The following is a 104,251-nucleotide window of genomic DNA, read 5'->3' as shown; positions in this document are numbered from 1 at the left end:
TTTCCACCAGGACCTTATCACAGCAGAATAGAATCACAGCACCATGAAATCCAAGCAACTGAGTCCAACCATGCCCACAGAACTGACAAACCCTGTCCCTAAGTGCCACATCCACACTGTTAAATCCCTCCAGGGATGGGGATTCAATCATGCTTCCTGCCTCTGACTCTGGGATTTTTTCCAGTTGTGGTGTTGAGTATCCTCAGTGTCATCTGCTTCTACGGAGCCACAGCCTCTCTCACCAACTGCATGTTCGGGAAGGACCTCCTGGTGATGGGACCTCCTCTGCTCACAGTAAGAGTTCTTGGCATGCTGGTGTAGCTTCCTTGTTCAGAGGGGATGTTCTGGGGCCTTAAGTGCAGATTCCTGTGGAATTTCCCTTCTGCTGAATCCTTCGGTGCTGTTCAGAGTCCTGGTCCCTTTGTAGGGAGCTGTGAGCTGGAAATGAGCTCTCTTCCATTACGAATAACACTGGAGAAAGGGCAAGGATATTTACAAGACTCATACCTTGCTCCTGGGGAATCAGCCATCCCCAGTCTAAGAATTCCTCACAGACTGGAGTGTTTTAGCTATAACCTTGGGAACAGGGAACTTAACAAATTTCCCAGACTGAACAACAAGAATTCCCCATCTTTGCTTAGCTTCAAACTCCTTCTGCCCTCTGGTGTGTGTGCCTAGGGCAATTCCCCCTATCCAGGGTGATGGATCTGCCAGCTCCAATTCCTGCTGCAGAGAAACATTTCCATTAAATTAGTGTTTCATGGGAATGCACTTGAAACTCCATCATGGTCTGGATTTTGGATTCCTGAACAGTTTCTTTAGGTCACTTTGGAGAGCAGCCATTTCTCCAGGGAGATGTGCTGGGTGGGATTCATCTCCTCTAACTTAAGGCATTGGCCGTTGAAACATCCACCCCGAGCTGCTGTCTTTGACTTTAATAATTGGAATTCCCTCCCCTGCTTTGGGAGAAGCATTCCTAGAGGTGCTGCCTTTAGGATGGCCAAGGGATCATGGCATGGTGGATCCCTGCGTTCAGGTGGGTGCAGTCCTGCCCTGTGTTCCATATATTTGCTTATTCACTGCCTCCTGACTCCTGGCAGGTCCAGAGCTCCAAGAAGGACAGGGCGGATCCCCTGCCCTGTGTGTGCCCCAAGTCCCACCTCACAAGTGGCCTGAGGACCATCGCGGAGCTGCTGAACACGGGGGCCGTGTGTGGGGTCCCCACAGACACCGTGTATGCCCTGGCAGCCTCCTGCAAGCACCCTCAGGCCATCGAGAAGGTCTACAGGATCAAGGTGGGAATTCAGGGATGTCTCTGCTTACCTGACTCTGTGTCCTGTCCATGATTTTCTGCAGAGCAGAAAGGGGAGCCCCTGGTTTCAGGTTGTCCCAAGACTCAGGACGTGACCATGGGCGGAGTACATGGACAGCCACACCAGAACATCAGGGACCATTTTCTGAGTGACCCCGGGTACAGTCCCTCTGCTCCAGGCTGGAGCACTGGTAATTAGGCAGTGACATCCCTGGGGATGGACAAAGCACAACCCCAAACAGGAACAGCCACTCACAAGCAGGTCCAAACCTGTGTTTGTCCTCTGTCCTCGTAAAGTGCTGAATCAGAATCCTAGGGCTACATTCCCCCAGACTTTTGGAGCCATTCAGTGCTGGAACCAGCCCCAGAGTTTGCACCTTCAATCCAGCTTTTTCAGCCTGGCCCTGTCTGCTGTCCATGAGGCAATTTCCTGGCTAGCCTGGAGAAATAACCATAACAGACGATCTCAGCTGGCCCCGAGCACCAGCAGCGGCACAAAGGCCGTCTCTTCTGCGCTGCCCTGGTGCCAGTGCTGACCTTCCCTGCCGATGAGAGAATACAAACAGAATGTAAATACGTGCCCAGCTCCTGAGTCATTTGGCCCCACTGAAGCTGATGTCAGTTGAGGACTGAAATGACACCGCTTTGCGAGCTTGTTCTATTTCCCCTCCATCTCCACTGCTGGTTTCACACCGAACTTATTTCACCAAGCTTCTTCCAAAGCTCTGGAGGAGTGATAATGGAGATGGTGGTTTGCAGGGGGCTGAGGTCTCCATCCCTTATCCCATCACAAATTGGTGTGTTTGACCTTGGTTTTACACTGCAGAAGTTTGGAAAAATCAGGCTCCTGGTGTGCAACATCCCAAAAATGCTGATACTGACTGGAGCACCACTGTTCCTGCGATGGATGTGCTTAAAGAGGGGGAATTGAATGCATCCCACAAGTTCCCAAGGGCAGGCTGCTGCTCTGTCTCCTCTTTAATTTGCACATGCAGATCTGAGCTGTGGCATCCATTACAGCTCAGCATTTGTGCAGACAAAGCATCTTCCTTGCCTGGAGCTCCTGCTTCCTGGGAAACACACAAACCGGGATTCCAGCAGGCTTCGAGGTTCTCCAGGCAAACTCTCCCTCTTCATCTGTTTTCCCTCTCTGTTTTTTTCAGGACAGGCCTCAAGAGAAGCCCATCTGCATCTTTATTTCCAACCTGGAGCAGTTGCGAGCAGCTGCCCCGCCCATCAGCCCACTGCTCTGGGAATTCATGGAAAACGTTTATCCCGGCGGCATTGGCTGCATTATCCAGAAGGGAGAGTGGCTGAAGAAGCTGGGTGAGATGCGCAGCACAACCCTTCTGACCCCCTTTCACGTTTTCACCACGGCAGGTCTGCAATCCCAACACCCTTTGGGATGTGATGGGGAGAGATTCCGGTCACTTTCTCCAAGAAATCCCCGCTGGAGCTCCAGGATGCTTTGGTGGATGTTTAGCAGAGGGTGTTAATCAGCTGGAATGACTCATCAAGAGTGGGAGCCAGCAGGATGAGCTCTTTAACCAGAGGCAAGGGAGGCTCCTCAGCCTGGGAGGGTCCCCTCTCCCAAGCCCCCTGCTGTTGACTGGGAATGAGCAAGCCAGGGTGGAGCAGTGTCCAGGAGATGAGAGGGTTCTGATGGTCATCCCTGCTCATTGCCTCTGCCTCCCCCAACATGGACACAGGCAGGCACTGTGAGCACTGGGATGATTCACCTCAACCCCGGCTCCTGGGGAAATAGCAGGGAATGAGGGAACGGGAGGAGTTGGAGCACAAATCCTGTGAGGAGCAGCTGAGGGAGATGGCAAAGGGGCTCAGCCTGGAGAAAAGGAGGCTCAGGGAGCCCTTCTGGCTCTTCACAACTCCTGATGCAGGAGGGGACAGCCGGGGGGATCTGGCTGTTCTCCCAGGGAACAGGGACAGGAGGAGAGGGCACAGCCTTAATCTGCAGCAGGGGAGGTTTCGGATGGACATTAGGAAAAAAAATCTTCCCAGAAAGGGTGATTGGGCATTGGAAGGGGCTGCCCAGGGAGGTGTTGGAGTCCCCATCCCTGGAGGTGTCTAAGGAAAGCATGGATGTGGCACTTGGTGCCATGATCTGGGTGACAAGGTGGTGTTGGGTCACAGGCTGGACTCGATGATCTCAAGGGTCTTTCCCAGCTCAGTGGATTCAGTGATTCTGAGTTAACCACATTTAACAGGCAGACGAAGGTGGTGGAGGATGGGAGGGTGGGCAATGGTCACAGGAGGTCAGAGTTTGGGATATAGGGAGATCCTGTGTCCGTGGAAACAGCTGTGATGCCTCCAGTTGTGAATAATTTCCTTTTTACCCAGCTGTGCCCCCAAACTGTGCCTCTGCTCTCACAGATTTCTGCTTAGGAATGGACATCCACAAAGACACATTTAGTTGGGTGCATGGAGCTTCCAAAGGAAGCAGGAGATCCCCCCTGGTGCCACGACAGGGGCTATGCCAGCTGTGCCTCTCCAACCTCCTCTGCCTGTCCTTCCAGGGGTCGGAGCAGGATACAGCAGGGTGGGAACCCAGGACAGCATCATGATCCGAGTCCCTGACCTGACGGTCCTGGTGCACCTCATCGACATGACCGGGCCCTTGGCCATCACCTCGGCCAACCCCAGCGGGGAGGTGGACAGCACCCACCACGACATGGTCATCTCGTGAGTACCTGCTCACTGGCCCTGCCACCCTCCTGCTTCAGGGCTGGCAGACCTTGGATTGGTGTCCTGCGCCGAGGGGAACCTCGGCACGAGGTCACAGCAAGGTCTGTGAAGGGTTGTTGCTATTTGTTGCCCCACAGGCGCCTTGGCCATAAGCTGGAGGGTGTTCTCTGTGATGGAGAGTCTGACGAGGTGGTGGCATCCACTGTGGTCAACTGCACAAAGATTGATGAAAGTGAGTGTGAGACCCGCCCTTCGTGTCAGCAGTGGCGTTTTCCTGGGAGGCTTCCATGCCTTTCCCAGTATCAGTCTGGCAGCACAGAGTGCTCCAAGAGTAACAGCTCTTGAGTGCCTAGACATTTGCAAACAAGTTGATGAAGGGAAACAAACAAAAGATGTCCTGGGAGGACCTCTGTGTTGACAGGGAACAAGGCAGGAGGACAAACACAGTTGTGCAAGGAAAATCTGCCTTGTCAGGGTGGAAATGCTCTGAGTGGGAGGGTGGGTGCTGCTGGAAGAGGGCTGGGTGCTGCTGGAAGGGGGTTGGGTGCTGCTGGAAGGGGGTTGGGTGCTGCTGGAAGGAGCGCTGGGTGCTGCTGGAAGGGGGTTGGGTGCTGCTGGAAGGAGAGGTGGGTGCTGCTGGAGGAGGGCTGGGTGCTGCTGGAAGGAGAGGTGGGTGCTGCTGGAGGAGGGCTGGGTGCTGCTGGAAGAGGGCTGGGTGCTGCTGGAAGAGGGCTGGGTGCTGCCTTGGCCCAGCACGACGAGGGCGGTACAGGAGCTTGCCCTCAGCAGCACACGCTGAGGTGTCCTGGGTGGCTCTGGCTGACATTTGAGAGGGATTCATTAGTGGAAAACCAAACCCTTGAACAAAGTGTGAGGTCAGTGTTCGTCGGTGGTTTCACTTTCTGGTCCTTCCACACTAGTTTATTTTGAGTGGCTTTGCTGGTGCGAGATGTTCCTTTACATTCCTTTCTGTGCCACTGTGGGGATTGTCCTGACTTGCTCATTCTCCCTCTGGGAAGGTGGCATCACCATCGTGCGGGAAGGCTGTATCCCAGCTGGAAAAGTGATGCAGATCTTTGAAAGGGTGAAGAACAGAGTAGTCTGAACGGAAGGAACCTTCCCTGAGCAAAGGAACAGAGTCTGCTCTCCCTAAAAACACGAGGTGTCCCATGTTTGGCTGGAGCCCATGGCCTTGGGAGAGCCATTCCTTCTCTGATCTGATCTTACCTCCTTGGAAAAGGCAGCACTTCCCCAGCTGGGGCCTCTCCTGGGACCTTTCTGCAGTGATTTGTTGTTTATCCCCAGTAAGTGCCTGCAATCTGCAGGAGAGCTGCCCAGGAGCTGATGATTTACTGCAGGAACTCCCAGAGCTCCTGTGCTTCTGCAGTGCATTGGACTGTGAACACAATGTTTGTGCATCCTCTTCCACAACACTCACATCTGTGTATTTTAAAATCCTAAACCCCACTAAATAAATCCTCTTTTTGGAACATAAGGAGAAGGATTTGTGTTTCGTTTGATCTCCTCATCCTCCCAAACTGGCAAAGCTCCATGACTAAACACCAGAGGAAGGAGTAAATACAGGGAGGTGCAATTCTGACAGAGGGTTTGCAGCAAGTAACTCACCTCGTTCCTTCCCTGCCATTTGCCTAGCCACTCCCAGCTCATCTCAGGGCACTCAGCTCCTGGAAAATGTGGAGGAACATCCATGAACATCTGTGGCCAAGCTGGGGGCTGCCGAGGGCTCAGAGTCATGGGTTGGCTTGGGTTGGAAGGGATCCTCAGGATCATCTCATTCTGACACCTTGCTCCTGGGCTAAGTGCTGCTGCCCCAGAGCTGTCCTCACACAAGTCTCCAGGGCTGTTCCCATCCCTGTCCCCATGTTAGGCGCTGTGGAGGGGCAGAATTTTCTGCCAAGAGCAGAGAACAGAACCTCCCTCTCTCCCAAAGCAAACAAGCCCCAGGGGGAGCCAGGGATGAGGGAAACCAATCACTAAAGACGAACCTCAGCAAAGGAAACAATGAGTTAGACCCGAAGGCTTCAAAACACTGCGAGGTGCGTGACAGATTGGAGATTTTCTGTAATGTTTTTTCCCATCCTGGAGGCAGTGTCCAAGTGGGAGACCTCTGCCAGTTCCCTGTCATTGTTCCCTTTCCCCCCTCCTGCTCTGGGCAGGGAGGTCATTCCCCTGGCACAGCCACAGTCCCACCTCCCACCGCCCAGGGGACGAGACCCTTCCCTTCTCTTGCTCCTTATCATTGTTTTGGAGCATCTTGCTCATGGAATTCTCCCTCAGGCCATGTCCTACCTGCTCACCCGATGATGCTGTGGGAGCTGGGCAGGAAAATCTGGGAGCCCTGGGGCTGGATTCCACCCAGGCCTCGTTTCTGACATGTCAACACCAACTCCAGCCCGAGGGTGCTCGCTTGCTTTGGCGCTGCCGTTGTTGTCCAGCTGGTGCTGCCATCCCGTTTGCTCTCAGAAGTCGCCATAAATAGCAGCTCTCTCTCCTTCTCCAGGTCACGGATGTTGTTTCATCCCAGCAGCTCCCCAAACTCCCGGTCAGAGATCCTTGGCAGCCGTTCCTGGGATGGAACACAGGCTCCCCTTCACCCCGCAGCCTCCTGACCCTGCAAACCCACTCGGGCACAGCTGGGCATTCCCAGCTCCTGTGGTTTCCCAGCCCGTGCCAGCATCTGGAAGTGGAAGTTCGTCAGGCTCTCCGCCCTGCACATGCCTTAGGACAGCTCAACAACCTGGGCTGGTGGAAGGGGATGAGCTTCCAGGTCCCTTCCAAGCCAAACCATTCCACGGTTGTGTGATAAACACTTATTCAATAAACGGATGTAAGTGCCAGCTGAGGTTCATCACCACCCAGCAGAGGCTTAACTTTAAGGCATGTGGTGAAGTCCCACAACACGGGACTCCTCTCATGTTTAAACACCTTAATGCTTGAAAAACTACTTGAACTTCCTCAGCAAGTGAGGTTTGTTAATATTGGCTATAAACTGCTGGAACAGCAGAAAAACCCCGAGAAAACAGAAAAGGAGAACGTCCCTTCTTGACTTCTGACCTGGGACTGTGTTAGATTATCTCCATGTTGGTGCCATGGGAGGTGTCATCTCCAGGGAAGGGTGTGGAGCTCCCCAAGTGTCCCTTCACTGCTCACACCAAACAGCCAGGATTTGGTAAATCCAGGCAAGGATGGAAAAGTTACCTCTGGTGCTCTGCAGCAGGTAAAGGGAGCCCAAGATGTGTCAGGCCTTGAGGAAAGCATTGGATCGAAAATCAGGGGGGAGAATAGAAACAGATTCCAACCAGAGCTACAAAAAAATCCAGAATTTATGTTATAAGTGGGGCAAGATAAGAAAAATACAGGAGTTTACAACTTCATTTCACGGAGAATGGAGATCAGTATTTCCTTATAAAATGTATGTAAAGAGTCCCCTCCCAGCAGAGCACAAGGAAATCAATAAACTGTCTGTACTTATGGGCGACTGAGCCAGGGGTGTAAAATTTTATGCAGTAATGGAGTTTTTATAATTTACTGAGTAAGGAAACAAACAAATTATGTTAGAGGAAAAAAAAAAACACAACCCCAAACAGTCACCCTAGTCTGGGCTGCTCACTCACATCTCATGAGTGTTCTGGTGACTCAGGAGTAATTATGGGTCAGAGGTGTTTGCTCTGCACCTGTTTTCCACCATCAAGTGATAAAAAAGAAAAACAGGGGATTTTAAATTAACACAATAAATGGCACAATCAGTTTGTGCCAGGAACAAGTTCTCACCTATTTTTGCTGCAAAGAAGGAAATAAATTTGATTTTTCAGTGGTGCTGCTAAATAAAGGGGAGTATGTTCTTGGAAAAAAAAAAAACCAAAAAAAACCAAAAAAACAAACATGTTTGGAGGAATCAGATAACCCTAAAATGGTTTGGATCAGTAGGGACCAAACCCAACCAATAACCCTTTTCCCAATCCCTGCCATGGGATATGTTCCACTGGACCAGGTCATTTGTGCCTTGCACATACAGCTGGGAATTTCTGACCAGCATCATGAAGGTTGTGGAGCAAAGATTTGCTGGGTTTGCTGATAAATCTCAGACAAATGGCAAAGAATTGATGTTATTGTGAAATGTAATTCACAGCATTTTAAGGAAAAGACTTTTTCATGGTAGTGCTATGCTGGAGATTCTCCATATCTGGAAGGGCCCAAGGCCAGGCTGGATGGGACTGGGAGTAACCTGGGAGAGTGGAAGGTGTCCCTGCCCATGGCAGGACATGATCTTTAAATTCCCAAATATTTCAACCCAAATAATTCTGGGGTTCTTTGATTAGGTTGCTGGTTCTGCCACTTCAGCCAAATACATGATGGAATTGGTTACTGGGCTCTGAGCAGTTCCCAGGACAAACTAGGCTGGGAAATGGCTCAGACCTCATCCCCCACAGGGGTGAGCAGCACTGTGCTGGGGCTCTGACACATAAACCCAGCAGCAGAACGTTGGGGCCTGGAGCAAGGTCCCCATCATCACATTCCCACAATTCTTCCAAAGTAAATTCCCCAGGTCTCCACAGCCTCTGCCTGTGTTTCTGCAAGTTTAGAGGGAAACAAACACACCTACCTTAGATCAACAACAGGAGCCCTCAATTCCTTTAGTCAGGCTCCCTAAACACAAGGGCCTTTCATCAGAGCTATTGCTGATTTTTAACACCTCTTGTTGTGTTTTCCATTCTGCTGCACACTGGAGAAGGCTCATTCCCAACTGGGAAGGCTCCATTCCCAATGGAAACAGCAATGTCAACCAGAGTCGGTGTAAAGGATGCAAACCTTGTCATATTTGTCCCTAAATTTCTCTTGTGGAGGGTTTCAATAATTTCCACCCCCCTTCTCACCTTGGTGTTTGCTCCAAAGTGAGCTGAGCTCCAGTGAAATAATTTTCAGGGTTGTGGACCAGGTTTGGCAGGGAGGAGCAGCCCCTTTTGTGTGCAGGGAGAGGGAAAAAAAGGCAGGGAAGGGAGAGGAGGCTTTAGGTAGCAGGACATTATTTTATTAATTCTTGTATTAAAATAAACGCTGTTGGAAAGCGCTGGTACAAAACCGAGTGTTCACATTGTCAAGGAGTTAAATTGCACCCTTGCCAGTGGTGCTGCAGGACATTCCATCTGTGCTCCAGGAGATTGTGAAGGGAATATTGAGGAGTGACCATGGCCAGGCCTGTTCTGGGACCGAGGGACCAATGTCTGGGGGGTGGCAGCAAGTTCGGGCACCACCAGGGCTCCCGTGCCTCGGAGGCGACTCCTTCCTCAGGAAAGCGGGATTTGGTCAGCTCAGCTTCCCAGAGAACTGGATTTCCATCTCTGTCTCAGCACAGAGAACCAACTCATCCTCATGCCTGGACTCTCTTACAGCAGCTTTTACCAACTCATGGTTTAGTCTAACAATAAGGAAGTCCCTCTTGGCCAGGAGTTGGTGACGCCCTTCCCAGAGCTGTCCCACATCAAGGCTGTTGCGGTCTGGTTTCGGTTCTGCCCTGCCCATACCTGTCTCCTTCCTTCTTCTTGGGCTTTTTTCACTGATTGATCAAAGAATTCTACTTGTCAGATAATTTTATGAGGCAAGAAAATGCATCTTCCTGGTGGCAATTAGGACTTGTTTGGATTGGTGAGATCATCAGTCCAACCATCTGGACTTGGTTTCTTTATTCACTTCCAAAACAGCAGTGAGATTACATGTCTGCTCCTTCCTTATCCCTTCCTTATTCCTCACTTCTTTTGCCATTTCTAATTCCCACAAGAGAATCCTGTGCTTCCAATTAGGACTTAGTTGGTTTTGCAAGGGAAGGAGGGCCTGGAGCAATTGTAGGGTTGGGAAGGAGGGGGAGAGGGGTCTGTGGGACCCCTTGGGTCATGTAGGATCTGATAACCCAGTGTGGGACAACAGGAACCTTGGGAAGGCTGCAGGCACAGGATGCCAGAGGTGGTTTGGAGACGTTTTGGAATTTTGAGGAGATAAGGTGAGGGTGGTTGCGGTAGGGTCATTGCTGCCGACACCTACCCACCCTCCGGGTTCTAAAGAGCTCCTGAAAGGAAACCAGGACATATCCTGGTCCTTTGGGAGTTTTCACTGAGCCATGCTGGGTCACTGTGCCATGCTGGAACCCACAGCAGTGGGAATGATCACCTGAATCCATGTTAGTTCAGCAGATAAGAGAGAGATTGTGTGGTGTAAACCAGCAGAGATACACAGGAGACCAAAGGAGGAAGGGGTTGTAGCACTTCAGGAATTGGAGCTGTGTCAGGGAAGGAATTTGGGGCTGGGTATTTACTGAAACTCCTCACAAAAGGAACAAAAACACCTCACAAAAGGCCCACGTTACTTCCTGCTGGGCGGGTCACATGAAAAATGGGGTATGAGAATGGAGGTGCTCACATGGGGAATCCTCCATGATGAGGTGATCACCTGAGTGAACAAGGAATGCCAGTTATGTCTCTAAATTTGGGATGAGATCATGAGAACTGCACAGAGCCAAGGCAGAAAGATGGTCAAAGAATCTTCTTCTGCAGCAGGATGTGAGAACATGAGGCTCCTCAAAGGTGCCTGGGCCTTGGAGGGACCTCAGTGACTGTTCCACAGCTGCTGGGACAGATGAACCTCTCTTGGGACAACTGTCCCAACCCTGACATCCATCTCATGGCCAGAGCAAAAGAATTTGCTGAAATTCCTGGGTTTTGTTATCTAGAGCAAGATAATAACATGAGTGAGATCTCTGTGTGTTTTCCAGGAAGGAATGAAAAGTTCCCACAAGAACTGACAATGTTGACCTTCAACACGAGATTTTTCACTCAAGGTATTTATTGGAGCTGCTGAACTGGATGTTCAGGGCAGACCTCCCCATCCAGCCCCACAAGACCTCCTGCCTTGACTGCTCTGTTATTCCCTGGGATCTGCTGGCACTGGGATCATCAGTCCAATCATCTGGACTTGGTTTCTTTATTCACTTCCAAAACAGCAGTGAGATTACATGTCTGCTCCTTCCTTATCCCTTCCTTATTCCTCACTTCTTTTGTCATTTCTAATTCCCACAAGAGAATCCTGTGCTTCCAATTAGGACTTAGTTGGTTTTGCAAGGGAAGGAGGGCCTGGAGCAATTGTAGGGTTGGGAAGGAGGGGAAGAGGGGTAGCACCCATGGGAATGGAGCAGGGGAATCCAGTGATCCCATAAACCCACCGGGGTCTGCCCAAGGATGCAGCTCCCACAGACTCTTTCCTCTCTCAGCCCCAGCTGGCAGTGCCTGGCAGAAAGAGAGGATGGAAATCTTCAAATCAGAGGGGAAGCAGAAAGGAAGAACATGGTGGAGCCACACCTGGATTTAATTAATCCCATTACTTGTTGTTAAGTCTCAAAAACTTGATTTCCAGAAAGCTGTTTTTTCCTCCAAGATTTTGTACATAATCCACCTATTCCCTAGTGAGATAAATTCTCTGCTGCCGTTCCACAGCAGGCAGCTCCAGGAGCACCAAGAGTCACAACGAGGGAGATGCACAGCACAGGAAAAAGTGTCCAGGGCCAGGTTGGACACTGGGGCTTGGAACAACCTGGGATAGTGGAAGATGTCCCTGCCATGGCAAGGGGTGGAATGAGATGAGCTTTGAGGTCCTCTCCAACCCCAGACAGTCTGGGGGATTCTGGGATTTGACAGTTATTTTTTGCTTTGGTTCATGTCCCTGTTGATGTCAGCCAGCCATCTCTAAATCCAGCATTCCCTCTGGCAGGAATGTGGGGACTCCAGGATGGCCCTAGACCAGGTGCCTAGCTGGGCACCACAGCTCAGCCCCTCTCAGCTGTTAAATCCCAGCTTTCTGTGGAGGAGCTGAAAACCTGGCCCACGATTTTGAACAATGGTGTTTCTCTGTTGTTGACAGAGCTGATTAGCTGGTGATTTTGCAGGAATAACCCCGGGCTGCTGCCGGGAAAGGGAGGAGAAGCAGGAAGAATGCAACGAGGTGAGTGTGACAAGAGCCCACTGCAGGCCGTGTTTGCAGAAGCTGTGCCCTCACCCCTGCCAAGATCACTGGGCTTGGCTTTGACTGAAGATGACCCAATCAAGCTTTTCCTCCACCCCATACTCCATCCCAAAGCATAGGTAGACTTTGACTCTTCAGGAGAAAGAACCCAAGAGAAGAGTCATAAAACCATAGAGCCAACGAGGCTGGAGATCTCCGAGATCATTGGTTCAGAAGTTCCCATCCCCCCCAAGCTCCCAGTTCCTGTAAGTTAGAAGTGGCCAAGGGAGATTCCTGCCCAGGTCCCAAGGCTTCTGCTGGGCTGGTGTGGCCCCAGCCGTGGTTGGGAAGCCGCCCTTCCCCTCGGAAGCACTCTGCCCACCCTGAGCCAGGCGCACCCACCCCACCGGCACGTCCTGGGCGATGGCACTGAGTCAGTTCCTGTCCCCATGGCACTGCTCTATTCTCGAAGGGTGAGCTGGCTTTTTCCTGCCACTGGAAAATACACTTCTTTTACATCCTTATTTAATCTTTTTTCCATTGACATGGATGTCTAGACTCCACAAAGGGCAGAAGGAAGGTGGGACAACCCTTCTTCCCGGGCTGTTTCCAACCCCAGTGGGATTGCAGAGTTGGCTGGTTCACAAAGAGCCCCATTCATGAGGTTGTTTTGTCTCCCAGGGTGACCTTTCAGGCCTAAAGATCTCCAAGACATTGACAATGCAACCAAAATTGGTTTCAGAGTCTCTTCTGGTTTTCCTCCTCCTGTAGTGGATGTCTGAGGACCTCACATCCCCTTCTGTCCCTCTTATCCAGAACATGGGAGCGGTTCCTTCCCCTTGAGCAGGACAGAAGGGCTCAGTGAGGCTCACCCTCGAGGAGCCTGGACAAACTTCTTTGACCATAACCTCCAGTTCTAGTGATGAAAATACTCTTGTTGATAGCCCAAAATAGATCTGATCTGTGATTTTCAGCACATGTACTCCAATATTCAAATGTTTATCTCAGCCCTTTCTGACAGGATTTGCCACGTAAAGCAGCAACTTTTTTCCTCTCCCCACTTCTCTTCAAAAATGTTTTGCTTCCACTTAAATGCTGGGAAACTGTGGGAATAGTAGAAATTTTTTTTTGCCTTGATTTAAGTGAAAGATCCTATTTAAATCCCTTTTTCCCTGAGCTGTTCCTTTCTGGTTTGCTGGTACACAGGAGGGCTGTGGGTGGGGTAAAATCATGCCTGAAATGAAATCTCTCCCTGTCTCACTTCAGCAAAGTGAGAAATGCTTCCCCCAGTGTCCCAAAACTGAAACCGACATTTTCTCCAAATAAAAACAAAAAAATATGGAGACAAAGATGAAAAATAGATCCAGATGAAGCGTCAAATGAAGAACGCATTTTCTTGAGCCACCTTTAATTTGTGCTACACTATAAAAGCATTATTTGCAGCACAGGGTAGCAGCACCCCTCGTGTATTTAAGCCAGGGCAGTTTTCCCTCACCAAAAGCCTTTGTGATGTCTCAGCACCTCTCCAAATTCCCACTTCTTACCACATTCCCTCAGATTTTGATGTTTATGGTGTTTTTCTAGTGATTAAGGGGTGAAATTCAGCCTTGGCATTTTTGAACTGGTACCAGGAGCTGCTGTGAGGAGTTATCTTCTCCCTCCCGCCTCTCCCCCACCATGGAAGTGTCACAATTTCATTTCCCCCTGAGATCCTGCTTGGATCCTGCATGACGAGGAACACCAACATCCAGAACCCATTGCCCCACAAGGTTTTGTCACAATTGCACAGCCCCGTGTGAGATCTGTTTATTGAAAATATTTTATTGCTTTCTAAAAACCAGTTTTAATAAACTCCAAGGAGTTACAGGAAGTAGATCAGCAAAATTATTGAACACAATTCTCTGGAATTTTCTCTGCAGGAAGAGAGCCAGCTCTGTAAGGACAAGTTGAGGAGACCCCATTTTGGCAGAGTTCATGGAGGTTGAGCTCCTCCAACTGCACCACTTTTATCCTCAAATTCCAGCACAGCTTCAGATTAAATCAATGATCAATGGATTGGTTTCAGCTGGAGTTTGATCAGCACCTTGCACCTGAGTCAGGTAAGAATAAGACCAGCAGTTTTTGGAGATGAAACAAGCCATAACTGCAGCATTTGCCAAGGAAAACTCCTCACGAAGGTTTGAGACTCCTTCCCAACTCTTCCTGCTCAGCAGCCACCACTCCACACTGCCTGCCCTTCCTAAAAAGTCCACATCCTCCCACTGCTGCACTCCAGGAGCCATCCCACCATGCCCCAGTGATGCCAGTAAGGTCATGGGTCAGTACATTTCCAACCCCTTCCCTGTATTTCAGGAGCTTGCAGAGAAGCTGGGCCCCTGGAGAAGACAGATGACTGCCTGGAGTGGCTGGAATTCCTTCCTCTGATCCTATGGAATTTGCACTCTGGAGGAAACATGCCATGAGACGGGAAGAGTTGGGTTGTAAAGCAAGAGACCAGCTCCTGGCATCCTCAAACACATGGAGATTGCCCTCCTGAAATTCCTAACATGGGAAGGGAGGGTCTTTGCTAAAGCTCCAGCACCTTTAAGGATATAATATTGGAGTCTTCCAGTTGGGAATTCCACCCTGACACTGAGTGTGGAATACAGAAATGGCACCTCAGGTCACAGCACTTCTTTGGAGTGTTGAGTTCTCCCAACAGAGGAAAGACCTCCCAAGAGGGGTCAAACTCGGTGATCTCCCTTCTGGAGAGAACACAGCAGGAAAAACCCCCAGCTCCCAGCCCAGACATTGCCAAGTCCATTGGATCCACCAGCAAAGCACCTGGACACATCTCCTCTCCTTCCCCATGTGGTGTGGCACGTGAGGACATGGGTCAGTGGTGGCATTGGCAGAGCTGGGGGGATGGCCGGACTCAACGATTGGAGAGGTCTTTTCCCACCTAAAGGATTCTGTGTGATTCAAGTTTCACGCAGTGTTTTTCCCCCACCAGGTAATTCTGCACCGCTTCGCCTGACTCCATGTCCCAAACCCAAGGAATTCCCTCCTGGTATCAGGGATAAAGCTCTGTAACTCCAGGGCCAGCCTATCACCAAAGGAAAGCCTCCTTTGGCTGTGACTGATGTCCAGGGAAAGCTGGCAGTGTCCCCAGGGGAAGATGTTCCTGCTGGGTGCCTGAGGTTTGCCAGGCAGCGCCGCACTGGGACGTTTGAGCAGTGTCCATAGGAAGACAAATGAGGCACCCCCGCAGCTGGGAAGCCTCTCCCATTCCCCAATTTGGCTGAAATGGCATTTTCCAGCAGCCGGTGTCCCGGTGAGCACGGAGCTGGGGCAGTCAGAAGCGAGTGTGATGCTCAGGATCGGGATCCGGCCCCGGCTCCACCAAGGCAGCTCTGCCCACCCCGTTGGGCACAGCATGGCTACGACTCTGGAGCTCTTCCCAGCCTTTTGTGGGGCAAGGGCCACTGCTAGGGACCATCAGGTGTTTCTTCTGCACCTGCTCCAGGATCTGCAGCACCTGGAATGAGTAGACACAGCTGGGAGTAGGTTAGGAATTAAGGGAGAGCACTGATTTCTTCTCCAGCTGTTGAAATAATCAAACAGTCATGAAATAATGGGTTGGAAGTGACCCTTAAAGGTCCCCCTGGGCAGGGACACCTTCCACAAGATCTTCACTTTCAAGTGTCTGGCTCGGTTTTGGGATGACACAAATAATTTCTGTGCTCAGAGGTCTCTGGGATGGGTGAACATGGAGAGCCTGCCCCATAGAGGTCCATGACCTTGGATCTCAGAGCCCTTTCCATGGATGAATCAGCCCCACCTTGCCCATTCCCCAGCTCCACAGAGGTGCTCCAGAGCAGGATCAGGACAGAAGCATGGAGCTCTGCTCCTGTCCCTCACACCAGCCTGGGATAACTCTTCGTGCTATCACAGACTTCTTGGTCTCCTTACTGAATTAGGAAGCCCCAGGTTGAAACTCATTCAATGGAGAAAGGGAATGAAAATTAAATCCAGCTGAATTTCACCTGAGACTTGGGGATGATGCCGACGCGGAAGAATCCAATGTTCCCGCTGTCGATCTTGGTGCAGTCCACCACGGTGGAGGCAATGTTCTCTGGAGAAGGCCCACCACAAAGAACTGCATCCACCTAAAACCAGCAGATTTCCTCAACAAATTCCCCTTAGAAAGGGAGAGTTTTCCCTCCCGACAGTAAATAACTCTCATCAAAGGCAATGCTGCTCCTTCCTGCCCCACTGCAGTGACACCAGTGCTAGATTTGGAGTGAATGAACCTCAAAGCAAGGACAGGGAGAGCTCTGCAGGGTGCAGGTCAGCAGAACAGCACAGCACAGCTTTACAGCAGCTGAGGAGCTCTGGAGAAGTTCCATCCACAAAGAAAATGTGTATGAGGTTTTGATTTTTGAGGAGCTGGAGGTGGAAGATTTGCACCACCTTTTGTTTAAAGCTGCCACGATGACACAAAATGTAAAACCCCAAAATTCAGCAGGGAAATCCTAGAATCATGGAATCATCCAGAGTTGGAAGGATCCATTAGGTATACCATCAATCCAACCCCTGGCCCTCCACAGGACACCCAAACAATTCCACCCATCCAAACTCTCCTGGAGCTCTGGCAGCCTCGGGGCCGTGCCCACTCCCTAGGGAGCCCAGGCAGTGCCCAGCACCCTCTGGGTGAAGAACCTGTCCTGATCTCCCACCCAAACCAATGAAAGGCCACGACCATAGCACTTCCATGAAAGTTCTAACAGCCAGGAATATTTTGGAGCTTGGCACCAGTTTTAGACCAGCCCCAGCCTTAGATGGGAATCCCTGAGTTCCCACAGCCCAATGCCAGCTGGAGCCCTGGCACATCAGGCACTAGGATTTGCTTGTTTGTAAGCAAGAATGAATTTTTTATTGCTCCTATCATCCTGTGTTAGAATATGATCCCACTCACGTTGCCAAGCCATAACTACACTGTGTAAAGCAGAAGAGTTTTGGTTTCACCGAAATCTTCTTTCTCTTTGACACCAGCATGACGTGAATCCCTGAGATTTTTTAAATTAGAGGTGTTAGAATATGATCCCACTCACGTTGCCAAGCCATAACTACACTGTGTAAAGCAGAAGAGTTTTGGTTTCACACTGAAATCTTCTCTTTGACACCAGCATGAGGTTCATCCCTGAGATTTTTTAAATTAGAGGCTTTCTCAGATTCCTGATACCATCTATTTATTTGACTTCCCATCCCCACATCTCTTGATTACCTTATCTCCCAGCTTGGCATACACTTGGTTGTGGTGGGTCGTGTCAGCCTCTCCTGTTGGGTTGGCTGATGTGACCACAATGGGGCCAACCTGGTGACAGAAAAATGGGAGTCAAAGCTCTGAGCAGGACTTTTGGGGTAAAATAGGTGACTTGAGCTCTGAACTTCATCTGTAACTCTGAAGAGAGCTCAGAGTGACTCACCCAGGTGAAGCACCTTTTTTGCAGGAACCACAGCCCCACCAAACTGCATTTGAGTGACCAGTGCTGACAAATTTGGATTTAGTTATGATGGCCATGAAATTACATCTTGCTTTCCAGCAATAGCACTTGCCTGGACCTAGAACACTCAGGGTATCACAGCTCCTGTGGCCACTTTCTGCACCTTCTGAAGTTATTCCCGCCTCAGAGAAGTCCCTGCTTCCAACAGTGTTCTATGTTGGAAATGAAACTGTGTCTCTTAAGGGCATTCTCCTGATTTCCTGACCTGGAAATTCTCCTTTTCCCCTCTTTGCTGCCATGAAATCCCTCCCTGCAGCCCCCAGCCCTTCTCAGAGAAGGGATCAGGTCGCCATGGCGGAGGTGCTCTGACTCACCAGGTCAATGAGGTGTGTGGTGACAGAGCAGTCGGGAATGCGGATGGCCACGCTCTGAGGGGTCCCAACGTACTTAGCAGAGTCCTTCATTCCCAAGAAATCCACCCATTCACCTGCACCAAGCAGAGTCACTCAGGACTTAGAGGTTTACATCAGCCCAAACACAATGATTGTGACAGGAATATCCCTATGGAACATGTGGTGTTACAGGGGTTCACAGTTTTGGGAATTCCAAAGCTTTCCAGAGAGCTTGGAATTAACAGCATTTCCTCACCTCTGGGAATGACCAAGCTAATGGGAGATGGCCAGGCAGCCTCCATGAAGTCCCAGAGGAGGGGAGTAAACAAATGCTTGGCAGGCTCCAGTTGCTTTAGGCTGGAAATCCAGAGGGACATGGGGCGATCCTGAGCCTGGCGCTTGGACCTGGAACGAGGGAAGAAAAGGTGAGGCTGAAAGTAAGAAGAGGATTTAAATCCAAGGAAAGGAAATTGTTGGAGAGGTCTAGAGCTAAGAGAAGGTGTGCAGGCTTTGCCCCAGGTCACCACTCTGGTGACCCAGTCAGGTCTCCCAGTCTGGAGAAGAAGTAGGACTGTTCAACAACTGACTGGATGGGAAGGAACTTTAATGGCTACTCCCAATCAGGAATGTCTATTTCCAAATCAAGGCTTTAGCTTCTTGTGTAATGATGGGTAAAGTCCCAACAGCCCAAGTCTTGAGGAAACCCCACCAATATGAGGGGCTCCAGCTTACAGCAAGAGTCTGTTATCACCAGAGGGGTTTTGTTGTGGCAACACGTACCTCCAAGTAAGAACAATAATCCCCTGCCCCATTTGCCACTGGTTTGGGTTTCTTGTGGTGTCCAAGTTACCCAGCTCCATCAGCCTTCAGTGTCCCAGAAACAACCACAGCTCAATTCCCTCCTTTCCTCACCTGGATCTTCTTCCCCCCATGCTGTTCCCACCGAGGCTGAGCTGCCTTGCTCTCAGCAGATGCTGCAGCCAGCACTCACTCTGGAGAAGAAGTAGGACTGTTCAACAACTAACTGGATGGGAAGGAACTTTAATGGCTACTCCCAATCAGGAATGTCTATTTCCAAATCAAGGCTTTAGCTTCTTGTGTAATGATGGGTAAAGTCCCAACAGCCCAAGTCTTGAGGAAACCCCACCAATATGAGGGGCTCCAGCTTACAGCAAGAGTCTGTTATCACCAGAGGGGTTTTGTTGTGGCAACACGTACCTCCAAGTAAGAACAATAATCCCCTGCCCCATTTGCCACTGGTTTGGGTTTCTTGTGGTGTCCAAGTTACCCAGCTCCATCAGCCTTCAGTGTCCCAGAAACAACCACAGCTCAATTCCCTCCTTTCCTCACCATGCTGTTCCCACTGAGGCTGAGTTGCCTTGCTCTCAGCAGGTGCTGCAGCCAGCACTCAGTAGCAGCTCTGAGTTCCAGAAGGTTCCTGAGCCCAGCCCAGGAGCCAGGACTCACCGGTGAGCTTTCTCCACGGCGTCAGGCCGGCTGCAGGCGGCCACCAGCACGTACACAGTGTCCGTAGGGATGCCACAGGTGCCACCATTCCTCAGGATATCTGTGGGCACAGGAACAGGGCACGAGCCCTTGAGTGACAGGGGAGGGGTTTAATTCCCATGGCAGAGCTGTCACACAACGTGGTGCTCTCCTCTCCTTATCCCAGCTCTGGCAGAGCATTTTCCCAGCATTCCTCCAAGGGGGTACCTGGCATTTAGAGGGCTTCTGGGCCAGAGTGGAGAGAGCAAGGACAAAGCATTGGCTCTGCTCTCTCTGTGCAAAGCTTTGGGTGGTATTGGAGGATTCCTGGGTCTCAGAGCAGATGAGGACACAGAGAAATGATGCAGGAGACACAGCAGAGAATTCGCTGCTCTACTCAGCTTGTGACTCCTGCAACTTGGCCCACTTTATCAAAACATCACCACATCATCCAAGCTTCCACATCAAGGCCAGGTTGGATGGGGCTTGGAGCAACCTGGTCTAGTGGAATGTGTCCCTGCCCATGGAACAAGATGGGCTTTAAGGTCCTTTCCCATTCAAACCATTCTGTGATTCTCTGATTGGGATAATGTCCTTTTAAGAGTGCTCTGCTACAAATCCTCCCAGATTTTCCCCTCCATCTCCACATCCTGCCTTCTGTTTTCCCCTTACCTGCAATTCTCTTGACTGAGGAAGCTTTCCTGGCAGGCAGGTGAAGGCACTTGGTCGTTCCTGCCCCAACACCACTGAGCCGCACCATGGGCCGCCCCATGGGCAAGCAGCAGCCCTCAAAGGTGCTGCTGGCCAGGGCAGCCAGGAAGCAGTAAAAGCTGACCAGCCCAAAGATGAGGGTGGCAGCGATGTCATATCCAGCGGGAAGAGCATGGATGGCATCCAGCAGGAAGCTGACAGCGACGAGCGTGAACGTGAGGGAGTAGAAGAACCAGGCCATGTTTAAGAAGAGTGAGCAGAAGACAATGAAGCTGTTGAAGAGCATGAAGGAAATGATGCCCACGGCTGCGTGGAAGCTTCTGGCAGTGCCACAGAGGCCACCGTACCTTGTCAGGCCCCAGATGATCCACATGACAGAGTAGAGGATGAAGGCACTGCTCTCTAGGGTTTTACCCCGGGCAAAGGCCACTGAGCCACCAAGGAGCTTCAGGATCCCACCACCTACCACCACCCATGGAATGACAACGGTGGCAAGAGGAGCCTGAGGGTCTCCTGTGGCTGTTAGAGCAAAAGAAGCCAGGACACTGCAGGCATAGGTAAGGACTTCTGCATCGGCGTACTTGGAATAGCCCAGGTAGGGAGTGTGAAGGTCTGGCCCCTCCCGGAGCTTCAGGAGGCTGCTGCGAGCAAGGAGGGCCTTCACAGCACCCTTCCCTGTTGGGATCTTGGTCCTGGCCCTCACATTGTACAGGTGAATCAGAGCCACCACGGCTGAGGCCACAAAAATGGCCACAGCCACGCCTTGGGGGCCACCTGCAAAAAAACCCCTGGGGCTGCAAGCCAAGGCAATGCAGTAGGTGACAAAAACCAGCAAGTACAGGCCATCCACAGGGCTCTGAAGGGAGAGAAAAAGAGCCAAGGTGGCAAAAAGAATGGAGAAAACCACCAGGAATGGGGTTGGGAGAGACGGCTCCTCTGGCTGCCAGGTGGGGAACAGGAGGCAGTAACCTCCAGCGAATTTGAGGATGGAAGTGAAGCCAAAGGCCGTGGCCATGAGAATGTCCATTGCACGGTAGGACAGCACACAGATGCCAATCTGGTAGGTGCCAGCTGCCCACAGCCAGGGCACGTGGCCCAGGAAGAGTCTGTGGGTGACCCCCAGGAGCCTGCAGCAGAAGACACTGGCTGACAGCACGTTCAGGAGCAGCCCGGGGGCTGCAAAGGGGTTGGTGCTGCCAGCGCTGCCCCGGCCCTGCTCCTGGGCCTTTTTCTCGGCGAGATCCGTGCCAGGGAGGGCAAGGTTCCCTTTGGTCAGGAGGCAGAGGATCCTCCCCAGAGCAAAGTAGCCCCCGAGCAAGCAGACACTGAGGTGACCGCACGCCACGGCCGAGGGGCCGAGCGAGGAGCTGCAGTGCAGGGCCACCTCATGGGCGCTGGCCAGGGACACGGCAGCAGCCACCAGCCCCAGGAGGGGCTCTCCGCAGAGGAAGCCCACCACGGCCAGCAGGAGCAGGGCCAGGGTGAAGGTGGCCAGGCCTGGCAGCAGGGCATCGCGGGCATCCCCCGGGCTGGACAGCACTCCCTGCCCTGCCAGGATGAGGATCACTCCATAGCCACTCCAAAGGGCTGACAGGGTCACGCACAGGGCCACCAGCAGGGAGGCATTCCTGAGGCTCCTCCGGATCCCTGCGGAACAAACGGAGACAGGGCTGTGGTTTCGGACAGCAGGGTGTGGGAAGCAGGATCACCACGGGGCAAGGATCAGCACAGGTCCTGCCTGATGGTGGATTTGTTCTGGAGAAAAGGAGGCTCAGGGGGACCTTATCCCACTCTACAAGTACCTGGAAGGAGGTTGTAGTGAGGGGTCAGGCTCTTCTCCCAGGGAACAAGAGTCAGGACAAGAGGAAATGGCCTCAAGTTGTGCCAGGGGAGGTTTAGATTGAGTATCAGGGAAAATTTCTCATGGAAAGGATTGTCCAGCCCTGGCACAGCTGCCCAGGGCAGTGGTGGAGTCCCCATCCCTGGAAGTGTTTAGAGACACACAGATGTGGCACCTGAGGACATGGCTTAGTGGTGACCATGGTGCTGCTGCATGGTTGGATTTTACAATCTTCAAGGTCTTTTCCAACCTGAATAATTCTGTGATTTGATGATTCTGTGATTTCATGTTGCTATGAGTTACAAAGAATAAATAATTCAACATTCATTCTAGAAAGTGTGGGTTATGTCCTAGGCAGTGATATTTTTCTCTCAGATAAGTAGAGGCACTGTCTCTCGGCATTTACCCATGGAAATTTCAACCCATGCCTCCTGAAAGCACTCTCAGAAAACCTGGGAGAGAAATGTGTATTCATTGTGTTAAAACTCCGAGATCCTGGTAGAGCATTTGTTTAAAACAAACATTGATTTCTTGTCTTGCCTATAGAGGGAAAATTTGCTGTGCTGACACAGAGCCATGGAATGGTTTGGGTTGGGAGAGACCTCAAAGCTCATCCCATTCCACCCCCTGCCATGGGCAGGGACACCTTCCACTATCCCAGGGTCCTCCAAGCCTCATCCAGCCCAGCCTTGGACACTTCCAGGGATCCAGGGGCAGCCACAGCTGCTCTGGACAACACACTCTGGGAGAAGGGATGAGTGGTGCAGTGAGGCTGCCGTGGTGTGTATCCTGTTGGCAGAGCAGAGCTGGATGTGCAAAGCCATGGGAGGGAGGCTTGGGGGCTGGCCAGCCCCAGGTCTTACCTGCATATGCCAGGAGAGCTGACACAACCAGCAGCAGGACCCCGAGAGCCGTGCTGGGGATCAGCGGGGTCGCTCGCGGGGAACTGTAGAAATGCACGGCCAGCAGGAGAGATCCTGTGGGACACAGAGGAGGGAAGCACACAGAGCCTGTAAACCTGGCCTAAAAACCAGAGGAGAATCAAGGTGGACAGAGCAGGGAATAGAGGGGAAAATAACAGTGCAAGATCTGCAAATAGGAAAGCCTAAGGAGCTGGGGGAGTGTGACTCAGTTTGTGCCCAAGGTCTCACTTCTTTGTGGGTGTCTGGTTTGAAAAAGTTGGGAATTAGTCACTTGAGGTTGCCAAGAGAGGATGTGGCGCCCCATCCCATCAAGGTCATGTTGGATACTGGGGCTTGGAGCAGCTGTGTCCAGGGGAAGGTGTCCCTGCCCATGGCAGGGGATGGAACTGGATCATCTTTAAGGTCCCTTCTAATCCATTCTGGGAATGTATGAAAGAGTCAGAAAGTGCTCCCATGTTGCCTGATAAAGGTAAAAATCCACAATTCCAGTTATACGAAAGGCAGACAGACACACACACCCTGCAGCTGATCCCTCCAGCCTTGTACTGATGGAAAACCAGCTGAAAAAAATCCGGGAAGATGGAACACAAAGGAGGAGCAAGGGAAAGGGAGTGAACACAGAAAACAGAGCTGCAGGGAGAAGGGCTGGAAAAGGAAAGGGGAGGAAACTGCATCCAAACCGAGATGATTTACTACAGTGACTATGAAAAAGTTTGGATTTGCTTCCCACCCAGCGTGGAACGAGTACAAAACTTCAGGCCAGCCCTTGGAAGCCAACACAAATATTTTGTTGGCTGCCGAAGCAGGCGCAGGGATCTCTGGATAGAAAAGCTCACCCCAGGCAGAGAAGCCTTCGGATAAACAGCCTCCTTAGCCCCCTCGGAAAAGGAGGGTGTCCCGGAAAGCTCGTCCCAAGCCCGTGTCCCGTGCCAGGATGCCAGGAGCGGTCCCTACCTGCGGAAATGCCCAGGAGCCCGATGCAGGAATGCAGTGACTCAGCCCCGCTGTCGCCCATCCCTGCGCGCCGCAGCCCCGGCCGAGGGCTGCACTGCTGCCTCTCTTTCCTCCCATGCTCTTTATAACCAAAGCATCGCCGCTGCCGCCGGTCCTCCCTGCTCTCCACCCCTTTTCCCTACAAACCTCTTCTGTTCCTGCTCCTCTCTGCATGCGGGAGGAAATGCAAATGAAGTTCTGGCTGCAGTAAATTTGGGGCTGTGAGTCAGCATGGGCTGCTGGTAGCTCCCTCCAGGGGCCTCTTAATTTTACTGTTGATTAACCCTTGTTCAAAAAGACACTTGAAAAATAAGGCTGAGAGTTTATTGCTGTTGCTGCTTTTTTTTTTTTTTTTTTGCTCCTGCCAGTGAGGAAATTACACTGGTTAAAATGAAGGTTTTTTGCAAGCATCCACCTTGATGGAGCAAACAAGCCCTCTGCAAGCCCAGCAGCTCCTTGGGGACCACTTGTTTCTCCTCACGCTGGCCACGGGCCTGCTGTTTGTCCCTGTCTCAGCTCTGAATGCCTGGCACCAGCCCCCTGAGCTGGGCAAACCCAGGGCAGACTCAGTGCCATTTCCTTAAAGGTGACTTCTGTCCATCTGTCACTCCACATCCAGCTCCTCCAGCCCAGGGGAGCCTCACTGGCATTCCAGGTCAGGAGTGAGTGTCCAACACTGCCAGGGCTGTGTCCCAAAGGGGACGTGAAGGACTTGTGGGCAGCTTCCTGCTGCTCCCCGTGGGGAATGTTGGTCAGGGCACAAAGGTGTTTATGGATGGAGGGGAGGCTGCAGAAAGCACTGGCCTGGGGACCGTGTTGAGCTGTGGCTCAGGTGGGAATTGCCAGAGAACTATTCTGTGAGAGCTGACAGAGCTTGTTTCCTCTGTTGTGTTGTTTGTGGGGATGGGCCAGTGTAGGGACTGTTCCCTTGGGGGACTCAGCTCCAGTTAAAGCAATTCCCATTCTCCCAACAAGGTAAAAGGTGCAGAACAGCATGCAGAGCTTTGCACTGATACCCCTGGGCTGCCCAGGGATGGCTCTGCAGAGCTCCTCCAGCAGCCAGCTCTGATTTTCCCCTCAGCAGATCCTGCTCTGTGATCCCCCGTAAATCTTGTTCCACAGCCAGGGCAGGAAGACAGGAGAACTGCTGGGAATGGGGCTGGGAGCTGCACTGGCTGAGCTCAGTCAGGCCTGTGGGATCATCCAAGGGGTGTTGGAGCTGTGACAGCATCCAGAAGAACCCCAGAGCATCAGGCCCTCTGCTCATCAGGACCCTGCTCCTCCTGCCCCTGAGCCAGCAGCAGCACGATGGCAGCTGCATCCAGCTGGATCCTCTTCACTGCTCCCAAACTTCCCTGATATCTCTAACTGTGCTCACCCTGCAGGAAGAGGGTCCCTTCCCACCCCTCCTCACTAGAACCTTAATGCAGATTAAAACCACTTGTTAATACCAAAGCCCCTAACAAATGTGTACAGCCAAGGCTATCCAGGCTGGAATAACCAGCTGAGAAATGTCATTTATCATTCATCTCTTTATTGCAGAGAGATCTTAAGGGCTGACATGTCTATTGTGACAGATGTTTTTCCAAGGGGAGGAAACAAGCCTGGCTGGTCCCGTTGCACCAATTACCCCTGTGAGGGGAGCCAGGCCAGCCAGTTTACAACAGGCAGGCATGACTGGTGTGGCAGGCTGTGGAAATCCTCAGCCTCTGGCTACTTTGTTCCATGGCTAGTGGGACTGATCCCGAAGCAGCTGCAGGAAGGAGAAACTACCTGTTCAGCTTGCAACATCACTCGGCTGTTTTTCCATGCAAGAGGAAATAATACACCCCTAAACCATAGTTAGGATTCCTTAGATAACAAAACAAAAACAGGGGAAAGGCTTTGGGTGTTTTTTATGCGTATCTCAATTTAATTCCTGTTCTGGGCAATAAAAGTAACTGCGAGGCACGGTCTGGGTTGGGCTAGTGGGACTGCAAGGCCTCTGTCACACATTTCTTGTTCCTGCTTGTTCAGGTAGCAGCTGGCTGCCTGAAATCCCTCATTTTGGGAGAAACATGCCATAAATGTCCCAAGCATCAGCAGTGAGCCTCCTCCTCAGGCCTGCCCTGACTGAGCACCCTGCCAAGCCACGAATTCATTACCCACAGGATGTGCTTCATGTCTCTCTCAAAAATGACAGAGCCCCAAGGAGCATGTCTTATAAATAACCCCTGAAAAACACCCTGCAGCCATGTTGTGGGAGTTTTTTGTTCTCTCAGCCTCCACAGGGCACAGTCATTTCACCAGGGCTGGGCTGAAATAGAGAGGTACAGGATCATCTCCATAAGAGCAGAGCTAGGGTGGGAGGAACGAGCTCCAGACACTGAATCCGGCTCCAGGGACCCCTCCAGAGCTCAGGGCTCCAGCAATTCCCAGTGCCAGCTCCCTGGAATTAAATAAATGGAGAGACGGTGCTGTTGATGAGGAATCCCATTATTCCAGAGATGAAGAAGTGCTCGGACAACGCTCTCAGGCACAGGGTGGATTGTTGGGATGCCTGTGCAGGGCCAGGAGTTGGACCTTGTGATGTCCCCTCCAACTCTATTACTTCATTAATTTCTAAAATCAGGATGTAAAAACCACCAAAAAACTGCAGCAAAGTGTAAAATATCCACTTTTGAGAGATGGGATCTGAGGGAAGGAACATTCAGAATCCAAAAAGGAGGTGTGGTGTTAAAAATCTGAAGCAGCCTTTGCAGTGCAAGGTTCAAATAATGGGTCAGACAGGGGAATGCACTGGTTGAAGTCCTGGCTCTGGGCAGGCTCCCTTTGTTAACTTCTGTGCAAAGGTTTTAAGCAGCCTTTGCAGTGCAAGGTTCAAATAATGGGTCAGACAGGGGAATGCACTGGTTGAAGTCCTGGCTCTGGGCAGGCTCCCTTTGTTACCATCTCCTGTGCAAAGGTTTAGGTGCTTCAGTCTGAACTAGAATGGAAAATCAACAGCTGAGGAGGAAAAACACAGCTGCTGTATTGAGCAGGGCATGTCAGCTGGGGCTGCTCTGCAGACAACGTGCGGGGAGGAAGATGTGTAAGGGAGCAGCCAGTTGAGGAAACAAATAATATTTATATGCCCTGCCTGTGGAACTGGAAATAAAACCTCCTTGCCAGTAAGAAACTGAGGCCAGCCCTCGCGGCCCCACCTGCTGCTGGGGAGGGCTGGCGCTATAAAGGGCTGCGGGCAGCGAGCGGAGCTCAGAGCGGCGCGGGGCTCTCCGGGGAACGCTCTGCTCCCGGGGGACCATGGCAAAGCGGGTGGCCGTGGTGCTGGCTGGCTGCGGCGTGTTCGATGGCAGCGAGATCCACGAGGCTTCGGCCGTGCTGGTGCATCTCAGCCGGGAGGGGGCTCAGGTAAGAGGCACCGGCAGGGTCCTGCCCGGCTCCTTCTCCCGGCTCTGCTCCTCATCCTCTCCCCTCCTTGTCTCCGAGACAAACTCCCGAAAAGCCAGCGGTGCCTGGAGTCACGGGGAGTGGTGCGGAGAGCTCCTGCTCAGCCGTGCTGTACGAAGGGATTGGCGTGGGGCTCTGCATCCAAACTCCCCAACAGACTTTCCTGAATGCCTTCCCTCTTTGCTTCTGGATTCACATCCTCTTTTCTCTCGTGCTCTTTCTGTTTAAAAGACAGTTTGGGCTGTTTGAAATTCATCTTTTTAAAACCTTCAAAGAGTAGAAGTGAAAATCTAGTCAAAGAACCCCAGAATGGTTTGGGCTGGGAAGGACTTTAAAGTTCGTCCATTCCCATCCCCTGCCATGAGCAGAGACTCCTTCCACTGTCCCAGGGTGCTCCAAAGCCTGTCCAGCCTGGCTTGGGACACTGCCAGGGATGAAAGAACAGACAGGGGTTCGTGAGTTAAAACTTGAGGGGTTAAAAGGTGCAGCTGCTCTACAAGTCGGGGGAGCCGCTCCATGAGACTGGGGAAGGAGGGAGGGAAAGCCTCAGGAACATGTCACTCAGCTGGGAACCACCCACGTGTCTGGGTCGGAGCCGTTCCCCCGGGAATGGGGATTGCTCTGTGGAACGCGGAGGCACAGGGGTGACCTACCTGTGCCAGCCCCCCCAATCCCAAACCATCCCAACCCTGCCCTCGCTGTTTGGCTCCAGGATGAGACGTGGCTAGACGTTTTCTCCACTGTGTGTAATTCTGCCTTTTCCTCTCCTGGAGCTGCTGCAGTCCTTCCCTCCTGCCACATCCCAGCCCAGCAGGCTCGGAGCCGTCCCTCCCTCATCCCTGGATTTGCAGGGGCCTCTAGTGGAGGAAACTCGGCCGTCATTTCAACCCTTCCTTTTCTAAGGAAACAGCGTAGAATGGATTATTTCAGCTGCAAGGGAGCAGACCTCAGTACCTCCCTCTCCACGGGAAGCTGCCATGAGGTTGCCTCCCATCTTCCTTGTCTTCCACCTAGATAATTCCAAAGTCCTCGACTGCTCCTCACAGGACATTCCTTCCAGCCCTGCCCTCCTCGGGACACCTTGGTGTTCCTTAAAACCTTCTTAAATTGTGGGGCCCAGAACTGCACAGGTGGGACAGTCCCAAAATCTATTCACCACCTTCCATTCTTAATTTCTGTATATGAGCTTGAAAGTGCTAAAGGAAGGGAAAGCATTTTCCAGAAAAACACTCTGGCTTTGGGAAAGTTGATGGGGAGAAGAAACTCCATGTCCTGTCCTGGTGGGAGATGGGGTGGGACAGCAGCTCTCTGGATGTTCACCCAGCAAGAGGGATTTATTGGGATATGGATGGACTCTCCAGCCCCCCGTACAATCAGTTCTGGGCACAAACTACTTTTCTTCCTCCCTTCCCTCCTTCCTCCATGCCAGCTCTTTCCCAAGAAAGCCCCTCAGCTTTCCCACTCACTGCCTGTGCCTTTCCCACGTTTCTCCATCATTCCTGAAGGATAAGAGCCCTCTCCCCTCACTCCAGGCTGAGGTTTATGCTCCCAACATCCCCCAGATGCACGTGGTGGACCATGTGAAGGGGCAGCCAACGCCGGAGCAGCGCAATGTCCTGGTGGAAAGTGCCAGGATAGCCAGAGGCAACATCAAGGACCTGGCTACGCTGGATGTCAAGGGGCTGGATGCCCTCATCATTCCAGGTAGGACTGTGTGGGGTCTGCTTGCCCACAGCTTAGATATTCCATAGCTCTGGAATGGTATGGGAGGAGTGGGATGGAATTTTAGTTCTTTTCTTGATTCTGGACAAATGCTGCCAACCATCCAATCCACCTGAGCATCCCACCACGCCACACCTGGCAAAAATCCTGCCCTGGATATAATCTCCAGCTAAACTGTTTCTCTTTCCTCAGGTGGCTTCGGAGTGGCAAAAAACCTGAGCACTTGGGCCACGCAGGGCAAGAACTGCAGCATCTCCAAGGAGGTGGAGGGTGTCCTGAGGGCATTCCACGCCGCCCACAAACCCATCGGGCTCTGCTGCATCTCCCCAGTGCTGGCAGCCAAAATCTTCCCGGGCTGCGAGGTGACCGTGGGACACGACACGGAGTGTGAGCAGTGAGTGACCGGGGGGGTTGGTGACAGTCACACCAGGGCTCCCCCAAAGTCCCCAGGGATCCAGGCCAGGTGGTGGAAGCTCACAAGGAGATGAATGCTATTTCTGGGAACTCAGCTCTGCTGCCTCCAGTGAGGCCTTCAGCAACTCCAGCCCTTTTGGGGACTTTACAGGGAAAAGCAGAAACTCTGGAAGACTGATTTTATCATTTCTCAGCACAGCAGAATGAATGATGAAACACCTGATCTATTTGCATTTTTGTGACTTGTTTTCACAACTCTGATGGTTTTGAATAAGACACTTTATTTTAAATTAATGTAAATGTAATTTATTATTTTAAATTTATTATTTACCTCCCTGATGGCTCACAGACACAGGCTAGGAAAAGCCTTTGCTGACTCCAAGTTAAGCAGATCCAAGGCAGGAACAGCATGGTTACCCAAGGCTTGGGGTGGGAAGAGAGGGAGGGAGTGAAACTGTCTTCAGTCCCACAGGGAAGCTGTGACTGGATTCTCCCAAGGGCAGGCAAGGAATGTTGATGGCTTTTGCTAGGAAGGAGTTTTTTCGCTAACTTGAAGGAAGTTGGTGGGAAAAACCCACCCCAAATCTCAATCTAATTGTTGCCCAGGGAGGCTGTGGCTGCTCCATCCCTAGCAGTGTCCAAGGCCAGGCTGGACAAGGCTTGGAGCAGCCTGGGACAGTGGAAGGTGTCCCTGGGCATGGCAGGGGTGGCACTGGACGGGCTTTGAGGTCCCTTGTCACCCAAATCTTCCCAGGCTCCTATTAACATGAACACTGGAGAATTAGGTAGTGGAACATCCAAAGTGGAACTTCAGGTCTTATTTTGGCTTTACTTCCGATGTTTAACTCAAGTGAGCAGGAGGTTTTCCTGCTGTATAGTCCTGGAGAAACTCCTCAAGCAGGAGAAGATTTGGATCCTACTGAGCACGCTTTGCACAGCGACCACAGAATCTTCCCTCTGGCCCTTCCCCAAGCACAGCGTGAAGGAGATTCCCCACTCCAGGTTCTCCTTGCCTGTTCCCTTGCAGGTGGCCTTATGCCAAGACTGCTGAGGCCATGAAGGAGCTGGGCTGCAGGCACGTGAACAGCCAGGTGAGCGAGGCCCACGTGGACGCCAGGAACCGGCTGGTGAGCACCAGCGCCTTCATGTGCAACGCCCCCATCCACCACGTGCACGACGGCATCGGCAACATGGTCAGGGAAGTGCTCAGGCTAGCCTGAGCTCCCCCAGGCACCCGGCTCCTCTCCCTGGATAACGTCCTTCCCCTCCCACAGCAACAGCAGAAGCGACACTCCAGCTCTGTCCCCGAGCTCTGCTGGCTGCTGAGCAGGGACAGTCCTGGAGGTGTTCCCTCCCACAGCAACAGCAGAAGCGACACTCCAGCTCTGTCCCCGGCTGAGCAGGGACAGTCCTGGAGGTGTAGTGTTCTGCCAAGGAGCTGGGCTGGGAGCTGCCGTGGGATGGTGGGATGGGCTGGGCTGGGCTGGGAGGGACCTCAAAACTCATCTTGTTTCTATCTCCTCCCATGGGCAGGGACCCCTTCCACTGTCCCAGGCTGCTCCAGGCTGGCCTTGGACACTTCCAGGGATCCAGGGGCAGCCACAGCTTCTCTGGGCACCCTGTGCCAGGGCCTGCCCACCCTCACAGGGAGGAATTCCATCCCAATGTCCCACCTATCCCTGCCACAGGCTCCCACAGGGCCCAGGGTCAGCTGCTCCCCATCCCCTCCCTCAGAGCAGTGAATTGTGGCCAAAGGAAGGAACCCAGTTCTGCTACCAAATAAAACCTGATGCTTCTACTGAATTCTGAACTCTGCTTCTGTCTCTGCCTTTCCCTCTGGATCAGGACAAGCTCTGGGTCAGTTGGGAAAATGATACAGGAAGAAATCCCCAGCACCAGCCCCCCTTGTTCTGCTGGGATTTGTCAGAACCCAGACTGGAGCAGGAATGTGACATTGGTGAGAGCAGGACCAGCCCCATGTCACCGGCCAGCTCTGGTGGGAAGAGGTGAAATTCTTCTCCTGCATTAACAGAACCAGAGAAGTCCAGGTTGGAAGGATCTCAAGGTTCACCTGGTCCAACCTTTCTTGGTAAAAATGCTTCTCAATAAAATGCCCCAGCAGCCTGTCCTGGTGGATCCCAAAGTGCCCAAACTCAGGGAATCCACCACTTCCAACAGCTGATTTTCTCATGGTGAAAAATTGTCCTAGGGTGCCCATTCAGAATCTCCCCAGGAATATCCTGTACAGATTATCCCTTGTCCTTTTAATGATTCCTCATAAAAAGGGAGTTTCTTTCTCCTTTGTTGCCCCCCTTCAAATACCAAACAAGATCTCCCCTAAATCTCAGTTTCCCCAGGCTGAGCAAGCTCAGGTCTCTCAGCCTCTCCTCACATGGGAACTTCCCAGGCTTTGGATCATCTTTGTGGCCTCTGGATCCTCTCCAGCCTGGCCACATCTTTTTTTGGCAAAGTGGGGATCAAAACTCTTTCCACAACTCTGATGGCTTAAAAATAAGATTTTATTTGAAATCCAATCCCATTTGCAGCCTCTGAGCATTCCTGCAAGCACAGAGCACCCAGCAGCAGCACTGGGAATTTCCTTCTGCAAAGATTTCTTTTTAACCATGTGAACTGAACACAAGGTACATTGCAGGAGTTTAATTTTATTTTGAGTTTAAAGAATGCCCTAGAAAAGGGGGGGATGGATAATCCCATAAAACAGGTTCTAAAAAGGTGGTTTCTGCAAATATATCATAAAAAGAGTTCACTGTAGGGCCCAAACCAAGACATAAACCCAAAACAGATTTACACTGAGCAATAGATTGACACTGTCTGGTTCTGAGTCATCTCTTTACCACACTGGAATCGTTTGGACCCATTTTTTTAGTCAGAAAAGGATCTGAATTTGGTCCCAAAAATGCAATTTGTGTATTTCAAGCAGCGTAAACATCATAACCAGCAACCACGTTGCTGCCTGTAAACAGAGTGGTGCAAACTGCTCCCAACACTTTTAAAACTTAAAAATATTCTACACAAAAAACTTTTACCAGAACTGACCTCTATTTTCTGCTGCCTCCAAAGAAATCAAGACACCACAAAAGTGAGGCTCCCATTCCCTAAGGAATGTACACAAGTGCCAAGGAATAAATCCCACTGGGCTTCAGTAAAGGCCGGTCTTCTTCATGATCCTCAGGAATTCCTGCTCGTTCACTTCCCCATCCCCATCCCGATCTGCCTCATCAATCATCTCCTGCAAGAGATTTGGGGTCAGGATTTAGGTCTGGGGTTTACTGGGAATCACTGGATTCATGCAGAATTCCAGCCACTCTTTAGCTGTGCTGGAGGGGACAGTGTTGGCTCAAGCTCAGACAAAATATTTCCTGAAATCTGTTTTGCTGGGGGTATTTATAGAGAAATCTGACCAGGAAATATTATAGGAAAAGTCCTGGGGGAAACAAAGTGCTTGGAGCAGAGCCATTCCTTTCACACCACTGCTACTGCACTAAACAGCAATGGATGGTCCCATTCCTACATCCATGTGGGCTCAACCCATCCCTGACCTCAAAATCACAGATTCCAGAAATTCCTCCCTTCCTACCAGCACAGAGAGGATTCTCCTCCCAGCTCCAGCACAAAGACCCCCAAACCACCAGGTCCAAACCTGCAGCTCTTCGTCAGTGAGGTTCTCCCCCAGCACTCTGGCCACACGTTTGAGGTTTTGGAAAGAGATTTTTCCAGTCTCATCATCATCAAAGAGTTTGAAAGCTTTGAGAATCTCCTCTTTGGAATCTTTTTCAGCCTTAAGGAAGAAAGAACAAGTTTAAGGTAAAACAGGAGTGGTTGTGTTGTAGGTGACACTCAAAATGAAGTTATAAAAGGTATGATAGGCTGAGAAACCCTTGGGAACAAATAAAGGAGCCCAGCCAGCAGGAATTACACATGAAATTCAGACAAAGACACAACCAGAATTCCACAATTTCAGGGATTTTTTTCCGTCCTTGCCAACCAGATATCTTTGGGATTTCACTATCAGGGTCTTCTGCCATTAAATATCTGGATTTTGAGAAGATTTTTCAAACCAGAGATTTAATCTGTAAATTAGAATTCAAAGGAAGAGAACACCCCCATGCCAGACATCAATCCTCCCAAAGCTTCCTGCAGGCCTGAGCTGCCTTCCATCTGTGAGAAAACCTTTTTTCCCTTTTTTCAAACACAAAATTCACCTCTGCTTTTTAAAGAAATCTGTTAATGATATCACGATTTTAATTTTTCCCTGAAAAATGAGAGAATCCAGGATCTGGATTACTCCAGCTTTTATACATTTAATTGTTAGGATTCAAATATATAGAGCTTTAATCTCCCTGTAAACCCAAAAGGAGATAAAGGCTCCTCATCCACCTTCCAAATTCCCTTTGTCTGGAGCTGTGAAAGGTCCATACCATTCTCTGGGACATCACTGCCAGGAAGTCACTGAAGCTGATTTTTCCTGTCCCCTCCTTATCGATGTCTGAGATAATTTTCTTGATCTCTTCTTTCTTAGGTTCAAACCCCAGGGCCCTCATGGCCACCTGGAAGGACAAAATAAGTTACAAATCCTACAAAATTGTCACCAAAACCACAGGAGAGGGGGAAAAGTGTCCAAAATTCCGTGTCTCCTGGAAAACAGGGGCAGGCTGAGAGTGAGGCTGCTCTGAACTCACACCAGGATGCAGAAAACAGGGATAGAAACATTCCTGTTCTGGAACTGTCCCTCAGCTAATCCAGGAATTTCCTACACACACTCTGAGCATCTTTAACTGGTCAACCACAGAGAATTTGAATAAGTTTATTTTACATTCTGATGATAAAAATCTTGTTGGGAAAACATTTTCCTCCATTGATAAAGGGCCAGATAATAGGAACAACAACCATAACAATAATAACGAAGCATTAAATCCTCAACAAGAGGGGAAACCTCCCCACTCCCACCTTTTTAATGGACACAACCCCTTTTTTTATGTTTTATGCACAGAGAAAGAGTTGGGACACAAAGCACAGAATTATACATTAATTTTGGGCAGCCTGGCCCTAAACACACTGGATAGGAGCAGAAAAGAACTGCAATTAAAGAGAAAACCATGCCTTTTGCCCACCAGGTGTTCTGCTGGAGAGAGGAAGGGGAAACCCAGGAAACTCCTGTGTTTTTTTGAGGTTATTTGAGCATTTACGGCCCTGTTCCCTTATAACCTCAGTGACTTCCAGCCCCAGGGAAACCCCGACCTTCAGCTCCTTGACATCGATGCTGCCGCTGCCGTCGGTGTCGAAGAGCTCGAAAGCCTCGCGGATCTCCCGCTGCTGCTCCTCCGGCAGCTCCAGCTTGAGATTCACCTTCTTCCGCGGCGCCGCGGCTCCCAGCGACGGCTTCTTAAAGCCGCAGGCCTCGGCACGGCACAGCGGGGTCGGGGGGGAACGGGGGGCTCAGGCCTGCCAGTGCCCCTGAGCCCCAACACTGCCCTGAGCCCAACCACAGCCCTGAGCCCCCAACACTGCCCCTGATCTCCAACACTGCCCTGAGCCCAACCACAGCCCTGAGCCCCCAACACTGCCCCTGATCTCCAACACTGCCCTGAGCCCAACCACAGCCCTGAGCCCCCAACACTGCCCCTGATCTCCAACACTGCCCTGAGCCCAACCACAGCCCTGAGCCCCCAACACTGCCCCTGATCTCCAACACTGCCCTGAGCCCAACCACAGCCCTGAGCCCCCAACACTGCCCCTGATCTCCAACACTGCCCTGAGCCCAACCACAGCCCTGAGCCCCCAACACTGCCCCTGATCTCCAACACTGCCCTGAGCCCAACCACAGCCCTGAGCCCCCAACACTGCCCCTGATCTCCAACACTGCCCTGAGCCCAACCACAGCCCTGAGCCCCCAACACTGCCCCTGATCTCCAACACTGCCCTGAGCCCAACCACAGCCCTGAGCCCCCAACACTGCCCCTGATCTCCAACACTGCCCTGAGCCCAACCACAGCCCTGAGCCCCCAACACTGCCCCTGATCTCCAACACTGCCCTGAGCCCAACCACAGCCCTGAGCCCCCAACACTGCCCCTGATCTCCAACACTGCCCTGAGCCCAACCACAGCCCTGAGCCCCCAACACTGCCCCTGATCTCCAACACTGCCCTGAGCCCAACCACAGCCCTGAGCCCCCAACACTGCCCCTGATCTCCAACACTGCCCTGAGCCCAACCACAGCCCTGAGCCCCCAACACTGCCCCTGATCTCCAACACTGCCCTGAGCCCAACCACAGCCCTGAGCCCCCAACACTGCCCCTGATCTCCAACACTGCCCTGAGCCCAACCACAGCCCTGAGCCCCCAACACTGCCCCTGATCTCCAACACTGCCCTGAGCCCAACCACAGCCCTGAGCCCCCAACACTGCCCCTGATCTCCAACACTGCCCTGAGCCCAACCACAGCCCTGAGCCCCCAACACTGCCCCTGATCTCCAACACTGCCCTGAGCCCAACCACAGCCCTGAGCCCCCAACACTGCCCCTGATCTCCAACACTGCCCTGAGCCCAACCACAGCCCTGAGCCCCCAACACTGCCCCTGATCTCCAACACTGCCCTGAGCCCAACCACAGCCCTGAGCCCCCAACACTGCCCCTGATCTCCAACACTGCCCTGAGCCCAACCACAGCCCTGAGCCCCCAACACTGCCCCTGATCTCCAACACTGCCCTGAGCCCAACCACAGCCCTGAGCCCCCAACACTGCCCCTGATCTCCAACACTGCCCTGAGCCCAACCACAGCCCTGAGCCCCCAACACTGCCCCTGATCTCCAACACTGCCCTGAGCCCAACCACAGCCCTGAGCCCCCAACACTGCCCCTGATCTCCAACACTGCCCTGAGCCCAACCACAGCCCTGAGCCCCCAACACTGCCCCTGATCTCCAACACTGCCCTGAGCCCAACCACAGCCCTGAGCCCCCAACACTGCCCCTGATCTCCAACACTGCCCTGAGCCCAACCACAGCCCTGAGCCCCCAACACTGCCCCTGATCTCCAACACTGCCCTGAGCCCAACCACAGCCCTGAGCCCCCAACACTGCCCCTGATCTCCAACACTGCCCTGAGCCCAACCACAGCCCTGAGCCCCCAACACTGCCCCTGATCTCCAACACTGCCCTGAGCCCAACCACAGCCCTGAGCCCCCAACACTGCCCCTGATCTCCAACACTGCCCTGAGCCCAACCACAGCCCTGAGCCCCCAACACTGCCCCTGATCTCCAACACTGCCCTGAGCCCAACCACAGCCCTGAGCCCCCAACACTGCCCCTGATCTCCAACACTGCCCTGAGCCCAACCACAGCCCTGAGCCCCCAACACTGCCCCTGATCTCCAACACTGCCCTGAGCCCAACCACAGCCCTGAGCCCCCAACACTGCCCCTGATCTCCAACACTGCCCTGAGCCCAACCACAGCCCTGAGCCCCCAACACTGCCCCTGATCTCCAACACTGCCCTGAGCCCAACCACAGCCCTGAGCCCCCAACACTGCCCCTGATCTCCAACACTGCCCTGAGCCCAACCACAGCCCTGAGCCCCCAACACTGCCCCTGATCTCCAACACTGCCCTGAGCCCAACCACAGCCCTGAGCCCCCAACACTGCCCCTGATCTCCAACACTGCCCTGAGCCCCCAACACTGCTCCTGAGACCCCTCATAGTTCTGGAGCCCCCTCCCAGCTTGTGAGTCTCCTCAGCTCCCCTCAGTGCCCTCACAGCGCCTTCGCCATCCCCGGACCGCCCCCTGACCGCTCCTGAGCCCCTCACGGCCGCTCCCCGCCCTCACCATCCCGCCGGCTTCTCGCCTGGCAGCCTCAATATCGCGCTCTCCCATTGGCTGCCGCCCCCACGCCGCTGCTATGGCAACGCGCGCTCCTATTGGCTGCCGTGATGGAGGAGCCGAAGGTGAATGAGCCCGTGGGAGAATCCCCTCCTTCCTTCAACGCGATTGGCCGGAGTGAAGAGGGGTTAGACCAATCAGCGAGCGGGAGCGGGCTGGCGCGATGCTCGCCCCAGGGAAAGAGGCGGGAACAGGGCGAGTGGGGCGTGGTCTGGCCGCGAGCGCGGCGCTCATTGGTGGAGCGCAGGCAGGGGGCGTGGCCGGGGCTCCCTGAGGGCGGCGGCGGCGGCGGGAGGGGTCCGGAGGGGCCGGCACCGGGAAAGGAGCTGGGAACGGCGGGGAACGCGGGACAGGGCCTGGGCTCCGTGAGGAGGGTCCCGCGGGAGTGGGGAAGGGCGCTGGGGCTGTGGGAAGGAGCTGGGAGCAGGGCAGGCGGTCCTGGCGCCGTGGGGAGGAGGTCCTGGGGGCTGTGGGTGAGGAGGATGGGGGGCTCCGGGATGGGGCTGAAAGGGCTGGGGGGCAAACGGAGATGCAGCAGTTTGTAAAGGGCATTTTGGAAAGGGATGAGGTGCCGAGGGACAGGGGGTGGAAGAGGGAAGAGCTGCAGGGGGATCACCTGTGCCCCTGCTTTAAACCAGCTCGGTGCTGCGGCTGGACGGGCACCGGTCCCGCCGCTTCTCGCCTCTTTCCTTGGAATTTCAAAGGGGTTTCCGAAAAATCGGTACCAAAGAGCCAGCACCTGTATTTGCTGATTTAATTTGGAAGAACAGGGAGCATTAATTCCCTCTCCTCATCCTTTTTCAGCATAATGGCTTCAAAGCTTGATTTCTGTGACTAGAAATGCGATGTTTTATTTGATGTTGTGCTATTTTTATTGGGAATAAAAGAATATTCTCCCTTTTTTCAAGGATTCTGGCGGACAGTGCCTCACCCAAGCCATGGCCACACGCCTCAGATCGGTGAGTTGGGGCCTCAAATGGTGCTTTGGCTGTTTCATCTTGAAACAAATTCATAAATATCCTGCACATCACTAGGGAAGATATGAGGCTGCTCCTGCATTAATGATAATTCTGAGGAGAAAACATGTTTTTCCAAGGTATAATTTGGGTAGATTGAATTCATACCTTAAAATCAATATAGACATGTAGCTTGGCTTGCCATAAATATTATACTGTGCAATATCAAATTGTAGAGAGTTTATAATAAAATTATATATAATTGTGGCTGCCCCTGGATCCCTGTCCAAGGCCAGGTTGGATGGGGCTTGGAGCAGCCTGGGATAGTGGAAGTGTCCCTGTGGAAGGTGGAATAAAATGAGCTTTGAAATCCCTCCAACCCAAAGCAGTCTGGGATTCTGGGATTCCTCTGAAGCCTCTGCAGTGCTCTGGGGCTCAGAGGCAGAGGGCAGCATTCTGCTGCAGTAAAACTTCACTTCAAGCACATCTCAGAGCAGTTTGGGTGCTCTTGGCTCCTGGAGAGTGCACAGCCATCAGGGAGTGCCCCAGCGGTGTGGGGTGGAAGGGACCTGATGGGAAAGGGTGCAGGGCAAAGGGAAATGCCCGTGGAAGGGAGTGACTGCCTTTGGAGAGGGGCTGAAGCAGTTTCTGTCCCCTCTCTGACTGAATCCCCTCATCCTCTCCAAACAACATCCCAAAATGCCACATCCACTTGTTGGCTGAGCACTCCCAGGGCTGGGGACTCCCAACCTCCCTGGGCAGCTGTGCCAGGGCTTGGCCACTCTTTCAGTGAAAGAATTTCCCCAGTATCCACCCTAACCTCCCCTGGCCCAGCCTGGGGCCATTCCCTCTCCTCCTGTCCCTGTTCCCTGGAGCACAGCCCGACCCCCCGGCTGTCCCCTCCTGGCAGGAGCTGTGCAGAGCCACAAGGGCCCCCTGAGCCTCCTGTGCTCCAGGCTCAGCCCCTTCCCAGCTGCTCCTCACAGGAGCTCCAGACCCTGCTCAGACTCTCCTTGGCATGGCCCATCCCAAATAACTGCTTCAGCTTTGGTGTAACTCGGGGAGCTCCTCACATTTCTCTTGTGGATCACCCAAGGCTTGGCAGCAGAACCTTTGTTTGAGGATGGCCTTTAAAGAGTTGTGAACAATCGCTGTCTTTGTGTGCTCCCTCAGAGGTGGGGGTTGTGTTACAACCCGGAGGAAAACTCTTCCCAGCCAGCACAGAGCATTCTTTGTGTAGCAGCTCCCTCGGACTCAGGGCCTGCATGTTCCGTGCTGGCAGTGAGGTCTTTGGTCTCAGTCCAGTCAGACGAGTGCCCAGACTGAACTCTGTTAATTAGTGACTCCAATCACTGATTTACAAAGCTTAAAGAAAAAGAAAGGAAGAACTAATGGCTCAAAAGGACAGCCCCTGCCTTCACCTGGCTGCTTTCTTGGCTCTGAGTGTCACACGTTCTGATCGTGGTGATGGTTTTGATGCTCTGAGTTAGCTGTGGCAGGAGGCTGAAGCAAATCACAGAATCACCCAGAGTCCCAGACTGCTCGGGGCTGGGAGGGACCTCAGAGCTCCTCCAGTGCCACCCCTGCTGTGGCAGGGACACCTCCCACTGTCCCAGGCTGCTCCAGCCTGGCCTTGGGCACTGCCAGGGATCCAGGGGCAGCCACAGCTGCTCTGGGTACCTGTGCCAGGCCCTCCCCACTGTCCCAGGGAACAATTTCCTTCCCAATATCCCATCCATCCCTGCCCTCTGGCAGTGGGAAGCCATTCCCTGTGTCCTGTCCCTCCATGCTCATGTAAATCATATTTCTCCATCTTTCTTGCAGGCTCCCTTCAAACTCTGTTTGCTTTGCTATCCAAGCAGAGTTCAGGGGAGCCAATCTTCTCCTTCCCTCCTCCCTGAGCCTCTTGGTTGTGAACATGAGGCAGAGTCCTTCCAAAATCCCAAAATCAGAGTGTCTGCACTCATAACTCCCTGGGTCAGCAGAGAGCTTTGATGTCTGAGTTCGATTCCTCTGGTGGAGCTGCTGAGCAGAATTGCAGCTCACGGAGCCCCAGGGCGGCTCAGGCCAGTGTGCTGTGTGTGCCTGTGTGTCAGGGGGGTTCCCTGTCCCTGTCCCTGTCCCTGCAGGCTGGCAGGAGCTGCACCGTGATCGGGGGCTCGGGGTTCCTGGGGCGGCACATGGTGGAGCAGCTGCTGGCCAAGGGCTACAGCGTCAACGTCTTCGACATCCAGCAGAGCTTCGACAGTGAGCAGGTGACCTTCTTCCTGGGAGACCTGTGTGACAAGGAGGTGAGGAAGGGCTGGCTGCAAATGAACAAGGGCAAATGCAGGCCTTGCACTTTGCTTGCACTTTCCTTCCTCTGAAGGAAACAGATCTGGTGTCTGATGTGTGGATTCTGCTGCGAGCTGGAGAGAGCAGGACTGCTCTGTGCCTGGTGCCTTGCATTACTGTTAGCTGAGATTCAGGGTAATTACAGCCCCTGGGCTAATTGCAGGGGGTTCTCCCAGCTCTTCTCAGCTCCATGAGAATGGCACAACTCATATTCCCAACAGTCAGGGCAGGATGAGTGGGAGCCTTGGCCAAGGCCTGTGTGAGCCATGTGGGAGGTGACTTTGGGACAGTCACCTGCACTCACCCAGTGCTTTAAACCTGCTGCTTCCTCAGGGACCCAGCTCCAGGGAGTCCTGAGCCTTGTACCTGCACCTGGGGATTGCAGGGAGTGCAGCCTGGACAGCCTCCAGCTCTGAGGAAGCTCCCAGGATCTCTCTGGGAAGAAGAGAGGATGTGGTGTGTGCTGAGGACAGGACATTGTGGAGATCCTGGATGCTAATCCCATTCCTGCTGCCCACCTTTATGGAGGGAACATGACTTGAAATGCAGCTGTTTCCATGAAAAAGAGCTGGTTTATTTCCCTGCTGTTGATTTCTCCTGATACCCACCATGGCTGTTGCTCCATTCCCTTCTCCCCCGTGTTTCCTGCAGGCTCTGCTGCCAGCCCTGCAGGGAGTGTCTGTGGTGTTCCACTGTGCCTCACCAGCCCCTTCCAGTGACAACAGGGAGCTGTTCTACAAGGTGAATTTTATGGGAACCAAGGCAGTCATTGAAGCCTGCAAAGAAGCTGGAGTGCAGGTAAAGCTGGAAAAGCCCTGGAGACCAGGAGGGGCTGATGGACTTCGTAACACTGGCACACAGGCCAGTGTCAGCCTTGTCTGAGAGGGGGACAGAGGGCTCTGTGATACTGAATTCCCACTTGGTCCATGAAAACCAATGGAATAGAGACTCTGTGGGTCTCCTGCTTAGTGTAAACTCAATCCCTGTTTGCCACAGAAAACCACATTGTGATTGGAATGAAAAAGCTTCCATTGAAATCTGTCCTGCCTGGGAGTCACCTTGGGAGAACAACACCTCACAAGTGGCTTCTTTCCTGCTTTCATAAGGGGACAGCCCCAGAGATGCCTTTTCCAGCAGTGGGAATATTCATGGCATCAATTCCCTCCCTGAATTCCTCACCATGGAATGAGGAGGAGCACAGTTGTGCCATAATCTCAGTGCCATTTGGTTTAGAAAGTCAATTGCCCACAAAAGAAAGAGCCTGAGGAAGCCAGCCTGGAATTGGAGACTGGATTTTCTCCCTAAATTACTTTGATATCCCATAAGTTTTCATTTAAATTAATTTATTTTAAATTTATTTATTACATTCATTTCATTTATTTCATTTAAGTCACCAAACAAAAACATCCAAGGTTTCTCTTCTTGTTAATCCACTGAGATCTGTTATTGCCAAGATGAGCAAATCTTTCTTTAAAATACTGGGTGTGTGTTAAGTGTTCCAAGCCTCTGATTCTCCTGGAGATGTTTCCCCTAGATTGACTGCCTTGGGGGTTTGTTGGAATGTTTTAATCTCCTTTAGGTAGCATTAAATGATGGGACAGAATGAATTAAAAAGAGGGGGTTCTCTTCCTGTAGTTTCTATTCATCTTCTGTTAGACTCAGGTTATTTTCTGTAGAATCAGTTGGTTAAATATTATTATTATCATCATTATTATCTTTACTCAGCCTTTGTAAATAATGATATTTTTATTCTGGACTTTAAACAACTCTTTTCTCCCCAATCTCTTGCAGAAATTGGTGTTAACCAGCAGTGCCAGTGTAGTTTTTGAGGGCACAGACATAAAAAATGGCTCAGAAGATCTCCCCTATGCACAGAAACCTATTGATTACTATACAGAGACCAAGATCCTGCAGGAGAAGGTATTTGCCAATGTTAAATTGTTACTTTTGGATGTATTCACTTAATACAAAGAGAATAAAATCAATCTGTGGCATGAATTGCCACAGAGGTTGAATGAAATGCTGTGTGACACTGCAGAGGTGTCACTGCCACGGAGGAGCCACAGGATAATCCCAGTTCTCACCTGCCAAGCTTTGGTTTAACAGCAGCCAGGGGAGGACTTTGTCCTCTCTACTGCTTTTCCTGATTTGCAGCCCTAGAGCTGGGAATGTGACAAAGGCACTGAGTAAGGAGGAGAGGAGGTGAGAATGTGGCCTGAGCTAAGGGCACCGGCCATTACTGAAAATATTCATGGTAAAAAAAGATCTCCAAACATCTGAGAGTTCCCTGCCTTGGACACTTGCACAGCACCAATATCTGCTCCTCTCCTGTTCTTACTGCTGCAGCATCTGTGGTCTAAATGTGGGAAAGCAATGTTTTCAATCAAAGGCAACAGACCTTTTCTGGATCCTTTTTCCATGGCTTGCATTTCAGCTGTGGGAAGAATCTGCTTTTTGTGCCAGAAGAATTGAGAGTTCCTTCCATGCTGATGCTGACAGTGTGAGAGGCTGCAAGGAATTTCCTCCACAAGAGCTTAATTAATTTAAATTGTGCAAACATCTGTTCCTTCCCAGCACTTTGCACTAACTGATAAAGGGGAAGCTGAGGAGCAGCAATCAGGGGTAGCCCCAGTGCTGGTGATTATGGCTTTGTTTTGGGGGAAACTCAAAGGATTTTGTCTGTGCCTCCTCTATAGAAATTCCAGCAGCTGCTGGAAGTGAAAACACTTTGTTTAGGAGCTCCCAGGAGAATGAAATCTGCTCCAGAGCTGCTGAATGTGCTGCTGGAGCTCCAGGGAGATGGGATCACCCCCTCCTGAGAGAGATGCAGGAGAGCTGGGGTGGGTACAGCTGCTGGGAGGGACAGAAATGGAATTCCTGAGTGTCCTTTTCCACTCCAGCTCGTGCAGAGGGTTCATGGAGGGAAGGAGCTTGGAGAGCTCCTCTGGCTTCTGAGGTGTTCAAAGAGAGAAGCAAAGCCTTCCCTTCCTTTGTCAATTCATTAAGTGCTCAGTCATAAAAATTGGTTTGTGTCTGGTTTTCTTACCAAGGAGAACTGGGAAAAGAGATGGGAACAAAGGAAGGATCACTTTAGCCTTGGGGCTAAAGGAAGGAAAGACAGGAGGGGATAATTGGTTTGTGTCTGGTTTTCTTACCAAGGAGAACTGGGAAAAGAGATGGGAACAAAGGAAGGATCACTTGGAAAGACAGGAGGGGATGATAATTCTTCCACTGGTTCCTTCCCAAGGAGATGGGGAGCCCCCAGCCCTTTCAGTGATGATTGTGGGATGCTGGGACCCTGGCTAGTGAGGATTTGAGACTTTCTGTGCTGCCAGCACTGACCCCCAAGAGAACACTACATTGACCTGAGGCCGTGGAGAAAGCTTCCAAAATGGAATGACAGAACTGGGATTGTGGGTGTGGAGTTTGAATACAATTGTGTGATATCACAGGGTGGAAAACTTAAGGTTTTATAATACACTAATATATATAGAGCTAAGTTGGAGGTTTTAGGGCAGTGGCTGGTCCTTCTTCTCCACCTTCTTCACCTTCTTCTCTGTGACAAAATGGAATGACAGAACTGGGATTGTGGGTGTGGAGTTTGAATACAATTGTGTGATATCACAGGGTGGAAAACTTAAAGTTTAAGGTTTTATAATACACTAATATATATAGAGCTAAGTTGGAGGTTTTAGGGCAGTGGCTGGTCCTTCTTCTCCCCCTTCTTCACCTTCTTCTCCGTGGGTTTGGGTGGTGTTGTGGAATTGGATAAAAAAGTCCACATTGCAGGCACAGGGGTGGTTGGTTATTGGGTTAAAAGGGAAAATAATTTAGGTGTCATTTCTTAACTGGACAGTTTAGCCTTAAAAGGCCTGATAGAGAGAGAGATGGGGCTCTATTGTTAGTTTGTTAGAGAGAAGTACTGTAGAACTCTGGGTTTGTGAGACTGTAACATAGATAAGTATTAATAAACATCTGAGTCCCAACAAGAAATGCCATCTCACACATTTAATCCTGACCCTGGCAGAAAAGAAGTTAAGACTCCACCTTGAGATGCATTGCTGAGCTCTGTTTTCCTTGTTGATTTCCTTCTCCTCTTTCCCTGCAGGAGGTGCTCAGTGCAAACGACCCAGACAACAATTTCCTGACCACTGCAATCCGTCCCCATGGAATATTCGGGCCCAGAGACCCTCAGCTGGTTCCCATCCTCATACAGGCAGCAAGGAGTGGCAAAATGAAGTTCATCATTGGGTGAGCAAGGCCCAGGCATTTCAGAGCTGGGGCAAAATCAGTGCTGGATCTACAAAGCCCTTTTGGAAGGGAACAAAAGGAAATCAGTTGTGTTGTTTCTTTTATTTTTCACTTTCCAGTTTCTTTTCCTTAAAAATCCTATGTCAGGGTCTCACTCCCTGCCATGGTGAGGGTCCATAAAGCCAGAGGAATATCCATGAGGAAAGCTGGCATGGCTTGAGCTGTTAAAGAGCTGTGCCATTAATATAGGCAGTTCAGATTACTTGCTGTTAATTTATACCACTTGTGGTGTTTGAGGTTCTGGCAATTAAAATCTCTATTAAATATGAAACACTAAAAGTATGGCCTGAAATTGCAGCACCAGAGAGTGGGAGAAGGGGAAACTTGGGATGAATTTATCCTGATGGAAGTCCTTCCTTTTGTCACAAGCAGATTCTCAGCACAGCTTGCCTTGGGGCTAAATTCCTTTTCTGTGTGCAGGGATGGAAAGAACTTGGTGGATTTCACCTACGTGGAGAACGTGGTGCATGGGCACATCCTGGCTGCAGAAAAGCTGCACAAAGGCTCTCCCCTGTGTGGGAAGGTGAGGGGGGAGGGGAGGGGAGGGGGCAGGGGGGAGGGGAGGGATCCCCACGTCTGCTGAGGGGATCCATGCTGATTCCTGAGGGTTCTGGACATCACCCTGCAGGCCAGCAACTCCAGGTTTTGCATCTGTGGTGAGCACTGAGTGCAGCCACCTGGGCTGAGCTGGATGGATATCCTGGAATTTCCTGCTCTAACACTCCTTGGGAAGGGCAGTCCAGGCAGAACTGGGGGCAGCCAGGAGGCACACATGGAAACACAGCAGCTTTTGGGACACAGTTCAGAACAGGAGGAGCTTTTGCAGCTTTTCCTGGTCCTGCTGTGCTCTGGGCACACTGGGGTGTTTTAACTTGTCTGCTCTGTGGTGTGGCAGCCAGTTTGGTTGACATTTATGAGGAATCCTGGCCTCTGGAGTGCTGGAAGTAGCTGGTTTCCTTGGAAAAGCAGGGATTCCCCCCTTCTTCACGCAGAGGTGGGCAGTGCAAAGCAGTTTGTCAGGACAATGTGCTCTGGCCCAGGTCAGGGGAGTCATGTCCTCACATGAGCAGGAGAGGGGCCAGCACAGAGCCAAACCTGGGAAATCCAGCATGATTTTAAACCCTGGCTTCTGCTCTCCCTCTCTTCCAGGCCTTTCACATCACCAACGATGAACCCATTCCCTTCTGGACCTTCATGTCCCGCATCCTGACCGGCCTGGACTACGACCCCCCCAAGTACCACATCCCCTACTGGCTGGCCTATTACCTGGCCCTGCTGCTGGCCCTGCTGCTGGCCCTGCTCAGGCCCCTGGTGGCCATCAAGGCCACCTTCACGCCCATGAGGGTGGCCCTGGCTGGGACCTTCCACTACTACAGCTGTGAGAGGGCCAAGAGGGCCATGGGCTACAGCCCCGTGGTCAGCCTGGACGAGGCCATTGCCAGGACAGTGCAGAGCTACCCCGGCCTGCGCCGGGCCAGGGCCTGACAGCCCTGCCTGGAGCCTCTGCTGCCTGATTGCCATCGTTTGTGACAGCTGGACGTGGAGCAAGTGTCACCAGTTCCCAGGAAAGAGGAGTTTTCCTGAAGTCTCTGCTCCTCCTCCTCACCATTCTGTGTGGGAGCTGTGCTGACAGTTTGTTTCTTGGATGTGACTTCTTGTTTGGAAACAGCTGCTGAACTCTCTGGGCTGTGAATAAACACCCTGCTGTGCCCTCTTCAATCCTGAGCAGGCACACCAGCATTCCTGCTCCTCTCCCTCCACCCTTGTCCCGTGTTTTGTTGCTCTGGTGACAGCAGCCACCTCTTCCCAGAGCTGCAGGCTGGGTCACAAACACTTCCTGTGGCTGGCTGCCCCTCTGGGCTTTGGCTTTGCTCTCCACAAGAGAGCCCCGTGCCAGAAAGGACTTCTGCCACCATCTCTTAAATCATTGCAGCTCTTCTGGTTTTCCCTCCATGATCAGGGGCTGGTTTGGCTTCTCCCTGAGGCAGCAGAAGGAACCCACATGGAATGTGTTCACTTGTGGGTTCACTCCTTTGTCCAGGCAGGATTTATTTCTGTTCCAAAGGAACCCAAGTAAATCACACAGAGCTGACTTTGCAGCTTTGTGTCCCATCTCTGAGAGGGCAGATCCCACATCCACAAACAGGATGTTAATGATTCCCTTTTGGGGACAGAGATCTTTGGGAGCTGCCTGGCAGCAGCCCCAGCACTGTTCTGCAGATCTCAGTGCTGGGAAGATCCTGCAGCACCAAGCTGCTCTTCCCTGCCCTGTCAGTGCTGGTCACGGAGATTTTTGGTGCTCTGACCACTTAGTCCATGAAAAAACCTCTTTTCCACAAGGAAAGGGGTACAAAGCAACAGTCCCCAAGCCATTTCCTCTGACTTGTATGTTAAATGTTCTTTGCCCTCTAATCTTTCTAAGCACTTCAGTTCTGGTTTGCTTTTAAATGAGGGGTTTAGGTTAGAGCTGGAATTTTGCCCTGTGCAAATTCCTGGATCCCTGGCAGTTCTGGTGTTTCGAATTTCAGAATGATGGGAAGTGCCTCAGTCACAGAATTACGGAATCCCAGGATGGTTTGGGTAGGGAGGGACCTTAAAGCTCATCCCATTCCACCCCCAGGGACACCTCCCACCGTCCCAGGCTGCTCCAAGCCCCATCCAACCTGGCCTTGGACACTTCCAGGGATCCAGGGGCAGCCACAACCTCAGGCACAAGGAGCCTTAACCTCAGTGTGCTGCTATATTCTGATTAAATGGGTTTTATTTGAACTTCTGGCTGCATTCTGCGGAAAAAAAAAAAAAAAAAAAACCAAACCACCAAACCATTGGGCTTTTTTTCCCTGGGAATTTTGATTTGCTGCTTAACAGCTGGCTTTACCAGCCTTGGCCTTGCTTGATCTTGCAGCAGATACTGGCCAGGTGCTTGGGCCAGCCCCACCGTCCTGCTGGGCACAGCTCAGCCCCCCTGGGAGCAGGGACAGCCCTGCCTCCCGCGGGGAGGGGATGGAAGGGGAAGGATCCAGGATTTCCTGAAGCCAAACCACAGTAAATCACTACATCCCTGTCAGATTGTGCCATTTTCTGACTTGGAGATGGGGCAGCTGAGAGGAGTTTTTAGAACTTGGATTCTATTTTCAGTCTCATGTGAAGGGTGAGACAATACAGCTGTTAAAATTCACGCTATTACAATCGGAAGCTTTCTATCAAACTTCAAAAATTCTCTACAAATTCATTTCCCACACATCAACTTCGGCCTCTAGGTGGCATTTCCCAGCCCGGCAGCTCCAATCCATCCCAAAAATGCCGTGGCTGTGCTTGGGCACAAGTCAGGGCAGGGTGACTCCTCCCTGTGCTGGCAGGGGCAGCTGAAGGGGCTGAGGGCCCTGGCAGCTGAGCTCAGCTGGGCCACAGCGGGGCAGGGGGTCCCTCTGCCAGGAAGGGACCCAGAGCTTTTCCAGGCTGGGAGCAGTGCCCAGGTGGCACCGAGGGCAGGGCTGGCACAGCTGGGCTGGCTGCTCTCCCGGTGCAGTCAGGGAGCTGCCAGGTTCCTCTGGCTCTCAGTGCTGCTGTTTCCCAAGCCCAGGTAAACAGGGAGTGCTGCAGCCTGGCTGTGCCTCCATCCCTGGCCCCACACAGCAGAGCCCTGCCTGCTCCACAGCCTCTTCCAGCCCTGCTCCAGCCTCCTCCTCTCGTTTTCCAGCTCTAACCAGCATAAATCCCATTCTGGGTAGTTTTTTGGGGCACTGATGAGATCCTTCTCTTGTGCCCTGCCTGGATATATTTTTGTGCCACCTCTTCAGCACTGGGAGGGCGTGGAGCTGCTGGAGCGAGGCCAGAGGAGGCAGCAAGATGCTCAGGGGCATGGAGCAGCTCTGCTGGGAGGAAAGGCTGGCACAGCTGGGATTGTTCACCTGGAGAACAGAAGCTTTGGGGTGACCTCAGTGTGGCCTTGCAGGGCCTGAAGGAGCCAACTGGAAACATGAGAGAAACATGGAGACAATTTACAAGGGAGGGAGGGATAGGACACAGGGAAGGGTTAGATGGGATATTGGGCAGGAATTGCTCCCTGGCAGGGTGGGCAGGGCTGGCACAGGGCGCCCAGAGCATCTGTGGCTGCCCCTGGATCCCTGGCAGTGCCCAAGGCCAGGCTGGACACTGGGGCTGGGAGCAGTCTGGGACAGGGGAAGGTGTCCCTGCCGTGGCAGGGGTGGCACTGGATGGGCTTTGAGGTCCTTCCAGCCCAAACCATTCAGGGATTTTTATGACTTCCAGTCTGTATTTGGTGTGTGTCAGTGAGCAGAGGCTGTGAAGCAAAATTGCCATTATCAAACTTTCCTTCCAAATATCCAGGATCAAATGCAGGTGCAGTCTGTCCCTGTCAGGAACACTCAACAGGAGCTCCCCACGACTTCAAAGAGTTCCCTGGAGCACTCTCATCAAACTCCTTATCTCCCTCTCTCTGCTTTCCTGGCTTTTCCTTGCTGCAGCTCCTCATTTTGCTGACCTGAGATTGGTTTTGGCAGTGGGAGAGATAAAGAGAGATACTCTCTTGCTTATCCTGGAGAATGGGGAGGGAGGGAAGGGACAGAGGATTACAAGTGCTTTTCTAGGTGGAGTTAAGGTAACCAAAGCCCCCATTCCCCTCTTACAGGGATTGCAAAGGGAACTTGCTTAGGAGGATTGTCCAAGGAATTGCTTTCAGTGCTGCCCTTGGAACGTGGGGAAAGCCCTGGTCCAGACACATCTCCAGAGAGGAAAAAGAGTGGCTTGCCTGTAGTTACCAGAAATAGGTAAGAGGAAAAATGGATGAAAGCAGGTCAGAAATGACCCTGCATGTCCAGGGAGCACAAAGGCTCAGGGGGCGCTCAGGAGTGTGCAGGAGGTGTCCAAGGCCAGGCTGGACAGGGCTGGGAGCAAGCTGGGACAGTGGAAGGTGTCCCTGCCCATGGGGTGGAACCAGAGGGGCTTTGAGGTCCCTTCCAGGCCAAACCATTCCGGTGTGATTCCGTGAGGTTTGGGAGCAGTGTGCCATCTGCACCCTGCAAGCACTGCGGGATTTCCAGACACAGGATCCAGGCCACGCTGCAGGGCTCCAGCTCAGCATTTTGGGAAGCTGTGGAAGGAATGTTTTCTGCCCCAGTACATCCAGTTACCCCCATGTGCTGATGGCAGGGAGCACCAGGACATTCCCACACCTCCCAGCCGTGGCAGGATGGGCTGGCTCTGCTTCCCGGGAGAATTCTCTCCGAGTTTCGCTGCTGCTTGTGCAAGCCCCGGGCTGGTGCCAGGCCCACGGGGGCAGAGTGGTGCAACCCACGCCCTGTCAGGGCAGGGGGAAGAGCAGCTTGTTTGCCTCAGAGCCTGCAGGGAGCTCGCTGAGCTGCCGAGGATAAATCAGCATCTCCCTGCTTGCGCCAGAGCGGGTTTGGGTGTTGTGGTGGCACCGCGGTGTCCCCGCCACGGCTCTGCTGCCTCTGCCGTGCCCCAGCTCTGCTGACAGCAGCACTTTGTGTCGTGCTGGCACTCCCGAGCTCCTGCAGCGTGCAGGTGTGTCCCTGACCACGGGCAGATTGCTGTATTCCTGCAGGGAATCGTTGGGACAGACAATGCCCTGCTGCCACCTGCTATTAGGAAGGTGAGGTCTGGCGTTCTGGCAGAGTCCTGCGGTGACACCTCATGAAAAACCAGTTGGATTCCCTTGTAACAAATGGGTGTAGTGGTTTTACACCCTGCGACTCATCACGGCTCGGCTGGGCTTGGGGCTGGTGGCACCTCTGCACAGCCCAAGGACTGCAGGGTGACTGCCCTGCCCTCCCCCCTCAGCGCCAGGGAGGGGCTGCAAAGTGGCATCGGCAAAGCAGGACATGTTCCAGAGCAAATCAGGGCTCTGGAGTGGCCTTGGTGGATTTCTCACCACCAGAAAATACTGGAAAATGCTACAGGATGTTGCCGTGGCTGTTCAAACACAGGCTGGGCTGTGAGGCTGTCTCTGGGCAGGAATCACCTTTGCCACGGGAATGATTTGGTAAAAACCCCCTTGACATGAAATTGGCTGCCTGGATTTCCAGGGTGAGCAGGTTCCTTGCAGTCATCCCTGTTCCTGCAGGAATGAGCTGTGGGGTTCCAGCTGTTGGCACCCAGCTGCTCTGGAAGTGGCAGAACAAGGATCAATCAGTGCCAGCTGTGGGACATCTTCCTGAGAAAGGGTCTTGGTGCTTTCCTCAGAGAGCAGATCCCATAAAAATCCATTTCCTGGTAAAGTCAGATACTCCAGGCTGAAATTTACTTGGTAACAATAAGGTTTTTAACTGGACCTGGGGGAAAGACTCTTGTTTTCTTGCTCTCCCATGCTGCAGGAGTGTGTGTGTCCCTGGAGAAGCTGGGGGGCTGGGATGGGAGACAGAATCTTGCTCCTGCTCTGGGCTGGGCTCAGGCACAGTTTTACCTGAGCCTTGGCTCGTGGCTGAGGGGGGGCCAGGCCTGCAGGGTGGGGGTTCAAGCCAGATCCTCTTGGTTTTAACCAGATTCAGTGGGAAAAAGTAAAACTTCCCCTCTTGGATTCCGTTCGGGTCAGATGAGTATAAAGGACTTTTTGTGTTGTTGACTTCAGCAGACTCAGGTTTCCTCCAAAGGTGTGCAGGGCACCTGTGCTGCTCCAGTTGGGGCTGGTCCTGTCAGGGAGACCAAGACTGCTGTCTTTTCCTGGAGCATCCTGAATTTGGCAGTGTTGAAGTCCCACTGTGAGCAGCTCCCTAGCAGAAATCTGGAGCCTATCCCTGAGCCTCTGGGCTCCTTCAGGCCCTGCAAGTGGGGTGACCACACTGAGGTCACCCCAAAGCTTCTGTTCTCCAGGTGAACAATCCCAGCTGCACCAGCCTTTCCTGCCAGCAGAGCTGCTCCCTCCTCTGCCCATCCTGGAGCCTCCTCTGGGCTCTCTGCAGCAGCTCCAGGTCCGTCCTGTGCTGGGCCCAGGGCTGGGACAGCTCTGCAGGTGGGGTCTCCCCTGAGCAGGGCAGATTCCCAGTCCCTTTCCTGCTGCCCACGCTGTGGGGATGCATCTCCTGAGCCAGCAGTGACCTCCTGGGGTGCTCCCGGGAGCCCCTCACCCATTGCTCCCGGTGTTTGACGTTGAGGTGCTCATAACAAATACCTTTCCAGTTTTGCCCCGTTTTTCAACATTCAGTGTGGAACAGTGTGTTCCCACCGGGAAAAACCAGAGCCCTGAGTGCCTGGGTGTCCCTGCCGTGCTTGGGGACCTGGTGTACCTGCAGGGCTGGCCAGGCCGGGCTGTTACTCACTGCTATTTCAGGGAAGAGCCAGGACAAACCTTCAGCAAACGCTGGCATGACTCAGGGCTTACCGAAAATAAAGCTGCTCTGTCAGCTGGAGCCCTGGAGCAGGGGATGCTGGCCCAGGAAGGGTCTGGGCTGCGTTTTCCAGCCCGCTTTGAACCGCTCCGGTTTCCCTGAGCTGGACACCCGAGCCCGCCCCGCCGGGAGCTCAGGGCGCGGCCCTGGGAACAGCCCGGCTTATCTCAGCCGGGATCAGCGGCAGCCACCGAGCCAAGCTCAGCTGAGCCCGGCTGCTGCTGAGCCCGAGCAGATCGGAGGGGAAGATCTGGGGCTGCAGTAACGCCTTGATGCCTGCAAATCCCTGATGTCATCCTCACTGTGCTGCTGGGAGCCAGGGCTGGGTCACCGGCCCTGTTCCAGCACATCCGGATGGGATGGGATGGGATGGGATATTTGCCCATCATCCCACAGCAGGAGCTTTCCTTTCCAGCTGCTACAGGCTCAGCATTACCTGTACCTGAATCGGGGGCAGGGCATCCTGGTGGGTGCTTGGTTGGGGCTTCATCACCTCCAGGGCTGGAGCCCCTCTGGAGCGGGGCTGGGAGAGCTGGGGGTGCTCACCTGGGGAAATGAAGGCTCCAGGGAGAGCTCAGAGCCCTTCCAGGGCCTGAAGGGGCTCCAGGAGAGCTGGAGAGGGACTGGGGACAAGGCATAGAGGGACAGGACACAGGGAATGGCTTCCATTGCCAGAGGCAGGGGTGGGTGGGATATTGGGCAGGAATTGTTCCCTGGGAGGGTGGGCAGGCCCTGGCACAGGGTGCCCAGAGCAGCTGGGGCTGCCCCTGGATCCCTGGCAGTGCCCAAGGCCAGGCTGGACACTGGGGCTGGAGCAGCCTGGGACAGGGGAAGGTGTCCCTGCCCGGGGCAGCGGTGGCACTGAGTGGGCTTTGAGGTCCTTTCAGCCCAAACCATTCAGGGATTCTCTGGTTCTTCCCACACTGTGGCAGTGCCAGGCTGAAGCCCTGGCTCCTCAGGACAGCTCCAACCACCCAGCCCCAGCTGCCAGGCTCTAGGGATGGGCAGAAAGTGAGTCCCAGGCTCTGGCTGTCCAGGCTCTCCCCACAGCCGGCCCTCGGGGAGCGTGCGGTGACCAGAGCAATTAGAAAGGGAAATCAAGTGAGGAAGAGCGGAATGCCCGGCAATTTCCTGTGGGATTATCACACCTGTGGGCCTCGGTAATGAGTTCCAAGTAGACAATCAGTGTCGAGGGCTAATTACAGCCCCGCTCCCTGATGCTCCCCGGGTACCACTGCTCCAAAGCGGCTCCGAGCTACCCGAGCAGTATCGGGGGCCCGGCTCCCCCTGGCAGCGCTCGCCCCGAGGAGAAATTCCGTGGGGTGAGAGCTGGGGGGCTGCTCTGGGCTGTGCCAGGGCCCACAGGGCTGGGGACCGTGGCATTCGCTGGGGAATGCCAGGAATGCGGAGCAGAGCCTACAGGGAGGGGAGCCCGTGCCGCCGAACGGAGAAACCTGTTTGATTCCCCTGAAGGGCGAAACACACCCAAGTCTCCTCCTCAAAACAAGGCTTGGCTTCCCGGGGCCGGCCCTCTCGGCAGGTGAGGGCTCAGGTGTGCCACAGCCGTGCCAGGGCCGCTCGGAGCCGGGAGAGCTCCGGGAACCGCCCGCAGCCGGGAACTGCGAGGTACGGCCGGGAACGGGAGCGGGAGCGGGGCTGCTGCAGCGGGGGAGAACAGGAGCGCTGGGCTGTCCCGCCCTGCCAGGGACACCCGGGGACACCTGAATCCTCCTGCCCCGTGGAAGTGGAGCTGTTCGGGGGTGTCTCGGACCAAAGCGTGCCTCTGCGGGGATGGGGCTCCTGCAGGAACGGGCTGGGGCTGGGGTTTGGCTCTGGGGCTTTGTTGCACCTGTCTGATCTCAAACTCCCTCCCTGCCCGCGGCTTCACATCCTTCTAAACCCCTTCTCCCCTCTGGATTTCCGCGGGGCACAGCAGTGCCCTCCCTGGGACAGGTTGGTGCGGGCAGGGTGCAGAAAACTCCGGGGAAATTCAACCCCGTGTCCCCGACAGCCTCCGAGAGGTTTGCGGGAGCTCCACACCTGCCCAGCCCCTCCCTGCCAGGACTCCTGTGCGACGCAGGGACTGCAGAGATTTCTCCCTCTCTGCTGCTCTTGCCTTGTTTTGTTTCTGCCCGAATCAGTGTGAAATTAGCTCCCTGGGAAGGAGTGGCAGAGCTGGCACAGAGGAGAGAGCACCTCCCTCTGTCCTTGCTTCATCCAGGGAATGTCATCCCCATTTTCCTGTCCCAGCCCTGCTCAGGACAGACCCCACACAGGAGGATGAGCTGCACTCACCTGGGCAGGGATGTCCTTCCTCCTCAGCTGGACCAGGAAGTTTTGTTTAGGATATTTTATTTCTTTTATTAAAAACTCCGTTTATTTTATTCATCCAGCCAGTTACTCAGTACATTTCTTCCCCAAAAAAGTTTAGCAGGACTTAAGTGGAAGTCCCAGTTTCCACAAGTGGCAGATTTTAGCTTTCTTTTACAAAAAAAGTTGTGTTTTCTTGGCAAAGCTTTGTGGTGTCTCTGTGACGTCATGGGGCTTCAAGGAGCTTTTGTCCTGCTCTGTCTGTGGGTCAGCAACACAAACACAAAGCTCCACCTTTGACACAAACCCCATTTTTCCTTCCTTTTTCCTTTCATCTCTGGACATCAAGGCTCAAGGTCAGGGGTGTGTGGGTGTGGTGAACGTCCTGCACATCCTTCCTTTTAAACCCAGAAATTAGCTGAGCAATTAGGAATTAATTCCATGTAATTAGAGCAATGAAACTGCACACCCAGGATGGTGAAAATGACCCGAGAATTTCTGGCAGTAGCAGGGGTGAGTTGTGCTGGGGGTGGTCCTGCTGGGAGCCCCGGGAGGATCCCTGGGGATGGGCAGGGCTGAGCTCTGCTCTCAGAAGTTCGTGCCACGCTTCCCTGACTTCAGCAGCTCCAGGCTGTGCATCTTCAACAGGATTTGATTGTTTTTTTGGTTTTTGGGTTTTTTGTTTGTTTTTTGTTTTGTTTTTTGTTTTTTTTTTTTTTTTTTTTTTGTGGGATGTGTGGTTGTGAGTGAATGAAAGGAAATTCTAGTTGTGCATTTGCAGCTTTTCACACGTTGTCTGGAACGGGTCTGTGTTGCTCCTGTTTGTGAGGTCTGGGCAGGATTTTCCCCCTCCAACTGCAGGTTCCATCCCTTTTCCCCAAGTTCAGGGAAAAAGAGACCTTCACTGTCCTCAGGTCATGGAGGGAAGATGCCAAGGGAATGTGGTGCTGGGATGAGGCTCCTCAGAGCTCCCACACAGCCCCCAGGCTCTGCTGCAGCCACAGGGGGATCAGGACAGAGCTTCAGGATGGACACCAGCAGGAATTTCCCCGTGGAAAGGGTGCTCAGGGATTGGGGGGGGCGGCCCAGGGAGCTCTGGAGTACCCATCACTGGAGGATACACACAGAGCTCTGGGCTGGGGACAGGGTGGGGATGGGGCACAGGTTGGGTTTGATAATCCCAGAGCACTTTTCCAGCCTCAGGGACTCTGGGATTGGGAGTGCTTCTGGCTCATTGACCAGGCAGGCATGAGCTGTTGTGTTGCACAAGCCCAGAAGGGTGGATTTGATGTTTGATTTAAGGTTGCCTGGATTGTTTCAGTCATTGAATTCCTGATTGTTCATAGCTTGACTTTAGAAATCTCCTGGTGCTTCTTAAATATCCCCAGTGTTTATGGAACAGCATCAGTGTTAAACAGGCACTGCATGGAAAAAGGGAAAGGCAGGAAGAAAAAGCTGGTCCTTCAGAGCAGCTAAGCATTGTCTGAAACCTGGAATCCCAGACTGGTCTGGGTTGGGAGGGACCTCAAAGCCCATCCAGTGCCACCCCTGCCATGGCAGGGACACCTCCCACTGTCCCAGGCTGCTCCAAGCCCTGTCCAGCCTGGCCCTGGGCACTGCCATGGATCCAGGGGCAGCCCCAGCTGCTCTGGGCACCCTGTGCCAGGGCCTCAGGCTGGATCTGGGCTTCCAGAGGCTCCCTCAGAACCTCCCCCTCCAAAGAGAGCCCCTGTGTGCAGGAGGTGGTCTGAGATCCCCAGGTGCAGGCTTTTAGTTCCCAGTGTGGAGCCTGAGATGCAATTCCCATTGCCCCTTGTGCCCCAAGTGCAGCCAGCAGCAGAGGAGTGTCCATCCCTCCCTGGAACGGGATGTGCCTCAAGGCAGAGCTCAGAGGTGAACTAAATCCAGTTTTAAGAACACTGGCTTAAAAATGTCACGGCCACTGGCCCAGGTGCTGCTCCAGCAGGGGCTGGGGTGGGTCTGGCAGGGGCTGGGGTGGGTCTGGCAGGGGTTAAGGTGGGTCTGGCAGGGGTTAACATGGGTCTGGCAGGGGTTAACATGGGTCTGGCAGGGTTCCTTCCAGCTCCTGCTGTCCCTTCTCAGCAGTTCAGGTGTCGGGTGACATCAGGGCCGAGCAGGGACAAGGTCTGCATTGTGTGCTCGAAATGCTGGTGCACCGAAATTCGAGTCTGGGCCCTCGGGGGCAGTGCCGGGTCTGGACCTGCCTGCTGGGCCAGGTAACCTGTGCCAAAGGCAAGGAAAAGCCTTCTCCCCCTGCTCTCCTTCCCGTGGGTGTCCAAAAGCTGGGCTCCACCTGCTGAGTGCCACATCCCATTGGTGCTGGGACCCTGGCTAGTGAGGATTTCAGACTCTCGGTGCTGCCAGGCACTGACCCCCAAGAGAACACTGCATTGGCCTGAGGCCATGGAGAAAGAAGGCTTCCAAAATGGAATGATCAATCGGAGATTATAAGTATATAGTTTGAATAAAAGTGTGTTATATCACATAGTAGAAAACTTGGAGTTTAAAGTTTTAGAATATAATAATATATATATAACACAATAGAAGTTTTAGAGCAGTAGCTAGTCCTTCACCTTCTTCTTCATGAGTTTTAGTATTGTGTAATTAGATAAAAAGTTGATAGATAAAGTAACCACAAGTTTTTAGTTATTAAGTTAAAAATAAAAATAATTTGTCATTTCTTAATTAGTTTATCCTTATAAAAGCCTTATGAAAAGAAAAACACAACTCAATTTTTTAGTTTGTTAGTAAAGTACTATAAAACTCATAAATATAGTATATATAGTATATAAATATAGTATATACATGTAATATAAATAAAAACTAATAAACATCTAAGTCCAAACAAAAATATCATCTCACACATTTAATCCCTATCTTAAAAAAAAAAAATTAAAAAATCCACAAATCCCTACCTTGCAGGAGATGGGGACCTGGCCTGGAGGCCAAAACTCTCAGCAAGCTTGAGGAGGCTCGGAGGAAGGAGGTTCAAACCTCTTGCAAGCTTTAAATGCATTTTAATTTGAGGCTTGTGAAGGTCAGCCCAGGCATCAATTATCCTCAGACAGGAGGTTTTTCCGCGTGACTGCCCTGGGTGCTGTTTGCAGCCCGCGGGTCAGCGGCCAGGCCCTCCATTAGTGCCCAGTGCTGGGGAAATGAGCCCTGTGCTGGTGGGCAGGGGCAGCACGGGAGAGATCCTTGGAGAGCTCCAGCACGGGCTCAGCTGGTGGGAGCAGAGCCTGGAGCCCTGCTGGGTCACCTCGGGTGGGACTGGGTCACCACGGAGCCGGGACCACCGTGGGCAGGACGGGGTCACTTCAGAGCTGGCACCAGCAGTGATGCCCCGTGGGTTTGGGCTGAGGGAAATTACCCTGGTGAGGGCACGGACTGGCGTCTGTGGATGCCCTTTGTGCCAGGAACCCAGAGTTTCACTCCTTGTCCGGGAGTCCCAGAGCCATGGAGGCTGGAAGGGACCTTCAAGGTCCTGCAGTGCCACCGAGGCCTTGCACGGACAGGGAAGGCAGCACAGGGACCTGGGGGTTCCTGTCCCAAAAGGAGCTAAGACAGGGATCAGCATGGGAAAGTGAGGGTGGGGCTTGGGGCAACCCATCCCAGGGCCAGGAATCGAAACACGAGGAGCAGAGTGCTGGAAGCTGGGCCTGAGGCTGGCCTGGCTGCAGGGACACTTCAGGGCTCTCAGGGTGCTCCCAGGAAAGCTGGATTTATGGGATCAAAGCAGCTCCATTCACTCTTCCCCGGGCATTCCTTCAGCCCTCAGAGCTGGGTCCAACTCCGATCCAGCTCATCCCCAAAGCACAAGGACAGCAAGGTGTTGTTAGGCACAAAGGAGCCATTACCCCAGGTGCCCTACAAACTACAGGCTGAACACTTGTTTTTAACATTTAAAAGCCGAGCCGTCACAAAGGAGGGTGGCTAGCAGGGAAGAGGAGCTGCCATCAGCTTTGAAAGAACAGCAAGTGTTTCATCTCCTGCAGGGTAATTAGAGCTGTTCAAGTGCTTTCCGTGGAAAGCAGATCCTTGCCAATTAAGGACTGGGCTGCTGATTTCAGGCACTTGAAGAATTTATTAGGGAAGACTTGCTGTGGTTGTGCCTGCACTCCTGACGGACAGGATGGCTGGACAGGGACAGGTCACCCCCCGGGGCCTTGGGCACAGCCAGGGATGGATGCTCCCTGGTTCATCCACGGGCTGTGATCCATGGGGAACGCTCCCTGCCGGGCATGAGAGAGGAGTTTGTGCTGCTGGAGCTGCTTGAAAACCCTAGGGCACGGAAAGAGCCAGGGCAGGGCAGGGACCCCAGGGAGTGTGCAGAGGGACAGCTGGGCTGGGCTCTGCCCCAGAGCCCCTGAACATTGACATCCAAACAAGGTTCCAGCTCCCTTTTCCTTATTGAATAGCCTGGAATTGCTTTCCTCATTAAGTAGCTTGGAATGGCTTTCCTTATGGGATGGGGAGCTTCAGAGTGTCTCAGTGGGACACTGCAGCCAGGCTTGATCCCAAAACAGGGGATCTCTGGCTCTCAGCAAAGCTGCCTGTGAGCCCCAGGGCTTCCCAGAGGTGGGAATGACCTGTGTGTGTTGTCTTGGTGGTGTTCCATGCCTTTGGAAATAGGGATTCTGTGTTACTTAGCATGGGGTTAAGCAGCAGCTCTGTTTGGAGTGTGCAGTCTGAGGACACATTTTATTGGGATTTTGCTCCTGTGCAGATAGGACATTTATCTCTTGGACTGGGTGCCTCATGTTGGATGCTTTGTCAGCGGGAATGAACCATTTTTATGGATCTCCTGCTGCCTGGACATCCCAGTGCTCCATCCCAGAGGCTGGTATCCAAAGCTGAGCACCAGTTGCTCAGGGACATGAGCTGGACCATAAATCACAGGTTATTCCAAATACCAGAAAGAATACTGGAATATCAGCTGCCTGTTGCATATTTGGATTGCACGGGGGTTGGTGTAATGCTTGGGAATGTTTGCAGAGGGAGAGGAGCCTTGGGGAATTGTTCATGATCCTGATGGGAAGAGCAGGGGATGAGCAGTGGGCAGATCCCTGGCTGAGACAAGCCAGGGGAGGAGGCTTTGCCAAGCCCAATGCCATGAGATCAGCACCCAGGAATACTGCAGGGACAGGCCCACCAGCAGGGAATAACAACCTCCTTTTAGATTCTCTCAAAGAGGGTTGGGCCTTCTTAGTTCTGACTGGCAGAGTCATTCCAGAATCCAGGAGAGAGTTTTGGCAAGGGAAGACTGGGGGTGGTAAAAGTTGGAAGGTGTCCCTGCCAAGGAAGGGTTTGGAACTGGAGGAGATTTAAGGTCCCATCCAACCCAAACCATTCTGGGATTCAATGCAGGATTTTCTCCTCCAAAACCAAAAGCTCATCCTGCAGCTTCCATGGAAAAACTAGGAGTGCAAACAGAACGGAACCATTTCTGACAAACACAGCCAGGTGCTGAATTAACCTTGGTCCTTCTCATCCACTCTGACACAAATCCCAAGGGTACTCCAGGGTCCTGGGGGTTCTGTGGACTCCAGAAGGACTGACCCAGCTGAGTGCCTCTGGGCACTTTTGCAAGGTCTCCTCCACCACTTTCCTCCCAGATCTGGAAAAACACCTCTGGCATGGCTGGATTTGATTTTCCCTGTCCTTGATGCTGCAGGTTCATGGATGGGGAGGAATCCCAGCTCTGGTGCAAGGCCAGAGCCTCCCCGTCCTCTGGCTGTGCCACCACTGCTGTGGCTCTGTGGCTGTGCTCTCCTCTCCCCATGCCTGTCAGGTTTTTATACCCCAGCTGATATTTTGCTTATCCCCTTTTCCACTTCTTGCAGGGGCTTGTTGGCTGTGAGCAGTGGCAGGAGGGGAAGGTGCTGCTGAGACCATGATGTCCCTGGGTGTCACTAAAGGTAATTTCTTCCTCTCCCAGTTTTCCTCTGTCTCCCCTGCCCAGCTGGAGCTGCTGGAATGTCCCTGCTGGGACAGGCCACAGGGAGGTGTTTCAGTGAGGTGTGAAGCCCTGTACAAACCTCTGTGATCCAGCGGGATGCCGATCCCGAGGTCTGCATGGCCACGTCTCCATCTTCCATCAGAGCTGGGAAAGTCTCACCCAGCGCTGGAAGCTCTGACAGAGAGGAGTGGCTCGGTGCTGGGATGGACCCCATCTGCCCCGGGTCCTGTGAGTGCTTCCCTCCCTCTCCCTGCTCTCCCAGGAGGGCTGATCCCGCCCACGGACGAGGATCGCCGCAGGATCATCCGGCAGATGAAGGTTCGCACCACCCTGCGAGGGGACAAGAGCTGGATCCAGCACCACAACTCCGACTCAGACGAAGAGAAGAGCAGCCCCCTGTAAGAACATCTCCTTCTCCTTCCCTTTCCCTGTCAGAATTCCCTGAGCTGGATCACTGATCCAACCCCCGGCCCTGCAGACACCCCAGCGATCCCACCCTGTGCCCGAGGGCAGTGTCCAAACACTCCTGGAGCTCTGGGCTCTCCATGCACCCCGGTCTCCAGCTGCACAAGATGTGCTGTGACAGGTTTTGGGGCGCCCGTGGTGCCAGGCAGTGACAGTGCCAAAGGAATTGCTGCTCCTGTTTGTTTCTGATAAATGCAGGCTGGGCAGAAGCTCGGACAAATGTCTTGTGCTGGAGCTGGAATTCAGCAGCCCAGACAGATTGGGAGGCTCAGGAGAGCTCCAAAGCTTTGTGAAGCCAGATTGTGCTTCAGCATCTCGGAGTGACAAACTCAGGGCAGGCCTGGAGGGAGTTTAGGATGGAAGAGGCAGGAGATCAAACAGTTCCCTGGGTGTCACACAGTGCCCTGTGCCAGGGAACACCAGTCTGCTCCAGCTCCTCTTTACTTGAGAACAGACTCAATTCCAAATCCCTCTTCTCTTCCCCTCTCTCCAAACCCATGTTCAGCAACCAGTTAACCACATCCTTGTGTTTGCTGTTCCCTCAGGTCTGGACAGGCTGGTGGGAGACCCCCAGCCCCCAAACCCACTGCTCCCCAGCAGGACAGGTAATTCCAGGGGCCCATCCCACTTCTTCCCTGCTCTGCTGTCTGCTGGGGTCGGTGCAAGCCCTCACCTCACTGTGTGCCCCCCTCACCTCCTGCTGCCAGCACAGCTCTGGGCACAGCCCTGCTCACAGGGATGTCTCACCCTGGAGAGAGCAGGGACTGGCTCCTGAGAGGTCCAGCAGGATGCAGGGATGACTAATTCAGAGGGAGGGAGCCTTTGAGCCACTGATGCCACAAGGCTGGGCTGGAACATCAGCTGCTGTGCTGGTGCAACCCCTTGGTGCTCCAGGCAGGGGCTCCTCAGGGCAGGGGGAGCTCTGGGTAGGGCTGAGGTTGGTGCAGAGCTCGAGGGGTCTCCAGGAGCTCAGGAGCTTGGAGGAATATCCTGAAACACCAAACTCTTGGGAAGGGCCTGGCCCTGTGTGAGAGCTCTGTCCTCTCCCCTGGGCACTTCCCTGCTTCCCTTTCCCTGTGGCAGCTCTCCCCACTCCTGGTGGTCGCCAGGGGAGCCATGCTGTGCTGCCTCCTGGGAATGCACCTGAAGGAGTTGGAGTGCAGCTGTTGCTCTCCAGTGATAAAATAATCAGGATCTGCATCATGTGTGATTTCCCCCTCCTGTGCCACCAACCTGGGTCAGAGAACACTGCCACCATGGCTAATATTAATTGGCTCACTTTAAAATTCACTTTCCCTATATAAAAAAAAAACCTTTATAGAGCTTGTTCTGATGATTATTCGTTTGAAAACATCCCTCCAGAGTCAATCCAGCTGTGGGATCCCTCCAGGCCTGCTTAGCTGGATTTTGCTTTGACATCCATGTGGACATTCCCTTTCAATCCTGGTGCTGCTGTTTTCCCTATGTTTTTTACTCCCTGATGTCTGTTCTTTGCACAGGTCCTCTGCATCCAAGCCTCAGCCTGGATACCTCATCAGGTGGGTATGGAATGGGAGAGATCTGGACTGCAGGGGGAGAACTGAATCAGGAGCAGAAAATGTTCCCTCCTGGGTTCCATCAGCTGGGGACATCCCAGTGCTCAGGGTCAGGAGCCAGCCTTGTTGTTTCACCACTGGTTTGAACTTGGCTCCAAACATTTTCCAGCCAAAAGTTTAAGATGTCCCTTCCCTCCCCAGGGGTGTGTTCACCAGGACCATCGACAAAAGCTCGTCCGTGCCGGATCCTTCACCTTCCAGCCAAGCACAGAAAAAGTACGAGGGTGTTCCCCTGTCCCCTCCTGAAAAGAAGGCAAATGCTGCCTTTCAATTGAGCAGCATTCCCTGCAATCAGAGTGGGGATATTGGGGGCTATGTTGTTGTCCCCCTCCCTGTGGAGCTGCCCCGGGGAAGGAGGTGGGGAGGGCTGGGAAGGTCACATTCCCAGGCATGGTTTGTGTTCCCCCAGCACTTCCCTGAAGGGACAGAGCCGCTCCCCCTCCGGATACAGGATGACCACAGAGGACTACAAGAAACTGTGAGTGGGCAAAGGGAGCAGCTCCTCCTGTCTCTGCTCAGTGTGAGCCCTGGGAATGCCCCTGGAGCTGCCAGAGCTTCCACTGAAAACTCCAGTGGTTCCCAGGGCCACCTCCCAGGGCCAGGAGATGCTCCTTGAACTGACACTGGCCTTTGTATGGAGGGGATTTCATCACCAGGCAGGAATAGAGGATGCAGCCTGGGAACTGGGTTTGGAGCTTTCCTGAAGCCTGGAGAAAGGCAGGACAGCACTGTGGGCATTTCCTGCACAGCTTTTTTGTGTCCCAGAGCATGGCTCTGATCTGAAATGGGGATGGGGCCTCTGGACTAAGGAAAAAAGTCCTTCAGGGACATGTGCACCCCTATGGAAAACACAGGTGTCTTCCAGGGTCTGAACCAATCCCTTGGATTCATTTCTGTTTGGCTCTTGCTGCCTCTGCCCCAGCCACAGCAGCAATTCCCTGACCCTGGCTCTCCCTTCCCTCCCTCCCCAGAGCTCCGTACAACGTCCGGCAGAAATCCGTGGATGGGGAGGAGGAGGATGTGCCTTTTTCTCCAGATGAGCATAAGAAGAGGTGAGACCTGGAGGTTCCTCCGTGCTCCTGCAGGGACAGTGACAAGTTCTGTTCCATCCTGGGGGGTTGGTGCACCCAGGCACGGCTCAGCCTGGGTGCAGTCCAAGGATAATCACAGCTCTCCCTGCTCCGAGCCCCGTCTGCCCACGGGCCACCGCGCTCCCAACAAAACGGAATTAAATTGCTGACGTGATGCAGCCTGACAGCACGGCCCAGTTACCCAGGCAGCTGGGAAGGACTGTGGGATCCGTGGGCTGCGTGGTGTCCGTGGGGAACATGGAGATGCACAAACAGGCAGGAGGGAGGAGCCCAGCTCCCCCCACCGCGGGTGCGCCCCAGAGCTGGGATCGCTCCAGGACTGGCACCCGTGGCCAGCTCCAGGCTGGACCGTCCTTCTCCTACCAGGAATAAGATGAGAGAATCATCCCGGGGTGATTTGGGTGGAAGAGACCTCAAAGCCCATCCAGTGACACCCCTGCCATGGGCAGGGACACTTTCCACTGTCCCAGGCTGCTCCAAGCCCCAGTGTCCAACCTGGCCTTGGACACTTCCAGGGATGGGGTACAGGACAGGAACAGGAACAGGTCTGGTCTCTCTGGCTTCAACCTTGTTGCCTTTGATGGAGTTTCTGAGGCCCCTTTTCCTCAGACACAAGTCTTGTACAAAGGAAAACTTGGTCATTGTCCCCCGAGGTCCAACCACTAAAGAGCTGGAGACGGACTTTGGATAAGGGATGGAGGGACAGGACACAGGGAATTTCTGACTTCTCACTGCCAGAAGGCAGGGATAGATGGGATATGGGGATGAAATTGTTCCCTGGGAGGGTGGGCAGGCCCTGGCACAGGGTGCCCAGAGCAGCTGTGGCTGCCCCTGGATCCCTGGAAGTGATCCCTTCTCCTTTGGGACACGTGGTAGTACCCAGGTCAGTGCAGACACTTCGTGGAGTGTCAGCCACAGAACCCATGTCCCATTTTTCTGTCCATGGAATCCAATATTGCAACAGTCCAGGTCTGCAATGGATAGTCCAGGCTTGGCATAGCTGCCCAGGGCAGTGGGGGAGGAGTCCCCATCCCTGGAAGCGTTCAAAAAGCCTGTGGCTGTGGCACTTGAGGACATGGGTTATGGCGACCATGGTGGTGCTGCTGGCTGATGCTTGGACTGGATGATTTTAAAGGCCTGTTCCAACCTTAACCATTCCACAATTCCATGAAATCTGCTCCTCAGAGCGCAGGAGCTCATTGAGGGTTAGCCCAGCCTGCAGTGGGTTGTTCCCTGCCCGTCCAAGGCTCCAGCCAGCCGGGAGCACCAGGATGAGCAGGCTGTGAGCCCCTCCCTCGCTCTCTCCCCTCTCCAGGACGGAGGCTGCCAACAGCGTCCTGCGGCGCTCGGCCGGCCGCGAGCGCGCCTACGTCCTGTCTGCAGCCAAGAAGAGCAACGGGTGAGTGCCAGAGGCTGGGAGTGGGACAGGAGCCAGGGAAGGGCAGCTGGAGCTGAAGGGAGTCTCCAACACAGCAGCCAAGGCCAGGCTACCAGGGGTCCAAGGGCTGGAGCTCCTTCCCTACAAGGAAAGAGCTGGGAATGTTTGTCTGGAGAAAGGAAGGCTGCAATGAGAGCTCAGAGCCGTTTCCAGGGCCTGAAGGGGCTCCAGGAGAGCTGGAGAGGGACTGGGGACAAGGCATGGAGGGACAGGACACAGGGAGGGGCTTCCCCATCCCAGAGAGAAGGGATGGATGGGATATTGGGAATTAGGAATTGTTCCCTGGCTGGGTGGGCAGGCCCTGGCACAGGGTCCCCAGAGCAGCTGTGGCTGCCCCTGGATCCTTGGCAGTGCCGAAGGCCAGGCTGGACATTGGGGCTGGGAGCAGTCTGGGACAGGGGAAAGTGTCCCTGCCATGGCAGGGGGTGGGGCTGGAAAATCTTGAAGGTTCTTCCAGTCCAAACCTTTCCATGGTATCTGCAGGATTCCATGGTATCTGCAGGATTCTGCAGAACTGGGAAATCCTCCAAGTATTCGTTATTGAGAGGGATGAAACTTCCAGAAAAGAAAATCCATGGGAGACCCTAATTCCCTAAAGCAATCAAGAGTTCCATGTTCAGCCTCAGCCCTTCAGCTGCTCTCTGCAGTTTTGTTGTATTGTGTCATTGGTGTGTCACCCCTGCTTGGGGCCAGCTCTGCCCAGAGGGGTGACAGGACCTTGCACACCTGGCGCAGGGTCTGGGGGGGCTCTGCCCCTGCTCAGAGACTGTCTTTCCCTCCAATCCTTTAATTGCTCCTTAATCCTTCCTCCACAGCAGCCCAACACAGGAATTCCCACCCCTGTTTGCCAAGAGGTAGGTGCTGGACCTCGGGGAGCTGGGGCTGTGTGCATGTACCAAGCTGGGATAGCAGATCCCAGGAGTTTCACAGCAGAGGAAGAACAATTCCTTGAAAAAGGATTCTGGGGGTTGGACCCTGCTGGTTTGTTGGGAGAAACTGTTGTAAAAACTGGGAATGCATGGTGCTTTGGGTTATGGACAGCCTGAAACTGGGGAGACTCAGCCACAGCCTTCGTGTTTCCTGGGAAGCTGCTCCAGCCAGCCAGGAGAATGCTCCTCAGGCATCTCCCTCCTAGAGCTGTCTGTGGGACAGGGAAACATGCCCAGGGCTCCCTCTGGAACCCAAGAACTCAGCTGATGCTGTGTGGAAAAATCCCACTGACTTGGCTGCATTCTGCCCTTTGGGATGCTCAGCAGGAGCACAGGGAGCAGCAGGAATAACCTGCTCAGGAAACAGGGAAATCATGGCTGGGTGAACCCAGGGATAAGCTCCCTGGAAAGCTACAGAAAAGAGGAAATAATGTGGCATTTGTCTCTTTCTCCCTGTGGAAAGAATTGAGATAGAAGAGGAGGAAGGACAGCAGAGGAGGAGTCCGACCGTGCCAGGTTCATCCAGGTTTGCTCCGGAGAGCAGCAGGTACTCACTCATTCCTCAGGATGGGATGTCTGATTGCAGGGCTTTGCCAGCTCTGGGGATAACTGCTTTTATCAGCTGTCCAAACACAACCAGATGTGGAGAGTTTGCAGAGGAGACCTCCCAGGAAACACTGGAGATACAAACAGCTCCAGCTGGGATAAATGGGAAAAATCAGTTTCTAAATGCAAGCAGAAAGGCAGATGTGAGTGACAGCAGTGCCACAGAGCATAGGGACACTGCTCAGGAGGCAGCACAGGAGCGGTGGGCACAAAGCAGCATTTGTGCTCCCATGGGAGAAGCTCCTAAAAATCACCTGGACTAATGTTTTGTTGATTTGTTGATTTGTTCTCTTTTTTTTTTTCAGTGCTAATGGGCTAAGAAAAACCAGCCCTGGGTCTTCCTGGGATGAGCCAAAGGCAGCAGCAGCCTCTCCCTCCAGGTAGGAGTTCCAGCACAGCCAGAATGGGTGGGACAGTTTGGGCTGAAGGTCAGAGACCTCTGTGAGCACCACTCTGGGAAAGGGGAGGAACCAAATCCATCTTTCCATGGGAAGCCTTTTCTGGATGCAGACAGCTCTTAATAAAGATTTTATGGCTGAAACCCATGTCAGGATCTGGCAATATCCTGATAGAAGGGCTCAAAACCCAAAAGGAAAAAAACCAAATGTAGATCCTGACTGGTTTGGGTTGGAAGGACTTTAAAGCCCATCCAGTTCCACCCCTGTGGGCAGGGACACCTTCCACTGTCCCAGGTTGCTCCAGGCCCCATCCAGCTGAACCCTTTCTTGCCAAACAGGTATGAGGGAATAATTTTTATTTGTTTTCCAAGGTTTTTGACTGAATCCGTGCCTGTATAAAAAAGGTGGAATAGTTCTCACTGCAAACAGCACTTTGGCTTCTTGTCCTGGTGCTTTTACTAGTGTGCCACTGTAGAAAGTGGAAATTCCTGGCAAAATCAGTGCTTTTCATTTAAAATTGCTTCTGAGAAGATGACTTTGCCAGCGAATGGATTGAGAAGAGTGATGATTCATTCCCATTTTCTTCATTCCCATCAGGAACACTCCAGTGCAGGGTAGATTTGCTGCAGCTGGAGCTGGTTTGACCAGGAATTACAATTTTGTCCTTTGTCCTCTCTTGCAGCCCCAAACCAGGCAGCAGGAGCCAAACATCCCCATCCCTGAGTGACACTTCAGGGAAAATCTCCACTTCTGCTGAAATCAGGTGGGTCTGGAGGCCCTGGAGAAGCCTCAGGATCCCCTGAGGGCAGGATGGAGAATTCAGCTATGCCTGGGGGGATTCCCTGGAGACACAAAATCCTCCAAGACACAGAGCGGCACAGAACAGCAAACACCACACAGGGAATTCAAGGGAAGGGGCAGAAGAATCTGGGAGGAAACATTCCCAGATGGAAGCCAGGGCCTGCCACAGTTTGAACGTTGCCCAGCTCTGTGCTGAGAATCGAAATCCACACCTGCAGCCCTTTCTGTGCATCTCCTGTGGCTCCTCACCCCCTCCCTCAGCTCATGCTCCTGCTGTTTTCCCTGCAGGAATGGTGAGGACAAACAGGCCCTGCATGAGAAATTCTCCTTGGAAACGGTGTCCCAGGGTGGAGATGGGTAAGGAATGGGCAGGGGCTGCTCTGTGCTGCTGACCCTGGATTTGCTCGGGAGCAGCAGCTCCCTGCTCCTGGTGTCCCCCAGCCCGGGCTGGGCTGCTCTCCAAGAGCAGCATCTGCTGGCAAAGCTGCAGCCTGGCAGAGATCTCCTCCCTTCCCTCACTGCTCTGGGATTCTCCTCCCTGAACATTCCACTCCCTGAATTTCCCTTTATTTTGCTGCTCCCTTTGCCTCCTGCTGCCATTCCCTGGAGCTGTCCCACCTCTGAGGACTGTGCTGGCTCTTGCTGCCTGCTGGCTCCTGCTGGTCTTGGGCCATGGTTCCATGATCTGCAGTCAGACCCACTGGGCTCAGGAATGCAGCCCTGCCCATCCTCATGGAGAGATTTAACCCCATTTTGTCCCCAACCAAATATCAGCATATTTTTCTAGGATGATACACTACAGATGCTGACAAGTCCCATTTTCACTGGAATTTTCCTTTTTGTCCAGTGACAAAGCTCTGAAGGAAAAGCCTGAGAGGTTCCCGTGGGATGAAGGGGCCCCCAGAGCCATAAGGGCTTCTACAAATGGAAGGTAGAGTCACTGTGGGATTCCTGACTTGGGCACTGCACAATCCATAAACTGCAGTTCTGGAGCTGGCTGCAATATTGGAATGGATATTTACTGATGGAAAAACAGATTCCATATGGGCTTTGCAGAACTGCTCTCTGCTCTATGAAATGCAGGGGAAAGTCACTGTAGAACATTCCTCAAGTTGTGTCTCTCTTTTCCAGTGTTTCTGGGCACACAGAAGCCAAGAATGAGTTTTACCCACCAGAGTAAGTGGAAAATTCCCTTTTTCTCCTTCATTTTAGAGTGGGGGGCAGTTCTCCTGACCTGGGACTGCCCTGTGGATGAGCTCTGGGAGCAGCCCTTGCAGAGGAGGGTGGGCCTGACCCAGTAGCTCAAAAGGCCTGGGTTCTTCCAGCTGCTTTCCTCACACGAGGATGAGTGGGTTGGATCTGGGGCTCAGCCCTTCAGGAAATATCCATGGCTCAGCAGGAGTGGGGGAAAGATATTCCACTGGAGCCAGGAGAACCTCATGGTGGATATTTTTACTTCTTGGTGTTCTCCTCTTGCTGAACTTCCTGCTGGGACCAACCCCCTTCTCTCACAGGTCCAGCTCTGGTTCCTGGCACACACCTGGGGATGCTCCGGAGAAGCTGCTCCGTCCCTCCGAGCCCTCCCAGGGGGACACCAGGTGTGACCCTGCACAGGGCCTAGGGCTGGCACCCTCTGCTTCCAGAGGGAGCTAGGCTGGGAATAAGCAACTTGTCTGGAGTAGGGCTGGGATTAGAATCCAAACTGGGCAACAAAGCAACTGGAAAAGGAAAATCCTGTGTGGGTAAACAGTGGGAGCAGCATCTTTCTGTTCACTGTTACACAACTTCTTCCCAGAGAAACAGCCTGGGAATTCAGGAGGAATTTCTTCATGGAAAGGGTTGTCAGGCATTGGAAGGGGCTGCCCAGGGAGGTCTGGAGTCCCTATCCCTGGAGGTGTCCAGGGAAGGACTGGAGGTGGCACTCAGTACTCTGGGCTGGGGACAAGGTGGGGGTGGGGCACAGGTTGGACTCGATGATCCCGGAGGGGTTTGCCAGCCCCTGGGATTCTGGGAGCAGATCCAGCGGTTTTACCAGTGCCTTTAGTGCCTCCATCCCACAGGATTTTTGAGCCTTTGCTCCCTGACATTGCCAGGGGTACAAGGTCAGGGAGGAATTGCTGCTGTTGGCAGCACTGATCTCCCTGGAATTGCTTCCCTCCTTTGTCCATTATTCTGGGATTCGTTTCCCTGTATTGGCCCAACAAAGGCATTGAGGTGAGCAGGTTTCAGTGCCAGGTTGGATGGGACTTGGAGCACCCTGGGAGAGTGGAAGGTGTCCTTGCCCATGGCAGGAGGTGGCACTGGATGGGCTTTAAGGTCCTTCCAACCCAAACCTTTCCATGATTTCTGGATTCTATGAAATTAATTCATCCCCGTGAGCTGAGGTGGGGAGGATCCCACAGCCTGGACCTGCTGCTGTTGATGTAGGAATGTCTTCCCCAAAGTCACTCCTATTGTGCTTTGTCCAGGTGCTCCATCCTGGGGCAGGACAGCAAATTCCTGTACAGAGATGTGTGGGAATTTAATAACAGTAACTGTCTCAGTTCCACCACCAGCCTCTCCTCCTCTTGGATAGGATGGCAAATGGGTTTTTCTGAGGGAAAATCAGTTCTCTGAGGCAATTCTTTCCTGTTTCCTGGGCTACAAAGTGCTGTGTTGCTGTTCCATACAAATCCCCTGGAAAGTTTTGGAAGCTCTAAATTCCCTGTTTTTTTTGCCAGGTCACCCTTGCAGTCTGATGTCCCCTTTCATTCCACTGAGAGAGCCCCTGTGCACATCGAGGACACAGAATATTCCTTTAAAAGGTAAGAGTAGGGTGAGTTTAGTGGGTGTAGGAACAATCCTGAGGATAAAGGGAAACCTGAATGGGCAGTCACAGAAAGAGGCTCCTTCTCCTGCTTTTTTCTCAAGGATGGAAACAACTGAGGTTTAAATAAACCAAGAGCTTTGTGTTTATCCCCCTCCATCTCCTTTAAGTGCAGCACTCCAGATTTTTCCTCCTCCTGTGTCCTCAGTGGGGTTCAGTCACTCCCTTTCAATTCCCTGATAATCCAGGGATGCTGGAGCAGCAGCAAGGAGCTGGGAGCAGCTGGAACACAGGGACATGGGCTGTCCTAGAGAAAAGTCCAGTGCAGGCTGGCACAAGGCTGGCCTGGTGAGCAGAGCAGTGCCAGGATCCAGGTGCCAGATTTTAGGGATGTGATGGATGTTGCTGTGGTTTCCAGCTCTGTCCTGGGCTATGAGGAGAGGAGCAGCTCCACGAACCCTGAGGGCCCATCCCACCACCAGCCCTACTGGGATGAGACAAGGTGAGGACTGGGGGACTGGGGTGTCTGGGGGTGGTGACTCGGGATGTCTGGGGTTGGTGATCTGGCACATCTGGGGTTGGTGATCTGGCATGTCTGGGGTTGGAGATCTGGGATGTCTGGGGATGGTGATCTGGGATGTCTGGGGTTGGAGATCTGGGATGTCTGGGGTTGGAGATCTGGGATGTCTGGGGATGGAGATCTGGGATGTCTGGGGATGGTGACCCGGGATGTCTGAGGATGGTGACCCGGGATGTGTGGGGATGGTGACCCGGGATGTGTGGGGATGGAGATCTGGGATGTCTGGGGTTGGTGATCTGGCATGTCTGGGGTTGGTGATCCAGGATGTTTGGGGTTGGAGATCTGGGATGTCTGGGGATGGTGATCTGGGATGTCTGGGGTTGGAGATCTGGGATGTCTGGGGTTGGTGATCTGGGACATTTGGAATGGCTCTGGACAAACTGGCTCCTGCTCCTGGCCTGCTCCTCTCCAGGGAATGGGTTTCTGCCCATCCCAGTATGGATTTTCCCAATCCTGGATCTCTGGTTTAGATTTCTGGACTCAGCCAGCCTCACTGAGAGGGGCCAAGGAGCTCCTGGCCATGACAGCCCCCCAGAGCCCCCCAGGCTGAAGGATCCCACTGAGCCCAGCAGGGCTGGGTAAGGAATGGGATATTCCCCCTGCCTTCTGTGGGATGAGGGGTCATTCCTTGGGCATCTTCCCTCCTGCTGATAAATATTCTCCCAGGTTCTCCTTTCCATAGAATCATGGAATTGTTAAGGTTGGAAAAGACCTCTTGGATCAAGTCCAAGCATCAACCAGCACCATCACCACATTCAGCACTAACCCATGTCCTCAAGTGCCACACCCACGCATTTCCTGAACATTTCCATGAAGAAATGGAAAGGACAACCCTTTCCATGAAGAAATTTTTCTCAATATCTAACCTAAACCTCCTCTAGTGAAACTTGGGGCCTTCTTGTGCCTGATTCTAGTGCTGCTTCTAGTGGATGAACCTTTTACCATGGTTTTATGGGAAAACCTGGGAGAAAAGATCCTCCTTAGCTGGAGCCATCAAACCCTGTCCAGCTGGGCTGCCAGGAGTTGCTTCCTAGTCTTTAGATTTGGGAGCAAAGGGTGTCTAGGGAGAGACAATAAGCAATCAAATTTGGTATTGAGCTCCATAGTATTGCTGGGTCTGGTTTTGAACTTCCCCAATCAGGCTGGGTGTCCACATGGGAGGACTTTATGGACTCATTTCCTTTCTTTTGTCCATATTTTCCACTTAAACTGGAAGAATTGAGGCTCTTGGTTAAACTGGGCTCCCTCCCAGGTGTGTCAGTGAGAACACCTTGGAGTCAGAGGGTGAGCAGAGTGTTCTTCTCCCCAGGTCGGATCTTCGCTCCCAGGACACTGCTGGGAGCAGGGACAGGGACATGGGAATGTCATCCTGTGTTCAGAGTGAGGAAAGCACTGCAAGAAGGCAAGAGTGATAATGGGACTGCTTTTCCTGGTGGGAGGACGTGGGGAATTTGCTGCAGGGGGCTCTGGAGGAGGGACTAAAGGTGCTGTGGTTGGGGTCCTTCCTTTCAGCCCTGCTTCTTAAGAGGTCTGGATTTTCTATCTGTTTTTTTCCCATCACTTTGGGTTATTTGAGGACTTGGTTTAGTGCTGGGTGGTTGCATTTGATTATCTTAGAGGGCTTTTCCAACTTAAACAGTTCTGTGATTCCATGATTCTCTCTGGCACATTTCCATGCAGGTTTCTATCTGTTTTTTTCCCATCACTTTGGGTTATTTGGTCTAGTGCTGGGTGGCTGCATTTGATGATCTTAGAGGGCTTTTCCAACCTAAACAGTTCTGTGATTCCATGATTCTCTCTGGCACATTTCCATGCAGGGATATTGCACTTTTTTTTTTTTTTTTTTCTTGAGGCAGGAGATTCTCCAGAGGCTGCATCTCCATCCCACAGGAATTCTGTGCTCAGAGAGCTTCCACAAACCATACAGATCTCATGTCTTGGCAGGTCCAGCTCTGTTCCTGGAGGAAGCAGCATCCCAGCTCCAGAGATTCCACATGCAAACGAGTCTGAGCCACGCCGGGACAGGTACGGAGCCGGGGCACCAGGACATCCCTCACATACTTCCAGGTCTCCTTCCTGGCCTGTCCCAAGGCATCCAAATGCTCATTTCTTGGTCTAGAGAATTCAGGAACAAATACAGGCTCTGCTAGTGCTACCTTTCCCCCTGGAAGGAGCACAGCCCTGCAGAGATCTCCCACAGGAATTGTTGTATTTCAGGCTCTGGGTGGGCTTTAAGGTCCCTCCCAACCCAAACCACTCTGGGATTCTGGAATTCCCTGATCCTGTGATTCTGTTAACACCATGGTGCCCCATTTTTCCCTGTTCCCTGTAGGAAGTGGCAGGATCTACCCTCAGCAGACTCTAAACACTCATGAAAGCTGCTCAGAGCAAAGACACCCTTTGGCTTTATGGTCAAACTGGTTTTAATTCTTTAGCAGGTCTGACTTCAGCTCCCAGGAGAGTGTTCGCAGTGCCCACGAGCCCCAGCCCCCCATGCCTCTGTTCCAGGAACGCCAATCCTTGGGAGGCTCTGTGCCCAGCCACAGGATTCCAGGCTACGTGGACAGTCAGCTGTTCAGCATCAGCAGGTGAGGATTTGGGGATGGGGTTTGGGCATGAGGATTTGGAGGTGAAGGTTTTAGGATGCAGAGACAGGGAAAGCTGCTGGCATGGGATACTTTCAACTGTCCCAGGCTGCTCCAAGCCCCATCCAGCCTGGCCTTGGACACTTCCAAGAATGGGGCAGCCACAGCTTCTCCAGGCAATATGTTTGGAAATGCTTTGGCTTGGCTCAGGTGTTGGGTTTGGAGCCTGCTGCCCCTGTGGAGCACAGACCTGGCACAGGGGAAACAGGCAGAGCATGGGGGAGTGCATGATGGAACCATGGAATCATGGAGTCCTCATGGTTGGAAAAGGCCTCTGTGATCATCAGCTGTGTCACATGGTCACCACCAAGGCACAGCCTCAAGTTCCACATCCACACATTTTCTGGACGCTTTCAGGGACGGGGATTGCACACTGTGCCAGGGTTTGGCAGTGCCAGAACCAGGCAGTGACTGTGAGCCCAGCGTGGGGACTCCAGAGATTCCTGCTTTGTGTCCCCCCAGCAGGCCCAGCGCGGATCCCAAAGGGAGCGTTTATTCTGGGAGCAGCAGCCCCAGGAGCAGCTGGTATGACAGTGCCAGGGGGCACGGGGACTTCAACCCCCTTGCAGCACGGTGAGTCCAGGGCTGGGATCCCAGCTTCCCCAGGCAAGGAACTCCCCACTGCCACACTCACTCAGCGTCCCAATATCCTGGTCCGTCTGCTAACTCCCTGGGTGTGCATGTGTTGGGTGTGCCCTGGCTGTAGAATGGGAGGGGTCAGTGCCCAGCAGGGAGATTCCATCCGAGATTCCCTCCCTGTGTGAGGATCCCTCAGGTGGCCAAACTCAGAGCCTGAGACTGTTCCACTTCCTCTTCCCAGCCACGACTCCCTTCCCAGAGATCCCACCATGTCCATGTCCCAGAGAAGCCACAGGGTGCCGTTCTACATAGACAGCTTAAACTCTAACAGCTCCAGGTAAACGGGGAGTCACGAGGGCTCCGAGGGAAATTCCCCAGAAATTTATGACAGGAGCCAGCAGGCAAAGCCAAGAGCTGAGAGAGGGAGGATTGGTTTCCAGGGAGTGGATGCATGATCCAGAGGTACAGACCAGCTCTTGAACCATTCCTAGCTAAAGCTGCCTAGCAAAGGGTCTGGGATACATCCAGAAAATCCCTGGAGATTTTTCACTGTGTGGGAGGCCAGAAGAGAGGGACAGGAGAATGGGGAGCTGGTTCCTGGCCAGGAACTGGCCTTTGCTGTGGGAAAACAGAGATCACAGCAAAGAGAGACGGCTGCTGTCCCTAGAATGCCAATGGTTAAATGACAGAACTGCTCCCAGAACAAGGCTGTTGGAAGGGGCAGGAGGTATCCAGTATGGAATACCATTATCCTGGACACCCTGCAGTCCCTCCTGGCAGTGCCAGCCCATCCATGTGCTGTGTGATGGATGCAGCTACCAGTGCAAGGCTGAGGGATCTGTAACAAGGAGTGGTTGTGGGGGTGAAGGGGAGGCTCTGAGAGGATTGGCTCTAGGAAAGGTCAGCCTCATTCCAGGTCTCATTGCTGAGCTGATGGACAGAGCTGTTTTCCATAGTTTTGTTGCATTCTTCCTTCAGATTACTGAGTTGGGGACAGTTCCATTTGCCTTGGGAATGTTCCCATCTCCTGCAATTCCTCCTGTACCTTTTCTCTCCCTGGCTGCTCCCAGTCAGGCTCCCACTCACTCAGCCCATCCTCATTGGAAGATCTCATCGGATCTTCCGGCTCATGACCCTACAAGTGAGCCTTCCCCAAATCCCTTCTCCAGGACAGGATCTGTGTCCTGTGGCAGGTGTAGAAGGAGAAAGGGATTGGTTTGGTCCATGACAAGGTCTGGCAAAGGGCTGTGCTGTCCATCTGCCCTCCCAGCAGTGGCAGCTGATCTCCTGGCTGCCAGTTTGGATCCTGCCATGGCTCACAGACTTTTCCCTCTCTCCACAGGCTCCTCTCCAGTTCCAGTGAGAGGCTCTGCAGCTCCCACCACAGCTCTGGGTACCAGCCTGACTCCAGCACTGCCGGGTAAACAACCGAGGGGGGCGCAGTCCCCTCGCTGCAGGGTGGGGACATCCTGCTTGTGAGGAATCCCGGCTTTGGCACCTGGCTGGTGTCACCCACTGTGGCCAGCAGGGCCAGGGCAGTGATTGTCCCCCTGCTGGGCACTGCTGAGGTCCCACATGGAATCCAGGGGTCAGTTCTGGGCTCCTCAGGAAAGGCAGACCCTGAGGGGCTGGAGTGTGTCCAGGGAAGGGAACAGAGCTGGGGAAGGAGATTGGAGCCCCAGGAGCATCTGAGGGAGCTGGGAAGGGGCTCAGCCTGGAGAAAAGGAGGCTCAGGGGGGTCCTTCTGGCTCTGCACAACTCCTGACAGGAGGGGACAGCTGGGGGTGGGGGGGGCAGTCAGGCTGTGCTCCCAGGGAAGAGGGACAGGAGGAGAGGGAATGGCCTCAGGCTGGGCCAGGAGAAAGGGACAACTGGGGGTGGGGTCAGGCTGTGCTCCCAGGGAACAGGGACAGGAGGAGAGGGAAAGGCCCCAGGCTGGGCCAGGGGAAGTTGAGGTTGGTGGTGGAAGTGTCCAGAAAATGTGCGGATGTGACACTTGGGAACATGGTTTGGTGGTGACCAAGGTGGTGGCACTAATTGATGGCTGGATTTGATGATCTTAAAGGTCTTTTTCAACATTAATGATTGCATGATTCCATGACATAGAAAGAGCCTGTGCTCAGGTTTAAGGGAAAAAAAGGGGTTTCTTTCCTTAACCATGACAGGTCTTAGTGTAAGAAGGGAGGATTAATCCCAGCGTTTAGGCAGCAGTGGAAATGCACCATGGAAAAAGGCTGATTAATTCCTGTCAGGGCTGCAGGCTGGAGGGCACAGGGCTCCCCTCAGCCTGCACAGAGCTGCACCAGGGTGGGACATGGAATTCTGGAGCTGGGATTGGAAAAAGGCAGGAATATGCAAGGGAGGTAAAAATGTCCCCAGCCAAGCAGCAGCAGTTTACACATTGGCTGAAAACACTGGAGATATTCCAGAGGCAGAGCAGCCCCTGGAAGCAGCGCTGTGCCACAGGGCTCGGGATAACGGGAGAGCTGGGAGCTCTCCCCGTGCCCATTGTGTGCCTAATCCTGACGGGAGCTGGGAAAGACTTATCCCTGAAACCCATAACTGGATGAAAGGGTTACATTATCCATCCCATTCTTTCCAATTAACTCGATTTGTTTTGGTGGGTAATTAGAGGAGTTGGTATTTAGCAACAATGCTCGATAGGCAGGATTTATTCCAGAACAACGGCACCCGATCGCTCCGAGCCTCTCCCGCACGCGTTCCGTGTCGGGGGCACACGCACGGTCCCCGCCCGAGCCCCAGCCGCTCTTTTCTCATGCAAATGTTTCCCGTTTTCCCAGGAGAGGGATCCTCTTTGTCAAGGAGTACGTGAACACTGGCGGCTTTGCAGCCTCGCCACGCCACGGCAGGTAGGGAGCGCTGGGGACACCGGGTGTCACTGCCGGGTGTCACACCCGTGTGCCACACACGCGTGCAGAGCCCAGGACTGGGCTTTGCCGCCTCACACATCCCACCAGGAGGGAGCAGCTGGAGCTGATCAGCCCGGAGGGGGGGTAACTGGGAGGGCGGGTTCTACTCTGTGGGGTCCTGCCCTCTCCTCCTGCCGTGGGGGTGACAGCAGGACCCGTGTCCCACTGCTCCCAGGGGACAGGCCAGCTCCTCCTGGAGTGGCTTGGTGTCTGAGGTGGGGGAAAACACCACACTGCAGGCTTGGCACTGTGAGGTTTCACTGTGCACCTGTAAACAATGACTGGAATGCATGAGGAGAGTGTGGAGGGTGAGGGCTCTCACTGGAAAAACTTCATTATATGAGTTTAAAAAGGTTAAATTGTACCATTTTCAAGCTTAATTCTTCAGTCCTTTGAGTTCTGCTCAAGTGAAGCTGCCCCAGACTGGCCCCAGTGTGACAAGAGCAGGATTTGGCCCCATGCACATCATCCTCACAGTGATGTGGCACCAGTTCACACCAGTTTGAGGCTCCCTGTAGGAATTATCCTCCCTCAGCACTCTGCTGTCATCCCTGGGGGAGCTGATTACATTCCCTCCATCTCCAGCCTGCCCCAGAGCTCAGCAAAGCTGCTGTCAGCAGCCACAGATAAGCCAAATATCCAGAAAACTCAAGCAGAGAGGGAACACTCGGCTGGATGAGGGGTGAAACCAGGGATGTGCTCTGTGCCTTTTCCTGCAAACAGTGCAGGATTTGGAGTTGTAGCAGTGAAAAGCTGCTATTTGTAGGGGCCGGATGCAAACATGAGGGTCCTTGTGAGACCAGAAGAATTTTGCCTGGAGAGTCCTCTCTGGGGGTACTTAAAGGTTCCTCTTTGTGCCCTGGGAAGGCACCTGGAAGACCTTCTCCCCAAGGAACAAGTAGCCAGGATATTCCAAATCATTAGATTACGATTCTATCCAAAATTCTCTTCCCACATATCACTGCCAAGTGCTGATTTTTGCCTCTTTCCTTCCACAGTGGCAGCCTTGTGGATTTGAGTGACCTGGAGAGAAGCAGCTACAGCCACCACAGTTACCTGTCCAGTGCTCCCCTGCACAGGTAGGACAGGGCAGGGCTGCCTTGGGCAGGTTCATCAAATTCTCAGTCAGAAATGATTGCAAGGGTTTGCTTTTTGAGGACGCTGGGGTGTGTTTGTGGAACAGCAGCACAGTAAATGGAAATACAGTGACATGGACTCCAAGTCAGTCCAGAGCAGGCCACCAATGTGGTCAGAGGGATGGAGCACCTCTCCTGTGAGGAAAGGCTGAGAGAATTGGGGTTGTTCAGTCTGGAACTGAGAAGCCTTATGGCAACCTAACTGTGGCCTTCCACAGCCTGAAGAGAGCCCACAAGAAAAATGGAAAGGGATTATTTCCAAGGCCCTGGAGTGACAGGACAAAAGGGAATGCCTTCTCACTGACTGAGGAAGGGTTAGATGGGATATTGGAAAGAAATTCTCCTCTGGGAGGGTAGGCAGGCCGTGGCACAGGGTGCCCAGAGCAGCTGTGGCTGGAAGTGTCCATGGCCAGGTTGGACACTGGGGCTTGGAGCCCCCTGGGATGGTGGAAGGTGCCCCTGCCCATGGCAGGGGGTGGAACTGGATGGGCTTTAAGGTTCCTTCCCACCCAAACCATTCCATGATTCCACAGCTGTAGTATTCTGAGATCTGTCCTGCCCCACTGCTGTGGGGCACCCCTGGGACAGCACAGTCCCCTCTTCTGTCACTCACACAGTTACACCTGTGGGAGCAGGCTGCTGATGGACAGCAGTGCTGATGGCTGGGATAAACCCTTGGCACCAGTGCTGGGACTGGAACCATAGCATCACAGAGGCATCCACTGCCCTGCTCTTCCCAGGTCCAGCGAGCCCCTGTGCAGCTACTGCAGCCGGGAGATCCGAGACTGCCCCAAGATCATCATAGAGCACCTGAACATCCACTGCCACGAGTACTGCTTCAGGGTAAGCCCGAGTGCCTGTCTGCTGGGAATGGCAGGGCTGGGAGCAGGGATCTTCCTGCAAATTCCATCCCCAGGCTTTCAGAGGGTGTGCCAAATCCTTGCATACATGGGGTGTGCCAAATCCTTACCTCACACTGGGACAAAAACAGTCAGGCAGTCACAGGTGTCCCCAGAAGGTTTTCAGGTCCTTGAACAAATGTTAGAACAAGGAGAATTCTTTATTATTGGCAGCATCCTCAGAACACCCTCATGTCCTTGCCCCACTGTCCTTGGGGAAGACTTGCTGCTTTGTGCTCTTTGTGCTCTAGTGGAGGTGGCTGAATCCTCAAACCCTGCAGGGCTTGCAAGGAAGTTGTGTGGGGATGTGAGGAAGGTGGGAGGAGGAGGGATGGGGAGTGTGGGAGGAAGAGGCCTGCAGGGACGTTTGGCTGTTGTAGGAAAGTGCAGCCTCAAAGGTTGCATCCTCACCTTTTAATAATATGATGCAGAGACCTCTGCCCCCTCCCTTGTGCTGTTCCTGCGTGGGGTTTTGCCCATTGTCCAACCTCCTTGTTTTCCCTTTGGCAGTGTGGAATTTGCCACAAAGCAATGGGAGATCTCCTGGATAAAATATTCATCCACCGGGACATTGTCCACTGTGACAAGTGCTACGAGAAGCTCTTCTAGGTGGGTTTCCAGGTCCCCTTTCTGAAAGCATTCCCAGGGGGATGGCTGGGTGAGAGCTCAGGGTTCACTGGTGAAGGGCATTTACCTCTCACATTTCCAGGGTGGCCAGGCAGGGATCTTGCTGGGGTATTCAGTGGGAAGCAGTGGCCTTGCTGCAGCATTGGCTGGAAACTCACTTGTGTGCTGTCCCGGGGGTGCTGGTTGGAGCCAGAATCTCAGTGACAAACAGGCTGTGGTGGCTTCCCGGGGGTGACAGGCAGAGGCTGGCTTGAGTGATGACAGAAATGTCCCTCAGAGGTGGAGAGTCCCCACGGAAGGCAGTTAAAGGTCCCTCAATGTGTCCTGAGCTGACCCCCTGTGTGCAGGGACTGCGGGTGGTTTGGAGCTGTGACACTCCCCTGACAGGGACACAGCTCCTGGGCGGCAGGTGCAGCTCGTGCAGGATCTTTACTCCTTTAGTAAAGATCCTCTGAGCTGAAAACCTTCGGGTAGGGTTGTACATTCCAACAGATCGACAGGAGCGGGTTGGGCACGGTTTGATTTTGTCAGATTATCTGGAAGGAGCAGGAGGTGCCATGGCAGCGACCAGAGCTGCTGTTCTGGGGCTGGGAGACCTCGTGTGCTCCCGGTGCCTCCCGGCACAGAGCAGGAGGAGGAGCAGGGAAGGGGGCTCCTGCCTCGCTGCTCCCCGTACCTGGTAATGGGATGTGACTGGTGAGGTGCCCATCCCCGCACGCTCCCGGCTCCGCCGACATCCAAGGTCGCATTCCCGGCGGGATCTGCCCGTGCTCAGCCGCTCTTTGTGTGCTTGCAGGGCCCTGCGGAGCTGGGAATGCAGCCCGTGCCCGGCGGCACGCCTGGGAATACCGCAGCTCCTGACTGGCCGAGATCGCAGAACTCCCGCTCCTGCTTCCCCCAAGTTCTTTTTCCTCTCGCTGCCCCGTGGCCGTGGATGAGTTCAGCACCTGCTGGTTGATGCTGTCACCTGCTCCAGGCAAGAGTGATGGCAACGAGATAAGGCAGCCTCCTCCTCGAAGATAACATTTTCCAGAGGTGCTGAGCCCCCCAGCCTGGCTTTAGCTGCATGAAGATTCCGAGTGCTCCCGGAGCTGGGAGTCAGGCACAGCTCCTCAGGTTTATCCCAGCTAATGGCCACGAGTCTCTCCTGATAATATTTGTATTTCTTTCCCTTGTGCAGCCAGGCTCTGCGAGCTGGCACACAGACACTGGGAGCCTTAAACACTAAATTTGGATTCTTGGGAGGGTTTGAATTTAGTCCTTAGTGAAAGCCTATTTCTGTGTCTTTCAACCCCAAATTCAGCTAGAAATAGCTTCTGCCTGATTTCCATTTGCTTTCTCCAGGATTCCAGGAGCACTTGCAAACTCTATTCTAATTGTGTGTCAGCTTTAATTCCCCTTCTTGCCTCTTCCCCGAGGATGCTGCAGCAGCACCTGTGGCTGCTGCCTGCTTGGGGAGATAACAGTGTCCTTCCCCTGGGGTTTAACTCCAGCTCTGAGGGCAGCTGTCCTGTGCCAGAGCAGGGGCATCTCGATTCCCTCTCCTGACAAAGAGCTCTGCTCAGCTGAAATCCCACTTTCCCCCTCAGCAGGGCTTTGCCCAGACCTCTCATTGCTGTAGGTTGTTCACAGCCCAAATGCTCACTAACAGCGTTGAACTTCCAGCAGATGCTGCACTCAGTAAAATCAGAACTGTGTCATTTTAACCCTTATCTCAGAGCTGAGGGGTTGGGAATGCTGAATACTGAAACCTTTCAAAAGTCAGGTGTCCAGACTAACTGTTTCCTCATGGGAAGCATTAGGAATCATAGAACTATAGAATCCCAGAATGCTTTGGTCTGGAAGAAGTTCATCTATTTTAAAGTTCATGGGCAGGGACACCTTCCATGAGCCCAGACTGCTCCAAGCCCTGTCCAGCCTGGCCTTGGACACTTCCAGGGATCCAGCTGCTCTGGGCAACCAGGGCTTCCCCATCCTCACAGCCAAGAATTGCTGAAAACCAAGCTTCTCCTAAAATCCTGTAATTACCTGGGGAAAAAGGAACGCTGATCCCCCATGTGAATTTTTGTTTGTTTGAGAGCAGCTGAGGGAGCTGGGAAAGGGGCTCAGCCTGAAGGAGGCTGAGAAGGAACCTTCTGGCTCTGCACAGCTCCCTGACAGGAGGGGTTTTTCCCCCTTAAAGACATGTATCACCCAAAAGGAACCTGCAGCTATTATAAAAATGTTATGCTTTATGATTTGTATTGGTCTGAGCTTTGAAGAATTGCTGACCCCACGAATAAAAAACAAATGAATTATTCAAAGAGGTGAATCTTCCTGGTATTTGTGGAGAAGGGTCACCTGCACACAGATTTTTTCCTACATGATGGATGGGGTAATGCATTTTCTTTAACAAAAAGATCTTATTTCTCTTGGGATTCTGCTGCTTGTGGGGACCAATCTTGACCAGATTATTTCACATGAAATCAAATAAATAAAGGGTATGAAATGTGCTGGTGGTGACTGAGCAGAGGTGGAGGCAAACCCATCCTGGTACTGCAGCTCCCATGGTGGCACAGGGACCTCTGCTTTTGGAAATCCCATCTTCTGCACAGACCAAACCTCTCCAGAGCATCTGAAAATTAACAGCAGAGTGACAAAATTAACACTAGCCCAGCTGACACCAGGACAGACCTTGAGCAGTGTCAGTGCCGGATGCGGTGTTCAGGCTGACCGGTACAAAAACGAGATTCTGCTCATAGCATGTGGCCTTGGTGACTGCCAAACATCACACGCTTCTTATCAGGAGGTGCCAGAGGCTGTGTGTGGGTCCAACAGGCACATTTGGGAAGAAGATGTCAAAGAATGGTGCTAGTTTTATTGTTGCTTGATAAAGCTGTCCTGAAGAGACGTTACAAGCACCAAAGCTTTGGGAGATGCCAGCTAAGCTGTGTTTTGTGCATTTTTCTGGATCACATGCACAGGGAGAGACCCTTTCCCTTTCACTCATCCCTTCCCTACTCAGCCCTTTCCCCCTCATTTGCTCCTCTTCCTCTCTCCCTTTCCCTCTTCCCTCACTTCCTTGCCTTTCTCCCTCCTTCCCTTTCCTCCCCCTCACTCTCATAGCCACTCATTCACCCTTTCCCCCTCACTTACCCCCTTTCTGCCATCACTTATCCCCTTCCCTCTCACTTCCTTTTCCCCCTTTTAAACCTTTTCCTCTCATTGATATGCACTCCCCCATTCACCCCTCTTCCTCCTCACTCACCTCCTTCCCACCATCACTCCTTCATTTTTCCCTCATTCATCCTTTTCCTCCTCTCACCCCTTTCCCCCTCACAAACCCGCTTTCTTCCCTAACCTGCTCCATTTCCCTATAATTCCCTCATTCCTCTCTCACCCATTCCATTTCCCTCTTAACTCCCCTCTTTCCCCCTCACTTGCCCCTTTCCCTTACTTGCCCCTTTCCACCATCACTTACCCTTCCTCCCTTTTAAACCTTTTCCCGCCACTCCCACTTTCCCCCTCATGAATCCCCATTTCCCTCATCCATCCCTTTTCCTCCCCTCATGAATCCCCACTTCCCTCATCCATCCCTTTTCCTCCTCACTCTCGTCCACATCCCCCTCACTCCACTCACCTCCTTCCCATCATCACTCCCCGCTTCCCCCCTCACCCATCCCCTTTTTCCCCTTCTCACCGCCATTCCACCTCACTTCCCTTCACCCCCTTGCCCTCGCCCGCCCTTCTCCCCTCACTCCCGTGCCCCTCACCCGGGGCTGCCGGCGCTCCCTCCCCGGGCGGCCCCGCGCAGGCGCAGCGCCCCCATCCCCCGTTCCCCACACAGGGGTGGGGGCGGCGCCTCCCGCCGTTCGCGGGCCGGGCTGAGCCGCCGGAGAAAGGCGGCACCGGCACCGACCGGGCGGGCGCCCGCCCTCCGACCGACCGCCATCCGCCTGTCCGGCCGTCTGTCCATCCATCCATCCAGGTACCGTCCGAGGGGGAGGGGTGCCCGCCGCGTTCGGCTCTGCCTCGCTCGGTGCGGACCGGCCGCGCCCGTGCCCCCCGCGGGGGTCGCGTCCGCCGGTGCCGCACAGCGCGCGCCACCATCACGGCCATCGGAGCCCTCCGCAGACCCTCAGCCCGTCCCTTGCCTCACCCCCCCGGCTCTCGGAGCTGCACGGAGCTGCCACAGCCCCCCGGCCATCACAACCCCCCGGCCTCTCAGAGCCCTCTCGCAGTGCTCATGGCCATCACAGCCCTCACCAGAGCTTCCCCTCTAGCTCTTACAGCCCCACGCCCATCACTGCCCCCCAGAACTCCCCCACGCAGTCTTATGGCCATCCGAGCCCCCTCATAGCCTCCCCCTGGTTCTCAGAGCCTCCCCAGAGCCTGCACCCCCATAAGCCCCATGGCCATCATTGCCCCTAAGACGGCCCCGACCCCATGGCAGCTCCCCCAGCCCCTCCAGAGTCCCTTTGCTCACGCTTCCCAGCCCCTGCAGCCTCCGAGCCCTCGGAGCCCCGCTGGCCCCGGCAGCCCCGGGGCTGAGGGACCGTTACCCTCGGTGAGACACCCGGATGTCTGCTCGGCGAACTCCGAATTATTGTCTCCGACCCGCTCACGGCTGCCGCCTTTTTGCCTTCTTCTAAACGTGTTTTATTTCTTCCCCCCGATGCACAACGAAATTAACTTTCACAGGTTTGTATCTCTTCCCCCGCGTGTCTTTGCTGGGGGGTTTTTTGGGGTGGTTTTTAGACTTAGTGGCTGTGGGGAAAGACTGAACGCTTTTCAGCTGCTCTTCCCCCTCAACGTGTGTTTTCCTCACGTGAGTTTTTTTTGCAGCTCCTCACCCTTGAAAGGGAACCGATTTTTTGGGTGACCCATCTCCTTAATTCGCCTCCTTGAGCCACTGTTTTGCTTGGACAGTGGAACTCCTATGGCGCTCCACTGGTGCATCCTCAGAGTTGCTGAGCTTTGGGATATCTCTGGGAATCACACTGCTCCTTCCTCGGAGATCTCCTTGGAAATCACACGGTGCAGTTACCCGAGGGGATCCTGTGGGTTTCAGGAGTGGGAATCCATATGAGGAGCTTTTTGAAGCTGGCACATGGGTGGGAATGGGATTGCTTGGTAACTCCACAGTAAAATTCCTTTCCCCAAGGCAAAATGCCTTCAGCAGTGCTGCTTACAGGCACGGGTTTGGAATATGGGTGGAAGGTGTGCTCGGTTCCTCACAGCTCTTCCTAAGGGCTGTTTGTATTTTTTTATTAAATCAAGTGGAGGTTGAACATTTCTATCTTGCAGATAGAGGACCAAAATAACACTTAAAAATCAGGTAAAAAATCCTCAACAAAACAAAATATATTTTTAAAGAATTGTACCCAGCTATTGCTGCTACAAGTGCCTAAATAATTCAGAAACGCTGAGGTACTTATGGGGGTGTCTGTAACCTTGCTTTGTGTGACACTGAGTTTTTGTGCTTTCCTTTGCCCACTGACACTTAAAAACAAATGACTTTTTCGGGCAGCAGAGGGAGGGGGAAGAACATCCACAGCCACAAGAAGTCAGGGTTTGATTGCAGTTGTAACAAGTGCATAAATTTTTCAACTTTGAATTGGCTGTGTTGACTCACTCCCTCTTCTCTCAGTCAGTTTGCCCTCCTTCTGCAAAATGGAGAGGATTTCTGACTTTTAACCCGTTTTACTGCTCTGTGGACTGCTAATTAAGGGATTTTCAGTATTAGGGGTTTTCAGTGAAGAGTCAGTTTGGAAATGAACATGCCCAGTGAAACTGAGAACTCATGTAAATCAAGTGGAGGGGAAAAGCAGTGTTTGCTCATGTTGTAAAACTAGTGTGAAATGCACTTTGCAGTTTTTTGACTTAGTGGAGTATGTAATCTTAAGTTGGGATTTTTTTTTTTTATTTTTCCCTGTTTCCACCCCTCTCTTTTCAATTTTAACAGGAAAACACCCCAGTAAAAATGTTACTTAATCTTATTTTCATGTACCACGGTAGCTGCAGTTCCTGTTGTTGCTTTGGCATACGGTGATACAGAAATCTTGCCAAGGTTTTTCTGCTTTTCCAGGATAAACCTGGTAACGAACAAAGGATGTTTTCACCATTTTCTTGGTGCTGTTGTTGTCTGACGTCAGCACCTTGTTCATGATGTTTCCTGACTTTGATCCATCAGTGCTTTTCTCAAGTATTTTGTTGGTAAACAGATGGAAACTAAACTATTGTGGGGATTAAATCGGCTTCCTTCTATTAAATTCATTGATTCAGAACAGGTGCACATCCTCGCGGTTCAGAAAGAGGAATTTGTGGGCTTTGCAATGTTCGACCCTAATTTCAGTCCTCCTTTTTGGGTTTGGATGAAATTCGGACACCTTCCACCCCAGTGTAATTAGCCGGTGCTTACAAAAGCCAGGATTTTCGGTGTTCGTTTCCGTTTGGCTAAACCTCTCGTGGATCTTTGCTGTGCTTGGTGCCTTGCAGTGGGACCGGGCGTCCTGGAGGATGGTGGTGCCCGGGAACGCCCCGCTGATCCAGCAGGACCCCGCTCTGGAGCCAGCCCTGGGCAGAGACGCCGCCGAGCACTCGGCCGTGGGCACGGAGCCCCCCGAGGATGTGGGCCCCGAGGTGCGGAAGCTGCGGGAGCTGGTCCGGAGGCTGGAGCTGGACAATCAGCGCGCCAGGAGCAGGAGCAGCAGGACCCTGCTGGGGACAGGTGTGCCCGGGGACGTCCGTGCCGGGGTGGATAACCGCGAGCCCGGCCTCAACGGGATGGAGATCAACAACAGCATCAACGCCATCGCCGAGCAGCACGAGCTGCGGCTGATGGCGGATCTGCGCAGCCAGCTGAGCAAGATGAGGCAGGAGGAAGGAGAGAACAACTTCAGAAGAGCCCTGGATGCCCCGATGCAGTACAGCTGCAACAGTGCCCCCGAGGAGGTGTCTCCCAATGGGGAGCAGAGCCACAGCAATGGCCAGTGTCCCTCGCCTGTGGACACAAGTGACAGCTCCAAGCTCCTGGGCAGCCTGCTCGTGGCAGGGATCCGCGCCCCAGCTGCAATCCATGAACAGAATCCCAGTGAAAAGGGTGCAGATCTAGAGGGGCTTCCGAGTCACACGGATCTGGATGAAGTCAAAGTGTTAGAACTGGAAAATGGCCCCGAGGAGGAGGATTGCTGGTAGGTACCCCCAGGCCTGGGGGAGAGGGACGTGCTGTGGTTAGGTGAGCAGTTCCTTTAAAGCTATGAACTGATTTCTCTACAGGACTTGGGTTTTTAGCAGCAAGAATGCAGTTCTCATTAGTGACTGTTCTTATTTTTATGTCCATTGTGCCAGACCATTATTTAGAAAAAAATAAGTTTACCTGTAGGTGCTGTTTTTTCCCCCTTCTTCCAGCTACTGCTTCCTTTCCCTCTAAGTTTAGTTATATATAGCACATGCAGATGAATGAATAATGGAGCTTTTAAACCTTGTACACAACTGTCAAGTATCATATTTTAATAACAATTTTGTCAATAAGAATCCTAGACCATCTGGAATTTGTGGCTTTTGCTAGGACCTGAGGAGACAAACCATTGCCAGCTCCTGGAGGCTGTTTCTTTCCAGTTAAGCACCTCTTTTGTTCAGAGACATGAGCTGAACCAGATCAATGATGTAATCCTTAACTGACCCGACTCTCTGGGACTCTCCCTTCCACCACCAGCCTTGTTTAAAACTCGTTTTATAAATCAGTAAATTAACAACCTTTGGAAGGGCAAGGGAAATGTAAAATTTAAGGCTGATTCCAGCTCCTGCAATAGCTGGGACTTGAGATTTTACCCGGAGTTGTTAATTTGTAAGACTTGGGAGTAAGAGCCTCAGGGCTCTGCAAATTGGGTTTCAAATTTGTGTATCCAGATTAATCTGGCAGCAAGGACAGGGCTGCTGAACACAAACCAAACCTTCAGCTCCAAACATTCATTAGCTGTTAGAAGGGAAGGTAAAGTTTTTGTTAATGGAGTGGAGCTCAATGAGGTCATGGTATCAGCTCCAGCCTGAATTTGAGGTTACATTTGAAACATGATTTTTTTTGTCTTTGCAAGTGTACTTTTGAAACTCAAATACTGGTTCTAACTTGATCAGTGGAACTCTTCAATGTACCTAAACAGCATTTTGAGCAGATTTCTTGTAACTATATAAGGGAATATATTTAATGGGTTGCATATGGAAGACTAGCTTTGTTTTCATGTTAATGGAAGCAGCCAGGTTTATATTCACATTTTTAGAGCCTGTGACAGGGGAGAGTCCTCAAATTCTGTTGAGTCTCAGAGGCTGAGATTTAGCCAGGCAGGGGATGCTGCCCAGTGAAATCAGGAGAGATTCTGTGCTCAGGAGTTCTGTTCTTTGACCTTTCCTTCAGCTGGTGGCTGGTAAGGCCCTTCTTTCCCAGGTACCCTTCACTCTGCACCTTGTAGGATCCTTGTGGGTTTGTTTGCTTTGTTTTCTTGCCAGATTTGGTTGGAACAGGGTAACCTGTGACAAAGAGGCCCCTGAGGAGCTGGATAAGGGTGGTGATCCAGGGCACTTGTGCAAGTGCTGTTTCCATAAATTATCTTTGATTGTGCTGCATCACTTCCATCTGTTCCCTTTTCCTCTTGTCAAACAAACCTGCTGAAACAGGAAGCTGCTTTTAGTGGTGGCTTCTTGTTCTGGAGCTTGTTCCGAAAGTGGGGAATGAATCCTGTGTACAATCAGTAGTGCCTGTGCTCACTGCCAAATATCCCAAACTGTCTCCATAAACACATCCCACATGCAGCCCCTGCAGGTGTTTGTGCTTTCCCACAGCAAGAACCAGTAATCTGCTTGGAGGGGAGGGAGGGTTTTCTTAAAACAAATAAAAAGAAAACCCACAAATGCCCTTAATTCTCTGTGAATTTAGGATCACCTCTAACAAGGTGGCTTTGCTAATGGGGGGAATTTAGTGCTGCCTGGATTGAGCAAATCCAAAGGGACTAGCTGAGTGTATTGTGTATTTGCAATCCTTTTAAAAATATTGTACATCCTTCTTGGAAGGAGGATGGAGTGCTCAGAGTGCAGGTGGAGTCTCAGTCCCTTCTCTGTTTTGAAATGACTCTTTATTCAGCCGGAAGTGGCAGGAGTTGCTGTGCAGCTCGCCTGGTTCAGCAGCTCTGAGGTTGTGTTTTGGAGCTGTGTTTGCAGCGACTGAGCTGTGTGAAACCCGAGGCAGAGCCCACTCCCAGCTGCTGTAACTCTGCCCTGGCCTGCCTGCCCTCAGCTGCTCCCTCAGCTCCCTTTCTCAAATAGCTGCTCAAAATTGTAAATATCCTGGAGACCAATCCCATGGAGCTGGGCTCTGGCACTGAGGAGCTAGCTGTGTGATGCTCACCGTGGACTCGAGCACAGGGCAACTCCTGAGCTGCTTTGGGAAGGCTTTTATCCAAATTCCCTCTTACCCAGGGAACAAACCAGATCTGCTGCTGATAGCATTACACTGGTTGTGTTCCCCAGTATTTGTCATTCTGGGGTTTTCCATGAGGTGAGGAGAAGAAGGAATCCCTGATACTCAGGTGAATCCCTGAGTTGCTGCTCTCATTCCCAAAAGTCTCTCTGGACTGAAACTGGGTCATGCTGTCTTCTCCTCAGTGTTGTGTTGTCGCCTGCCTGAATCCGTGCTCAGCACAGCAAGTGGGGAGCCCTTGAGTTGGTGTTTGCAGGGAGCAGGAGCGTGCTTCGCTCTCCGAAATGCCAGTGCAGGAGTTTCCTGGGTATGGGATTGCTCTGCCTTAGCTCTGTGTCCAGTCACCTTCTATATTCAAGTTTAAGTCTTTAATGTACTGGAGGAAATCATTGCTGCTTGTACCATCAGAAATAGGGAGAGAAATTCTGGGGAAGTTCCACCAAGTGAGGATATGATGCTGCACAAAATCCAGGAATCCTACCCGTGCAGCACCTTGTGCCTCCAGCCTGGGGGAGAAGGTTGCTTACAGAGTGTCTCTGTGTCATCCATCTATACCCTTCACAGGCTCTGTTGTAGCTTCCCTGGGATCTCTCCTGGTGACAGGGTGTACATGGCTTAGAAACAGCGATTTGCAAGGTCTTGTTCTCTCAAACTGGTCATTTTATCAGATGTTTTTACCACTGTTGCATTAAATAATGCACAAGTGACTTCTAACCTTTCCTGACTGGTTTGAGGAGAGTGTTACCGATTTGTGCTGGGTGACATCTGCTCTGCTGGGGCAATCCCTGGGTACAGGAGCTGCTTCAGAGCCCGGTGCAGCTCTGCGGGAGTGTCCCCAGCACCGCCCTGCGTGGCAGAGCTGAAAGGCGGAGCCTGCCCGGTGGTGACATCGCCTGCAGAGCTCGGCCTGGGAGGGGGAACTGCTTCTGATGGCAGGGCCTGGCTTCTCCTGGCTCTGAGGCCTTGGGAAGTGCTCCAGGCTGTGGCTCCTCTTCCTCACACTTCTGTAAAATGAGGGGTGGGCAGGGAACTCCTCAGTGTCAGTGCCAGAGAGGTGGGGAGCAGGCTGGCCCTGCTGCTGCAGGAGTGCTTGGGTGTGTGTGTGGGTGTGTGTGTGTGTGTGTTCACAGCAGCACTCTGGAGCTGCACCCCAGCTGCCTTGGCATCACTGTATGGGCTGCTGGCTGGGTCAGGAGATTAATTTAACGTGAGCTTTAGGGCTGCTCTGACTTGGGGACTGATTTTTGGGTGTTTTGTTCAGCAGGATTAGTCCCTAAATCGACATGAGAAAGTGTCTGTGCAGTGCCATTTTTTCCTCTCTTTGCAATTTCTTAGGAATAAAGCTCAGACCTCTCCTTGGGCTGACAGCAGAATGTTTTTGTATGGAGTGTTCTCCACAGAATTTTTCCCATTTTTTCCTTTTATGTTTCTGTCATTTCAGAACCTGGATAATATTGTTTCACTGTGGCTTTCTACTCCAGTCTTGTCTGTGTTAGGATCTCTGTTCAACAGGAGTGTTTAGATTTGAGATTAGCACAGCATAAGCAGAGTACTAAATCTGAAAATCAGCTCTCTGAAGTCTGATATGTAAAGGAGAGGAAGATGAATGTATTACCAGTTTGAAATCCATGCTTTGGAGAGGAATTCAGCTGCCTGTTAGCACTTGAAGGAGGTGCATTTCAGAACAATTCAGGTGTACACCTGAATTGTTCTGAACACTCTCAGCTATCTGAGGTCTCCTTATCCTTGCTTTGTTGTGTATAACTCAAAGGTCTGCACATCAGTGCAGTGATTGCCATTTTTGGAGCTGCTGCAGACACTGGTGCCAAGTGCTTTGGAAGATGGATAATGACCCAAGCTGTGTCTTCAGAAACGGGCTTTGCTTTACGCTCAGTTTAATTTCTTAATGCACTGGTTCTAGAGCCTTCTGCAGCCTGAATTCTGCTCTTACAGTTTATAAATTTCTGCTGCAGATACTCTGCATGAGCAGGATCTAAAATTCTCAGGCTTTCACTCTTAGAGCTGCTCTGATCAGTTTTTCAGTGTGAGGATGCTTTTTCTCAGTGCATTGTGCAAATTGAGAAAGTTGTGTTTCCTGCATTCTTGGGTTTTGGGGTTTTTTAAAGCAGGAATTTCAAAATCCAGCAATTGTGGCCATTAACTCCTGTAAATCCTTCTGTGACATTGATTCCATAAGGGAAATACTATCTCTGGAATAGTCCTTGGTTTTAATGCTCTGGATTATGTCAGAATAAAATGCAGGGTGTATCACAAATTTATTTGTGAATGGCTGCAACTTAATGGTAGAAAAATCCTTGTGGCACTGGGTCCTTACCAGAGATGTTTGTCACAAAATACTCTGTTTTACTGGGTAAACACAAACATTAGTAAGCAGAAAGTAAAGATACTTTATTATTGAAAGGTTTCCTCTCAGAAGCTGAAGAAAATCTCATTTGTATTTAATAATTTATACAACAACCCCCCAATACATCAGACTGGGAATATCTGCCCAAATGTTTACTTTGTGCATTTTGTATGAGGCCTTGTAAGTATCTAAATAACCGATTTTCATTTGCAATTTGACAAAAGAAAACATTCAGAGACATTTAGAGAGAACACCCAAACTGCTGAGCTGGAGGAACAAACTGCAGGGTGAGGCTTGGTCCTGAGCAGGGCTTTGTTCAGCTCTGCTTGACTCTGGGGTGGCTCCTGCTTTTCCAGTGCTCCTGGGATTCAGTTCACCTGGCAAATCAAACACCTGGAGGCTGAAAGTGCCAGAAAGAAAAAAATCTGAGTGTTTTTACAGCCAAGAATTTTTAGCTTTTCACACCCCCCTTTTTCCAAGGTTTTAGTTCCCTGGGTGTAAGGTTGGGTTAAGTCAACCTCTGGTGGGTGACACTGGTCACTGGACTTTCCTGAGCCTAGGAAAAGCTGGCTTCTGGCTCTTAATATGTCCAGAGAAATATTCACACTCATATTTGAGGGGCTGGTGCTTTTAGTTTAGTGCTGTGCCAGCTCCTTTGGAGGAGTCAGGGTGCTGAGCCCTTCCCAAAGCTCCTGCAGAATGAAAATGGGAACCCTGGTGCTGTGAAATCAAACCAGAATTCCTTTTGTTTTAGTAAGTTGCCTGTCAGTGCTGTGAAGAATTGAGCTGTGTTCACTTAATTGGGTTTGGGGAAATTGTGAGAGCTTCTTTGCCAATGGACTTGTCAGCAGAAAAAAATCAGAGTCCTCTGGCAGAGCCCAGAGGACTCCACAGCTTTGCTCCATGTGGGAATGGCTCTGGGAAGCAAACAAGTGTTGCCATCCTCAGCTGGGATGCTCCTGGGTGGAAGCAGGGTGAGGAGCTGGGCAGAACAACTGCTGGAGCAGGGCAGGATTCTCTCCCTTAACCTGGAATATGTGCAGAGCAGCCTGACCTGCCCTCAGGAGGCTGTTGGCCTCTTTTTTGTGTGATGATTTTACTGCTCCTTTTGTGGTCTGAGCTGCACAGTAAATCCAGGGAGAGGGAGCACTTTGCTTCCTGGGTTTGATTGGATTTGAGTGCTTGTAATGCTCATTTATCCATGAAGAAATGCAGCAAGATTGGCTGGGGGGTCTGCCCTGAGAGGTACCTTGGGAGAGTCAGGAATATTTGCATTCATTCCTCAGCATTTATTTTGTCAATAACAAATTAGCTTTTGGATCTTTTTATTTGCATTTGGGTTTGTGCAAACCTTGGTGGGGAAGAGCTTCTGTGTGAGTTGTGACTAAAGAGGCTGAGTCTGTTCCCTGAAAAAGATGCCTCTGGCCAGAGCCAGGGCTGGCAAGTCAGGAGTGGTGTGTCAGGAGGGAAAAAAATAGGGAATAATGTCCTTCTGCAGGTAACAAATCAGTATTTTGAGAGCTGTTGCATGCAGTGATGCTCCATCTCATGGCCCCAAAAATGACCAGGTCTGGGTAGTGTTGCTTTCTGTATTCCATGTTATCCCAGCCTGGTTCCAGGACAGGAGCCAGGGCAGCAGGTCAGGCAGACCTGTACAATATTTTAAATATCCCAGCTGTTTATGTTCTGTCTTGGCCAGGTGTTGGTGTTACAGCCAGGACGCCTGACAGCTGAGAATCCCACAGTGTTTCTCCGTGTTTTAAACCTAGGTTTTCAGGAATGAGTGGGATAATGACTGACATTCCTGCTGATTTACAGCAGTTTTGTTGTGGAAATCAGTATTTTATGGGTTGGATCTGAGCTGGTTATGAGAGAACCACAGTTCTGGAGAGTAACTGGAGCAGAAAGGCTCTGTGTACCTTGCTGCAGGAGTGGCAGAAGTTGGGAGAGAGGAGGAGGCAACTGAATACAGGCAGACATCTCTTGAAATCTTAACTCCACCCCCACGGTTACGTGATGCTTAAATACTGGATTTTAGCCTGATGGAGGTGAAATACTCTGGGTACATCAGTGAGGCCAGCTTTGGGAACACCATAAATGCTCAGGTGTGGCTGCTGGTGACCAGGAGGGTTCTTTGTCACCTGGGAGCAGTTCCTGAGGTGAAGGAGCAGCAGGACAGGGAGGTGCTGGTGGGAAAGCAGCAGTTGTGCGATTGTGTGCATGGGAGAGCTCCTGCTGGGGGTTTTCTGGTGCACAGGGAGAAGCTGAAGGCTGTGCCAGCAGCTCATCAGAGCCTCAGGACAGGGGGAACATGAGAGCCAAACCTGATGTCCACAAATCACAGAATCCCAGAAGGATTTGGGCTGGCTGGGACCTTGAAGACCATCAGGCTCCAGATCTAGGTCAAGGCCTCACTGCTCTCTGCACCAGGGTGTTGTTCAAGTAATCTGCAAGAATTAAAAAGAGTTTCACTTTTGGATGTGCAAAGGACTGATTTTTCTTTCCCCTTAGAAGTTATGAGTGTGTTGCTGAACAGCAAAAAACATTAAAAAATAGGGAACTGCTTTTTGCTTTTAAAAATACAAATGTGGGATGTGTAAATAAAGTACTTGAGTTGCTTTTGTAGCAGAGGCTCTTCCAGCTTTGACCTTTCCTCAGAGGAATGTTCTGCTTTGGAAATCTGGTGAAGATGTTGCTTTCCACCCAATCCCTTGTAAATAATCCAGGAGTTCAAGGTGATTAAATCTGTCTATCTATAAGGATAATCCTGGGTGTCCGTGCAAAGCAATGGAGGTGTCAGAGATGTGGCAGACACTGAGGCTGGAAGAGAATTTATCTGACATTGCAGGGAAGATAAAGCACAGCCACACTTCCTGCCTGTCTGGGAATGTCCGAATCCTCCAGTGAAGGGGTTTATCCCTGGAATCTGGGAATGCACCTTTGGCTGTCTCAGAGCTGCTGGGAGGACACAGCTGGGAGGACACATTCTGAGGGTTTTAAACAAAAATCAGAACTCCTGGAAGGAGATCACCTTGCAGCTTAAGTTAGGAGCACCTCACACCCTCACTGCCTCTGAGGGGGGTGGGATTTGGAAGAGGGGAATGGAGGGAGAGATAGGTGAGTATTTCAACAACTTCATTTCCAGCAGTGTTGCAACAGCCTAGGATGGCACCTTGCATTGCAGAGCCCGTGGGTTTCTCTGTGAAGCCATTGATTTTCCTGTTGTGGCAGTAAATTTTCTTTCTGAGTCATAATATGAAATTTAAACCTGAATTTTTAATTTGGCTAACTGTTGGTTTCTGATGGCTACACTCTACCAAATGCCACTTTGGTAGCTGTATGCTTTGAATTAATGAGCATTTCTTCCTGTCTCCTTTGAATCCTTGCAAAGGCTCTATGTGTCTCCAAGGAAATCCATGGATGAGAAAACAGCCTCTCCTCTGAAGTGGTGCCGGCAGGTGCTGGATAACCCCAGCCCCGAGATTGAGGCTGCCTGCAGAACCCTCATCAACAGGCTGGACCAAGGTAGGGCAGCTGCAGCCTCTGCTGCTCTGGGCTCCCTTGCAAATCTCATTCTGAGCAAGAAAATTGAGCTTAGTGTTGTCAGGCTCTTGAGTTTTTAAGTTTTGTTAATATTTAAACGTTTTTAAATGTAAGAAATATGTAGAGGAAAAAATGTGCTGCTGGGGAGTGGGGAGAGAGCCATGGCAAGCTGTTCTTGCAGCTTCTTTGTGGAGAAGAACTCCTGGTGCTTAGTGTTCCTAGTGGTGGTGATTCCTCCTCTGGATATTCCTGCTGGATCTTCCCAGTTGCTTTTACCTGGGTGAAAAAATTGTCTGCTGCTCAAAGCTTACAACAGTGAGATATTAACCTTGAAGAAATGGTGTCACTTGGAAACCAGGTTTTTCCTCCAGTTTATCATCCCCTAAAAGCACTTCCTGGTGGCTGTGGGCTGTGTTAATCCTGAGGGGAAATCCCTGATTACATCTGCCTGAAGTGAAAACCTGGAATGTTGTGTGCAGTGGGGACATCTCTGATCACAGACAGTGTTCTGGGGCCTGGATTTGGGGCTTTGCTTTTCCACCCGGGCTTTCAGTGGTGGGAGATGCAGTTCACAGTACAAAAGTTCATTTATTCTGCTCCTGCCTCTGTCCTGCATCACCTGCAGTGCACCTGGTGCATATCCTGTCTGTGTCAGTCCAAATGGCCCCCAGGTTTGTGTAAAATGGGCTGGACACTGAGGTCCTGACAGCCTGGACCTTGAGGGGTTGGAAAGAAATCAGTAACTGTTTGCTACCTTCTCTAGATTCCCCCTCATGCAGCTCCTGGTCAGGACTTGCTGCAGGTTTATGGCAGACATGTGCTGCAGTCTCCTCTGTCCAGCTGGACTGAGGAACCTTCAGACACAAAAGCTGTGTGTGGAGAAGTGACACTTCTGAGAGAATCACTGTTTGGAAGCTCAGGGATATCCCTGAGCTCTGGAATCCAGCCCCAGCTGGGTCCCCACCTTGGTGTCTGAGGGTTTGTCTCCATGGGAATGCAGAAATTCTGATTTCACTTTAACCAACAATTTGAGCCCTGTGGTTTGGAGTCTGAGGTCACTGCTTTGGGGCTTGGTCTGGGTTATTTTAGTTTTCATTCTAACAGTGTTTGGCACTGCTTGAGATCTCAGGCTGCTCTTGAGTTGAACCTTGGCATTCCTGATTGGAGATAACTGAATAGACTTTGAGAACAAACTTCATTTGCTTTCATAAACCATCTGTGCTTAGAAATTTGAAAGAAATCTATTTGATTACTTCTTTTCTCTCTGAAATGTATCAGACTTCAGTTGTACTTGGTCTGACCTGGTAATATTTGTGGGAGAAATAAAAAAAGAGAACTTAATATGATGAATCTTCGTTACACTAGCTGGTATTCTCACAGTAGGGAGAACTGAGTTCTGTGGGCAGTTCAGCAGCCCCTTGAGTATCTCCAGATCATGGTGTGAGTAATTTCCTCAGTGTTGTAGCTGCTCATTTCCACCTCCAGTAAGGATGGGGGCACGTGGTTTTGCCACCTGCCTGATTTTGGTTCATTTATGAACATGAGTGTGTGCGAGCTGAACGAGTTTAATTCAAAGAGTTGGGTTTTATTTATTTTATTTATTTTATTTTATTGGATTGGCATAGTTTCTGTGGTTTAATAGTCTCTTTGTTCCATCACAAAAATTCAGAATAACACGCTTGTAACATAAAGTTCAGTGAGCTCTCTAAAATGAGGGGGTGTAGAGGTGGCAGATACTGATGGAAATAGTCATCCATCCAGCTCTGGAACTTTGTGGAATGTATGGCTTCCTCAAAGCCAGGCTTGACAGGAGTTACTCTTGGAGTTCTTCAGAGGGGACAGAAGCAGTTAAAGGGCACGAGTGGGGTCTGGCACTGCTGTGCTCCCTGCAGCGTGGCACGGAGCACCAAGTACCTCTGCTGCAGAATTTAATCCTGTTCTTGATCGTGCTCTCTGTTTCCAAAATAATTTGCTAACCTTTGTGGATTTTTTGTATTTTTCCTTCTAGCCAGTAGATGGAAAAACCTGTATTGCAGCCCCCTGGCATCTCCCAGCGCACATAACCTGAATTCCGAGGCAGGCTCCTGTAGCAATGCACTAAACTCTCCTGGGCACCTCAAATCGACTAACAAAGCACTACTAACCTGTGGCAGCTCAGGTATGGCATGGCACTGCAGCACTGGGCTCTTTAAAATGCAAGGAGGGGTAGGGATTGGCACAGGGAAAAGTTCTCGTGGCCACTTGTGGTGTTTTCCCCTTTTCGTTTGCTCCCTTCCTCACCCAGGTTTCATTTGTGTGGGAGAAAACCTCCTTGCATTCTAAATGTCCTGTAGTTATTTCTTGGTTTGGGTTTCTCTACTTCTCTCTCTCTCTCTCTGTGTATATATATATATTTATAAATTGTACTAATTTTAAGTGGCTTAAAATAGAAAACAGCTGTTGGGGCAAAAATATATTGCTCTTGAATAATGTTGTAGACTGTAGATGTGATCTTTAAAGAGTCACTTGGATTCAGTTTTCTGGGGAAGGTTTCTCTGGGGAATATTGATTAATGCAGGGAACAAAAAGCTGCCAAAGTCTCCAGGGTAAAGCCTTCATTGCCTGAGTGGGCAGCTAAGACAAAATACCAAAAGTTTTCCTTCAGCCTTAATTGTGTGTGGAGAAGATTCCCTACCTTACAGGCAGCTCAGCCACGACTCTTGTTACAGCCTGATAATGAAGCTCCTCCAAAATGGTGTGGCCTGCAGCCTCCCTGTGCCTGAGAGTCAGGAACACCCTTCCAGGAGCTCCATTTGTTATCCTTGGTGCAGTTCCCAGCACAAAGGCTTTGCCTCTTGGCTCTGTTATTAAAGGACTCGTCTTTATTTGTTTGTTTTGTGTGGAAATTGCTAAACCCTACCTTGCATGTTTTAAAACACAAAGCATGTTTAACAGTCTCTGCCTCCAAACTTGATGTTAAATGAACTTTTTTCGTCTCTGAAAAAAGAAGGAGGGTTGCCTGTGGCTGTTTTCACAGGTGCAGGTTTGTTTTTGAGGTCTGATTTTTCTGCTATAAATAGAATTTAACACTTATCTCTGTTTTGCAAACAAAAGGATGCACGTAGGACTGAGGATTTTTGCCAGCTGAGCTCTGCAGGGAAACATCTCTAAGGCAATTTCTTGTTTTTCATATGAGGTTGGTGGGCAGTCCAGGTGTCTGAGCATCTTTTCACCCAGAAACAGCTTCTGATGAGGAAAACCAAAGTGTCTTTGGCTTCTCCAGATGTGCTGGGTGGAAGGGCAGGGCTCTGTCCCTTCAGAGCATGAGGAGTTCACTTAATCTCAGGTGCCTCTTCCCTGTGCCTTGTGCTGGTGCTAAGACAAGTTACAAGTTTCCTGTCAAGCTGACTGACCCAAATTTTATTTTATTTCCAAGAAAAAACAGCTTTTCTGCCCTTCAAATGGAAAATGTTTAACAGTGACTTCTCTTGAAAACCAAACCAACCCCTTTGACAAAGCCCAGATGTGGTTTCTGTTTGAAAACCATCATCAGCTCAGCTTTACTGATGGAAGAAGGAGCAGTTTTTTCCCCTCCGTGGCTATTTTTAACTAGACCTTCAATTCGAAGTGCAACAGCCAAACTAAACAAAGTTGGATTGGGAGTTTTGCCTTTTAGGAAGCTGGTCTCAAGGTCCAGCTGGATTTTTAATCAGTGTTGAAGGTGCTGTTAATTGCAGCAGGAAACCTGTGCTTGTTCATTCCACCACATCCTACAGGTGCAAGCCCTGCTCAGGATGGATTTATTTCAACTCTTACAGTCTTTTCCTGACACCAGGAGGAAAGAAATGGGATTTTATAGTGGAATATCTTGACTTGGAGAGGTATGTGTGTAGCATACACCCAGATGCACCTTTAACGTGCAGCCACGCTTGTGTCACTGTATTATCTCAGAAGCCTCAAGCTCAGAGTTTTCCTGCCATGTTCTGAGAAGATTTGAAGGCAGGGCACCTCCTGAATACTCAGCAGTGATGTTAAAATAAACCATTTGCCATCAAAGCTGAGCAGCCCTTTCCAACTGTGATCAAATCCAGGCAGGCAGGAAAAAGCAGCAGGTTCCCAACGTGATTTCTTCAACCAGCTTGGAAGAGAACTAACTGCTGGCATGGAGAACACAGGTGTGAAGTTCAGGTGTAAAATGAATTTCTTACATGGGGACTGACCAAGCTGCTTCCTGCCAGTCAGCCTCACATTCCTTGTGAGGAAAAGCACCTGAAAACTGCAGGTTAAAATCTGAGCGTTGGAATGTCTAAATTCTTATTTCTCACAGCTGCACCTGAAGCTCCCAGCTGCACTGCTGAATTCCTGGGATAGATCCCTGCTGCTTCTGGTGGGCTTGTGAGTGTCTGAGTGGGCTTGTGTCCATCTCCCCCAGGGTACCTGAGCATGCACTCGGCCCTGAGCTCCCAGTCCTCGGTGGACAGCGAGCTGAGCACCTCGGACGACTCCATCTCCATGGGCTACAAACTGCAGGACCTCACTGATGTCCAGGTCATGGCACGGCTGCAGGAAGAGAGTAAGTTTGTTTGTTTGTTTTGGGTGGTTGGGGTTTTGTGGGTTTGTTTTTTTTTTTTTGTTTGGTTTTTAATTTGCTTGTATATTGTCAGGTGGGAAAACTTAAATAAAGGCAGAAGCTGGTGAGAAGCTGTAAATAAGCCAGTTGCCACCCAGGCAGGTGTGTTTTCATGGGAGGCAGACTTGAAATCTTTGTTTTCACCTTTGAAATGCTGGTGGGTGCAGAATGAATTAAACTAAAAGATTTAACCTCTAAATGAGACTTCCATACCTGTAAATTAGACTCCTGTACCTGCTTAACCTGCTGGAGCTTGATGGCAATGTCCACAATCTCAGGCGGGATTAGGGAGCGCTGCAGGTCCCCTGAATGTTAATTGTGCTGTAATTAACCAGTGCTGAAGCAGGTGACGCTGTTCCCGCTGATGGATTCCGGGGAGGACAGGTGTAAACCTGACTCTCCTTCGGTGTGAAACAAATCACAACCAAAGCGTGGCTTTGGAGTTCGGGGTGCGTTGTTGGAATTGGTGCTGCCCGTGTCCCCCGTGTCCCCAGGCCTGCGGCAGGACTGCGCCTCCAGCTCCGCCTCCGTGTCCCGCCGCAGCTCCAGCGCCTCCCTGCACTCGCTGCGCCGCGGCACCTACAGCGACCAGGAATTCGACACCTACAGCCTGGAGGACGAGGACGACTGCGACTGCTCGCTGTCCTTGCGCAGCGCCCACCGCTACTCGCCGTCCCCGCTGAGCTCCCCGCGCTGCCAGTCGCCCTCCTCGGGCGCGGAGCTGGGCAGGGCCGCGGCCTCGCGGCTGCGCGCCCCGCGCAGGGCGGTGCAGAGCCCCATGCAAGAGCGCCTCAAGTATGCCAACAGCGAAGGTGAGCGCCATCTGAGCCGGGGAAGGGGCTTCTGGAGCACACGGATCCCCCTGCGGGGCAAGGGCCTGCAGTGCTGCTGGGTAGGAAGGGAGCTGGTGGTGCTCCGTGTGAGGAGGCCAAGGGACACGGGCTGGATCCAGAGAACGATGGCCACAGGACCAGGGCAGGGATTGCCCCCTCTGCTGGGCACACCTCCAGTGCTGTGTCCAGTTCTGAGCCACTCACTCCAAAAAGGACATTGAGGGGCTGGAGTGGGGCTGGAGCATCAGGAATGGCTGAGGGAGCTGCAGTTATTCAGTCTGGACAAGAGCAGGCTCGGCGGAGACCTTACTGCTGTCTACAACTCCTGACAGGAGGGTGTAGCTAGGTGGGAGTTGGTCTCTTGTGTCCCAAGTGAAAGGAGAAGAGGTAACACCTCAAGTTGCACCAGGGGAGGTCCAGGTTAGGTGTTAGAAACAATTGTTTCCCTACAGAAGTGGTCAGGCCTTGGAATGAGTTGCCCCGGGGGGTGATGGAGTCACCATCTCTGCATGTGGCACTTGGGGGTGTGGCTTAGGGATGATCCTGGTGGTGCTGGGTTGATGGGATGAAGGTCTCTTCCAACCTGCTTATGATGTGATCTCAAAATCACTGCTGTTTACTGGAAGCTGAGAACTAGGTACAGACTGCTCTCTCTGGGTTTCTCCAGAGAGCCTTACAGCAGCAGCAGGGGGCTGAGGCTGTGTTTGCTTTCAGAGGAGCTGAGGCACAGCATGCCCAACCTGGCCCGCAGCAGCCTGCGCGCGCTCGAGGCCGTGCGGAGCAGCCGCAGCCTGGAGTCCGACCTGCAGGCGCCCAGCAGCCGCATCCCCAGGACTCAGCAGCGGTCAGCAGGTCGGTGCCACGCCTCCCACAGGCCTCCATTCCCTTCTCTCTTTAGCCAGCCCTCAGAGGTGCTCTCGTGTCCCTGCAGGTCTGACTCCCAGCAAGCTCAGGTATTCCTCGGGGGCCGCGCAGTCCCCGCTCACAGGGCGCCAGCCCGGGAAGGTGGCCTCGGGAGCCAACTCCCTGCTGCCCGGCAGGCAGGTGGGGAAGCCCTGCAGCTACACGGCTCCTGTCCCCCCAGTCCGCAAGCCGCAGCTCCACACGGGCTCGCCCAGCAGCAGTTGCACTTCCAGAACCACCACCATGGTCACTGTGGCCAAACCCTCCGCCCTGAAGGCACGGCCGGCCGGGGGAGGGGTGGCCGTGCCCAAGGGAAAGGCAACGCCGCCCTCCCGGAGGTGAGTGGGGCTTCACATGGCTTTGGCATTGGAGTAACTTCATGCCATGCTTCGTGGGTGAAAGCAGAGCGTGGGGAGTGGTGTCCCAACACTTAGAGTTTTTGTTCTCGTTGCTGGTTTTTTAACAGCTGCTATGCTACAATTCCTTATTGAAGGAAATTAAATTGATTGAGAGTTATTATGGTATGACTGATACCAGACTAATAAGTGACCAGTACTTGTTGCTCTTTAATGTCCCGTTGGAGCATTACATTGAAACCTTTAAAAACATGAAAAGGAATTTTTAATCTCCAAATTTATATCAGTACTCTACATACCTGATTATTTTTCGTGTACTCAGTTATATTTGCATGGAAAAATATTTCTCTTGGACTCAGTCATGGGTTGAAGTCACAACAGTGTTAGTTTGGCAGATATCAGTGTTTAAGCATCCAGTAATAGCCACTGAATTTCTTAAAGTGCTTCAGGTTGGTGTTTGCTGATGCTCAGGGTGTGCCAGCAGCACTTCACCCATGGCAGGGAGATGCTGGTAACCCAAACCCCAGACCTGTGTCCACTACAGGGCTTTTCCTGGAGCTGTCCCTGACATGTTGTTTTGTCCCCCGCAGGTTCCTCCAGGCAGCACAGACCCCCCAGGCCCCTGAGGACGACTCCTGGAAGGATGGGTGCTACTGACAGCCCAGAACACCTCCATGGAGCAGATCCCAGCTGGCTGGGCATGACCTCACTGGGAAAGGCCCTGAGCCCCTGTCCCTGCAGACTGCTGTACATATCCCTCATTCTGTGCTCTCCACACCACCCACCTCCCTCTGCTCTGCCAGGAGCCAGGGCTGGGACAAACAGCTCCCACCCTGCACTGAACCCTGAGTCTTCCCAGGAAGACTGGAAAAGCCTTATTTCATCCACACCCCAGCTGCAGCCCTGGGGAAGGCCTGTCACCATCCCCTCCCAGGGATGCTGCAGAGCTGGGGGTGTCCTCTCAGTGCCAGAAGCAGCTCTGAGCTGGTGCTGTGGCAGAGCTCGTGGAGAGTAGAAATAGTGACATAGGTGTTAGATTTGAGACTTTTTAAACCCAACCTGATGTACTCTAGTATTTGTCTGGAATTCAACTGGGTTTGGTTTGTTGGTTTGTTTTTATTTTTTTTTTTTTACTTCTGTATAGAATGTATTTCTGCTACTTTTTATTGTTTGGTCTAGAGCTGCAGCAGGTTTTTATAACTGTAGAACACTGAGCTGTTGTATCCAGGTGTCAGCACAGGTCACGAGGAGCAGTACACAATATTTGTGTGGGGTGTGAACAGGCAGGGACCAGGATGCCAGTTAAAAACTGCTGGGCACCAGCACCTTACCTCAGCTGAGCAAGCTCAACAGCACTCAAGAGTAAATTTTTAAAAATCCCCTTGCCTCACAGCTTTGTCTTGAAGTGTTGGAGATCTCAGCTGGTTCCCAACTGCCCTAACTTTTGTAGAGGTTTTCTACTGTCTCTTAAGGAGTTTGTTCCAGTGTCCTTTTCCTCACAAGTGCTGGATGCTACAAATACAGTCTTAGTCCAGGAAATATGCACTGATAGCAATGTTCTCCCTGCCATCAATGTGACTTTGATAGTGTAGTTTAATAAAATGTTATGGTGCTGAAATAGATCTGCTTTATTCCAATAGTGAGTTTTGTGCCACGAATGAGGCTTCTTCTGACAGAAAAGAGCTCTGCAAGGATAAACAGGGCTTCAGCAAAGTCTGGTAGGATGCAAGGAGTGAGATTTACCTTTAATTCCTCAGAGATCAGAAGGACAAGGTGTGTGCCATTTCTGAAACATGTGGCCTGAGCAGAACCAAAGGCAGGAAGCAGCACAGGGAAGTTCCTGCACCACAGGAACTTGTGATCCAGGAAAAGAGGAAGAGACAGTTGTGCCCACAGTGCTGTGAGGGGCCCAGGAGTGTTCCTGTGCCACCACCCAGCCCCTGCCAGGCCAGGGCTGGCACCAGCAGCACTCACAGGGCAGAGAAGGGGCCCAGGAGGCTCAGCTGGAGCTGCTGTTCTGTCCCTGTCACTCCCACCCTCATAAAGCTCCATGGGGTGCCAGCACTGCCCTGTTGAGGCTCTCCCCTCATCCAGAACAT

At 52.3% G+C, this 104,251-nt stretch overlaps 6 protein-coding genes across 7 annotated transcripts; 4 read left to right on the top strand and 2 right to left on the bottom strand.

The window, feature by feature from the left end:
- Positions 1 to 13,852: 13,852 nt before the first annotated feature.
- LOC121346428 lies at positions 13,853 to 23,943 on the bottom strand. The gene is made up of 9 exons (XM_041424236.1): positions 23,814 to 23,943; positions 22,800 to 22,913; positions 20,058 to 21,743; positions 19,368 to 19,467; positions 18,157 to 18,305; positions 17,883 to 17,995; positions 17,289 to 17,378; positions 16,048 to 16,170; positions 13,853 to 15,539 (listed from the first exon to the last, which is right to left on the bottom strand). Exons 1-9 carry the CDS (start codon positions 23,872 to 23,874, stop codon positions 15,357 to 15,359), a joined length of 2,619 nt encoding a protein of 872 aa, XP_041280170.1. The 5' UTR covers positions 23,875 to 23,943; the 3' UTR covers positions 13,853 to 15,356.
- A 3,153-nt stretch (positions 23,944 to 27,096) lies between these two features.
- On the top strand, positions 27,097 to 30,760 carry LOC121346445 (glutamine amidotransferase-like class 1 domain-containing protein 3B, mitochondrial). The gene is made up of 4 exons (XM_041424272.1): positions 27,097 to 27,242; positions 28,814 to 28,985; positions 29,196 to 29,397; positions 30,445 to 30,760. The coding sequence occupies exons 1-4, from the start codon at positions 27,135 to 27,137 to the stop codon at positions 30,635 to 30,637; spliced, it is 675 nt and encodes a 224-aa protein (XP_041280206.1). The 5' UTR covers positions 27,097 to 27,134; the 3' UTR covers positions 30,638 to 30,760.
- A 1,158-nt stretch (positions 30,761 to 31,918) lies between these two features.
- On the bottom strand, positions 31,919 to 37,303 carry CETN2 (centrin 2). The gene is made up of 5 exons (XM_041424277.1): positions 37,256 to 37,303; positions 34,677 to 34,835; positions 33,857 to 33,985; positions 33,079 to 33,216; positions 31,919 to 32,667 (listed from the first exon to the last, which is right to left on the bottom strand). Exons 1-5 carry the CDS (start codon positions 37,301 to 37,303, stop codon positions 32,578 to 32,580), a joined length of 564 nt encoding a protein of 187 aa, XP_041280211.1. The 3' UTR covers positions 31,919 to 32,577.
- A 313-nt stretch (positions 37,304 to 37,616) lies between these two features.
- On the top strand, positions 37,617 to 47,319 carry NSDHL (NAD(P) dependent steroid dehydrogenase-like). 2 transcript variants are annotated; one of them, XM_041424254.1, is made up of 8 exons: positions 37,617 to 37,674; positions 38,218 to 38,268; positions 40,395 to 40,556; positions 41,251 to 41,397; positions 42,391 to 42,519; positions 44,708 to 44,850; positions 45,331 to 45,433; positions 46,060 to 47,319. In XM_041424254.1, exons 2-8 carry the CDS (start codon positions 38,248 to 38,250, stop codon positions 46,393 to 46,395), a joined length of 1,041 nt encoding a protein of 346 aa, XP_041280188.1. In that variant the 5' UTR covers positions 37,617 to 37,674; positions 38,218 to 38,247; the 3' UTR covers positions 46,396 to 47,319. The 2 variants fall into 2 exon arrangements, with proteins under 2 accessions (XP_041280188.1, XP_041280187.1); XM_041424253.1 differs by lacking the exon at positions 37,617 to 37,674 and having other exon boundaries at positions 37,745 to 38,268.
- A 13,182-nt stretch (positions 47,320 to 60,501) lies between these two features.
- On the top strand, positions 60,502 to 80,074 carry ZNF185 (zinc finger protein 185 with LIM domain). The gene is made up of 26 exons (XM_041424316.1): positions 60,502 to 60,526; positions 60,830 to 60,965; positions 61,578 to 61,637; positions 62,532 to 62,570; positions 62,769 to 62,843; positions 63,037 to 63,105; positions 63,599 to 63,679; positions 65,034 to 65,117; positions 65,972 to 66,010; positions 66,549 to 66,632; positions 66,997 to 67,071; positions 67,772 to 67,852; positions 68,179 to 68,247; positions 68,738 to 68,821; positions 70,611 to 70,694; positions 71,115 to 71,198; positions 72,586 to 72,678; positions 73,221 to 73,301; positions 73,715 to 73,864; positions 74,387 to 74,494; positions 74,742 to 74,837; positions 75,843 to 75,920; positions 77,302 to 77,370; positions 78,429 to 78,509; positions 79,307 to 79,409; positions 79,976 to 80,074. Exons 1-26 carry the CDS (start codon positions 60,502 to 60,504, stop codon positions 80,072 to 80,074), a joined length of 2,127 nt encoding a protein of 708 aa, XP_041280250.1.
- Positions 80,075 to 83,936: 3,862 nt separating this feature from the next.
- Positions 83,937 to 103,770, top strand: LOC121346452 (SLAIN motif-containing protein-like). The gene is made up of 9 exons (XM_041424283.1): positions 83,937 to 84,059; positions 86,570 to 87,264; positions 95,300 to 95,433; positions 97,460 to 97,609; positions 99,863 to 100,003; positions 100,555 to 100,872; positions 101,608 to 101,745; positions 101,825 to 102,134; positions 102,743 to 103,770. The coding sequence occupies exons 2-9, from the start codon at positions 86,591 to 86,593 to the stop codon at positions 102,807 to 102,809; spliced, it is 1,932 nt and encodes a 643-aa protein (XP_041280217.1). The 5' UTR covers positions 83,937 to 84,059; positions 86,570 to 86,590; the 3' UTR covers positions 102,810 to 103,770.
- Positions 103,771 to 104,251: the final 481 nt, after the last annotated feature.

The sequence above is a fragment of the Onychostruthus taczanowskii genome, unplaced genomic scaffold (assembly GCF_017590055.1).
Source record: "Onychostruthus taczanowskii isolate IOZ18803 unplaced genomic scaffold, ASM1759005v1 scaffold81, whole genome shotgun sequence".
NCBI lineage: Eukaryota > Metazoa > Chordata > Aves > Passeriformes > Passeridae > Onychostruthus > Onychostruthus taczanowskii.
Note: the sequence above shows the minus strand (reverse complement) of the source record. Positions and strands in the feature narration are given on the sequence as shown.

Bases quoted from the DNA above. Each gene is read 5' to 3' on its own strand.
- LOC121346428 (XM_041424236.1), bottom strand. From the start codon at position 23,874: ATGGGCGACAGCGGGGCTGAGTCACTGCATTCCTGCATCGGGCTCCTG. The intron at 17,996-18,156 runs GTGAGGAAATGC...TGCTTGGTGCAG, and splicing joins TAGCTTGGTCATTCCCAGAG to GTGAATGGGTGGATTTCTTG. The intron at 16,171-17,288 runs GTAATCAAGAGA...TGCTGGTTTTAG, and splicing joins ATGCCAAGCTGGGAGATAAG to GTGGATGCAGTTCTTTGTGG.
- LOC121346445 (XM_041424272.1), top strand. From the start codon at position 27,135: ATGGCAAAGCGGGTGGCCGTGGTGCTGGCTGGCTGCGGCGTGTTCGAT. The intron at 27,243-28,813 runs GTAAGAGGCACC...CCCTCACTCCAG, and splicing joins TCAGCCGGGAGGGGGCTCAG to GCTGAGGTTTATGCTCCCAA. The intron at 28,986-29,195 runs GTAGGACTGTGT...CTCTTTCCTCAG, and splicing joins GGATGCCCTCATCATTCCAG to GTGGCTTCGGAGTGGCAAAA.
- CETN2 (XM_041424277.1), bottom strand. From the start codon at position 37,303: ATGGGAGAGCGCGATATTGAGGCTGCCAGGCGAGAAGCCGGCGGGATG. The intron at 34,836-37,255 runs GTGAGGGCGGGG...TGCCGTGCCGAG, and splicing joins GGCGAGAAGCCGGCGGGATG to GCCTGCGGCTTTAAGAAGCC. The intron at 32,668-33,078 runs GTTTGGACCTGG...AATCTCTTGCAG, and splicing joins TCACTGACGAAGAGCTGCAG to GAGATGATTGATGAGGCAGA.
- NSDHL (XM_041424254.1), top strand. From the start codon at position 38,248: ATGGCCACACGCCTCAGATCG. The intron at 44,851-45,330 runs GTGAGCAAGGCC...TTCTGTGTGCAG, and splicing joins AAAATGAAGTTCATCATTGG to GGATGGAAAGAACTTGGTGG. The intron at 45,434-46,059 runs GTGAGGGGGGAG...CCTCTCTTCCAG, and splicing joins GCTCTCCCCTGTGTGGGAAG to GCCTTTCACATCACCAACGA.
- ZNF185 (XM_041424316.1), top strand. From the start codon at position 60,502: ATGATGTCCCTGGGTGTCACTAAAG. The intron at 68,822-70,610 runs GTAGAGTCACTG...TTTTTTTGCCAG, and splicing joins AGGGCTTCTACAAATGGAAG to GTCACCCTTGCAGTCTGATG. The intron at 72,679-73,220 runs GCAAGAGTGATA...ATGTCTTGGCAG, and splicing joins GAGGAAAGCACTGCAAGAAG to GTCCAGCTCTGTTCCTGGAG.
- LOC121346452 (XM_041424283.1), top strand. From the start codon at position 86,591: ATGGTGGTGCCCGGGAACGCCCCGCTGATCCAGCAGGACCCCGCTCTG. The intron at 95,434-97,459 runs GTAGGGCAGCTG...TTTTCCTTCTAG, and splicing joins CATCAACAGGCTGGACCAAG to CCAGTAGATGGAAAAACCTG. The intron at 100,873-101,607 runs GTGAGCGCCATC...GTTTGCTTTCAG, and splicing joins CAAGTATGCCAACAGCGAAG to AGGAGCTGAGGCACAGCATG.